The sequence below is a fragment of the Lygodium microphyllum genome, chromosome 17 (genome assembly GCF_053477565.2).
Source record: "Lygodium microphyllum isolate KBCC chromosome 17, Lygodium_microphyllum_v1.1.10, whole genome shotgun sequence".
NCBI lineage: Eukaryota > Viridiplantae > Streptophyta > Polypodiopsida > Schizaeales > Lygodiaceae > Lygodium > Lygodium microphyllum.
In genome coordinates, this window is record NC_141151.1 from 30,616,007 (window position 1) to 30,760,185 (window position 144,179).

The following is a 144,179-nucleotide window of genomic DNA, read 5'->3' on the forward strand; positions in this document are numbered from 1 at the left end:
GCTTAAGGGACAAAACTTGTGCGAGTGTATAAATGGTATTAAAGCTTGGTCGAAGGTGAGGTTTGTAGCATACACCATGGCTAAGGTATGGTAGTGGAGCGACTACTAAGTTGTACTTATAATCGTTGGCAAGGTATGCAACTATGAGAAAAAGACTGGAAAATAGCATTGTCACCCAAGATTAAGGCACCCCACATAAGTGAACTTGCCTTGTGGAACATGTGAGGTTAGTTACCATGTGCTTGAGAATGAAAGCATGAAAATGACAATGTGCCCATGTGTGCTAGGATACTACATCATTGTGATTGAGAAGCTCTCCATGTTCATTTGCATTAATTGTTTGAATTTAATTGAATTACATGTTTACCTATCAAATCTTTTGTCACTACAAATTTTGAATTAAGGTTTGAGGGGTCAATAGTGAGACCAATCTTAATACATGTCTAGTGTGAGTATGGATGCATGTGTGACCCTACATATTGTTTAACTAGTGTTTCAGAATGATCACTTAAAGGTTTGAATGTTACATGCAACATGGAGTGCTCAAATTTTAGCTTAAAAGGAAAATATGCTTGAATTAATAAAGAGAACAAATGTACAAAACAATGACAATTTTAGCTTAAAGACAATTATGGGCAAATTAATAATTAAAATAAAGGTAGAAAACAAATGACATATGAACATCGCTCTCATGGCTTGAAGATATACTTTTATTCATTTCAACAGTTTTGCTACAAAGAGCATTACGAGACAAAAATCTAGCCCCTGATGGTAGACACACGTCACTATTTACAAAACACACTCAGCACTCAACAATACAGATATCACGCCTAGAAAATCACTTTATTGAGGCTCATCCAGGTCAGGCCTTTGGTCTACAATGTCATTGGTAGGAGAAGGATTGAAAGCATTTGGATACTGGGCACTCAAACAAGATTTCAGGTACCTGCAAAAAGACAAACATGAACAGCATTTCTCCATTACAAGTGTAATATGTTTCATGAACTGAAAACTAACTGCAAGAAACTAGAAATGCTGTAAAGCTAAGCCCACATACAGCACAATATTGGGATAACTATGCGTGTATGTTTGCAGGCAGACAGCATGTGTGCTAGTATGCTGGCATTTGCCCAAAAGCAAGTGTTATTCAAATGCGTGTTCACGTAGATGTCTGCTGCAGGAAAGGCCTTACCGTAAACGAGCAAATATATAATCCAAATCATCTTTCATGGATTTGACCAGCCTTGTATTCCTTGAAAAGTCACTTGCAACAGCAGCAAGGCTTCGCTCTGAAAAGTCATTCAAGTGTGACAGTATCGCATTACTATCCTGTAGTCTCCCAAGTCTGAAATGATCACCATTGTTAAGAAAAGGGAGAGTTTTTAAATGTTCTCCTTTACTGACATGAAGTTGCAACTTCTAAATAAAAGGTGGGACTCAACTGATTTAAGTTCAACATCAACAATGATCAAACCTTCTCTTCATATATGAACTGCCCTAAGTGGTGACAAGCACTAGGGGACTTTCATGAACAGAATAAATTTACACAATGAGGCACCAAATGTTGAATTTTATATATTTTCTTTGCACCTAGGTCCTAGGTGAATGGCTGAGTCTATTTGGATACATGTATGCATATGTGCATCATCGTATGGAAACAGAGACTCTAGGTTCGGTGTCAGTCATCTTTTGGACCATTGAGATCTTGTTCTCACAGCCACAGCAACTGCAACCAATGTCATGCCATCAGCATACGTCATGTCTACATATAGTGGTTGTGTAATAAAGAAAATGGGTTGCCATTTGCAGCTTCCTGTTAGGACAGATTGAAGCTCAGCTGAGAGTACAGTTGACAATGAGAAGAGTCTAAGAGTGTGATAGCACAACACCCAATGCAATAATCAAAAGAGTGTGTAGTGCAAGTACCGAGTACAACCCTTAAACATTAGGGTTGTAAGGGGTTGTTCGCACCCAAAAGGTGTAAAACACAGTAAGTGCCCAAACTGTGTAACATAGACACATAAAATAAAAGGAAATAAATCTAGGGGAAAAAACCTCTCGTAAGGAGGGTAAAAAGTGCCCCAATGTCCTACTAAGGATCACTGACACTCCTTTGTGAGCGTAGGCATGAGTCAAACCCAACAACCCCCCCTGGAGTGAAGAGTGATCAATATACAAGGATCATCCACCAAAGGAAATCAAATTTAAAGCATCGTGGAATGCTTCAAATTTGTCACAAGGAAGAGCTTTGGTGAAGATATCTGCCACATTACTCATGGTAGGATAGTAGACAAGGCTGATATCACATGCATGTAGCCTCTCTCTGACAAAGTGATAGTAGCTCTCCATGTGTCACGCACGAAACACTGGGTTCCGTGCCACTGCAATAACACTCTGGTTGTCAGTGAACAAAGGTGTAGCCTCCATGATAGATACATCCAAATCAGCCAACAAGCATCTAAGCCATACGCACTCAATTGTGGTAGTGAAAGCTGCCTTGTATTCAACTTCATATGATGATGTAGCAACAGTGGATTGTTTCTTGCTAAGACAAAAGATGCAAGATGAGCCAAGAAAGAAACAATTGCTAATAGTGGAGTGACGAAAATCATAATTACCAGTCTAATCAGAATCACTGTAAGCATGTAAGTGCAGTGGCCCCCCCCTTGGCATAAAGCAATCTAAGAGTCCTAGTACCCTGCAAGTAACAGAAAACACGTGTGACAACTTGCCAATGTAACATGTGTGGCAAAAGCAAATATCTGCTCAGGGCTGAAACTGCAAACTGTAGGTCTGGCCTTGTGTTGCATAAGTAAATAAGACATCCAACTGCTGGAGCATACGTATGGATATCAAACAAGTCATTGTTCTCATGCAAGGACAGCTTTAGTCCAAGTTCCATTCGTGTACAAACTAGCTTGCAATCTTGTAAGCCAAACCTCTCAAGAAGTTTACCAATGTATCTAGACTGCGACAATCCAATGCCCCTAGAATCACGAATGAATTGAATGCCCAAGTAATAGTGCAAAGGCCCCAAATCTGACATCTCAAAAGTTTGCTACAAATTTTATTTGAATGTTAAAATCTAATCAGCATGTGTCCCTGTAAGCAAAAGATCATTAACATATAGACATTGACCAGCAAGGATCACCCTCTTTACATAAGTAAAGGGTCGACTCTGATGAGCTCTTTATGAACCCTTGGCTGAGTAAAAAGGCATCAATCTTTGCATACCAAGCTCGAAAAGCTTGCTTCAAACCATATAAAGCTTTTTTAGCTTGCATACCAAGTGTTTAGATCCCACTACTGCAAAACCAATGGACTGTTGTACGTACACTTCTTGAAAATCCCCATGTAAAAATACTAACTTTATATCAAGCTAGTGCACAGTCCACTATAATGGGCAACCAAAGTAACCATAGATCTAATGGTAGTCATACGGGACGTAGGAGCAAATATCTCCTCACAATCAATGCCTCTCTTCTGTGCATAGCCTTTAGCCACAAGCCTAGCCTTATTATCAATGAATCCATCTACATTTCTTTTCAGGTTATAGGCCAACTTTGTACCAAATGGCTTTCTTCCCAACGGACAAGAGTACTAAATCCCATGTTTGATTCTTTATGATGGAATCAAACTCAGCTTGCATTGCTGCCGTCCAATACACACTATATTGTGCATTCAAGCTCCTCATCATCAAAGTGTATCTGCTACCATAACAAACTCCATGGCATATGCACCATCATGCATACGAGTTGCCTTCTAGTACGACCAGCAATAGAAGCATCCAAATGACTATCTTTCATAGTCTACAAATACCATCTAGACATCTACCTAGCTTCCTAATTGTGTACAAGCTCTTGCTCACCTTGCTGAATATTCAAATCAACCATAGGTTGATTTTCTACATTACCCAATGGAGCACTAGCTAAAAATTAAGATCACTTGCTGAAGCTCCAATTGTATCACCAAAAGAAATGGATAGCAACCCTTCAAATACATCATTGACAGTCCAATATGTATCAAAACCAACAAGGGATAATTCTCATTTTTCATCGAAAACTACATTCCTACTAACAAATACCTTCTTAGAGACAGGATCATATAATCTATATCCTTTGCTATCACCAATGTACCCCACAAAAAGGCATTTAACAGCCTTGTTATCTAACTTCTTCCTAAGTAACTTGGGAATGTGTGCATACGCAAGATACCCAAAAGTACGAAAATGGCCAACAAAAGGTTTTCGGCTATTCCAAGCCTCAAAAGGCATTACATTCTTTAATGCCTTGGTAGAGCACCTCTTCAAAACGTGGCAAGCACACATAACTACTTCCATCCAAAAATTCTATGGCAAGCTCTTTGCTTTTAGCAAACATCTGGCCATCTCCATGAGTAACTGATTATTCATTTCTACAACCCCATTCTGTTGTGGAATATAAGCACTAGTGTACCGATGAGCAATGTCTTTCTACTTCAAAAAAAAATTCAGCATAGAAGACATATACCCCCCCCAGTTTGAACAAAGAGTCCTAACCTTACAACCAAATTAATTTTCAACAAGTGCTACAAAAGCCAAAAATGTATCATACACTTCTGACTTTTTCACCAAAGAGTATACCCAGCAAAAGCGAGTAAAGTCATCAATAAAAGTGACAAAATAGTAGCATCCATCCAATGACTTTGTCTACATCGGCCACATACATTCGAGTGCACAATCTATAATTTGGCACTTGCTCTAAAGGTAACATTACGAGGAAATGAAAAACGATGCATTTTTCACACAAAATGCACCCCTCGCATATATGCTTAGGAGGTATCTCCAAGAGAGGTAAACCATCAAGCATTTGTGTACGTTGCATAAGCATCAAGCTACCATAGTTTACATGCCCCATACATACATGCCATAACTCTACCTATTACATAGCAAAAGTCAAAGTACATGTCACATAGATCGACTGATCAACAAGAAAAGCATCCAACTCATATAACCCATGACATAAAGTGCCAATCAAAACCAAAGTCATGTGTTCCTTATCTCTGACCATATATCTATCATCATCAAAGGTGACTTCCAAACCACAACTTGCCAAAGAAAAAATAGATAGCAAATTCTTCTTTATGTCTGGCACAAATAAGGAATCCTACAAGTGGAGAATAGAGCCATCAATGGCTATCAACACAATCTCTCCAATGTCTTTAAAAGGGTATGAAGTATTGTTGACACACTGTACAAACTTGCCAACAAGGACTGCAATAACAAAAGAAAACAAATCCTTGCGGGATGTAATATGCCTGAAAGCACCACTATTAAAAAACCATGTGATTGCATCCTCAATAGAGCTAAATGCTCTATCAATCTAGAAAGAGTCATAACTGCATGTGTAAAAAACAATAGTGGTCTACAACAAAAGACGCAGACTCAGTAGCAATGGAAGGTGTGTTAGAAACAAACATCCCTAACTCCTCCTTGGCTATGCGCTTTCTACATTCTATAATGTAGTATCCTAGCTTCTTGTAATAGTGGCACTTGCCCTTCTTGGCTTGCATACCCCCCTGTTTCTTGCTGCCCTATGAAATACTTGAAGTCCCATAGCTCATAGGGCATTTTTAGCTTGGCTACTCTTACATTTCTACCTTGCCACAAAAGCACGCTCAAAGACTAAAGCGTCCACACCATTGTTCCTTCTTGTCTGCTCTTCCTCTAAAAGCAAACAGACCAACTGAAGAAAAAAAAGTGATTGTGGAAAAATCCTCATGGTGAGGTTCAAGGCTATATGAAAGGACAAATATGAGAGCAGCAATGAATTCAAAGCAGTGGATATCAACTATGCATTTGAGTAGTACTTATCTACATTTATAAGTTTCTCATGCAAATCCTAAATTTTATTTAGATAATCCTACATAGAATCACCCTCATTCATCTTGATAGTCTCAAGCTCTTTCTTTAAGAAAGAGATGCGTGTCTTATTCTTTCCAACAAACATCTGCCCTAAGGTCAACCATGCTTCTCGTGAAGAAGCTATAGACCGAATGTGGGGGATGATAGACCGCCGAGCTACCAATGCAATCAGCGACAAAGCCTACGCATCATGTGTGTCCCATGCCTTTTGTACTATTGATCTCTAGGTAAGTGGCTGAGCTGGAGCGGGCTGAACAGGCTGAGTGGGCTGAGTTGCCCTTTGTCCACGTCCTCCTAGAGGAGGTGTAGTGGAAGTCACAACTCCAAGCCTAACTTATTCACTGCTGACATAATCCCAAAGATTCTTTGCAATCAACACATTCTTCATCATAAAAGACCATAGAGAATAGTTCTTGCCATCCAACCTATTCTCCTTGGACACATATCTTAATACATTACCTCCCTCATTGGCCATGATAGATGTCAAGGATCAAGGAGTAAAAGAGCAATACTACAAGCTGGACCAACCTGGAAATCTCAGAATTTCCAGAAATTAGAGCAAACAATTTGCTGTAATTAGCAAATTTAATCACAGTCTGTCAAAAACTGTCTGAAATACACACTGTCCAAGGTGCAAACAGTGCTCAACAGCACTAAAAATGCAAAAGCCCCAAAATGCATGAAATCGGTCTATTTCAAACTGTCACTGATGTACATTTGCCAATCTCTGAGTTGACAACAAAAGCCCCAAATTTTTTATCCAAATTTGCACAAAATCTCTGCCTGAAATGTGTCCCAGACACTTGCCTGAAATGTGTCCCAGACACTTGCTGAAGCAGAGAGATGCTGCCCAGGCACAAACCCCTTCCAGTGAATGAGATCTGAATTAAAAATTGATTAAAATTTTATTTTACCTCTGATTCTGAGCTGTGGTGGCAGACCTAGCATTGCAGGTGGCAGCTGGAGGTTGAGCTGGAGTAGGGGATTTCTGATGGCGGACTTGGCGGGCCTGTGGCACAAGTGTAGGCGCAGGATGACTGAGGGTCGGGGCAGGCAGCTCAGGCCAGGTGGTGGAACATGTGGCAATGGCAGACAAGTGCGGGAGGCAAACCTACCTCGTGGCGGCACAGGCCAGAGTGGAAGCAAACCTGCCTATGGTGACGTTGGCTAACTAGCGCCGTCCACTGGAGCAGGCAGCAGGAACAGTAAAATCTGTAGGCTGAAAGAGCAGTTGACCAGTCTGAAGCTAGAGGAGAGCACTCCAGTGCTGCTAGTTGCAGAGAGAGAGAAGACTGAGCTGAACTCACCTCTGATACCAAATGTTAGGACGTATTGAAGCTCAGCTGAGAGTACAGTTGACAATGAGAAGAGTGTAAGAGTGCGATAGCACAACACCCAATCAAATAATCAAAAGAGTGTATAGTGCAAGTACAATGTACAACCCTTAAATCTTAGGGTTGTAAGGGGGTGTTCACACTAGAAAGGTGTAAAACACAATAAGTGCCCAAATTATGTAACATAGGTACATAAAATAAAAGAAAATAAATCTGGGGGAAAAAACCTCTCGTAAGGAGAGTAAAAAGTGCCCCAGTGTCCTACTGAGGATCACTAACACTCCTCTATGAGCGTAGGCATGAGTCAAACCCAACACTTCTCAGGCTTCTTGTATAGAGCAAGTGAGTCTTTTGTAGAGCCTGTCATATCCCTCTATGTGTGGCAGTTTCCAACTCCAGTTTCTTGTCTTAGTTGACCATCTATAACCTCTCAATAACCCTCATGTGTGGCAGTTTTCAATTCAAATTTTTTTTGCCTAGAGGGAAAGTATGGCCAACCATCTGTGACCCATTGAATCAATGTTTGACAGTGACATTGTAATTTGCAGGTAGGACAATCACATTGTCCAATAGATAGCTTACAATTAAGTTTACTTCTAAGGTACCTATTTGAATTTGTTTTCGTGTCAATGCTATCAGGTTACATGAACGAACTTTGTTTCCTGATTGCTCATTTTGATGGAGAATCCAATGACAAAATAGGCCACGAAAGTACAGTAAATGATCATGGTGAATAGTCATGTTGATGGATAGTTCAATTGAGTAATGTGAGGGTCTGTGTGTTTTTCCAGTGAAATAGTTGGTTGGCCAAGATTTGGCTAATGACACATTTATGTTTCTGAAGGCTGACCATGATAATATTCATAGAGCAACAAAAGCATGGGACTTGTTTGCCCTTGCTTCAGGGCTTCATATTAATGCCTCCAAATCAGCTCTTATTAGTGGCACAGAAACTAATCTTCAAGCCTTGGGTTGGCAAAGTGAGGTGGTCCCAAAAGAAAAAGTTTGCAAACATTTGGGCTACCTGAGGGTAAATATCTCAACTAAGAAGTTGCTTCAATGGATTCCCACTTGCCGTACAGATAAGTTTACATATTGGAAATCGTAAGTCTTGCATTCTTGACTGGCATAGGAGCCACCTCCCAAGGTCAAGTTTCAAGCATGCCTACAACACTTTGTCAACATTGGAGCCATCTCCCAAGATCAAGTACAGACACATCTCAATTGCCTTCATGGTTGACACTTTCCTCACTCTACCAATAGAGTGAAGTCTTCCTTGTTCATCCATTAGATCCATTTGCACTGTGGACTACTATCTTGGTGCTTCTCCATTAACAAAGAGCCCTCTCTTGAGATAGAGATTTGAGCTTGCCCACACCACTTGGTCAGCACAAGGGCCCTCTCCCAAGATCAAGTATAGGCATGTTCTGTATAATCCAAATGGTTAATTGCCCTTTAGCTATTCTAGATAAGGGGTATTGTAACCAACCTTGCTTCCGTGGATGGGTGGTAAATCCCTGATTACAACTTAATTACAACAACAAAAAATTAATGCAAATCTGAAAATACAAATTCACCTACTGATCTTGGACAATGCACACCCAATTGGTGCCCCTTTTGGTATTTCTTTAACTTTATTGAAGAAGAAGTTGATTTACAATGGGATTCTCCTGATCCCCTTCGCAATCCCAACTCCCCTTGCTGTCCAAAGTGACCCGCAAGTCTTCAATCTGATTTACCCCTTCATTCAGATACTTAATTGGCCTTCACCCGCTTTGATGGAGATGGAAAATGCCCCAAATTCAATGGCTGCCTCTGCCTGAATTTAGCTGAAATTCACCTTTAGTCCTAAAAAATCTAAGTCTTGGAGCTTCCAATTTTTGGCACGCTTTCTAAGGCTGCTGCTAAACCCCAATTTCTGCTGCGGATTAGAGTTTACGGCAATGAAATATGAAATTTCTCAACCTCCAAGGGTTCCAAATGCTGAGATCTTCAAAGCAAAGCTGTGAAATGGTTGGGAGATGAGAGGGAAACCTGTGTAGAGAGAAAAATCAGAGTTTTGTCACAAAGAATGACTAAAAATCAGTCAAAAGCAATTGCTGCCCTGCCACAACAACTTGTAGATGCAAAGAACTGAAGAAAATCAATCATTTACTGCTACTGCCCTGTCTCAACAGCCTGTAGATGCTATCTCCTACTGTTAATTGGTCTTCTCCTGCCCTTGGCAACCTCAAAAGGTCCTCCAATGGCTGCAAATCAGACCAGCAGCCTCCCCTCCCTTTCCCTTGCAGGCTGAATTTATAAAAATGCCTCTTTTCAACCTCTAAAGACGTTTTTCAGTCTTGCATGGCCATTTTTGACAAGTGGCAACCTTCCCAAATGGTTTTTCCAGCATTTTTCATAATTAAATATTAATTTTCAACCTTTAAATACTGAAAATTAATCTAATAATTATTTCGATGCCCTAAAAAATAATATGGCTGGCCAATAATTCAATTGGCTAGACAACTTCCATTCCCGAGTGTCTCAGCGCCATCTTTGACCATCAGATTGGCATTAGGTACCATTAGACGCCACTTCTCTAGTGTCAGCCACAACTGACACTTATGGCCAAATGGATGACTTAGGCCAACAACTAGCACCAGATACCACCAAGTACTTGTGCGGCATAACTTATAGCAACTTTTGCCTTTGACATCCCGTGATTTCTTTAAGTCCCAGACTTGTAAATTTACTTTAATCCCAGTTGCACCTCACATGTGCAACATTTACTTAATCATGTGATTAAAAATTAATCCACATGTTAAGTGAGGTTTCAAAATACATGTCCTAATAACAAGTGTCATGTCTACCTTCGTCATTAGCTTCATTCTTCATCATGGTTCTCGACACCACACAAAGACCAACATTGGGCTTCTCTTCCTCCTTCAACATCGACATCCATGGTTGCAAGGGGGTTCCCACTATGTCTTAGTATTCTACAAGTTTTGGCATTTATCTTAGACATTGGGTTCTCTTCTCTATTGTACCTGCCCTTTGCATTGCATGATGATCACAATCTTTGTAAACGGACGCTTGGACAAATGAGCAATTTTTCAACAAGGGATAATGTTCAAGTGGCACTTATTACATGTAGCATTACTCTTCACATCACATTGTGTAGAGCACCCTTGAGTGCATCCTTGGCTATCTCCATCGATGGTTCTTTTACCACCCAACTAGCTAATCTCAAATTTGGCACTAAATTTGTCTCACAAAGAGCAAATGAAGGTTAATCCCCAAGCAAACCAAGGGACAAATTGGTTTAAAGGCTTACTCGTCATTTATAACAAGTGATACTTGGATTAGCAAAGGAAATAAGAGAATCTCAATTATACTCCATCATTTGCAATTGAATATAAAGAAATACCACAAGGGGCGCCAGTTTTAGCACCAACAAGCTGTCCATTGTCTTGCTTCATTTGACAACGTGTACTATGTCTCTAAGCTTGGGGTAAATTTTATCTATTTAACAGCTTTGCGATTGGGGCAAGCAATGTTCTTCATTGCGACCATAATCAAGGTCATAGACTCTCAGACTGGTTTAATACTCACTCACGGCGAGACATAGCCTAGTGGCCTCTATACGATAATTCATTTTCTCTTCCAATTGATTGCTAAGGACTCTAAGTTCCATCACTTCCAAGCATTATCCACCACATGTGAGCTTACGAATAATAAGTGTCTGACATTTCTGCTTTGAACACCTTGGGTACAACTCTCTTTATGAGTTGTCATGGCATCAGATAATTGAGGGCCTTCCATACCTAAAACTGTCTAAGGATGTCTACAAAGCTAGTCACCTTGGGAAACAACACTGCATACGATTCTCTCAACAAACCTCACATAGAACTAAGGAGCCCCTTAGATTGATTCATATTGATCTTTGTGGGCCAATATCCACTATTGCCATAAATGCCATACTATATTTCTTTTTTATTATGGATGATTTCTCGAGATATATGTGGGTATACTTTCTAAAGCATAAATCCGATGCCTTTACATACTTCTCAACTTGAGTGAATGTAGTGCAAAATGAAATGAGTTGTCATATAGCTACTATGAGGAATGAAAATTGTGGTGAGTTTACCCCCATGAGTTCTCTGAGCTCTTATATGAGCAGCACATCTCTCGCCAACTCACCACTACTAACTTCTCTCAAAACGGAGTCATAGAACGTAGGAACTAGACAATGATAAACTTGGTATACTCTATGCTATTGGCAACAGAGCTCCTCCAATACCTATGGATTGAGATTGTTAACACATCAATGTGCATCCTCAACTAGTGTCCACTATAGACTACAGCGGTCCTCAAAAGACCTCCTTCGAGGCATTCTTTGGTACTTGGCCTCTCATTTCCCACCTTAAGAGTTTTTGGGAGTCGTACATATACGCACACTCTTAATGATCACATAGACAAGCTCGAGCCTCAAGCTAATCTCTTGATCTTTGTAGGTTACTCCTTTGAGGCAAAGGCATATTGCTTGTTTCATCCTAGGATAAAGAAAGTCATTACCCGAAGAGATGTAGTTATTGAAGAGAGGGATATTGTAAAGCCTACTGCACTATCTTCCACGTCAATTTCTATTATCTTGCTAATACCAGCAAACCATGCAAGATTCAAGAATCCTTCCACAAAATTTTATCATGGAGGCCCCGAGAAGATCTACTCGTTGCCTCATTTGCGTCCACCTTTACAACAAATTATATGGCACACTCTAAGCCAAAGAGTTGGTAAAAGGCTCTATAGCATCCCTAGTGGTGAGAGGCCATGAAAAGAAGCTTGAGAGTATTGACCAAAATGGAACCTAGACCTTGGGGATGATCCAATCCACAAGAAGATCATTAGGACTAAGTGTATCTTCAAAACTAAATTGAAAGTTGATGGAACTTTGGACACAAGGCTCGCCTTGTGGTTCAAGGATTTCCACCATAGTTGCTTGGAGTTTCGGAAACGGCAAAACAAAAACACATTTCCGAATTATAAAATGAAGTTTCACCGCATGAGACCGAAACAGCGAAATGAAAAAACTAATTATACGCCTATTTCTATGAATATTTTAGTGTAAGACATATATAAATGGGTAATATCATTTATATGTTAAACATCTATACCAAATCACTTAAATTCCTCAACAATATAGAATATACATGTGACTTTAGAAGAGATTTGACGAGTATACATGATTCTACCAAGTATTTAAGATAGTAAAACTATAAAATCATAATCCACGAGTTTAAAAAACTTTTAACGTCAAGAATTGTAAGTTAAAACTTAGAATCTAATATAAAAGACTTCAGTATGTCATTGCCCATGAATGATGGTGACATACATTAAGATTGAAGACTCAACAATGAACAATCATAAACTCATATCATGTCATATAGACTCAAAAAACAAAGTACTAGGTAAACAAACTACAGCGCATGAAAAATAAATATAGCTATGATGTATCATGTATCATTGATCACGTATCAGTCACCATTAACAAGTGTCAAGATTGAAGTGATCACAACATCTCATCAAAATGTTAATGTACCATAAACATGATCAACTAACAACAAATCTACAAAGTATAAGTCTATGAATCATGATCCATCATCTAATGAGAGTCGCTCCGCATCATCCAAAGGCATATCCTCTGTCTCATCCTCCTTAAGGCTCCTGGCAAGAACACTAGTACTATCGTTAGAAGAAGAGGAGGTATCATCATCATCATCTGTCACTGGAGATGTGGAGGTAGAAGCAGCTACATGTTGAAGTCGAGCTCCTCTCACTCTAGATGACGCATGGCTAGACCATGTCTGATGCGCAGGTGCAAACATCTCCTCATCAAGCATATTGTAGATATCTATCTCCTCTAGAATGGTGGGAATGTCCTTCACCTTTTCTATATCAATCTAATCTACATTTACCTGCATTGGCTCAAGTGTGTAACTTGAGTTTTCAATCAAGTGCAAATTACTATGGCAAAAAAACAATCTCTCAAGCTAGCCAATCTTCAACTTATTTCCCTTTTTTGTATAAAACAAAGCCCATATGCCCTAATTTCTCTCAACAAACCACTATCACAATCCTATGAGAGAATATGAATAGCCATCCTTTTCTGCCGAATTCCAAATAAGATTAGAAATTAAAATCAAAATTTAGGATCCAAGAAGCATTAGCTAAACTCAAGCCCTAGATAAAGAACCAAAAGGAATTCAACATACTTATTTGTTTACTTATCAAAGTCGGAACACAATTTCCATATTTCTCCCACCAAGACACAGACAATAGTTGTATCTCACATTACCCTGCCGTGGAGAATACAAATAAAAGAGTATGATTACAAAACTTATGGAGATCATCCTCAAGTCACATAATGATGGAAACATCTCCATCAGCCCACATATTAAAGTAATCTTGCAGCCCGTCTTTAAGATCCTCACTTACAAACTAATCCTTGGTATGCCAAAGGTGATACAAGCAATGTGTAATAGCATGGATTGGTTTGTGAAACCAATTCCATCTTCTATTCCATATTACACGAATGTCTTGCATGCTATGGCATTTATGAAATTTAACCCGCATATTGATATAAATTATGAATCACGATAGATTATAGATATGATTAAAAAAGAAAAATTAGAATGGATAGTCATTGATACACTTACTATTCTTGAGAGAAGAAGATATTTCTATCCAGTGCCTCTCCAATCTTATCCATATACTTATACAAGGGGCCTAGAGTGCTGCCCTCCCTGTCAGTGATCATCAACACTATGTAAATGGAAGTCAAAGATTTCATCAATGCAGCTGCATCCTCCCAATAAACCTCATCCATGACATTTCTTATAAATGTCAAAGCCTTTGGCTGATGCCTCTTATCCCATGCAGACCACTCTCTAGAGACAACTGTCGTCATAAGGCCCTGATGGACTCTAACAAGTTTCTTCACAACAATAAATATATAAGCAAAACGAGTGGCTGATGGCTTCAAAATATCCAAATCATTTTTCTTGGAGAGGGTGGTACAATCTCATCAAGTTGTTAATTATAGCAATTAAAAAATGAACATAAATTGAAATGCACACATTTCCACCGAGATTTCACAATCTCCTCTGGTGATCCAAAAGCTCCTTGTTGTCACAACCGATTAGCAAGCAATTCACGCTAATGGCCTCTCGATCTTCACCTAGGACTCCTACAAATACCACAAACTAGCCAAATAGTACCCCAAATCAATTGGGATGGGCTAGCATCTAAAATCCCTAACAATTCCCTTGGATTTCAGCTACTAATTTCAATGTACGATGCCTTTAACTGATGGCACAAGTACCAAGGTGGCTGCTAAACCATAACTTCTACTGTAAATTAGAGTTTACAGCAGAAATTGCTTTGCTGTCCACCAATTTTGGCTGAGATCTGCTGAGAATGGCTGAGCACAACTGGAGAAGGTGAGATATGCTGAGATGAGAAAGAAATCTCAGATTCTTCACGAGAAACCCCCAAAACTGGTTGCTGCCCTATCAGATCACCAAATGCAGTTGTTGCCTACTATCCTAAGGCCCCCAAAATGCTATCACCTGATCAACAATGCTGTCACCTGCTATCCTTGCTACATTAAATACAATAACCCGGTTCCTGAGGCCTCCTAGCAGCTGTCGCATGTCTCCAATGGCTGAATTCTGCTCCAGAATCAGATCAGCAGCGCTCTCTCTCTCTCTTTTTTTTTCGTAAATGCTCTCTCTCTCTCTCTCTCTCTCTCTCTCTCTCTCTCTCTATGCACTAAATGAGTCTTTCCCAACCCCAAAACAGCCTTTTCTCCCATTGCATTAGCATTTTTGCCAAGTGGCACCCTTCTAATCCCATTTTCCAGTAGTTTTCAGCCAATTAACTAATTTTCAAAATTAAATAATTCTGAAAATTAATTGCAGCCCTTCTGACTTTGCCCAAAAATAAAAATGACCATCCACAATTTAAGTAGCTAGGCCATTTGCAACCCCAAGTGGTCCCCAACCTTCATTGATCCTTACAATAGCATTAATTAATTAATTAATCCCTAGTCCATAGTGTCACCACTGACACTTAATGGCCAAATAATTGTCCCAAGGTCAAACTGACACCAATTGACATCCAAAACCCAGCTGACATAACTTGTCACAACTTTTTCCTTTGACACCACTACCTCGTCAGGGTCCTTGGCCTGTTATCATGAAATAACTATCATGTGCATCACCTCCGCCTTGCAACCTTGCACATTTGACTATTAAGTTAATCAAACACTACTAGCAAGATTAAAGCATCTCAAAAATTTCACATCCCCATAACAAGCAACCTCCTGGTTTTCCTCCTTCAAAGTCTAAGAATAACATCTTTCACTTATAGAAAGATTTTTATGGGTTGAAGCAAGCACCACGTTCATGGTTCCATAGGATGGATCAGTTCCTTCAAACTCATGGTTCTTGTTCTATTCCATACAATTAAAATTTGTATCTCAAAACTAGTCCAGAGGAGATCAACTCTACTTTTATACATAGATAATTCCTTCATTGCAAGCTCAAATTCTATGACCATTGCAGATATAAAGGCCCCACTTTGCACCACATTTAACATGACCGGCCTAGGTTAGTTGTCCTCTTTTTCAAACATGGAAGTTGTTACATTTGGAGATGAGATCTTTGTCTAAGCAAAAATATGCCCTTCAATTAGTTGAGCAATTTTCCACTGACCAGACACTGCTTGTGGCAACACCTCTAAATCCCACTATGAAACTATCTAAAGATCCCCAAGATCAACTCTTCAATGAGCACACATAGATCTATGGTACAGAAACTCCCCTAGTTGATTCATACTCTGCCAGACTTAGCTCACTTAGTATCCTTGCTCAATCAATATTTAAATGCACCAAAGATGTCACATTGGAACGCATACATACATATGTTGAGATATGTTCATTGTATCTATTCTTATGAACTAGCATACGTATGTTGAGATGTATTCACTGCATGCATACGTGTGTTGAGATATGTTCGTTGTACCTATTTTTGTGGACTAGTATATGGTCGTGGTTTGCTTTTGCGAGGCTCTATTGATTCCAATTGGGTAGGCAATCTCAACACCTAGTGTCCCATGGTAGTTATATCTATGAGAGTGCACAACGGAAGAGAATCACGAATACGTAGAGAAAGAGAGAAAAAGAGAGAGAAAGACAGCAAGATATGAAGGAAAGAAATCTGCACTAACTGAAGAAGAATGCTGAATACAAAGGAGAGGACTGATCAGTCCTTGCACACAGCCCAAGGTGTCAATGAGGGCACCAGATCAGGCTGAATAATCATGACAGCACCGCCAATGGTGATGGTGACGAAGATAGTGAGGGAGATGGAGAGTATGCAGCTTGTTATCCACGCCGGAGAAGGAGAAGACTGCAGCTACCTGATGGAGCACCTATGGGGCAAAAGAATGAGATGATTTGCCCTAGCCACTAGTCAGCTATAAATAGCTGGAATGCAACAAAACTAGCCGACTACTATCTAAGGACTGCCAACTGCACTGTCAATTGGCCGCACCAAAAAATCTGTAAAATGCTGACATGGCAGCGATCAGGCTGACGTGACACTCCTAGGGCAGTCACAAGGTGGTAGGGGCTAGAAACTGACTAGCAAAGACTGCACAGACTCTAAACTACCTGACAAACCTAAGAAAAACGCAGTCGAAGCTCTTATGTCTCTGCTAGACTCTCACGAAGCTCACAACCAAGAGATGACTGACAAACATATAGAAATAAGGCAGGCTAACACCCCCTCTCACATCCCGGGAGAGTCTAGAAACCCAACAATCTCATGTGATGAAGCATAGAAGCCTTAGGCAAAGGCGCCCAAGGCTTCATGAAGAGATCTACCACATGGTCCGCCATACGACAGTAGACCACCGATAACTTGAAATCCATGATCCACTCCCGTACATAATGATACTAATACTCTATGTGCTTCATACAAGCATGAAACACGAGGTTCTTGGCCAAAGCTAAGGGACTTTGGTTGGAACTTAGCTGTGCACGATTGAGTGGGACCTATCTGCAAAAAGTCAATCTCCACCAACATCCGACGGAGCCAAACTACCTCCATGGCTATGCAACAAAGAGAGCAATACTCAACCTCTCTAGAAGAAAGTGCCACAATCGGCTACTTCTTATTGCTCCACAAGATAGCTCCCAATCCAAGGGAGAAAGCATAACCTGTAGAGGACCGTCACGAATCCACATCACCTACCCAAGCTGAGTCGCCCCATCTAGAAACGGTGGCCCCCTCTTCATACATGATCTCATAGGATCAAATCCCCTGTAAGTAACAAAAAATGCGCAAAGCAGCTCTCCAGTGAGCCTAAGTAGGAGTCTTCATGAAAGGAAACAGCAAAGCCACCACAAAATATATGTCCAACCAAGTGTGAATCAGCCAAATTGAAGAGCCAACGAGGCATCTATAGCAAGTACCATCTAAAAGGGGATCACCTACTGGCAATAGCTTGAACTCAGGGTCCATGGGGCAAGAAATAGGCCAACACTCGGCCATACCAAACTCCCAAAGTAACTTGGAGATGTACATGTGCTTGGAAATAAAGATGCCTTGTGTCATCTAATAAATCTCCAAACCAAGGAAGAAGTGAAGAATCCCAAGATCCATCATGTCGAACTCCTATTGCAATATCTCTGGAGTTCAATCAACCTCCTATGAGCCACTCCCTGTGAAAATAAGGTCATCAACATACAAGATGGCCAAGACACACCTACCACCTTCAACCTTGTAATAAAGGTTGGAATCATGATTCAAACAATAGAAGCCACTCTATAAGAGAAAGTGATCAATCCTCCAGTACCAAGATTGAAGAGCATGCTTGAGGCCATAAAGGGCCTTCTGCAACGTGTAAACATGGTCCTCCTTTCCCTACACAAGAAAACCAAAAGGTTGTGAGACATAAATCTCCTCCTCTAAGATGCCATTTAGAAAGACTGACTTCACATCCACCTAATAAAAAGGGAATTGGTGATAAGCAGCAAAAGCCAAGATAGCTTGAATAGTGGACACCCGAGTTGTAGGTGTAAAGGTCTCAAAGTAATCCAAACCTGCCTGCTGAGAAAATCCCTTGGCAACAAGCCAAGCCTTATGCTTGTCCTGTTAGACAGTCATTTCCTGGACAGTTGGTGGACAGTGGAGTACAGCAATGCCATGTCAGCAGACTGCGCAGGTGCCACGTGGCAGCCTGTAGTCGGACAGTTTTACTGGACAGTCGGCCAGTTTACTGCAGTCAGCTGCATTTAATGCAGCCAATCTGGTGCAATTATTTCCTATATTTTGGCTATTTATAGCTAGTTTGTGGCACACTCTAGCATTCATTCATTTTCAGATTCCGATCTTCAGATCTGCTGGCCGAGACAGACTGTGCTCGGGCTGACGGAGATCGAGCTCATCAAGTCGGAGACATACGTAGATATTTCCTCTGCCCCCTTGTATATTTCTGCACTCTTATACAGCATACTACACTGCAAATTTTCTGCGTTTACACTGTCTCCTTTTCTCTCTCTCTCTTCTCTCTATGTTCACTCTCTCTTAGTCTTTGTCCTACGCTTCCACATCCCTGCACTCTGACACGGTATCAGAGCAGTGAATATGGACTGACTGAGGGCTGAGCCTATCTGAAGAGGAGATTTCAGCGCGACACAAGGCTGCATTTCCAAGATTCGAGGGTGAGTGGGAGGGTTGCGCATCGGATCAAGGCTGAAGCGAGCGTGGGCGTGCGAGAAAGGAGTCTAATCGATGAATTTGCTGCAGGTTATTGCTGTTCGAATGGGAGGAAGGCTGCATTTGAGGCCTCCCATTGCAGATTTTATTTTTTCGAATGGGAGGAAGGCTGCATTTGAGGCCTCCCATTGCAGGTTATTGTTGTTCGAATGGGAGGAAGGCTGCGTTTGAGGCCTCCCATTGCAGATTTTATTTTTTCATCGCCTCCGCCAGGTAAAGAAGGTTTGGGCAGCGGAGGACCCAACCCTAGAAGGCTGTGTTTACACTACCAGAGGGGGCTGATTTTGCGTTTGTGCAGGTATTGCAGGTTAACATGTCTACAGAGACTGATTTGGAGTTCCATGCAATCATGGAAAGGAAGGTGCCTGTCCTACCAACTCTTCCATCGGATCAAAAGCTTGATGGTGACAATTACCGCATCTGGCGGGTGATGATGTTGGCCATTTTGGAGTCTTATGATTTGGCGAAACTGGTGATGGAGAAGATTAACAGGCCCTCGGTGAGGGATGAGTCCAAACTCTCTTCCAATGCTCGTGCAGAGTTGGCCAAGGCCCAGTCTCATTGGGGCAAACTGAATGCCAAGATTCGATATTTTCTGTTTCTGTCTAGCACTACAGCCGTAATAGCTCACATCGTGCACTTGACGGTGACTCGAGAGATATGGCTGGAGCTAAACCAGATGTACAACCGGATGACCCTGATGAAGAGGTTTCTTTGGAGGTGCACATGCAGACCTTGTCCGTGAATAAGTCTTCTTCGCTTTAGGAACACGTCAACAAGCTTCGGCAGCTTCAGATGCAAGTTCAAAATGCGGGAAAGCCTATTTTCTCCAAAGACATGGCGATCACTTTATTGTCCTAGTTGCCGCCACGATTCGGTACCTTTTATTCTGCTCTTATTGCTAAAAGGTGGAAGTCAACTCTTCGATGGGAAGAGTTCGTTCCTATGGTCTTGGACCAAGAGGAATAATTGAAGGGACAGAATGCGTCCAAATCGGAGGCATTGGTTGGTCAAGCCTCTCAGAAGAAGGGGAAGGACCAAAAGAAAAAGAAGGAGGACAACAAATCCAAAAAGGACAAGGAGAAGGAATCAACTTGCCATATTTGTGGTAAGACCGGTTACTGGAAGAAGAATTGCCCCGACAAAGATAATAAGGACACCAAGACGAAGGACACGAAGGATTCTGGAGCGGTGGCTGCATCCTCATCAGTTGCTTTTCTACACTTACCACTCATTGAGGACTCTACATCGAAGACTTCTGATGCTACGATGACAGCTCCTCAGGCTCGAGAGTGGATTGTGGACAATGGTGCCTCACGGCACATGACTCCTTCTTCCGATGGTGTTGCCCATTTGTGACCTTCGCGTGTGCAGATTCTCATTGGAGACAGCTCTTCTGTGTCTATTGCTGCGCCGGGTGAGATGCAACTTATTCCAAATGGATGTGGTGGTATCCACACTTCCGAGGTGTTGCATGTGCCAAGCTTGAGGCATCATTTGCTTTCGGTTCATAAGATTTGTGCTCTTGGTCTCTTGGTGGAGTTTGACAGTGATACTGTTCCCGTCCTTGATTGTGGATCGAGAAATGTCCTCTCTGCAAGGTATGAGGAGGATGGCATCTACAAGTTGAAGTTTTCCCCAACTCTTACCTCTCTTCTTCTTACTTCTCAAACATAGTCCGAGCTATGGCATGCTTGGTTTGGCCACCTGAACTACGAGTATCTTCAGAAGGCATCGCAAGGACCGTTTGTCCGAGGATTGCCGGACATAGTGGTGAGCCATCAGCCATGTGTCTCATGCATTCGTGGAAAACTACATCGAGATGCGATTCCCAACAAAGCTTCTAGACAGTCTACTTTACCCATGGAGCTTGTATCTACGGATCTTTGTGGCCCGATGACGACCGAGTCCCTGAAGGGGAGCTTGTACTTCATGTTGATCGTAGATGACTATAGCAATATGACTTAGGCCTATTTCTTGACTTTGAAGTCGGAGGCTTTCTCTCACTTCAAGGATTGGCTTCTCTTTGAGGAGAACCGTTCTGGCCGGCGACTGAAGATCTTGCGTTCAGACAAGGGAGGTGAATTTATGTCTAATGAGTTTGCTCGTTTTTATGCAGATAGGGGCATTCACCAGGAGTTTGCTAACACCAACACTCCCCAAGAGAATGGCATTTTGGAGCGGAAGAACCGAAGTGTGATCGAGATGACGCGCACCATGATGGAGCACCGCCAGACACCCCAGTTTCTGTGGGCCGAGTCAGTGGCTACCGCAATTCACATCCTCAATCGATTTCCTACTTCGGCCGTTGACAGGATGACACCTTTTGAGGCTTACTTCGAGACTAAGCCTGATGTCTCTTATTTCAGGATCTTTGGGTGTGGCGCTTGTGTGCACATTCCGAAGACGCAACGTGATAAGTTCGAGGCGGCTTCCCGACGTTAGGTTTTTGTTGGCTACAACTCCCAGTCCTAAGGTTATCGTCTGTTTGATCCCGTCAAGCAGGATGTCTACACAAGCCGCGATGTGCGGTTCGTGGAAGTTCCAGTGGAAGTTCTAGCCACAGAGGGGGGTGAGGAGTACCCTGTTCTTGGAGATCCAGGGGAGAGTTGGGCTCCCGAGCCAGTTCCTTTGGAGTCATAGTCTTTTGATGGAGATTCTTCTTCTAATTCCGAGTCTTCACTTCCACCGGCCACCCCCGAGGAGGTTCCGCCGGTTGATGTTCCTGAGTCTTCAGCAAATGGAGAGCGAAGAGGAGAGGTTCGTCCTCCTCCTCGTTGGACCCGTGACACACTCCGAGATTCAGGGATCGAGGGGGTCCTTGAGGAGTGGGAACCACACGATGGACCGCGGAGGTCACGGAGAAACCAGGCACATTCTTCGGAGCTTGTTTGCTCCAACTATTGTTTGCTGACCCGTGTTATGCAGGATCGTGAGCCCACTTCACTGAAGGAGGCTTTACAGTCTGATCATTAGCAGAAGGCCATGAAAACCGAGTTGGAGGCTATTGAGAGGAATGGCACTTGGTCTCTTGTGCCTGGTCTCTCTCACAAGAAGGTGATTGGTGTCAAGTGGGTCTTCAAGACCAAGTACCTTAGCAATGGTTCTTTGGACAAGCACAAGGCTCACCTTGTTGCTAAAGGTTTTCTCAGTGCCCAAGCATTGATCTCCATGATACTTTTGTCCCCACTACTCGTATGGCGGCTATTCGAGCTGTTTTTGCCTTGGCTAGCCATAGGAGATGGCCTGTCTATCAGCTGGATGTGAAGTCGGCCTTTCTGAATGGTGACTTGCAAAAGGAGATCTATGTTGAGCAGCCTCCTGGCTTTGGATCCTCAAATGGGAAAGTTTACCGGTTGAAGAAGGCCTTGTATGGCCTCAAGCAAGCTCCGCGTGCATGGAACGAGAAGATTGACTCGTTTCTTCAGTCGAAGTTGGGATATCGACGCTCCAAGGCTGATCCGCAGCTTTATGTGTACACTTCCGAGGTTAATCGTGTGTTCTTTGTGTTATATATTGATGATTTGATTCTGACAGGGGATCATGCACAGAAGGTCCGAGAGACTAAGACAGCTTTGCATCACGCATTCGAGCTAACGGATTTGGGGCTTCTTCATTTCTTGGGTCACGAGATTTATCAATCTCAAAGGGGGAATTTCATCTCTCAACAAAGATACATTCAAGAGCTCTTGGTGACTTTTGAGATGGAGACTTATCGGCCCATTACTACTCCTATGGATCTGAATTGGAAGGCCACTTCACACTCAGATTCTCCCATGATGGATGCTTCACGCTACCGTCAGTTGATTGGATCCTTGATTTGGCTTCTCAATACTCGTGTTGATCTTTGTTTTGCTATGGGTCTTTTGGCAGGGTTCATGACTGAACCCAAACACGTGCATTGGCAGGCTGCCTTGAGGATTCTTCAATATTTGAGGGGGACTTCTGACTTAGAGATTTCTTATCCTGCAGGTACATGTGCTTCTAATCTGGTTCTTGCAGGTTGGAGTGACTCAGATTGGGCTGGCGATGTGGACCACCGACAGTCTACTACAGGCTATTGTTTTACCTTGGGTACAGGTGTTCTCTCTTAGAGTAGCAAAAAGCAGCCCACGGTAGCCCTTTCTTCTATTGAGGCGAAGTATCGAGCTGTGTCTTCCACTCGGTGCGACAATGAGAGTTGCATTGCCTTGGTACGGAATCCTGTATTCCATGCCCGAACGAAGCATATTGAGATCCGGTATCACTTCATTCGGGAGAAGCTTTTGGACGGGACCATTGATGTGGAGTATTGCAAGACGAAGGATAATTTTGCAGATTTGTTTACGAAGGCGCTTCCCCAGACTCTTCTTCGGCAGCATTCCAAATCCCTTAGTCTTTTGACCCATCCAAGATCTAAGAGGGGGTGTTAGACAGTCATTTCCTCGACAATTGGTGGACAGCAGAGTATAGCAGTGCCACATCAGCAGCCACGTCAACAGACTGCGCAAGTGCCACGTGGCAGCCTGCAGTCGGACAGTTTTACTGCACAGTCGGCCAGTTTACTGCAGTCGGCTGCATTTAATGTAGCCAACCTGGTGTAATTATTTCCTATTTTTTGGCTATTTATAGCCGGTTTGTGGCACACTCCAGCATTCATTCATTTTCAGATTCTGATCTTGAGATCTGTTGGCTGAGGCAGACTGTGCTCGGGCTGACAGAGATCGAGATCATCAAGTCAGAGATATACGCAAATATTTCCTCTGTCCCCTTGTATATTTTTGCACTCTTATACAGCATACTACACTGCAGATTTTCTGCGTTTACACTGTCTCCTTTTCTCTCTCTCTCTCTGTGTTCACTCTCTCTCAGTCTTTGTCCTACGCTTCCGCATCGCTGCACTCCGACATGTCCAAGATCCCATTAGCAAGATACTTGGCCTTAAAGACCCACTTTACACCAATCACCTTCCACTTCTTCGAACGAGGAATCAGCTCATAAGTCTAGTTCCACTCAATAGAATTGAGCTCAACCTGCGTAGCACTATGCCAAAGCTCCTGTGCAAGAGCCTCGTCAACTATAGCAGGCTCATGGTCTTGAAGAATATGTGACATAAGGGCATAGTTCACACAAACTAAACTATCCCTCCCGGTCTGAATCTTGGCTGATCTACGTAGGCCAAGAGGCATCTCGGGAAATTGATTAATCCCTAAATCTTGCATGAGCCTCTGATACCAACTAGAAATGTTAATAGGCTCAACGTGTTGCAAAGAAGATCGAGAGGCCTCCAATACCTTTTTTTCTTCTTCTTTTTCGGGAGGTGGATGTGAAGAGGGTAGGGTTTTTCAATTGGTAACAAAGAACCACCCACAATAGAAGAACAATCGATCGGATCTTCAAAGGCCGCAGCCTCATCACATCCCTACTCACCTCGATCTTTTGAGCCTTCATGATCATAGAGCCCATAGCCCTTCGTGGTCAAGTGGTAGCCTACGAATATAAGCTTCTTCCACTTGGGAGTCAAGTTTACTCCCTCTTTTCTTCTTGTCCACAAGGACATATATATCACACCCAAAGATGCAAAAGTGGGATACAAAAGGCTTCTTCCCGAAGAAAGCCTCATAGGGAGTCAATATTCTGCAATAGGGGGCCTATTATGGATATATACCACAATAGCCATCGCCTCATCCCAAAGGGCATGGGAGCAACTCCTATGCTACAACATCAATCGGGCCATTTCGAGCATTGTCCGATTGGCACACACCACGTCATTCTCAAATGGTGTGTTCGGATGGGAGTACTCCACCCAAATACCGTGATTCTTGCAAAACTGAGAAAAGATGTTAGAACAAAACTTGCTACTATGGTCTACTCATTCACCATAAATTTTGAAAGAGGGTTGCATCTCTGCAAATGCCTTCCACTAGCAAAAGTGGGAGTACGCCTCACTCTTGTACTCCAAGAAGTAGGGCCACACATAACAACTGAAATCATGAACAATTAGCATAAGATACTTGGCCTTTCCAAGGAAGGTTGTACCCATAGGTCCACAAAGATCAGTGTGAACCAAGTCAAGCAGTGTGGAAGCCCTCTAGGTAGCAACTTGTGGATGAGGCTACCTATGTTACTTGCCCCTCAAGCAACTAGGCTATAGAGTGTGAACAAGAGAGAAATCTGGAAGTCCCTCCACCATCTTCTCCCAAGAAGCATCTCCAATAGCATCAAGGTTTAAATGCCCATAATGAGCACGCCAAAACTATCCAAGCTCAAGGGAAGACCATGCAGCAAGGGTTGTAAGTGTGTAAAGTCCACCCCCTTGTGTACCTATTCGAAGAGTAGCCATAGATGTATCCTCCACGATGACTGCATCCTGGGTGAAGATCACTCGTGTATCTAGTTGCGTGAGTCCATAAACATACAAGAGGTTAAAACCCAAATCCAATACACATAGAACTTTGGCCGAAAAAGTATGCCATCAGCATAGTAACATGCAACGGAACTAGAAACACGAATGGGAATGGAAACGGGGGTAAAATTTTCCGTCCCCTATTACCATGAGAGGGGGCTCTAACATGGGGACAGGATTTCAGACGATATGGAGAAGGGATGGGACTAGACGGGAAGCTAGAAAATGGCCATACCCTATTACTATGGTGATCATGTAATAGAGGAATGCTCCCCACTCCACATACAAGGGCAAAAGAGTTGTCACCAATGGTGATGGATTCTGTAACCAGCCTTCCTTCTCAGATAGGGTGGTAAATAACTTGATTAAGCACTATTTACAGCAATTAACAAATTCACAAAGCTGAAATGCACACTTCACCATATAATCTTGGACATTGGACGCCCTATTGGCCCCAAAATTGGTATCCCTTTCGGTATTTATTTAACTTAATTGAAGAAGAAATTGATGTACAATGGGATTCTCCCAATCCCTTTCGGTATTCCAACTTCCCTTACTGTCCAAAATGACCACCAAGTCTTCAATCCGATTTGCCCCTTGATTCAGGCAATCAATTGGCCTTCACCCACTTTGATGGAGATGGAAAAAGGCCCAAATTCAATGATTTGCTGGTCCCCCCACTTGAATAGGCTAAACACAGCTTCAACCCTGTTGAATCCAAGTCTTGGAGCTTCCAATTTCTAGCACGCTTCCCGAGGCTACTACTAAACGCTAATTTTTTCTGCACATTATAGTTTACAACTAAGAAATCTGAAATTTCTCAGCCTATAGTGATCTCAATGCTGTAATCTTTGGAGCAAGGCTATAGAAAGGTTGAGAGATAAAAGAGAATACTAAGAAGAGAGAAAATTCACACTTTCTTTGCGAAGAATTAAAGAAAATCTATCATTTACTATTGCTACACTGTCTCAATAACCTATAGATGCTATCATCTACTGTTGATTGGTCTTCTCCTGCCCCTAGCTGACTCAGAAGGTCCTCCAATGGCTGCAAATTAGACCAGCAGCATCTCGTCCCTCTCTCTCACAAGCTGAATACACTAAAATGCCCCTCTCCAACCACTAAAGACGTTTTTCAGTCTTGCATGGGCATTTTTGACAAGTGGCAGCCTTCCCAAATGGTTTTTCCAGCATTATCCATAATTAAATATTAATTAATTTTCAGTCTTTAAATACTAAAAGTTAATCTAATAATTATTTCGATGCCCTGAAAAATAATCTGACTGGCCAATAATTAAATTGGTTAGACAACTTCCATTCCCGAGTGTCTCTGCGCCATCTTTGACCATCAGATTGGCATTAGGTACTATTAAACGCCACTTCCCTAGTGTCACCAACTAACACTTATGGCCAAATGAATGACCTAGGCTAACAACTGACACTAGATACCACCAAGTACCTGTGCGGCATAACTTATAGCAACTTTTGTCTTTTACATCCTGTGATTTCCTCAGGTCCCGGGCTCATAAATTTACTCTAACCCCATTTACATCTCACATATGCAATATTTACTTAACCATGTGATTAAAAATTAATCCACATGTTAAGTGAGGTTTCAAGAATGCATGTCCTCATGACAAATTCCTCTCTCAATCTCATGTCCTGAAGCCAATCTTGGTAATAAGTCATGTGGAAGAGGCCCCACTGTCCACTAGACAAGCCTTCTTCTCAAAAGAAGCACCAAATGATGTATCCTCCACCTCAAACAAGTGTTCGAAGTTGGAGTCAATGATAGTGGATATAGCCTTCGAATCCTTGGACCCTTCCTTGGGCTTCAAATGGGGGCACTTCTACCAACAATTCTCCTTTGGATGAGTGCCCTTGCCACAATAGGACACTTAGGCTTCTTCTTGGAATCATTGAAATCATCCGTCTTATCCTCATGTTTCTTAGCTTAGGGCTTCCCTTGCTTCTCCCCCCCTTCCCCCCAAACACCCACTGTAAAAGCCTTCATGAAGCCAAATCTACTAGTACCTGTCTTTGAACCGCTTGCTATGCTCCAAGACTAGCAAGGCAAGGTTCTCCCAAAGAAGTGTATCTTGAGTCCTTAAAGCCAAAAGACTAATATAAAATACATCGAACTTTGAAGATAGTAGCTTAGTCAAAAGAATCATGGCCATGTCCACCGTCCGAGAGATGCAAGCTCGTCTCTCATGTCCTCCAAATGTGGTTCTTCATGGAAGAAGAATCATCGACGTTGAGCATCCGAAGCTTCTTCTTAGGGGATATGCGGTGGACAGACATCTTCAAATGATAGAGAGACGCTAGCTTCTGCCATACCTCCACGGCAATCTTCAATCTGTGAATATGCACTAGGATAGAGTCTGTCATGCTCATTAAAAAAAAAGATCTAGCTCATAAGTTGAGCCGATCCCATAAGGCAGCACGATCCATCATGGATCCCACTCTAGGATCCTCCATGGCATAGGGTACAGATGAGAAACAAACTCGCAAAGATCAAAGTTGTCAAGAATACACTCTACCTTACATGACCACAATGAATAGTTGGGACCATTCAAGCGGTCTTCCTTGGGCAAAGAAGGAAGTATGGGCACCTGCACTAAGGGTGCCATAGGAGCCATCTTAAGATCAAGGTGCTAGGTATTTAGAATTTTGTGAAATATGGACTAAGGGAAAAGGAGAAACCTACCAAACAAACAAACTAGGTGATCTCCATTCTTCGCGATTTGTGCAAGAAGTGTTGTGACGATCTCGTCGCCTTTCAAAGGAATGGTGTGAATGGTCATCCTCTGAATCATCAAAGCCTGCAAACTGGTGACAAGACATCTTCAATGACCCACAAAATGCCTAGAAAACCTTTGTTGGCTGTAGACAACCCCTCGAACAATAAAATCAACTAAAACTTCATGGGAGAGATGATGTAGAGGATCCACCTGGGGGGGAGAAACTATCGCCTTTACCAAAGATGACTGCATGTGCATGAAAACGCTAATGGATGTTAAAATGTGCGGGATCTAGAGCATGGCAGATACGGAAGCTATGGAGGTTGGAAGAGAAAGAGTGAGTTCATGAAAACATTAACATGATTGACTGTTACACAAGTGAATTAGGTTCCAAGATGGAAACTTGGACTCATAAACACAATCTTGTGTATTGACTGACAATGACATAGAGACTTTACTAAAGGACAAAAGTACTATGACATTGCATTAGAAAAGAGAGCGAGTACAATGCTTTATAGGAAACTGGATGGTAGCACTTCTCCTACTGTGCATATGGGATTCTAGTCTTGAGCCCTCACTGCTCCTTACAAAGAAACTGAAGTAGGTGTGATTACAAACATCTCAACAAGGGAGACTATCAATGGGCACAAGAAATGGCTGCATTTTCAGCAAAAAGTAAATGTTGAATGTCGCCTTGCACCTGGATGGCTGCATTTCAGCAACATATGGATGGGAGCATCAATGAGAGTACCAGATCAAGCTGAGAATGATGATGGCAGTAGCACCAAAGACAGATGAATACGCCGGAGATGAAGCGTGCACCATAACTTGCAGAAGATGAATGAATCTGCCTCAGCCCACCAGCCAGGTATAAATAGCTGCATACTGCCAGAACTGCCCAACCTGCATAAATGGTCAGAGTCGACAGTCAGTAGTAGTAAATGCTGCGCAGTGGCTGCTGACATGGCAGAAAATCCAAGGATGGTGGCATAGTGTCAAGCAATCGGAGACAGGCTGGGAAATGCAAAAAATGCCTGAGGAAAGCACTGAAAATGTGCTGAAAATAGAAGAAATGCACACTAAACTGTCGAAGCTCCTATGTCTCCATTAGACTCTAACACAAGCTCACAACCAAAAGATAACACACTAGCAAACCCTAAATTAGGCAAGCTAACACGATCAACCTCATATGATTCATTCCATGTGATAATAAGGTCATCAACATACAAAATGACCAAGACACACCTGTCACCCTCAACCTTGTAATAAAGGTTGGGGTCATGATTTGATCAATGGAAGCCACTCTTTAAGAAGAAGCGATCAATCCTTTGGTACCAAGCTTGAGGAGCTTGCTTCATGCCATAGAGAGCCTTCCACAACATATAAACATGGTCCGCCTTTCCTTGCACAAGAAAACTAGGAGGTTGTGAGACATTAACCTCCTCCTTCAAGATGCCATTCAGAAAGGCAAACTTGACGTCCATTTGAAAAATAGGCCAATGGGGATGAGCTACAAGAGCTATGATAGCTCAAATAGTGGATATCCAAGCAGTAGGGGCACAGGTCTCTAAGTCATTCAACCTTGCATGCTAAGCAAATCCCTTGGCAACAACCCGTGCCTTATGCTTGTCCAAGGATTCATCTACAAGATACTTGGCCTTATAGAGCCACTTTAGACCAATCATCCACTTCCTTGGATGTGGAACCAACTCCCAAGTCTGGTTCCACTCAATAGAATCGAGCTCAGCCAACATAGCACTACATCAAATCTTTTGTGCAAGAGCCTCATTAATTGTAGTCGGCCCATGTTCCTGAAGAATTTGTGATGTAAGGGCATAGTTCGCACAAAGTAAACTATCCTACTAGGCTTGAATCCTATCTAATCTATGTGGGCCAATAGGGGTCACAAGGAAATGAGTAATCCCCAACTTCTGCATGAACCACTAATACCACCTAAAAATGGTGATAGGCTCATCCTACTGCGAAGGAGACACAGGAGCCTCCGATACCTACAATGCACCTATGTGAGGAAGGGACCCCTCCCCCCCAACACTAAGGCAAGGTAAATCCCCTTATCTAATGAAAAAGATTCCCCCTTTGACGGCTCAATCCCCCCTCCCCCCCCCCCCCCCCAAAAGAAACTTGAGAAGATGGATAAGGAATAGAAATACTCAATGATAAGGTAGAAGAAGACAGAGTTGTCAAGGGTCGAAGGGGAGACAGAGGGACATGGTGGAGTAGAGGAAGGAGGGGGAGGAGTCGCAAATGAAGAAGAGGTGCTAATGGGTAACCTCAAAGGAAGGGGAGGGGCTAATGGTTTTTTTTCTCTTTTTTTTTCTTTTTTTTTTGGGGAGAGGGGGGGGATGGATCAATCCATGACAAAGAACCACCTACAATAGAAGAAACCCTCAATCAAATCTTCACAAGCTCCAACATCATCAAAGATCACATCCCTACTCCCCTCAATCTTTCTTTTCTTCAAGTCATAGAGCCAATAGCCCTTCGTGGTCATGTTATAGCCCACGAAGTTAAGCGTCTTTGACTTGGGGTCGAGTTTACTTCCTCTCTTTTCCTTGTCCACATGGACATATGCATCGCACCCAAAGATGCAAAAGTGGGATATGAAAGGCTTCTTCCTAAGGAAAGCCCTATACAAAATCATATCCTTCAATAGTGAAGAAGGGAACCTGTTGCGGTTATCAACCATTGTAGCCACTGCCTCACCCCAAAGGGAATCAGATAAACTCCTATGGGCCATATCTAGCATGATCCAATTAGCGCGCTCCACCACACCATTCTCGAATGGTATGTTCGGATGAAAGTACTCCACCTGAATACTATGATCCCTCCAAAACTAAGAAAACATGTTAGAACAAAACTCGTCGTCATCTACTCATACACCTTGAACCTTCAAAGACGTTTGTGTTTCCGCAAATAAATTCCATTCGCAGAAGTTGGAGTACACCTCGCTCTTGTACTCCACGAAGTAGGGCTACACATAACCACTGAAATAGTCCACAATCAGCATAAGATACTTGGCCTTCCCAAGGGAGGCCATTCCCATAGGTCCACAAAGGTCAATGCGAACCAACTCCAGCGGTATAGTAGCCCTCCTAGAAGCAACCTATGGATTGGACTACCTATGCTACTTGCCCCTTAAATAGTTGGGGCAAAGAGTGTGAATTGGGGGGAAATCTAGAAGTCCCTCCACCAACTTCTTTCGTGAAGCCCGCCAAATAGCATCGAAGTTGAGATGCCCACATCGAGCATACAAAAGCACTCCTGGCTTGAGGAAAGTCCTCGCAGTAAGGGATGTGAGCATATAAAGCCCACCCCCCTATGTACTTGTCCAAAGAACCACTCCTGTAGAAGCATCCTCCACAATCATTGCGTTTTGTTGAACACAACACAGATACCTAGCTATGTAAGACCATAAAAAACTTTGGTTGAAGAGTTTTGCTGATCCAATAAAAGGGGAATGGTCCCCACTCCAAGAATAGGTACAGAAGAGAAGCCAATCCTGCGAGAAAGTCGTATGGAAAAAAGCCCCACTATCCACGAGTCAAGGCTTCCTCTTAGAAGTAGAAGCAAGAGCAATCTCCTCCTTAAACAAATGTATGAAGATGGGTAGCTAGGGTGGCCTTCAAGTCCTTAGACCCCTCCTTAGGCTTCAAATGGGAGTACTTCTACCAACACTTCTCCTTTGAATGAGTGCCCTTCCCACAATGTGGGCACTTGGACTTCTTCTTAGTATCCTTCGTGTCCTCTTTCTTGTCCTCCTATTTCTTTGCCTTTGGCTTCACCTTCTACTTCCCTCCTCCCATACTTGCTATGAAAGTTGTCATGGAGCCAAATCCACTGGCACCAACCTCTTTGAGCCGCTCATCATGCTCCAAGACTAGAGAGGCAAGCTCCTCCCAAAGAAGAGTCTCTCAAGTCATCAATGTTAGAAAGTTGGTGTAGAACACATCGAACTTTAGTGATGGCAATTGAGTCAAGAAAATCATTGCCATATCCTCTGAAGAAAGAGTTCTCCCAAGGGATGCAAGCTCATTCCTCATGCCATCCAATTTGTTGATGTAATCCTCTATGGAAGGAGAATCATTTGTAAGAGTGCATAACGGAAGAGAAACGCGAACACAGAGAGTTGTAGAGAGAGAAAGAGAGAGAGGAAGCAAAAGATGAAGGAAGAATACTGCATTGACTGAAGAAGAATGTCAATACAATGATGATGGACCGATCAGTCCTTCTACACAGCCCAAAGTGTCAATGAGGGCACCAGATCGGGCTAATGACAATGCCAACACCAAGCACAAATAGTCAGAGTGGGGGGGGGGGGGGGGGGGGGGCGGTTGTTGTGGCTATAAAAGCCATAAATGCTCAAATCTGGCCAACTTGCACTAGTAGGTGCCAAAAAAAAGGTGGCTGACCAGCATTTAATGCTGGTCATTGAAGAAAAATGTGAGAAAAATTAGGGGGGACCCTAAAAAAAATCCCATATGACAATAACAATGTCTAACAAGTGTAGACAGACTATGAAAAGCACAAACTGGCCTAGAAATGCACACAAAAAGCCAACAAATAAAGAAAATGCACCTAAATTGCTAGAGCTCCTATGCCTCCATCAAACTCTAACAAGAGCTCACAACGAGGAGATGATAGACTAACATAACTAACATAGGTAGGCTAACGCCCCCTCCTAGATCTTGGGAGTGCCTGAAGACCCAACAATCTCATGTGAAGAAGCATAGAAGCCTGGGGCAAGGAACGAATAGGCTCGTCTTGCTATGAGGGAGACCGAGTAGCCTTTGGTACCTGCAATACACCTATCTGTGAAAGGGACTCCCCCTCACCAAGGAAAAGTAAATCCTCATCCAAAGAAAACTCCAAAAAAAATCCCATATGACAATAACAATGTCTAGCAAGTATAGGCAAACTGTGGAAAGCAAAAACTTGCCTAGAAATGCACACAGGAAACCAACAAATAAAGAAAATGCACCTAAATTGCCACAGCTCCTATGTCTTTGTCAAACTCTAACAAGAGCTCACAATGAAAAGATGATAGACTGACATAACTAACATAGGTAGGTTGACGCCCCCTCCCAGATCTTGGGAGTGCCTGAAGACCCAACAAACTCATGTGATGAAGCATAGAAGCCTGGGGCAAAGGCTTCATGAATGAATAGGCTCGTCCTACTACGAGGGAGACTAAGTAGGCTCCGGAACCTGCAATGCATGTCTATGAAAGGGACTTCCCCTCACCAAGGAAAAGTAAATCCGAAGAAGGCTCCCCTCTGATGGCCAATCAGCCCTACAGGACTCCGAAGGGGAGATTGAAGGGATGGAAGTATGCAATGAAGAAGAACGAATAGTTGCATCCGTCAAAGGTGGTAGGGAAGCCAAAGTAGAGGGTGTAGAAGGAAGAGGGGCAGAAGTTGAGACAAAGAAGGGGTGCTCAGAGTCAACCTAGAAGGAAGCAGAGGATCGAAGGGTGGGGGTGGGTCAATCAATGACGAAGAATCACCTACAATAGAACCATCGATAGGATCCTCGGAGGCCAAAGCCTTATCAAAGATCACATCCCTGCTCACCTCAAGCTTCTATGGCATCGGATCGTAGAGTCAAGAACCCTTCATGGTAGTGCTGAAGCCCACGAAAATGAGCTTCCTGGACTTCGAGGCAAGTTTCCTCTTGGGATCCTACATTTCTTCCTTGGCTTGGAGATCTATCAATTGGCACAGGTCAACTTTATTTCGCAGCATAGGTATATTTCCAAGCTTCTCTCAGAGTTTGGTATGCCCTCTTGTCAGCCTATTTCTTGCCCCATGGACCCAAATTCCAAGCTTTTGGCAACCAAAGCTCCCCTTAAACATGCCACCCGTTATAGGTATCTTGTTGGCTCCCTTACAAGGGACTTGATTCTATGGGATCATGTATGGAGAGGGGGTTACTCTTTCTGGTTGGAGTGATTCTAACTGGGCAAATGATGTGGATTCACACCGGTCCACTACAAGTTATGCCATCTCCCTTGGATTGGGAGCTATCTCATGGAGCAGCAAGAAGCTGTTAGCAGAGTATTTGTCAGCTCATGTGTGAGTCTGAGCTTGATCTGGGCTGGGCATTTTTATTAGGTATTTTAGGTTTTTTTCTGGTGTGGCATTTTATGCCAGTGGAGCATTTTATGCACCAGTCGGCCAGCTTTAATGCTGTCCAACCAACATTATTGCTCCCCACTTTTTCAGCCTATTTATACTCAGTGGCTCCTCCTCAGTCAGTCACTTCATTTCACCATCTGCAGACTCTGTAGAGAGAGGAGCCAGTGCCAGTGCCCACGCAACCAGTGACCCACTGTTGTATGCGACTGTCTCGTGTTCAGATATATGGATTCCATTTCCCGTGCATACATCTGAGTTCTCATTTGTATCGTGTTCTTTTCTTTTCTCTTTTTGTCTTGTGTTTCAGCAGTTTATTTCAGTACTTGTTTATGCTTCCACCACTGCTCCACTTCTGACATGGTATCAGTTTTCAGGATTTGTGTTTCTGTTGTGTTTTCTTGCTGATTTCAGGACTGTTTTGTACCCCTGCTGATCAGACGACTGCTGTCGCAGCCAGGCGACCTGTTTTGGGGCTGTTTTCAGCCTGCGTTTTTTGCAGTTTTGCCATCGCCTGCTGCCTCCGCACCCTCTGCTGCCTGCGTTTTTCATCTGCAGCTACTGGCGACAGTTTTCTACCTATTTTTTCTCCAGTTTACAGCCTGCATTTTGCTGATTCAGCATCTCTCGTGGCTGGGTAACTGTTCCTTCAGGCCGTTTTTGCTGTTTTTGGCAGTTTTTGACTGATTTTTTGACTTTCTGCAGCAGATTTTGTCTTCTATTGATCAGATTTTGGGTTATATTGCATGTGAACTCTCATTTTCTGCAGTTTGTGCTTGTGTTTTGGCTGTGTTTCCTCTCTAAATTCCATCTCTTCTCTACTTCTCTTCTTATCCTCTCCATATGGCTCCTCCGTGCACTTCCACTGATGATAAGCATGAGACATCCTTGAGATTACAGGGGCGGCTTTCGGCACATTATGGAGGTGAGGCTTATGTAGCTTCAGAGAGGGGTGACGAGAAGAAGAAGTCGAAGGCCTAGTGTTACCACTGTGGCAAGAAGGGACATTTGCGGAAGGACTGCAAGAAGTTAGCGGCTTCCAGGAAGAAGGAGCAAAAGACGAAGCGGGATGCTGACTCTACTGATGAGTCCTCTCCTTCATCAGACTCCGACTACGATCCTCCGACCAAGGTGAAGTCCAAGGCGCGGAAGGGATCCTCTTCTTTGGATCGCGGGAAGGGCTTGGTGGCCCCTTCCTCGGCTGCTTTCTAGTGGTGGTGATGAGGTCATCCCTCACGACTCTCTTGTGCCAGAGAGGGAGTGTGAGCGGGTGTTCAGATGGGGCAGCCGCGCCTCATCTATACTTTTATACAGGTGCACAGGTTCCAAAGAGGGACGTCCCTGATGCATCGACTTCAGTCTGGCGGAATCAAATCCTGGAGCTGGGATTGACATCCAGGTTCATGATGAGCTGGTTATCTGACAGAGAGCGGGAGGCTTTCATCTGGAGCTCACATGAGGGGGACACTTTGGCGGTCTGGCCAAAGGCGGGGAATTCATGGTCACATATGTTCAGAGGCATTTTTGACAGGATGGTCTTGTATGCTACTGCGAGACATTGATGATGGACACAGAGACATGCTATGATCTTCTCTATTTTCAGGTGTTTGGTACGATCGACATCGACATCAGGTTCTCTCCGAGGCACCTTGGTGGTGGCTTGATCACCCACTGCTTGGGTATCCATGGTTCTACTTGGTGGTTCTATGTTGTATAGTTTCTGATCCCTTTTCATTGTACTATTGTCTTGTATCAGATCCCTCATGATCTAAGAGAGGGTGTTAGCAGAGTATTTGTCAGCTCATGTGTGAGTCTGAGCTTGATCTGGGCTGGGCATTTTTATTAGGTATTTTAGGTTTTTTTCTGGTGTGGCATTTTATGCCAGTGGAGCATTTTATGCACCAGTCGGCCAGCTTTAATGCTGTCCAACCAACATTATTGCTCCCCACTTTTTCAGCCTATTTATACTCAGTGGCTCCTCCTCAGTCAGTCACTTCATTTCACCATCTGCAGACTCTGTAGAGAGAGGAGCCAGTGCCAGTGCCCACGCAACCAGTGACCCACTGTTGTATGAGACTGTCTCGTGTTCAGATATATGGATTCCATTTCCCGTGCATACATCTGAGTTCTCATCTGTATCGTGTTCTTTTCTTTTCTCTTTTTGTCTTGTGTTTCAGCAGTTTATTTCAGTACTTGTTTATGCTTCCACCGCTGCTCCACTTCTGACAGAAGCAACCTACTATGGCCCTTTCTTCTATAGAGACAGAGTATAATGTATTATGTTTTACAGCTATGGAGGAGGTTTGGCTTCACCATATGTTAGCGGACATTGGCATTTCTCAGCCTCGACCTATGGAGCTACGTGTGGACAACCAGAGTGCTCTTACTCTAGCAAAGACCCCTATGTTTCATGCTTGCACGAAGCATATCAAGGTTCAGTATCACTATGTTCGAGAGCGGATTGTGGATTCCAAGTCAGCAATGGCCTAGTGTCCCATGGAGGACAACGCAGTTGATCTCTTCACAAAGACTTTGCCCCTAGCTTCTATGCTTCATTACATGGAATTGATGGATCTTCAGACACTCCCAAGATGTGAGAGGGCATGTTAGCCTACTTATGTTAGTTATGTCCAGTCTATCATCACTTGGTTGTGAGCTCCTATTGGAGTCTAACGAAGACATAGGAGCTCTAGGAGTTAAGGTGCATTTTCTTTATTTATCGACTTCATGTGTGCATTCCTAAGCCAATTTCTGCTTTCCACAATCTACCTATACCTGCCAGACATTGTCATTCGCATCTAGGATTTTTTTGGTGTCCCCCCTATTTTTTGGTAGCTTTTTTAGCACCTACTAGTACAAGTCGGCCAAACTTGAGCATTTATGGCTATTTATAGCCCGTCCCCCCCACTTGGCAAACACACAAACACTTCAATCTTTAGTCTTCCCTTTGCAGGTGCACAATCTGAGACTCCACTCTCCGTGCGTGGTGTTGCCATTGTCATCAGCCTGATCTGGTGTCCTCACTAACGCTTTGGGCTGCATGCAAGGACTCATCAATCCATCATCAGTGTATCAACATTCTTCTTCGATCAGTGTCGTATTATTCCTTCATCTTTTGCTTTCTCTCTCTGCTTCTCTTTGTGTTCGTGTTTCTCTTCCATTGCGCACTCTCACATATTAGCCTCCCTACCTTAGTTATGTTAGTCTGTCATCTCCTAGTTGTGAGCTCCTATCAAAGTCTAACGGAGACATAGGAGCTCTAGCAATTTAGGTGCAATTTATTAATTTGTCAGCTTCTTGTGTGCACTCCTACGCTAGTTTCTGCTTTCCACAATCCGCCTACACTTGCCAGACATTCTCATGTCATATGGGATTTTTTCACGGTCTCCCCTACTTTTTCTAGCATTTTACTTCAATGACCAGCATTAAATGCTAGTTGGCCAACTTTTTTGGCACCTATTGGTGCAAGTCGGCCAGATTTGGGCATTTATGACCATTTATAGCCAGTTCCCCCCCCAGTTGGCAAACACACACTCTTTTGTCTTCAATATTCCCTTTCCAAGTGCACACTCTGACTCTCCATGCTTGGTGTTGCCATGGTCATCAGCCTGATCTAGTTCCCTCACTCACGCTTTGGGCTGCGTGCACGGACTCATTAGTCCATCATCATTGTATCAGCATTCTTCTTCAATCAGTGTAGTATTCTTCCTTCATCTTCTGCTTCCTCTCTTTGTCTCTCTCTACTTCTCTCTATGTTTGTGTTTCTCCTCCATTGCGCACTCTCACATGGTATCATCACCTAAGGACACTAGAGATTTCTTGTAGAAGAGCAAGTTTTCACTGCAGAGGAGCAGCCCGGACCCTCAAAACACAAATTTTCAGCCTGCGTTCACTACGTTCACAATTTGTACAAGTAGTCCACAACCAATCAACCCTTCCCGAGACCAAATGACATCATCCACGACCAAGGGACCTTGTCCAATCATCAAGTGGCTCCAGCTTTTTGCATTTTGCAAAAAATGCAAGTTTGCAATTTTTAGGTGACCACATCCTAGTGCAAGTGATAGCATCCCGGTGTAGACAAAAACATCCTGCTGCAAGCAAAAGCTTTTTGTGCAAGTGATAGCTTCCTGGTGGTAGGTGACATCTTTTTCCTAACAAATGATGCATCTACAATCCCTGTAGCTAACAATCTTCTATCTTTCCTACTGTCTCCATCAAAACGCATGTTTCTAGGTGATTGCAAGTTTGAAGATGCCTTACCAGTTCACAAGCTTTGATGACTCGAGAAAGGAGCTTCTTTCCAAACACTCTTTTGAGCGAAGACGAGATTATAGTCGGCAAGAGGACTCCCCTATTCGCACCCATCCCCCTTCCATTCATCTATCACAAAAGGTTCCGTCCAAAGTGAAGATGTCGCCTTTGGTACCCTTGGTGCAGATGCTTGTCTTACTTTCATTACCCAAAGAAGGCAAAATTGATGGTTTGAACTATTCGTTCTGGTCATGTAAGGTGGAGTGTATGCTTGACATCTTTGATCTTTGGACTCTTGTTTTAGATTCTATCCCCCGTCTAAGGAGAATCCAACAAATGAGACTTCTATGGACCGAGCAGCCTTGTGAGATTGGCTCAACTCTTGAGCCCGATCCTTTCTCCTTATTAGTTTGCAAGATTCTGTCCATGTGCATGCTCACAAGTTGAAGACCGCGGCAAAAGTGTGGAAGAAGCTTGCACTTTGTATCAGCACCATCTTCTTTTAAGAAGGCCATCATATAGCATCAAAATTTAGATGACCATAACGAGCATGCCAAAGCAGCCCAAGCTCACAAGGAGACCTTACGGCTAAGGGTGTGAGTATGTAGAGCCCACCCTCCTAGGATCCTATCGAAAGAACAGCACCTATAGAAGCATCCTCCACTGTCACCGCATCCTATGTAAATACCGCGTGAGTACCAAGCCATATAAGACCATGAACAAGCAATAGGTTAAAACCTAAATCCAGGACATAGAGAACTTTGGCTGAAGAAGACTGACGGTCTGGCAATAAAGGAATAGTCCCCACTCCTCGAATGAGAACATTAGAGTTGTCAACAATGGTGATTATGCCCCCTCTAGTACTTAGATCCTGAAGCTAATCTTGTCTGTAGGTCATGTGAGAAGAGGCCCCATTGTCAACAAGCCAAGGCTTCTCCTAAGTGGAGGAAGTAAGGGCAGTGTCCTCCTTGGCAAATATATGCATAAAGACAAACTCTGTCATCGCTGGGCCAGCCTTCATATCCTTCGAATCCTTCTCCTTTCGCTTTAAATGGGGGTACTTTTGCCAACACTTCTCTTTGGGATGAGTGCTCTTCCCATAGTATGGGCACCTAGGCTTCTTCTCCTCCTCCTTATCCTTCTTGTCTTCCTACTTCTTGTCCTTTGTCTATGCCTTCTTCTTCTTCCCTCCACCTGTACCTGCAATAAATGCCTTGGTGGAGTCAGAACCACTAGCCCCAACCTCTCTGAGTCACTCGACATGCTCTAAGACTCTAAGACAAGTAGTGAAAGCTCATCCCATAAGAATGTCTCATGAGTCCTCGACATGATAAAGCTAGTGTAGAAGACATCCAATTGAGGAGATGGCAGCTAGGTAAAAAGGATCATAGCCATGTCTTTAGAGGATATCATCCGACCAAGAGAGGCAAGCTCACCTCTCATGTCCTCCATCTTCATGATATGCTCCTTCATAGAGGAGGAATTGTCAACACTAAGCATCCACAACTTCTCAAGGGAAATCTTGTGGGCAAACATCTTGTGCTAATACAAAGACGCAAGCTTCTTCCACACTTTTAGCCATGGTCTTCAACCTACAAACATACAAAAGGATAGAATCTTGCAAACTCATAAAGAGAAAGAATCGGGCTCAAGAGTTGAGTCAATCCCATAAGCTTGCTCGGTCCATAGAAGTCCCATCTACTGGATCCTCCTTAGGACGAGGGATGAAATCTTAAGCAAGCGCCCAAAGATCAAAGTTGTCAAGTATGCACTCCACCTTACATGACCACAATGGATAGTTGGAATCATGGAGTTTGTCTTCCTTGGGTAATGAATGCAAGACATACACCTGCACTGAGGGTATCAAGGACGGCATCTTCACTGAGGATGGAGCCTTCTGTGATAGATAAATAGAAGGGGGACAAGTTACTGTTGGTGACAAGATCTCCATCCATCAAAGGATTCTGTCACTATTGGTGACATCTTATCGGTGCCTATTAGTGATGTTGGCATTTTACCTTTGTTTCCCGATCGTACGTCAAGCTTCCTTTCACAAGCCCTTTATGTTCCAGACTTGAACCTTCCACTCCTCTCCCTTTATGGCCTTACTAGGCTTGGTACCCTAGTTATCTTCACTAAGCAAGCCATTTGTATTGAGGATTCTTCTATAGGGATTGTTATCACGACAGGTTGACAAGAGAGTGGGCTTTACAAGCTCCATTCCCCTTCTCTTATACACAGTCAACTAAGGCAATTGTCTATTGCTACACCCGTTCCCACTTGCACACCATCTATTCCACAGATTCCTTCCCATCCCCCACCCTCTCCTCCAGTGATTCCCTTGTACCCCTATCCCTTTCAAAGGGGGACGATCTCGATGATGTAGCTATGGATTTCCCGGCCCCTAATGATTCCGAGGGGGCTTCCCGGGATCGTGAGGAGCTTCTTCATCGGCAATCTTCATCTACATTGGCATTTCTCTTGCCACCCCAAGATCCATTTCTTCCTTGGCCTTGCACCATATCCAGAATCTAAGAGAGGGTGTTAGCAATCATGTTTGTCATGCCTTGTCATCTCTTGCATGTGAGCCTCAATTTGAGTCAGACAAGGATCCTAAGAGCTCTAATGTACCTGTCAAGTGTTTTGATGAAGAAGACAGCTCTATTTGAGCATGCCATTCTATGCATTTTCTTCAATTGTCAGTATCCTATGTGTGTTTCGACCTCACTTTCTGCATTTCCCAGTCTACCACCATGTGCCGGACATTGTTTTTGCAAGTCAAGATATATGGTGGCTATCTAGTTCTTTTTCTAGCATTTATTGAGCCATGACCAGCATTAAATGCTGGTCAACCAGTTTTTTGGCATCTATAGGGTGCAGTCTATCAAATTTGGGGATTCTTGGCTATATATAGCCGACCCCTCCCACGCTTGGTATCTATCATCTCATGTCTTATGGCCTCCTTGGCAGCTATGCACTCCAACACTCAGTCTCCTTTGTGCTTAGTGCTGCCATCGTCATCAGCCTGATCTAGTGCCCTCACTGACGCTATGGACTGCATGCAAGGACTGATCAATCTCCTTTCACTTCCCCATTTGTATCAACATTCTTTCTTATTCAATGCAAATTTCATTCTTCCTTTCTTGCAGTCTCTCTCTATTCCTTTGTTTTTGTGTTTCCATTTCTTTCCGTTGTGCACTTTCACACATACCAAATGTTTCATATTGAGATGCTTTGGATACTCTCCTAAATGAAAAATAAAAACAAGTGTAGAATGCAACGAAAGTAAATGAAAAAAAAAGAAGTGTGCAACAAAAGACTTGCAAAAGTAAAAGTATAGCTAAGCCTAAAAGAAATTTAGTTAACTAACCTGAGGTTCCCAAGGATAATCTTGGACACCTAAGAAACTAGGCTAAAGGAAGATAGTGACCGAACTAATCAAAGATGCCACAAGACACTAACTAAGGAGTAGATCCATAATCCATTGCACCAATGGCAAGTCAGTGAAGAACATGGATACCAAGGGGTGGAGAAACTATGGAATGCCCCTTGGAAGACCCCCTCTCAACCTCCTTTGAGTGGCACTATCACTGCTGAAAGGGATTAAATTTGTGGTTTGGAAATAGGAATTGGATTCAAATTTTAGCTTTGGTGTAGGTAAAATATCCTTAGTTGTGGATGGTGTAATTTTGGGTGTGGGTCTAATACCCTTGGTCTTTGAGCAACAATTGTCATCTACATGGTCAGGTTTCTAGCAAAATATACAAAACCTATTCTTTGTAATGATTGGACTTTACCACTCCCTTTTTCCTTCAATGAAGGAGACTAAGCATCGGCATCAAAACATAGTCTGTGTTTAGAATCAATGGAGGAAGGTGGTATTGGATCTAAGTAGCTAGGTAATTTCTATCCACTCATTGAGTCCTTCGAAGAAGTAGGTGACTCATCAATACAAGAGAAGGGCTCATGTGTTTGAGCAACCGAGGGTGGTACATTGTGCTAGAGAGGGATTTCCTACACAACACAACCAAAGAAAAGAGAGTAACGCACTTGCACATATGGAAAAGGTGCATACTGCATAGGTGGCATTCCCAACAACAAAGCACCAAGGTGCAAAGTGGTACACTTTTGAGTGTCTAATGATGGCCTGAAATCATAATGTGCAACAACATGCACTTAGATTGGATAACCTATTATAGATCTAAAGCAAGGGTCTAGATTGAATGTAGATGAATCTAAATGTGAAGTGAGTATGGGAGGAAAGGGTAGGAAATGTGGTGGTGAATGTGAAGCACCAAACTCATGCTCAAATGAAACAAAGGATGAAGGATTACCTTGTGGAACATCTCTGAACATAGAGTTTTCTTTAAATCTATAGTGATACCAATCTAAGTCTCCGTGGTGACTTACAATTGGTCCTTGCATAACTTAAGGAGCAACATAGACAAAATCAAACTCACACAGAAATGGATTGTATGAACCTAACATTGGGCTTGATTGTGAAGAGTTTAAATTTTCAGTTGTCCCAAGTGGATAGTCTTTCCTCAACTAAGAGGTGATCAATCTCATTACAAAGTGCTCCAACTCAGTTGCACCTTGTGAAGGAATATGACATGAAGAGGAGTTGGGCCTTTGTGAGTGATCCCGAACAGAAAGGTTAGTAGATGGAGCATTGTTCTCCAAATCAAGACCATAATACTTCAATAGAGCTGTCATTGAGGGAGTAACCTGAGAGAACATCATAGAATCTAAAGGTGGAGTGGTCTGAACCATCGTGAATCAACACGTGATGTATTGTGTCATCAAGAACAAACCAAGCAATCCACAATACCTTAGGATACTTTTTAGTACAGCGCCGACTCTAATACCATGTGGAGATATGCTAGGGTTTGCAAAAGAAAACACTAAGTGTACGACCATGACTAAAACACAGAGAACTCAAACACAAACACAAAATGTAAAATGTAAAAACATAAATAGAGAAGACAAAGAACTCTAAATTGAATGAATGAATGTTGTAAATGAAGGAAAGAGTGTATAAGATGCTCAAGGGCACAGCTATCCAACGGTCGATGGCTCTTGTAGGAGCAAGCTGAGGGAGCAATAGGAGTGTGATATCAACCAAAGATAAATCCCAAGTGTTGTAACTGCAGTCGGGAGCTGACATGAGGCTGAAAGTGGAGGGGTAGCAGGTTGGAAACCAAAATGCAGCAGTCTCTAGGGCCAAGACCGGTAAACACAACAATGTAACCACCTAAAGATGATGGCAGCTGGTCAATGGCAGTGATGGGAGGCCGGACAACACATATAGGAGGAAGATCTGATGCAGACTGAGCCTGCACTACAATAAATGCAAGTCATATCATGCTTGCAAAGAGGCTGCATAACAGGGCAGCACCAATGGACAAAGTGCCAATGTTGAGTTAAAAATTCATTACCCATTGATTAGCTCTTTAAAATAGCCCCAAAACAATAAATTACCAAAAGTTTCATTAAACGGGCAGTGATTCTAGAGAGTTTCTATGTCCCACATGCAAAACCCTAATTTGGGAGGATCCTTCCACATCTATAAATAGTTTGGCTGCCCACCATTCAGCCCATCCTTGTGTGCAAGTTTCTTGCATCTACATGCAGATTTCAGCCACCAGCTCCCATCTACCAACTGTCCAACCCTTGCCAATTGCAGCCCTTCGTCCTCCAGCACCTACCGACCTGTCTACAATTGATGCCCTGCTGCCTGGAGCCTTCAGCCTGCTGTGTTTGCTGTCTACCTGCAGCCGCTAGCAATCCCCATCATTGTTACAGTGATCTACCATGTGTTTTCAGCCCCTAGAGCCAAGTGACACGTTGCTGCCTCTTCTGGCGAGAGCTGCAGCCTTGTGTTTTACTATCCAGCAAGCTACTTGCATCATCCTCCACCTCCTTTGTTGTCGCCTGGCTGTTTACAGCCTCTAGTGATCAGCATTCATCACTTTTCAGCACTCCGACATCTCCAACTGGTGGTTTCAACACTCAGGATCCATCTTTGATGAATGTCACACTCCAACAGTCACTACTCTTCCCTTGAGCATTCTGTACACTCTTACATTCATTTGCTGCATTGATTCATTCACTTCAAAGTTCTCTTCTTTCTCTGTCAGTGTTTGTGTTTTTTTGCATTTTGAGTTTTGAGTTTTGTGTTTCGTGTTTAGGGTTTGAGTTTTGCACATCACTCTCTAAGTCTTTGTGTTTCAGTAGTAGTCATACTTTCTGTGCTTCCTTAATGCAAACCCTAGCATATCTTCACATGGTATCAAAGCTAATGCTCTTGTAAAGAGTATCCTCCAAATATTGTGGGGGCTTGGTTTTGTGCAAGGTTAACGAATGACGCATAACTAATTCATAATCTCTCACACATCTTATTGAGATCCCACAATGTCTTACTAGGCTTCTCCATCATTGGCGACCCTGAGGAAGTATCATGGACTCAGCAAGGAAGACAACACCCCACCTTCACTTTCACCTTCTTTTTCTTCTACTTTTCCCAATTTGAGTCTCATAACAGGAGTTTGAAGAGTACTTGCGCATCATGTATAGTTGAGCTTACACCCCTCCTACTAGCTTTGCTACTACATTCAGGCCAGTTGGTGAGATTGATCCCCTCTCCAACCATGGAGGACATACGACATTTAGGACAATTGGCAGCCTAGCTTCTTCCTCTTAGCCAAGCCTAGTGTCAAGTTCATATAATCCCTGTGAGTCATATGAATCAAAACCTCTCCTATTTCTCTTTTGGTGTGCAAGATCCGAATGATTTTCAATATATAAACTTCAATAGAGGGGGCTCTCGAAGCAGACATCCTTCATCGGGTATATCTACATCTTCAGTTTCATTTGAACCATAGTATGGGGGAGTTTCGGAAACGGGGGAAATGGAAACGGGAAAAACCGGAGTTTCGCAGTTTCGGCCAAATTTTGAAAACGGGGAAACGGCGTTTCGGATTGTACACTAAAAAAAATACAATAATATGTGGGTATGTAAATATATCAATGTCTACAACAACATGTATTCAAATTTCATAAAAAACTTTGAGTCTTCGTATCATATGATTAAAATCATGATTCATTACACATTTTGCGAGTCACGACTCACGAGTGAAGATTAAGGAGTCAAGACTAAGGACTCAATGGTTGAAACTTAAGATAGCTTAATACAATTAAGACTCAATTTTCAAAATATAAGGTAACAAAATGAATTAGAATTTATGACTCATGAATAATCTATGATCTAAACTTTAAAGAGCAGTGAAGACTGACATTAAGAACAATGGAACAAGAATCAAGATGCATAATAAGTGGGATCAAGATACAATGATAGTAACTATGTCATGTGAATAATCTATTATCTGTCAAAACTCCAAAATCCAGTGAGGCTATAAGTATCAACATAAATGAACAACCAACAACTCTAGTCTGGACTCTGCATTGCTAGCAGCTAAACTGACTCTTGTATATCATGAGTCATTTGGGCTCTGAGGATCTGTGCACCATCTCCTCGTCCGACTCCAAGGTCCCTGATCGAGAAGTTGATGAAGCAACCTCAACCTCATCCTCAAACTCTGGCTCTGACTCTGCCTGTGATGCACTACGTGTGGCCCTTACTCTAACCCTCCTCTATGCACGAGTCTCATGCACCGGTGCCGATAGCTCCTCATAGAGCATGGAGTAGATATCCCGCTCCTATGATATCTGCGGAATGTCACGCACCTTCTCTATATCAATCTTGTCAACATTCACCTGTAAAGGTAAACGAGACAAAGATATATCATATGAGAGGAGATTCAATATGTTCAATGTTCAAACTTCATACATATCACAATTTACAATCCAACTTCCAAGAAAATTAGCAATGTCAAGTGTCAAGAACTCAAGGTTAAAAAGTTAATTATACATAGTACTAATCATTACCAATTTACCTGTGAAGGCTTAGGGGACAGAGCGGTCCTCTCAAGAAGCTGGAGATTACAATGGCAAAACACTAAACGCTCCAACTGGGCAGTTGTGAGCTTGTTTCTCTTTTTGGTGTGGAAGAGGGCCCCCATATGCTCCAGTTCCTCTCAGCAGGCCCTGAACTACAATCTTGCGAGAGGACCCGAATGGTAATGCGTTTCTATTTAAATTTAAAAGATTGAGGTTAAGTAATTACTAATTGCTAATATATATGCCGCAAAATCAACATTTGAGTGGGCAACAGATTACAGAACTTGTTACCTAGGTTGCATAATGCATTAGATAATCAAGATTCAAAATATAAAAGTCACCAATCACATACCAAAGTAAGAGCACAATTGCCGTCTTTCTCCCACCAAGAGACAGGCTGAAGCTGTCTCTCTCGAAGCCTAGCTGTGGCTCGGCCAAAATGAAGAGAATGATTACGGAATGCCAACAAATTATCCTCTACTCTTCTCGTCATGTACTCCATGAAGCCCTCCACTAACTCCTCGCTAGTGTATTGCTCCTCGCTACACCAAAGGGGATGCAAGATATGTGCGACAGCATGGATTGGTTTATGGAACCAATCCATAAACCAATCCCATTGTGCATTCCACACTGCACGAATCTCATCAACCCTATAGATAAAATATGTTAAAAACTTAGGTATTAGAATAATGATCAATCATCAAGGAGTCGTTAATACCAAATAATTACACGTGTTAAAGTTAAACAAAAACTTACTTGTCTTGGGGCAAAAAGCTATTGCGAAGCAAGGCCTCGCCATTTTTATCCATATACTCGTATAGAAGCCCCAAAGTACTCCCCTCCATATCAGTGATGCACAATACAGTGTAAATAGGAGTGAGACTTTTCACCAATGCCTCTACCTCAACCCACCAACTCTCATTTAAAATATTGCATCTAAAAGCAAAAGCCTTTGAAGACTCTCTCACACTCCATGTGAGCCATTCCTGGCATGCAATGGTCCGTATCAAATTTGGACAGACCCGTATCAACCTCTCCAATACAATAAACATATAAGCAAATCGAGTGGTGGAGGGCTTCAATAGCTCAAGTGTGCTATTGGCTCAAAACATGCTTGTGACGGATAGCCTCTTCTTCACAAATCTTACCATGCTTGTTGCCATCTTGAAAATGTCATCCACCCAAGATATTTGCCCAACATCTTCAATAAGCAAGTCAAGGCATGGGATGCACATGGAGTCCATACTATGCTAGAAAACTCCTCCTCAAGCATACGTCCCATAGACACACAATTGCTTCCATTATCTGTCACCACCTGCACCACATTTTGGACTCCTATGTCCATGATGACCTGTCGGATGTGCTCCCAAATGAAAGCTCCTATGATGGTAAGAACTGAGGTAGAGGCATCGATGGCCTTAATGAACATGCTACCTTTACATGAAGACACCAAAACATTGTAAACATCCCTTCGACGCATATCTGACCATCCATCGCATAATATTGTGCATCCATATTTCACCCATGTCTCCTTAGGACTCCAATTAAGCCTCTATGGATGCTTTCTCCTTTCGAAGCGTAATGCATCTGTGATGGTAAGAACTGAGGTAGAGGCATCGATGGCCTTAATGAACATGCTGCCTTTACATGAAGACACCAAAACATTGTAAACGTCCCTTCGGCGCATATTTGACCATCCATCGCATAATATTGTGCATCCATATTTCACCCATGTCTCCTTCAAGGGCTCCAATTAAGCCTCTATGGATGCTTTCTCCTTTCGAAGCTCCCGTGTGCGTAATGCATCTGCGGATGGACCTTCCCACTCACACCCTATGCGGCTTACTGCCCTGATTGTCTTCTTCCATTGATGTGTAGTGGCCACATTGAAAGGGATAGCACACCGAATAAATAAGCGTGTGAATTCCCTAATTGCCTCTACAATTGCCTACCTCTGAAGTCCTGCATGGACACTTGCACCATGCAAGGAGCCCTTTTGCCCACCACTACTAGAAGATGGCAACGGGGCTCTTTTTGCACTTGGACCCAATATAGATATGGATGCACTTCTTTTTGATGGGCCACTGGCACCTCCAATTTGGCTAGCGGCACTAGGCCCACTAGCCTCTCTTTGCCCCACTTGTGCTTCATTAGCCCCATGTGGTGTTGATTCATCCTCTTCTAGCTCAATACCCATATGCTTTCAGCGCCAAAGATGGAGACTTGCTGTTACTTCTACCCACACATTTGCGCAAGGCCCGATATCTTTGTTGGAAACGCAAGCCAAGTGGTCTTTCGCACGCGTTACACTCCCCGATTTCTCCAATCCACAATAGTTGCACCACCACTTCTTTGATCTACTGGAGCCCTCGTATCTCTTGATCGGAGTGACGTGCCTCCAATATGGATCCAAAGCCATGATATGATTAGCCTTTAGGAGTCAGGACCTAGATAATGGATTAAAGAAGAAGAAAAAGAAGAAGAAGAAGAAGAAGAAGAAGGAAAAGGAGAAGGAGAAGGAGAAGGAGAAGAAAAAAAGGAGAAAAGGAAGAGGAAGAGGAGGTGGGAGGTGGCTGTTGCAAGTCCGAGGTGGGGAAGGAGAATCGTTGCTACAGGTCCGAGGTGGGGAAGAAGAAGAGCTGCGCGAGCAAGAGTCGAGATGAACTGGGGAAGGATTCGAGAATCACTGCACTGGACAACCACGTGAAATGGGCCGGCGGGCCGCAAGATCCCGAAACGCCGTTTCAGGGTACAAAGATTTGAACATGTAAACCAATCTTCTCAAGTCCCTTCCATCCCACAACATTCTAATCCATATCTCGATTTTCTCTCTTCTTCATTCCAAAACCTCAGATTGCACTCCACTTCCACATCCAGCACACTAGGTGTTGGAACCTCTATCTCCACTCCTTGCATTCTCTCTTTCTCCACACCATATTCCACCTACCCTCACTTTACTACCACTTCACACTATGGTATATTGTTAAGAGAAATGACACTCTTTAACACTATACCTTCCACATACCATGATATATTGTTAAGGCGAATGCCACCCTTTAACACTATACCTTCCACATACCCACAAGTGAGCACTTCTTTTCACCCTGGGACAGTTGTGATGAGCATTCCCCTCACTATCCCTGATCACTTACCGCTTCATTTATCAACCTTCCAGACATGGATTTCTATCCTTTGCTTATGGTGCGTCATCACGCATTCCTTAGGTCACTCCTACGCAAGGATTTCCATCTTCTACCACACCCATCCTTGTCTCTCCTCCATGGGTTACTCATGCGGTCACCATGCCCATGCCCAGTCAGTCTAGTCCACATTTAGATCCACTGTGCATACTTTCCATATGCATGGTGGACACTCTTGGATTCATTTCCAAGTGTACTCCACTTCCCCACCCTACCGACCCTGTTTTCCATACCCACATTATCCTTCTTACAGCACTACCCTCCTATTGCTACAGCCAAAAATGCCTTCACAAATAAGACTCGTTCCAGAGGATCAAATTTCACCACTTGGTTGAACTTCATACAACAAGAGTTTGAATCTCAAGGCCTTTGAACCCTCGTCATTAGTCTAGAGCCAATACTAGATCCTCAATTAGCTCACCATGAGCACATCCACCAATGGAGAGCCCTTAGTGCCACAACCAATGTTGAGCTTATACGCATACTTCATGAGTTTCACTCTTAGTTATGGTGCTTCTCCCTCACATTTGAGCCTTGGAGTCATCTCATTGACCGCTATCCTACGAGATGTTACACTTGGCATATCAATCTCAATTTTGAGTTTCATGAGTTTTTCATTAAGAAAGAGGATGATCTAAGAACTGAGTTGGCCGAATATCGGTGGTTATTCGTGAAGTTTGATACTACTGGCTTCCCAAAGTCAAAATAATCAAGCTATATTCTAGCCTTCAGTGATTTTGAAAAAATTTGCTGCAATTGACATTCAAACTTGGCAAAATTCACAACTCAATAAAAGATAAAGAACCCAAGAAAGGGCAAAAGAGATCCTCAAATCTCAATTGCAACAATTTAATAAAGATTTCTACATGTATCGACTTTGAGAGCCCAAGCATAAACCAACACTTAAAAATCCACAAAGCCGCCCAGTTGTCCCTCTAGGACAGCTCTTCACTCCATCTCATTCTACCTTGAATAATCTTCGCCTCGATCACACCGCCAATACTATGGCTCACATCAATCTCGCACACACTCTAGCATGCATGTAGACTTACTCTCTACTACTCCTCACAACTCCACACAAACACAAAAAGAAAAAGATGCAATTGTTGATTGCAATCAAAATGAATACCACAATGCTCTCGCATGTTGCCATTAGCCCATTTTTATGCACCTTGGAAGATTGTGCAACCGATTCTCTTTCTAGCCTAATAGTTTCATTCCTTATTTTTTTGTCCATTAAATAGACAATTAGCTTAATGGTTTATTAATTATACCGCATCATCTACATTTGACACTTTGTGTGAGCATAGAAAAGAATGTGAGAATTACAATACTTTGAACTTAACCAACTTGATCAATTATCCCCATGAAAATTGGAAGTGGAAGAGAGAGAGAGAGAGAGAGAGAGAGGAGTTGGCATCACGTTGAGAGGGAAACCAGTCCCTCCCCCTTTACAAGAATTTATTGAAACAAACTAGGCACCGAGTGCCTTGGATTCTTATCTATTGCTTTCTTCTATTTTTCTTGAGATCTTTGGATAGTTCATCTAACTTGGGCAAAAGTTGTATCCATATTACGCACGAACTCATAGGCATGAAATGTCTTCTCCTTTGTTTTGAGAATAGGTAGTAAGAGTGGTTTTCCATATATGATCTCAAATGGTGCTTTACTTCTAGCAGTATGAACTGTGTTGTTATAGACATATTCTACCAAAGGTAAATATTTTTCCCCATTGTTGGTTCACTTCATGGCAATAGCACTTCAATATATCTAATATTGTCAGATTGGCTATCTCACTTTGACTATCTATTTGAGGATGAAAAGAAGAGGAAAAAGTAAGCTTTATGCCCATATTTTCAAAAATGACTTCCCATAAGAGACTAGTGGTTCGTGGATCTCTATCACCCACAATAGATTGCAGTAACCCATGATACTTAAAGATTTGTTAAATAAATATTCTAACTATATATTGAGACTTGATAGTCTTTTTAACTGGAATGAAATAGGCTTGTTTGCTAAATCTATCAATAATAGTCAATATGCCATCATTGCCGTTTGCTGATTTTGGCAAGCCAAAAATAAAATCCATAGCAATGCTTTCTCAAGGTTGGCTCAAAATTAGTAATGGTCGCCAAAGTCCTGTAGCTTTTGGCAATTTTGACACACAAGACACTCTTTGACAAATTGTTCAATGTCTCATCAAAGACTTGGCCAAAAGAAATACATTTCAAGTGCCTTGGTTATTGTCAAAATACCACAATGAGCCATGTAAGGAGCCGCATGACATTCTTGCATTACTTTAGGCCCGAAATCATTAGTAACGCATAACTTATTCTCCACCAAAAGAAATCTATCTTTAAGAACATAAGAGTTTATCCTTTTACCAAGTTGTAAACTCTCCCATATGATTTTAAAATCTTCATCAAAAGCAGATATCTCTCATACTAGTGAAATTTGTATGATGAATCATAGACACTGCATGAATCTCAGATCTTCTTGACAAGGCATCAGCTACCTTGTTTTACATTCCATAAATATGCAATATTTAAAAGTTAGATTGAGCTAAATAATTGGCCCATCGAATATGCTTCTTAGAAATCTCTGGTTGGCTAAGAAAATGTTTCAAACTACCATGGTCCATCTTGATGAGAAATTCTCCACCTAAAAGATAGTGTCGCTCATCTTTTAAAGCTTGAATGATGGCCATTAACTCCTTTTCATAGATAGTAGCATTCTTTTTTGCATTTTGTAACCTTCTACCTGCATAAGCAACTGCATGTCTTTCCTGGTTTAAGACTGTACCAATTCAATCTCCTGAAGCATCACATTTCATAAAGAACGATTTTGAAAAACTAGATATGATCAAAACATGTCCTTTGCTAATATAGAACTTTAGAGCTTCAAAAGCTTCTTTCTCTAGTTTGCTCCACCAGAATATCATTACTTTCTAGTTAAATCATGCAATGGTCCAATAACCACTGCAAATCATTTAATGAATCTCCTGTAATAAGAGCATAATGCCAAGAAACTTTGAACTTTCTGGACACAAGTCAATTCTAGCCATTTTACAATAGCCTTGACTTTTTCTAAATCCCATCTTTGAATATAATATGACCCAAGTAGTAAATCTCTTCTAAGAAAAAATCACTCTTTTTGCCATTCACATAAAGTTTGTGTTCGCGGAGTCTTGAAACATTATTTTTAGATGTTGCTTATTCTCTTTTTCATCTTTTGTATCATCAAAAAAGTAGCTATTAACTTTCGATTTGCTCTAAAGATTATTTTCATCATTCTATTAAAGATTGCAGGAGCATTGATAAGCACTAACCAAATGGTAGCACAAGAAACTCATACAAACCACAAGTTGTCTTTAATATTGTTTTATGAATATCTTGAGAAGCAATCCTTATCTAATGGTGGTCACTCTTCAAGTCAATCTGGTTGAATATTTTGAAGCCATCCACTCTATCCAAGATATCATCAATTCTTGGAATGGGAAACCCATTCCAAATTGTAATTTTGTTGAGGGCCCTGTAGTCCATACACATGCTCCAAGATCCATCTTTCTTCTGCACTAAGAGGACTAGAGAGCAAAAAGGTGAGAAATTGGATCTTATTACGCCCTTCTCCAAGAGCTCATTCACTTGCTTCATAATCTCCTCTTATTGCGTTACTCATATGATAGGGTGGACTATCTAGAGGTGAGCTCCTAGGAATGAGATCAATGTGATGATCTTCTTACCTCTCTGGTAGTAACTTGTCAAGTAAAGTGTCTGCAAAACAATCTTTATACTCCTTTAAGAAACTCATTCACTTCCCGTTCATATCTGAGATTGACTCTTCAATAGCTGGATCTATTCTTCTATGCCAAGATATTTCTAATACAACATCACAATGACCAAGATCTTCCATGACAAAATTTTCATGATCCACATAATCTCCTATCTCAATTCATAGTTTCCCAAAATGAAAGTAACTTCAAATTCCATTCCTTGAAAAGCAATACGTGACATCTCTGGTGTTCCAAACCTCTCCTTTGGTAGATGTAGAGATTCGACAATCTCACGATGAATATAATGATATATAGTCCATGTATCAAAATGAATGAGAATAGGTTGATTAGCAATCTTAACCCAAGCTATAAAAAGCTTCATTTTCTATGACGGAGTTTCATTTTGTTACAAAGATTCCTTAGATACAATATTTGCTTGAGGTGTCTTTTAGGGTTGGTTTTCCTTTTTCACCTTATTAGGACATTGACCAACAATCTATCTTTTTTCTCCACAAGAGAAACATTGTCCTTATCATGTATATTCACTTAGTTGTTGATACTTTAGCTTCTTTTTGGATGGTAAAGGTAATGTACCTCCATCCTTATGCATTTGATTATTGTTTATTTGACTTCTTTTGATCAAACATCTTGGTCTTCATACTTTATGGTTCTTCTTTTCAGGCTTTACTAAGTATCCATGGCATATGCACTCCTTCAGCTTCTAAGGCCGCATCTTGGACTACTTCCAAAGTATCAAGCTTTGTCATCTTAATAGCTTGTCATACCGTTGAATGTAATCCATGGATAAACTTTCTCGTCTCCGTATTGAAAGGAACTTCATTAAGAGACATAAATTTAAGAGAAACGACTCCAAACCTGTTCATATATATTTCAACATTGTCTCCATGGCTTTGCTTCAACTCATCCCATTCTTGTTGCACATCAGCTTCAAAGGATAAAGGCAAAAACTTCTTGTTGAACATCTCCTTAAACTCTTTCCAAGACTTGGGTTCACTTTCCTCTTGAATAACTTTGAGCCATCAATTTAAACCAGCATTCTTCAAATGCATCTTAAACATCCTAATCTATGATTTTTCTGTATAATCTTCCCCACCAAAAGCAACATCACATTGTCTAGTAAAAGACAGCTTTCTGAGAATCTCTCTTACCATAGAAAACATCAAACTTGACACTCTTCTCTCTAAGCTTAAAGTCTCTTTTAGCATCGTTTTCCTTTGCTAAAAGCACCTTGAAGATTCAACTACCATGGAAATAGCTGGTTCTTTGACTTTCTCCTTGCCCTTCTCCATGGAGGAATTCTTGGGACAAGAGGAGGCAGCTAGTGTATGATGAGACTTTGAAGTCACCACTTGGATGGATCCTCAAATGATAGATAATGTGTTATCTTTCATGGACTTAGTAGCATCAATAACATTGACACCGTTCAAACTGAGGTAGGCCTTCGCAGTCGTGACACCATCTATATCAAGAGCCTTCTCAGTAAGTAAATCTTCAAAGACCTTCGCTTCAACCCATGCTTTAGCCCTTCTCTCCACCAAAGCTTGAATTTTTGAACCACCTTCCAGCTCCTTGTATCTTTGTATCTTCTCATAACCAGAGAAGCATACACGTACAGAGTATCAAAGGTCTTTCAATTGTTCACCAAAATTTTCCTCTTCACCTCTTCACATGGTGAGAAAGTTGAGCCCAAAGGTCGTCACCCAAACAAGCTCTTGCAAAGAAGTCCTTGCTTTGATACCAATGTAAGCGCGGGAAAGAATGTGAAAATGACAACACTTTGAACTTAACCAACTCAATTGATTATCACCATGAAAATTGGGGGGGGGGGGGGGGGGGGGGGAGAGAGAGAGAGAGAGAGAGAGAGAGGAGTTGACACCCCGTTGAGAGGGGTACCGGTCCCTCCCCCTTTATAGGAATTTATTGAAACAAACCACGAGCACTGAGTACCCGAACCATATACAAAAAGGCTAATTTTAAATTACAGCAAATTAACCCTTTTGTATATGGTTCAAGCACTCCATGCCCGTGGTTTGTTTCAATAAATTCTTGTAAAGGGAGAGGAATCAGTTCCTCTCTCTCTCTCTCTCTCTCTCTCTCTCTCTCTCTGAGTTGGTTAAGTTCAAAGTATTGTCCATGGTTTGTTTCAATAAATTCTTGTAAAGGAAGAGGAGTCAACTCCTCTCTCTCTTTTTTTTTCGTAAAAGGTAATTGTATTAATTTTTAAAAAAATGTACAAGTTTACATGATTACAAGATACACGATGGCTCTAAGCCACCGTGTGTAAACTGTCAGTACAAAGGCGGACAGAGATACACAAGTCATGGCAAAGACACAGAGGAAATTGCCATATGCCAAGGAAAGCAAGTCTTCCCGAGGGAGCAAGTCAGAGTGCCAAATGAGATCTATCTGCTAAAGCAAGAGGCCTTTAAGCCAACTCCTCTCTCTCTCTCTCTCTCTCTCTCTCTCTCTCTCTCTCTCTCTCTCTCTCTCTCTCTCTCTCTCTCTCTCTCTCTCGTGATGATAATTGAATTAAGTAGTAATTTTTACATCAAGCCATCAAGTCAACTAAGAAAAATAGACACAAATGAAAGGCTACCAAGACTCTAGCACACAAATATCACACAAAAAGGACAACTGGTGTGGAGGAACAATATCTAGCCAAGGAGTAGCAATGTCAGGAAGAACCAAATCAACTGAAACCATAGAGGAAAACTGTCATAACACTAAACCACGAACACGAGCCACACGACCATGGATGCCCGAGGCTGAATCAAAAATAAAGGCATTCCGAGTATACTAAATATGCCACAAAGCTGTCTATCTAAGAAAATGGAAGAGGCAAGAGTAATCTGATTGCAAAGTAGACACAAAAGTCATCCTTCCCATAATCCATGAACGAGCTGATATTCGCTGCTAAGTCGCTGAGGACCACACACTGGAAACAAAACTCCAAATTTGTCAAGCAGTAGGGTAAGAGACAAAGAGATGTAGCAATGTCTCATCACATGTAGTGCAAAATACACAACGACCACTCGAGATCTTGCGAGCACGCAACACATCCCCAGTTGAAAGACCCCCAATAAGCAACCTCCACATGAACACTTTACCCTGATAAGGAACCTTAGACTTCCAGAGTTGGATGAATCTTTCCTGCCACTTCTTTTTTCTATCCCGAATATACCATAATTTATTAGCATTTCCAGTGACCCATCTCTTGGCCTCGATCATCTGATGACAGATCTGATTAGCTAAATTTTTCTCAAAATCATCAAGAAGCACAAATATTCAATCTCACCAGGGAGACAATGGCTGTAAAGCAACCAAAGGAGAGAACCTCAGAAGCATGTTCTGTATGGGCGACCAAATGTCACGATAGCCTCAAGGCACCCAAAAATGCTGACGAATATGACCAAAAGAATAAACACGGGGCTGCCCAAGAATGACACCATCATGGACTATCTGTACTCCCAAACGAGCCATCTGATTAAACTTATCTTGTTGCAAATATTTATCAGGCCAATTCAACAACCTAGAGGTACCCAGCACTTCTCCTTGTGCAATGAATTCTCCTCCTTATTACGAAGATCCAGAGGGCGCCAAACTGCAAAACGTGACATCTCCTACCAGGATGCAATCAAATGAGAAAGGAGAAAAGACTAGGAGAACTTAATAGACCTCTCTCTCTCTCTCTCTCTCTCTCTCTCTCTCTCTCTCTCTCTCTCTCTCTCTCTCTCTCTCTCTCTCTCCCCCCTAATTTTCATGGTGATAATTTATCGAGCTAGTTAAGTTCAAAGTATTGTCATTCTCATGTTCTTCCCCGTGCTTACACTTTGCATTAGAAAAATGTAGATTGACCTTTGCAAGGGAAAATCTTGCCAGTCAAAATCTTCCGAGCGTGATTTATTGCCCACAATCTGTCGAAGATCGCACGTATCTCACCTCTCACACAATCCTTCTCTCGCACACTCCCTTGACCATGTCGTCCATCTCCACCTATCCAATCATCTGCCCAACATATGAGCACATGTGAGTTGGTGGTGCCAGGGTACATTACATCAACAACAATTCATTCAACATTATGCAACATTCAACATAAAATTGTAACCTATTCAACTCGCTTTAAAAATTGGGGCTTTTCCCAATTTGTCATCCTTGGTCCTCAAATTACCCATCTTGACATTGTCTGCAAAATTTCCCACCCTTGGCCTACAAAAATTTGGGGCTTTTGCTGCAATTGCATTGCACTAGTCATAGCACATTGAGGATGTCATCTATGGGCTTATTCGAGCTTACTCAAATCAACATCAAAGACAAACTATACAATGTAGGAAATTTTGTCTAACATTTAATAAGTACCCGCTTATTCAAGGGAATGTATTGCCTTCAACCACTATATTCGGTCTTCATTTGTCCACCATAACCTCAAGGTAAAAGACATCTATTTGTGTCCTTCCTTTCAGCATGCTCTCTCTCTCTCTCTCTCTCTCTCTCTCTCTCTCTCTCTCTCTCTCTCTCTCTCTCTCTCCATTTCTTCAAATCAACAAGAGGAAGATATATTTTGTGCTTTAACCCAATGTTCCAAGCAGATAGGAAGCAATTATTTTGGTGGTTGGGCATGCCTTTCTCCCAAGGTCACATATTCTCTCTCTTCACACATCATTATCATTGTTTGTTGATCAACCATGATGACCGGTAATAATAATGCTCTCTTTCATATGGTAGGGACTAATAACAAGCTCGACAATACCAACTATCCCATGTGGGCTTATATATATAATGAGACATGTCCTCATTGCCAAGAATCTATGGAATACTATATGTGGCACTAAGCAAAGGGGTTTGTCTTGCACACCGGCCCCACCTTCTAGCTCTACATCAAGACGTGGCACTCACCATACAAAATCATCCTCTACTTCAACAAGCCCCACTCAAGAAAAAATCCAATAGGATGGTCATGATGCCCAAGTGCATGCTCATATTGCCTTATTTGTGACGAGACGAGTCTTTCTTCATATCCAATCATACAAGATAACAAAGCAAGCTTGGAATCAGTTTGCTTTACTCTATTGGTACAAAATGAGGTTCGTGTTCCTCATCTTTGTAAGCAACTCAAAGATATTTACATGGATGGAGAGAATGAGGATTCCTCTATGACAAGTATTAAAGATCTAAGAGAGCGATTCCCTAAACAATAAATATTGATGGAAGTTGTTCCTAACAACTGGCGTGTGTCTATCACACTTAATGGCCTGCCTAAGTCTTATCAAGATTTTGCTACCACATTGAGCTGAGTGAATAGGCAACCAAGTCACCTATACCATCGATCAGCTTGTGTCTTGATTGTTGCAAGAAGAGCAAAATCCTTCTTAATCATAATGCAATGGTGTCATCCGACCAAGCCTTTTCCACTTAGCATAGAGGAAAAGCAAAATTTCAGGGCGCAAACAAAAGAATGTTGATCAGAAACCTACAGCCACACATGCTGGTCATAATGCTACATCTTCACATGTTGCTCCAGAATCATGACAAAAGGAGAGTCCGTTTCATTCATTGTTATTGAGGCATGGACAATACCGACATGATAAACGTGGAATTCCTGCAGTTGCATAGCTCACGCAAGTCTCTGCGCAGGACCAAAAGATGGCAAATCCAACATGCGAACGGTCAAGCACGCCAATTTCCTTTCACGCACCTGTTGATTTTACAGTCTCGTTTTTCTGAGGGATGGGAGAGGAGCCTTACACGAGGAGCTGGAGTTGCATGAGCTGATGAATGTCCGGTTCGCAGATAAGCTGGTGGATGCGGCGAGCAAGCTCCGTCGATGCAGCGCTCACTCTCGCTTCGTCCTTGGGATCCATGGGACGAAAGTGAGATGCTGCAGCTCTACCTACAAGATCTAATACGGTACTAAAACAACGCGATGAAGTTTCGAGTATTGTTAGATCTAGTTTTCTTTCCTCCAAAGAAATTGTGAGTTAACAAGTGATAGGTATATCAAGAGGCTTGCCTTTTTTTTGGAATAAATATTATCAAAGGCTTTTTGTAGTGTAGAGTATTTGGAATTTTCATTTTAGCAATGAAGAAGTTAAACAATGACATATGTAGATGAGTGATCCATTCAATGACAAAATGCGGTGCATGTGTTCATTTGTGTTGACTATATATTAGTCCATACCTGGTTTATGATAGATTCATATAATGTTGTTGGGTGCAATATTAGTTGTGTTGCATTGTGTTTTATAAACATCTTCACAAGCTCTTATTTTTTGTGATGTATTGTTGTAGTCGATAGTGAAGTCGCCTACAAATATAAACTGTTGTTAATGTGAAATGTTGTGCATTACTTTTTCAAGTGTATATATTAATGTTGTTATTGGTGCTATTGGATGTTTGTAAATGAAAGTGATATATATGGTTCTATTTATCTATGTTTGTACTTTTGTTTGTAGGGAGTTCAATGGTATTTGTAATTTCATGTTTTGATTGCAATATCTCTATTGTATTTTCGTAATGAAGGGCTATTACATGTCCATCTAGAAAGTTTAGACAATTAAAGCAATAAATAAACCTAATGTTTGATTGCAATAACGTTTTACTATTTATAATGCCATTGATATGTGGATCGAATTTATATTTGTATTAAAGTGTTTGTGGGTTCTAATTTCCATAAAATTTTATTTGTGAATCCCCGTGTTGTTTCTTTTTCTAATATGTTTACTTCTTTAATTATAATGCGCAATATATTAATAGTGAATATTTACATCAACCATCATTGGTAGGGACATGTCTTAGTTGGCAAAAAAGCATAGCTAACATCTCTCAAGTGTCTTATACATAGCTTTTAGGGTAGAGCTAGATTTCTCAAAGCCCTATATGACCATTAGTAAATCCTTCCTAACTAGTGAGAAATCTAAACTCTTCCATCTGGGGTCAATTTTAAACGCCTTATCATTCATGCGACACCAAATGGCCCAGATTATTCCAATTGCCCTTGCAACATTCTAGAGCATAGGCAATCCCTCATTCATAGTGCTCCCATCACCAAAAAGTATTGTCTCATGGGGTTGAGGCCATGGCATGGAAGCCTCCTCTATCAATCCAACACTTGAGTTCCTTCAAATTTTTTTGAACTTCAACACAATCCCATACTAAATGCTTGATGGTTTTTTTTTCTCTTGCATAGAGGCCACAAAGGTCTGAGATCTTTCTGGACTTGCTATGTCTCTCCCTTGTTGGGAATCTATTCATCGATGTTCTCCATAGCACGAGATTGAAGTGTGCTTCAAGGGAGTAATGCACCAAACCTATCTGACTCTCATCTTCCAAGTCCTCATCTTAGTTCTTAGGTAGCTTGTTTTCTAGTAGGTGCCTAGCTTTAGGATGTGCCTACCATTGCCCCTTGAAAAAACTTCAACTTTCCTACATTCCACTAGCTTTTTCCTTACTTTTGTTTGGCAACATGCCAACATGCTAACTTTGGCTTCATAGCAAGAGGTTGGCCAATTTTCCTTTCTCTTAGCTAGGGTTTCCTTGAGCTAGTTGCCCTCTTGCTTGCTCAAGCCCCACCTTCTAATCACTTCATTCTCCATCAACCTACTCGAGGGTTTTAGTATCACATAAGTCTTTCCACTTGCAAATGCCCTGATTACAGGAACTCTTAGCGAATGTGGGCATAGTTGCTATGGGTGGTAAGTTGTCTTTGTATGCTTCTAGGAGCATCCATACCAGCTACCCCAAATTGGAATCTCCTAATAGCCTTGCTCTTCCACACCACATTGTCTTGTCAATGAACTTATTTAGGACCTCTACCAACTTGTGTACAACTATTGAATCCGATATCTTGATCTTGACACTTCTGCAAAATAGCACATCCCAACATGTTATGTCATGCCATTGCCCCCTTGGGAGCTTGCTTTTTGAGATTAAAAATCTCATAATGCATGCCCATGGTTGGGGCATGTCCACTTTATGTAATAGTCAAAATACAAGTTTATCCACCCTTTGTTTCATGCCTTCCATTGCTAGCCCTCCCTCCTTCTTAAAGGTAGTTACTGAATCCCAAGCAATTGCATGCCATTGATGAGTGTCTCCTTTAGCCCAAAGAAAGTCTCTGCTCCACCCAATTGGCTTTGCTAAAGGCAAAGACAATAGCTTCGAAGATTATCATTGAGATTAGTATGGATTCCATAATTATTTGCTTTCCTCCAAATGAGAAATTGATAGTCGTATTCTAAAGTTTGGTTGGGAATTTGTCCTTAAACTAGTTGAATTGTTGTTTTTGGGTGACACCAATCCTTAGAGGGCAACCCAAGTATCTAAAAATCTTCCCTTTCCTCACAATCTTGTCTTAATAGTTGGATAGCCAGAAGAGAGGGGGCAGGAGGGGGGTCCTCCCATCTAACGTACATGAGTTTAGTTTTCTTATAACTGAGTTGTGACCCAGACAAATCAAAGAGTAGTTGAAACTATTCCAATAGGGTATCCATCTCCTCATGATCAATGTTGATCACATGCTGGAATTATCATCTGCAAAGAACTGGGTGGCTGCCTTCTTTCCACTATGGAGCATGAGTCCACACAAGATGCCTCTCTACACAATCCAATCAATTCTTTTGAGAAGGGGGTCAATTATAATGGCGAAAAGCAAGGGGGCCAAGGGGCAACCCTACCTTACCAACCACCTTAAGTCAAAGGCATTTGAGATGACCCTATTGTTTTGAATGTAGACTGAGGCATTAACAAGTAGTGTGCTAATCATGCCGATAAATCTGTAATCAAAACCAATAGCTCTAAGGATAAGTAGTATAAAGTCCCAACCCATTATCATAGACTTATCAAAGTCAAGGTTGGTTAATAGGGTACATTGGCCACTAGCCAAGCCTCGATCCATCGCTCTCACAAGGTTGAAAACAACGTCTTAAATATTGCGATCATGAATGAAGCCATTTTGTTTGATATGCAACAACTTGGGGAGCAAGTACTTGATCCTCTTGGCCATGATTTCATATGAAACCATCAACATGGTCAACGGTCTCCACTATGAGATTTGGAGCTTCTAGGCTGGCTTAGGGATAGGTTTAATAAGACTTAGATTAATGTGTTCTGGAACATGATATTGTTGATAGTAGTGGTTGATGAAGTTGGCATAGTCATGTCCACATGTCTCCCACATTAACTTATAAAGCTTGGTAGGCAAGCCATCCTAGGGGATTTTCTATCCTTCATCCCCCTAAGTGTTTCTTCCATCTCGCTACATTAGCAGGTTTATATAGTTGCTTCATCCCTCTAACATCAATGTCACGGGTGTATTCTTCAAAAAATTTGTGGACCTTTAACTCATAGTCAATGATCGGGGGGGGCTAGGTCCCAACAATACCTACCATTTGTTGGTGAAAGGCATTTAGGATGTCATCTGTTGTGGAGTGCCATACTCCACCATCCACTATGTAAGGATTTGATTCTTTCTTATGCTTGATGTCTAATGCTCCGAATAAAAAGGTCATGGAACTGGCTCCTTTGTCTTCCCATCTTGCTTTCAACTAGACTTTGGTAACTTGTACTTGGTGTGTGTCCTACTCTTGGAGATAGCCTTCGCAACCTTGCAATAAGACAGAGAGGTAAGGATCATTAGGAAAAGTAACTGGGGCATGCAATAAATTCTTCTTCACTCAAGCAACATTGTGCGTGGCCTTCCCCTCTCTTGAGCAAGGGCTTTACCATGCCTCTTAACTTCTTTGATAAACTTCCTAGACATTGGGGATCTTCACGGAATGACACATTCAGCTTGAAACATGAGGGGCCTTCTTGAGCTCTCCTAGTTTCGATCATCCAAAATGTTAGTTAGATAGGAAGGTGGTTTAATCCTGTGACATTACTTAGGGTGGCAAAAAGGTACTCAAGATATAGCCACCATGCACTATCATTAGCATAGAATCTATCATGCTAAGCTGCCCACCATGTTGAGCCATGTTGGTGGTTGTGCCATGTGAACACTTTGTTTCCTTTTTGCTTAGCAAGATTGGGCACATCTTCTAAACCATGCAATGTGAGTAGTTGCTCCCACCACTCTCTTTCCTCTTTGGTCATGCTCCCCTAGCCATGCAAGCTGTCCTTATCCTGATTGGTCATGTTCTGATTATTGAGTAAGAGAGTTGACTTATGTTCCAGTCTTGTTCCTAGCTGTTCCCATTGGTTGGCTCTCCCCATAAACACATTTGTAGCATAAAATGATACCAAGATCACCACCTTTCCTTCCATACTGGCCCGCACTACAATAATATATCCTTCCTCCTTTGACTATAAGAGTTGCAGGGAATGGCCATCTCTAATGACAAACATCATGCCCCCTTTACCTTTGATGCGACCTTGAGCTATTGAAGTGTATCCTTTTAGTAGCTCCATCTCGTCTCTTCCACCCCAAGCTTGATTTCTTGCAATGCTAAAATGTCAAGTTTCCTCTTTCTTATCAACGAGGAATAAACCACCTATTTCCGCTTTTGAGAGCACTGACCTCTCATATTCCATGATGGCACTCTCATCTTGCACATTGTTATATTCATCGCAGTCAATGAAGTCTTCTTCCACTCCTTCCCTATGCAAAATAGTAGCGTGGTAGTTGGGATCCACTCGAGGGCATCGAGCAAGCTTCTTATTAGAAACCCTATTCTTTAGAGTGTTCCATTTTCCCTAATGTTTCTTGGGGTCAACATTTTGTTTGCTCTTGCCTTGTTAAAATCTACATGTGGCTCCTTCTGCACACTTTGGCCTTGGACTTTGTTTGAGCTCTCAATCCCTTCATTCTTCTTCAGATTTGCCACCTTCTCATCTCTTGCCCTTGCTTTTCCAATAGATGATTCATCATTCTCCTTCTTTATCGTGTTGCTCTCCGTCCTATTTTCATCCTTGATATCCTCGCCTTTCTTAGGGCAATCCTTGGCAAAGTGACCCCCTTCCTCACATGTGTAACAAGAATCAAGAAAGGAACCAAAACGGACTTGAAAACTCGAAATCACAAGCCCAATAGATCTCAACAACATACTTAGGGATTGTCTGGCAACAATGATCTCAATGGATGTAAAAACAATACCAAATATGTTGTTTGTTGTGTACTTTTTTATTGATTGTTTAGTATTGTGTTGCCAATTTTATTGCACAAAATTTATTTTCAATATAGTACGTAAATGCTTCTTTTCGTGACTTTGTTATTGTATTGGATATCAATGTTGGCGCCCCATAGTAGTAGTAGTTACTTGTTGACATTATTTGTGTATATGCCACTTACTTCTCTTTTTAATATTTTTTTTTTCTATAATCATATGTTGAAGGCCCTCCATGTACTCATATTTAGTTAGATTAAGTTTTTCTAACCATTATGTAAATGTGATTTTCGTTGATGTGTTTTCATTTTCCAATGCTTGTTTTATTTTTCTAACAATGTTACTAAAGTATTTTTCTTTTGTTGGTGTGTGTGAAATTTTTGAGTATAATATCATTATTTGTTTTAAAGGTGGCTTTGGAAAATGGAATTCACATTTTGAACCTCTTTTTTTACATGTTTGCTTATGATTTGAATATTTCTATATTCTTTAGGAAGACTTCACTTGTCCACAGATATATACTTAACAATTATGTTAATTATATCACGCTCACAAGGATCATCACAATTATAGAAATTATTTGTCTAAATTAAGCCATGATCATGTTGACTACCTCTATTTTGGAATACTATGACAAAGAAGTTGTCTATTACACAAAATATATGGGTGTTAGTTTGGAGCTCTCTTTTAATTGCATGGAACTCATAAACCTAGTAGTAAGAACTTGTGGTAGTTCATAAAAATTTTCATAAGTACTTTACATATGCTTCATATTTTGATTCTTGTTTGATTGTGGGTTTTAATATTTGTAGTGCATTATTTAAAGGCTGGGAAGTTTCTCTATGGTGGCAAAAAATGTAACAAAGAAAGTGGGTGTTCCTAATTGCTAAATAATAGCAAATGCTTTATTTCATAAAAATTTCTTATAATCTACAAAGTTTTTGTAGTGCTTGGATATCTTTATACCCAAGTCTTGAGTGTAATATATTTTCTATGTTAGTATCATGCATTACATTTTTTGCGATTAGTTTATGACTTTGAAGTTATCCTTTTCACAATTGTATCCATGTTGATGAAATTACATTAGAGACAAGAAATTTCATTGTTTTGAAGAAAATATTTTCAATGTTTCTTTGTGCCCAATTCTTGAGTTTAATATCATTTCTGTGTTAGTATCATGCATTACATTTTTTGCTATTAGTTTATGACTTTTGAAGTTATCCTTTTCACAAGCATATCCATGTTCATGAAATTACATTAGAGATAAAAATTTGCACCTTTTTGAAGAAATGATTTTCACTAATGTTTGTTATGATTCTTCTATCTGTACAACTTAGTTCCCATTTTCAATATTTTGGTAATTTTTTGAGCAAAAGTGTTGGTACTTTTGAGGATAATAGCCAAACAATAATGAGGGGGAGCACAATTCTTGTAACAAATTGTCTTTAAATAAACCTAAATGTGAGTATTCTTCTGTTAGTGCTACATTTAGTGGTTTATTTTCAATGTCAATCGCTTGATCGAGAGAATGCAAACTATGTAAGAGTGCGTTTGTTTGTATTTCATTCATCGTATCAAATGTATTTTCTTTGTGAAAATCTAATTCTAATAATGCTACTTGTTTCTACTCTAGGTGTGTATTCCAAATTGGTGTTATTTTAATATTTGCTTGTTGGTATGATAAAGTATCACAAAGCTTTAGTAACACTTTGATAATGAGTACTGGCGATATTAATCACCATATATATTCATTCATATTCCATTTTTCATTTTTAATAGTAATACAAATGTTGAATCATCAATATGAAACGTAGAAGAACATTTTGAGTGGGTGTAAATTTCATCGTTACATTACTTACATTGCCTTGTAATCATAATTGACTATCATTTGTTAAATCACGAATTTGTGCAAATGGAATATGAAGAGAGGTTAATTTTCATTCCATGTCATTTAGCCCATCTATCTTTGTGATTTCTGTATTCAAACCTAGTTGATATATTTGAATATGTATAGGTATCTTTCTTGCTTTTAGAGTACTTGTAAAATTGTTACTTTTTTTGTTCTTGTTGCTTTTATTGGTAAGTTTTGGTATTGCCTCGTTTAAGTATTTGCTAATTTTGATAGTCTTTCTAAAAAAAATTTAAAACACAAATGTGAATAGAGACATTAGATATAGAATAATTGAATTTATTTTTAGTTGAATTTTATGTAATGTATTTTGTTTTCTCATTGATGGTGGTTTGTTTTATTGTATTTGTATGTATTATGGATGTGCTCTGTCCTTTTTCCTCATTATTTTGTTGAATAAATGATGTACTTGAGAAAACTTTTTATATTTTGCTCTAAACATTTTAAAAGGTATGTAATGATTGTTTGTTTAACGATAGGTATTCCATTCTTGTTAGTTTTATAGTTGCATATTTGTTAGCTATTATGATTTGGTGTAATAGGCTTTCATCTTCTTTTGACCAAGTTGTTTGAGCTTTGTCCCTCTTTATTTCTGTAGTTCTTGGCATACTATATGCTTTCTCCACATCTTCAAATAGAATTATGTTTTTAATTTCATGATATTTTGCTATGTTTTATGTTCAATTGTTCGACACTAGTGTTATTATGTGTTGTATAACTTAACATTGAAGTTTGTGTCATAGAGTAAACTTTTCAACTTGAATACATGCATTATAAGTTCTAATGAGTCAGAACTTCTTTCTATTGATCAATTATTAGTTGTTAAAAGGTGCACATATAAGCGTATTTTAATGAGTGTGTAGGGAGGAAAGGCCACCTCTTTTGATGATTCATATGAATTTCATATTTTGAACATGTATCTTAAAGAATTATATACTTTGTCAAATCCATTTTCATCCCTTGACTCAATTTATGCATATTCTATAAGATTTTGTTTTGTTTGCAATTCTCCATAATTATTTTCATTTCCATGGTCTACAGTGCACCTAACTTTCCAAAGCACTTTGCTTATTGATATAATGTCTTATCTTATACACGTGCTACAATTAATGTTATGATGTGAGTACTTCAAAGCATCCAGAATTGGAAATGTGGAAATATTGCAATCACATTTGTCAATTTACTACACAAATCATTAGTGCCAATATATGCTACCCATACTTTTCGATTAATGTTGGCGATACAATTTAATTGAGCATGCAAATTTTGAATTGGAGGAGTTTTTTTTTTTTTTTTGGAAAAGGAACTAAAGATTGTTGACAATGTGCATAGTAAATAACTGACATTGTTTCAACTTATTTGACGTGTTTACAAACATATACGCTGAAGCTTCGGAAGCACTCCTCGTCAAATGTACAAGCTCTCATTTCAAAGGTACTAATCTTGATGTAGAGGACCTATCATACTAACAGTGCAACTTATTTTTATTACAAAGCCTCACTTTTTGAGTTCTATATGTACATATCAGGCTACCCACTGTACAACCATGATTAGCAATCTATCCATTGCCAGAAGTGTATTTAGTAATTTCTCCAACATGATATGTCAAAGGTGCCTTATCTTTGTGGGTCTATCAATAAGGACTTTGTAGCAACAAGGATTTTATCATAATATGAGGGAAAATCTTTCTTGAAACCAAATATACTATCAAAATTACTCTCACTCACAGCGCATGAATAGCACCCCTTTCCCATCTACTATTTGCACTTGGATTGTGGCAAGGCATAGTAGAGGAAATGTTTGATTATAGCAGAAACAATATGGTGTGTTGGGAAGCCGATTTACACTATTGTTGTTGCAAATTGAACAACTATAAGAGATAATGCACTCATTTATGTTTGTTACCTCCAACGTGCCTATTGCTTGCAAGTTACTTAGTTATTTTATGATAGCCAAGGTATGGCATGATAAAAAAACAAAGTAATGTATTTTTTATAGGTGAAAATTCAGCGTACCTTCTTATTGAATCTTAACAATGTGATGTTCTCATTACATGCCTTGCAAGCCCATCTTTCATATGCATAGATCCTAAACTTCCAATGATTGATGCATCAATAATATAGATTTTTCTTGGATGTAAGCCCAGACTTTTATGTGTCGCACAATAAACATTGCACATCCATACTTCTTGAATTCATCAACCACATTGTTATAAACATGTTTGCGATTGTCGTTAACAAAAATGAGCTACAAGTGATGGAAAACAAGCAATTTTTAATAACCTACTTTCTTTGTACAACCTCAAAGTCAAGATACAAGTTTGAAGAAATTTCCTTTCAAAAATAGCACAAGGAAATTATGCTTACCATTGTGTCATTTGACTTACCCATTTATAATGATTGTTTGCTCAGTGAGAATCTTATTTGTTTACTCCACCTATCAGTTTAGACAATGCAAAAAGCTACAGTAGCAACTGATTTAGGTTTTTGTTAAGAACTATCTCTTCATGTGCCACCAATATTGTCAAATAAACTACTAATCTTCATATAGGGGAAGAAGACGATACTCCCTTCAAAAAGTTTCCCTTTAAAAATATTTATCATATTATCAAACATCAAGGTGAACAGCCATGTTCCTCCTTTACCTTGCCTTCTAGCCTAAACAATGAGATTTTTAAGATGAAGAAAGTCATGGCATTGTATGTTGCATGCATAATGATCCAAAAAAGGTTCAATTATGACAAAAGTGATTGTTTTGCACTATACTTGCTAGTTAGGTTGAGGGGCAAAATTTTTGGATAGTCTCTAGCCAATGTCTTGAAAGTATCATACTTGACGATATCTTTGCCTCGAAATACAAAAGGGAAACCTAGATTGAGAGATATTTTTGCAATCCTCAATGTGTGCAGCTTTGGTAGTGATACTATAATTCTCACTATTGTATTCTCTTCTTGTTTGATTGTATTTTGATATCCAATGTTTGTATCAGACCTTTCACTTTCCCATAATTCATGACTTGCACTATGCTCTTTGAAAACTAGTCTAGTTAACAACAACATGTTGTTTTATAGGCCTCTTTGCAGCAAGGGTTTTATTCTTTCTTATTGTATCTCCACCTTCTTTTGAGAAAGCAATAGAAACAAGAGTATTCCCATCAACTTTTCTTTTTCCCTTTTACACCATTTTCATCACTCTCTATGACGAATGGCAAAGAGATACCAACTTATTTAGTCTAGCAACAACACCTCCTTTCCAAAGGGATAGCATGAAATTTACTAATTGAATAAGATTTCAAAGATTTTTTCCTCTTTACTTGCTTTTGGTGTTAGCAATTTTGGATGTGCTTGCTTCTTTGTAGTAGATCAAAAGTGCTTTGCTCTCCATATTACTTTCTTTGTAGTGGCCACACAATTGTTCACCTTTGTTTCATTTGGATGATTAATTTTTTGCTCTACTTCTTCAACAATCACATTTTCAACTACTTTGCTAGTGGTACTGATAGGATGATCATCAAGAGTAAGATTGCTTATTGCTAGTCTTGGACTAGTAGTACCATTATTGTCACACCTACTTTTTGAGTATGCTGATAAGATCATAAATTAAATAAAGAAATATGATTCGTTGCAAGTATGAAGTGTTAAGATTTAATGTGCAAGGCATTACATTATGTAAGCATTTCCCAATGTGGCAATTAGCATGTACCATTTGCCAATCGAGAAAATGTCTCAATTTTCATTTTTAATATTTAGACCCAGCAATTGGCATCTCATGAGCCTTGCACCACTCCACTTTTGCAATCAAAACAAAATCAAATAATACAAGTCTCATGAATACACAATATAAAGTGATAAACATGCACAAGAAAACAACATGTATGTGTTGTAAGTAGTTAATGAACATGTCATTACATAGTTTATTGTTGAATTGGGAACCATAGTATTTATAATGAAATGTTGAAATGATATTCAAAGTTGTAGAAAATAATACAAAGTACGACTAAATCAAATCATATAGGCTCATAGACACAGGGAAAAAACATGAATAAGGAAATACAATGTCTATTGCAAACAACCAAGCAATACATTGTCGCATAGTCTATTATCGAATTTTTAGCCATAGTAGCTCCCATGACAATCCTATAATAATATTCATAGTTGTAGACAACCATACTAGCTCTTTACGAAGCACTGATAGTGAGTATGTTCATAGCTGGCTTGAGTCTCCTAGACAAACAACTTTGCCAATGACACTAGTTATTGGAAGGATGACAAATACATTGTAGCAAAAACCAACATTAGGTCACAAAAGCATTGCTAAGGAAAAGAAGAGGATTACTAAGGAAAAGCCAAAGTCAATAGTTAACCATACTAGTGTAATGTTGAATTCCTAGCCATACCAAATCTATGGACAACCATAGTTGCAAATAGCCACACTAGTTTTTTATTTTGTTGAGTGAAAAAGACAAATAACAATGTCTAGTCCATCATTACTATTGAGTACAAGCAAGCGAAGTTCATTGTCAATAAGCAAACAACACAAAATAGGCATTGCCTGCTTAATAATTGTGTTAAGGAATGCATGTGGATGCAATTTCATGTCTTAGAATGGATATATAAATGAATTTGTCTATAAAATCTCAAAAATGCATAATGAGATGCATACATAGTACCATTCAACTTATAAATTCTAATGAAATTCTAATGCAATTTCAAAAAATCCTAAGTGAGCTCTACTAAACAATTTGGTGCAACACATTCTAGGCAAGCCACTATCATATTTGTTTATCATGTTGATTGACAACAAAGATTTTAGTGTTCTTACAAGTGAGCTTGTAGTCTCTAACTGGATTAGCTCAATTGCATTTAATTTTCTTCTAGCTTTGAGAAAACTTTTGCTGATCTACAAAACAAAGCACAAAAAGACTAGCCTTTTACATGCAAAAATCAACCAAGGTAGTTTTGTTTTGTTTGCAATCCCAATATGCATCAACAACTATTATTTAGAGAGACAATTGTATGTGTACATGCTCTCACATATTTTGTGTTTGGGGTGGTTTGTATAGGGCATGTGGGCAAATGGGGTCTATCTATGTAAAGCTATGCACCTTTACATCATACACAATCCAATAGGTATGATTGTTTCAACACTTGAATTACTTTACATTACTACCCACATGCTAAAGCTATTCAAGCTACTCAATGGAGGAACTCATATGTTGTTGGGAGATGACTATAGAGCAGTTGCCCCATGGAATGAAAGGATTCATCAATGAAGCCAAGATCACAAACACAATTTGCACCTAAAATTTGAATATATGATATCCACATCTTTGCCAACCCTTTAGTTTTAGTTTTGAACCCTCAACTACTATCCACAACTGTAGATAGCCATATTGTTTAAGTTGAGCTCTTTGTTTACTGAGGGCTCTCAAATTGGGGCTTAAATGAGGTCGCCAACTAACTAATCTAGCAATTCATGTATAATGCTAGAAAATGAATGGTTTCTTTGTCACGAGGTGGTAGCTATCTCCCACCTCAAATATACCATTCTAATGATAGCAAATGTCATCATACTAAGAGATGTAAACACTCTCATATTTGTCCATTATGTTTAGTTTTGAGGGTCAAATTTTTCCTTCCTTCAAATATGGGATTACTCAGCACTAATTGATGCTAAGCAAGCTCCATAAGAAAGTTTGCAAAAAAGGCTGCCAGGTATGATTTAGTAGTTGTAGAAATCACAAATACATTGTCCAAAAAAGCAAGGGTATCCCATGCAAGTGGTACTAATAAAATAATAGGGCCAATAAATAAGCACAATACTATGGTCTTCTATTGAATTGGTAACCATTGTAATTTTGGTGATGACCCTAAAGTAACAATCATGGTTGTAGAAAAACACACTATTTGTTTATCATGCACTCCAATGACAATAGGTTCAAGTTCACTCAATTGACATAGTTTTTTATGCACCTTGATATATGTACCTAATGTGACATTACCATCCATATCAATAGTTGCGTAAATATAATGTATACAAACACAAGCTAAAAATTACATTTATCTAGTTGCATTGCATGTTCAAGAGCCAATCTCCCAAGCTTTGTATTTATGCATTGTAAACAAGTTGTTCACATAGCATTTCAACTTGCTACATAGTCAAAAGATGCCATCTTCTTGATCACTTCCATCATGGCTTATGGGAGTGGAGTTCTTTCTTTTAGTTAGTTTCCAAGTGTCATTGTACATGTTAACCCCGAGTAACCCTGAGTCAAGATGAAGTCAAGATGGAGGAAAATGAAGGAAAAAGCAGAAAAAGCACGAAAAAAGAGCAAAGACACGCAGGCGACTGCTAAAGCGAAGCCGGGACAAAAAGTGCAATTTCAAATGAAAGGCACCTCAAAAACTTGGAGAACTCTTGTAAAAGAGCGCCAGGCTCCCTCTTATGCCAATTGTAAAATATTAGACGGGTGTAGGCTAAAGGCATAATGCTAGAAGAGTAAAATGGAAAAAGAACCTTGCCACAATGGCCGGTCATGTAAAAAAGAGATGGGTGCCCATGGGATTTTAGGGCTTGTATATAAAGTTCAAAAAAATGAATGGAAGCTCATTCTTTGGTGTGTGGCTAACAAGAGGTCTTATCTTCTTCTCTTCTTCTCTTCCTTCTTGCTTGTGTGTGCTCTTGAGAGAGGGAGTGTGAGAGTGCGAGGGAGTGAGTGTGTGGGAGTGAGGGATCAAGAGGGTGAAGCTCTTCACCATCTCCTCTTCTCTTCTTCTCTTCTCTTTTCTTGCGCGCGTAGCTATGGAGGATGGAGCTTGGCGATGGAGGAGGCTTGAGGATGCTTGAGCTTGCATCAAGAATCGTGGAGCTACCAAGGTGTGTGAGGGAGGAGGCTACTCACATCGACATCAAGGTAAGCTCACTACACTCATAGGATCGACGGCGCGTCGGCTAGGTGAGAGATAGCCATTAGAGCTCGCTTGAAACGCTTGAAGCAATAAGCGGTCCGTGGGTCTTGGCGGTTGAGCGTGAGCTCCCTCTACATATTGGTTCCATTGCCGGGACCAACGGATTCAAGCTTGAGCACTTGCGCGCCTCATATCGAGCATCGAAGTAGGGGATTCATCCCCAAAACGGAGCTTGAGATAGGTAGAAAGTTTGGGTGTTTTTGATCTTCAAAGACAAGTAAGTATTTTGGGACATTTTGTGTGTTTGATGACTGGAAAACATGGAGAAATTATTTCAATTTTTTGCTTTTCGATTCTTGTTGCATTTAGATTAGGCTAACATTAGGAAATCGCACCCGAGAGGCATAGGGTTTGCTGCTGTACAATAGGGAGAAAATCGGGAAAAACAAGTGGAAAATGGAGGAAATGCTCATTTGAATGTGTAGAAATCGCAAGCAGAGTGATCGGTAACATCCGGGTAATGTCCAGCAGGGGTATAAGTTCTTGGAGGGCAAGGAAATCCTCATTGAGAGAGAGAGAGAGAGAGAGAGAGAGAGAGAGAGAGAGAGAGAGAGAGAGAGAGAGAGAGAGCTTGGGTGACCCATTTCGATCTATCAGTGCGAGGAGTTACGTTGCTATCAGCGATCCCCAAGTATATAGATCTCTTCCCCATCACTCCAGCATCATTTCTGTTGAATCTTGTAGCTTGTAATAATCAATACCTTAAGATTTTTTATGATTTCATGCTCGAAAGTGCATTCAAGTCGGCGGAATCGGTCGGACGCTCGGACAACCATCCGATCGGACCATCCTGTCTAATCAAACCAACCCGTCCGATTTTGGAAATCGGACCACTTGGACCATCCTGTCTGATCGGACCACTCGGACACTCGGACTCAGACCACTCGGACCAACCTGTTCGATCGGACGCCTCGTCCGATCGAGGCAATCGGACCCACCCTGTCCGATTCGTAGAATCGAACCCACGGATTAGGACGCGTCAGCAAACACAATCGGACCACCCACCTGGTCCGATCGGACCACTTGTATCTCGTAATGTAAGTGGTACTAAGAAAATGACAAGGTCGACAAGCAAGTATAATTCCATGGTCTTCTATTCAATTGGCAGTCACAGTAGTTCTAATAATGACCATGAAGTAACAATCGTTATTGTAAACAAACACACTAGTTCTTTATCATGAATTGGTAATGTCTATTGATAACTATCTAAAACTTTTAGGTCTTGATCATTTCTAAGTAGATCTTAACAAAAATACTTGACTTTGTGTTGAGAAAAATCTTTTACTAGTTGTCTCTTTGTATCAAATATAAATTATGATTGTGCATTACAATATTAGAGCATTCTAATGTTTGATAGTATAGCAAATCGGGGGGATATTTGTGAACAAAAAATAAGGCATGTACAAAAACCAAGAGAGCTCCTTATTGTTATATACATGTGGGGGAGCCCTCCAAATGTTTCTAGAGTTGAAACAAGGCAAGCATCATACAAAAACCAAGAAAACTCATTGTTATATACACATGGGGGAGCCCTCCATATGCTTATAAGGCCACTATACTACACAAGATGTGGCTCAATACAACAAGTCCACTTTCTTCATTTGCAAATCACAATAGTGTGCAAAGCACATATCAACTTAACATTGATAGATTCATACTGTACGATTAGGTGTGGCCATTTGCATTGAAAGGTTTTCAAGGATTTCATAGTTATATCATATGCACAAAAAGGGGCATTATGGAAAGAAGGCATTATGATGAGGATTGGCATTTTTAGGATTCCTCCTCCACTTCTCAAGGATGACTAGCACTTGTCTTTGTAAGCATGTTCTTATGACCTTCGCTATTGCAATTTGTCATGTGGAGCATAGGTCCAATTATTCTTCTCCTTGTAGGGCTCATGTGCATCACCATTCTTGGGCTTAAAGATTTTTGCAATTGGCCAGAGAAACACAAGCATAGACATTATGGAGAATAGCACCTACAATGGCCTCATGTTTCCTCCACAACTTTGATGGTTTTAATTAGGCCTAATTTTACTTGGTTAGCCTAATGATTTTCATGCAAACTTGATCAATCATTGCTCACTTTCTTTCAACTTAACCTCTCTTCACATGTAGCACTTTGGGTAACAGTGATCTATCATGAAGAGTGGTTCACAAAGATTTGAAAAGTGAATAGAGCGAAGTGTTGGGCAATGGTACAACGAAACACTTGAAGCAATAAGTGGTCCATGGGTCTTGGCAGTCAAACAAAGGCTCCCACATTTTTGGTTCTGTTGCTAGGACCAAACAGATTTGAGCCTTGAGTGCCTGTGCACTCCAAATTAAGCATTGGAGGGCTTTTCCCAAACCGATGTTTGAGGTAGATAGGTAGGAAGAAAGGGCATTTGATCTTCATTGCAAGTAAGTATTTTGGATTTTTTAAGTTTGGATAAGTTGGTTGGATTAGCATTAGCATTTGCTTGTGATTTGTGGGCATTTGTAAGAATTTAGGGAGGAAAAATAGGGGAAGAGAAAGAAAACCACAGTAGGGTTTTGTGTAATAGCATGCCTAAATCGAACGAAAACAGGGTTGAAATCCGGCAAAGAAGAGGAAAAGGCATCCAAGGAGTGTTGGAGAGGGGGTTTAAAACCCTTGACTCGTGACCATTGGGCCCAAATTGGCAAACTGCAATTGCAGCCCACTATTGCTAATCTCACCCCTTATGGAGGCCAACCCTACACACTTTTGGAAAAGTTCAAGGTTGCAATTTCTATTGAGTCTGAAAGCATGCCAATAATCTTCTATGTGTTACCCAATGCTAAGTATTCAGGCACAAAATCACTGTTAGAATGAACTTTCAGGAAGCAAGCCTCTTGCCATGTCGACTATAAGTCACAGCATATCCACCTAGCCATGGGTAACACCTGCATAGTTATAGCTTTTAGCAAGGGCGGTGTGACCTTTTCCAAGTCCACAAAGTCACCGATAGAAAAATCCACTACCAAGTCTCAGGAGGGGGTGGGGACTTGTCACAATCTACCCAGCCTTGAGGCCAGAAACCCACTAGAACCAACATTGAAGCCCATGAACCCCGGTTCAAATGGGTACCTAACAGAAAGTGCAACCTAGGAATAGAGACCCATGGCCTCTCAAGGCTAAGGATCTGCACCCGAAACCCATGAGGCCGAGACATCGGCGTATGGTCAACTATAAACATCGGCGTACGATCAAGCCACAATGGGTCCCCAAGGCCTTGTTGCAAGCACAAGGATACTATGCGGGTAACACTTGGATTTGGCTTCTTAAAGCCCAACCATCCAAAGGCACTACTTAAATGCCATCTTCAAGCTTGTCCACATGAAACGTCCCATCAGGACCACTCAAACCACAAGTGACTCAAGCTGTTAAAGCTATGCAATCTCTAAAGCCTAGCTCAGCATGGCATAAGCCAACTCTCAAATGTACCAAGGAGTACGTCTGTCACAGCCAAACCCGCGCCCATCGAACATAAGGCCAAGCTACAAACTCATGAGCAAACCAAATGACAACCATTAGCTACTGACCTCTCTAGCACTGTCAAACCTCAACCACTTTGCCAGGCTTCAATCCTCTTATGAGCGGCACTCAATTCTAACCTTGACCGTGGATTTAGCTGAAAATACTCGGGATGACTTGGTTGCCTGCCTCTCCGACGCTTGGACGCTACTTTCGTGACATTGGCTAAAAGCTAAGATCGACTAGATCTAGCACTCTTGGAAGAACCTATAGCGACGAAAGTGTGAACACTCCCTTGCTCTTGGAAGGAGTCAGAATTTGTATTCGTTAAAGCTTCCGAAGCAGCTGCGGAGTTAATTGCAACCGAGGTATCCAAGGAACAAACAATGTCTCATCATGTCGTATAGGAGGAGCACAATCATGGCCACAAACTAGGAAATCGAGAAGTTGCAACGGCCGATAACAATTCCCCCTTCTTGCAGAAATAGTGCACTCTACGATTGCAATGGGAGCTAGAGGGATGCCAAACAATGACCAATACTGAACAACGATGTATAATCAAATCATCTGAATATGACCCAACCTATGTCGCTCCAACTTCATATAGGCTGTTGACTACTCTCCATAATCAACCCATGGAAGACCACATTAAAGAACATCCTTATCTAGATCACATCCTCACCGAGGAGGAGTTGCACGTTGCTAGCAGAGTGGCCTTTGGTGACTTCTTACTTGATGTCCTCACTTACATTACACATGTGGGCATCCGCCCTTTCAATATGGATAGCTATGCTCGGTTAGAATATAATCCGAGTTTCTACTCCTGGCTCATACGAAAGTAAAACATAAGATTGTGCGTTAAAGGCCCTTCATCCTCTAACGGTTTCATCCTAGAAAGGATTCTTTTCATTGTGAAGGCGGAAGGGGTAATGTGAATCAAACCAAACACATAAAGAAAAAAATAAGGGAAAAGCACACATTGCAAGGGTAAAATGTAATAACTTGTGATTAAGGAAAAAGTTCAATAAAAGTTAAAATCAATAGACTACTCTTGGAGAAAAAGTCTACTTCTACACGCAAGCATTTCAGTTCAATATTCTGAAAACCACTAATGGTGAATATGGCTTCATGACAAGCACCTATCATGGCATGCCAAGAAAAGGCTAGCAAATTTCCTTTTTCAGAGGAAGAACAAGTAAAATATGGACTTTCGATGGAAACACGAGCCTTCAACCAGTTCAAATTTTTGCATATCTTCAACCTAGAAGACATGGCCATCAAAGAACGGGTGGTGAGGCAAATCATTGAGCAATGCAATCTACAAAAATACGTGGAAGCAGTGAGCCAAGGGGTGGACTACTTCCACTGTGAAGAGTTCTTGAGGACTTTCCACAGAAACTGAGGCATCATAATTGTGTATGAGGGAGAGGAAACTCAGAAAGTGCAGGTTGAATTGACCCCGGAGCTTGTAGAAAAGACATTGGGCATGGCAAACAAAGTAGAAAGGAAGCCAAAAAGAGATGTATATGCCTTACTAAGGATGGACAAGGTACAAATCCACACCAATGACGACATCAGCTTGGTGGATATTCCTGATCCCGAAATCCAACTCCAAGATAAGATGGTGCACATGCTATTCTCTAGCTAAATATACAACTCCATAGTGAACCGCACCAATGTCCCCCTGATAGAGAGTGTCACAGCAAGGTTGTTGGATGAGGTCAACCTCAACGGGTTCATGAGGAAGACCATTGAGACCTTAGCAAAAGCTTTGGCAACGAGAGGGTAGCTTGCTGGAGGAGAATCTCCCACCATCAAGGCTAAAAGGAAAGCTTCGTCTTCCAAGGTTGCAACCATCAAATTTGGTGGGGTCCTCACCGCGATCATTAGGAAAGACCTGGGATAGGAGTAAGAAGAAGGAGAAGAAGGGGTGGACGAAACACCAAGCAGGTCACCACCCACCAGGAACAGGAGGCATACTCCAGGGAAAGGATGCTGAATGAATAAGAAGAGGGCAAGGAACAAGAAGAGAAAACTAGCCGGGGAGAGGCTAGGAAGACAAATAAGAAAACTGCACAAGAACAATAGGAGGAGGAGAGGAGGAAACAAGAAAGGGGACTTGGAAAGGGCCCGTAGGGAGTCCAAATGGGCTAAGGAAGAGAGAAAGAAAAAGCAAGAAGAGGAGGAGGAGGAGCTGAGGAAAAAAAAGGAGGAAGACATGGACCTTGCCATGCGCATGACCATTGAGCAGCAGTCTAGGTACGATGAGCCACCAGGTACAATGAGCTAGAAGTGGCAAGCCCCATAAAAAACGAAAGGCCAAGCTCAAGTGACTATGTGCCTGAATTCATGCCACCTGCAATGCTAGAAGGCAAGGGCAAGGCTTCGATCACCCCCATCCCTCCCCTCCTAACGCCTGCTACCACCACCGCCATCTCCATTCCCAGCTCTACGACCCAGGTGGATGCTAGCAACCTAATGGCTTGGGTCCAATACTTTGTAAATAAGAAAATAGGCCAAGGAGCAGGAGAAGGAACCCCCCTGGTAGGGACCAAAAGACCGGCTACAATGGCATACGCCAAGTTGAGGCGAGATCCTAAGAAGCAAAAGGTGGCAGGCTCTACAACCTCCGTCCCCACAACAGAGAGGCTGCCCAAAGAATACGATGAGTATGTCAAAGAGCTCCTCTCTCAACTAGAGAGAGCCAAGGAGGAGAAGAGAACCGCAGTAGCAGAGCTTGAAGATGAAAAGGAGGCCAAGGCGGCATTTCAACTAGAGAGAACACGCCAAAGGGCCATGGCCCATAGGGAAGTCAATGAACTGAAAGTGGCTACAAGCTAAGGAAGAGAGAGAAGCTGAATGGTAGGTGCGCTTGAGCAAAGAAACCAAGACCACACAACACCTATGGCATCACAATGAAGAGATTGTGGCATTCTACGAAGGTCTGCAAGCTCAAATGGAGAAACTCACTAAAGCCACAGAAGAGCTGGAGGAGCTGAGGAAGGAAAGAGCTCGTAGGTATGAAACAGAGATGGAGAGACTAACCCAAGAGGCTACCTCGGCACAAGAAGAGCAGCAATAGCTAAGGGCAGAAATGGAAGACCAAGAACGAAGGCTGACAATGCTAGCTTAGAGGAAGGGGGAAAGCCTCAAAGACATGAATAAGAGGACGGAAGAATGAGCCAATCAGAATGAAAAATGGGTCAAAGCTTTGGCATGTCGCCTCACTCAAGCCGAAAAAGAAAAGATACTTGTTGAAAGCTGAGCAGAGGCCACCCAAGTGAGCTTCCACACCCAACAACGTGCCTTCCTAGAAACCCTATTCAATGTCACCTAGGCAGAAGAGGGAGAGTCCATGGAAGCAATGAAAAAGAAACTGGGAATGGCTCCTAGGGCACTAAAGGATGGACTGCAAATGCTGTCACAACCTAGTGAAGTTGGCCCCTTTACCACTTGTAATTACCTTAGATTGCTTAGGATACTCCTTAGGCAAGACCCCACCCCATAGGAGTGTGGCCTCTCAGTGCTCCATTTTGATCCTAACGCTATAGATAGTTGCGCGATGGCTTGGCTAATTGCCTTCATTTTGCTTAGCTTTACTAGAGGACATGAATGATAGCCGCTTCACCTGTTGCAATCATCCATTCCTCTCCACCACCACCCTTCAAGTGTGCCTAAACCTCAAGGGGTATCTCCACAGTCGTTGATTCCTTAGTAAATTTATTAAGCCCCCTTCTGCACCTCACTCTGATGACAAAGTTTAACCTTCTATCACAACTATGCAACTTTATTATTATTATTATTAAAAAAGAAAAAGAAAATGGAAAAGCTATCACACGCCGCCACTGCAAGTTGCACATCCACCCTAGCCAATGTACCTAGGGATCCTCAAGTTAGGTGCGTCTGGTGGCGTCAGTCGGCTAGCTCCATTCCTAACCCCCTAGCCTCATTTTGATCCCCCACTTCCCGCTTAGGGCACATCAAGGGCAAGATACACCCAGGGAGGTAACACTCGCTTGTGGTTGGACCTGTCACCCTAAGCTCCATCCCACTAGCATGCACACAATGGGACACACCCACACGTAATGCACCTTTCTTTTCTTTCTAGGTGCAACCAAAGGCCCCACCACCAGCTTTAGATATTTTATCATCTACAGCCGTGATCAGAAAGTGAATGAATAAGCTCATTTGGAACAACACAGGTGAACTCAGTCTCACAGAGAGTTAAATGACGGATCCATCTAATGCCATTTTGAAATTCAAAGATGGACCTGCCCCTCGAAATACCTCCAACACCAAGGATCATATCCAACACCAAGGTCTCTCAATTCCAAAAGTCCCTTCAATACCAGGGCCCCTACCCAGCCTAAGGGGCTTTCTGTTCCATAAATCCCTCCAACACACCCCCACCATGGTATGTCCACAACCTCAAGAAACCCCTCGCATCCCAACACCACCGTCCTCCTCACCACTAGCAAGTGCCATGGGACTGGCACTCATCTAGGAGGAGAGGGGTAATGTTAACCCTCAGACGAACAAGGTGGAAAATCAGGAAAATCTAAAGCAGAAGATAAGGCCAAGGCAAAAGTGAAATGGGAAACAAAGACGTGCCAGGAGAAATATGGAAACACAAAAAGTGCAAAAAAGTCCTAAATCAAAGAGAAAGGCACACAAGGAAAAGTGCAAGTCAATGCTTTTGTAAAAGAATGCAAGGCACACCACAATTTATTTTAAGAGTGCTCTCTCACCCATGCAAATTGTAAAGGTAGATGGATAGTAGGAAGGAAGCTAGGAAGATAGGAGGACAATGAAAGAAATGGCCTAGGCTATGGTCGACCATGTAAAAAGGGGATGACCGCCCAAATGGGATTTAGGGATTTGTATATAAAGTTCAAAAGATGAATGAGAGCTCATTCTTTTGGGGTGTGGCAAAGTGGACTCTTCTTCTTCTCTCCTCTTCTCTTTGCTTGCTTGTGCGTGCTTGAGGGAGGGAGTGAGCGTGTGAGGGTGAGGATGAGGGATCAAGGAGGTGAAGCTCTCCACTATCGCCTCTCTTCTTCTTCTCTCCTCTTCCCTTCTCTTCTCTTGTCTCACATTGGCCATGGACTAGTATTAAATACAAGGGACAACTTAGCCACCTACATCCCATGCTTGGATGCCACACTCATTACGCTAAGCCAGGAACTATGAACGACTGTGGACTTAGGCCTCCTCGACGAGACATTAGCAATGGAAGTACACTCCTTGCCACACACTTGGGAACACTATGAGTTTCAATATACACTATGAGGTAAGTGCAAAAGAGAAAATGTACATTTTCAATATAAGAGTGCACTCTAAATCCTTATAAAAGAGTGCAAGGTTCCCTCCTATGCAATTTGTAAATGTAGATGGGCATGGGTGAAGGCACAATGCAAATAGGAAGGAAATAGGAGAAGATGACCTAAGCTAAAATGGCCGGTCATGTAAAAAAGGGATGGGTGCCCAAAGGGAATTAGGATTACAGTTTTGTATAAAAGACAAAAAGTGAATGAAGAAGCTCATTCTTGTGTGTGGCCAAAAGTAGCTCTCCTATTATTATTATTCTTTGTGCTCTTACTCGCTTGTGCTTGTGCTTGAGACAGGGAGTGTGAGAGTGTGAGGGAGTGAGTGTGTGAGGGTGAGGAACCGTGGTGAACAAGTTCTCTATCTTCTCCTCTCTTATTCTCTTATCTTCTCTTATCTCATGCACATGGTAATGGAGTATGGAGATTGGAGCTTGAGGATCGAGTTTGCTTGAAGCTTACACTTAGATCATAGAGCTACCGGAGTGCTTAAGGGAAGAGGAACTTGAGTGAGCATGGAGGTAAACTCACTACACTCGTAGATGTGAGAGCACATACGGCTATGTGAGAGGTAGCCATTACACTTAGCTTGAAACACCTGAAATAATAAGCGGTCCATGGGTCTTAGCGGTCGAATGAAGGCTCTCACATTTTTTGTTCCATTGCTGAGACCAATAGATTCGAGCCTTGAGTGCTTGTGTGCTCCGCATTGAGCATTGGAGGGTTTTCTGCTTGAGATAGATAGGTAGGAAGAAATGGCGCTTGATCTTTGTTGCACGTAAGTATTTTGGATTTTTTAAATTTGGATAAGTTAGTTGGATTAGCATTAGCGTTTGCTTGTGATTTGTAGACATTTAGATAGGAAAAATAAGAGAAGATAAAGAAAACCACAGTAGGGTTTTTTGCTAAATTGAAGGAAAATGAGGTTGAAATCTGGCAAAGAAGAGGAAAATGCATCCAAGGAGTATTAGAGAGGGGGTCTAAAACACTAAGAAAGGGTAAAGAGATCTCATTTTCAATTTCAGGGCTTAGAGAGAGAGAGAGAGAGAGAGAGAGAGAGAGAGAGAGAGAGAGAGAGAGAGAGAGAGAGAGAGAGAGAGAGAGAGAGAGAGAGCTCCAAGGTTAAGAAAAGATCGAGTGTACCAATTCGAAGGTTTTTGACTACTGAGTGCTTGTAACATACTCAACATTGGTAGTAGAGAGGGCTATGCATTTTTGCACCCTAGACATCCAAGAAATAACACCTTCAATAAAAGTGAAGACATAGCCATAGGTGGACTTTCTACTATTTGCATGTCATGTATAATCAGAGTCACTGTACCCCATGACTCCTATAACTTGGCCACCATAACATATACACATATCGGCTACGCTCTTCAAGTACCTCATGATACCCTTCACAACATCCCAATATTACATGCCAGGTGTAGCCATATAGCATGCCACGACTCCCATTACAAGTGCTATGTCACAACAAGTGCTTATCATGGCATACATCAAACTGCCTCATTGCAGATGCATAAGATATCTCGGCCACCTCAGCCCTCTGCTCATTTGAGTGTGGACAATCAGTCTGACTAACCTTTACATAAGAAGATAGAGGACAACCAAAAGGCTTACCATCCTGTATATGAAATTGCTTAAGGACTTTCTAAATATACTCCTCCTGTGATAGATAAAGGAGCCCCTTAGAGCGATTGCGCATGATGAATATCCCAAGAATATGGGAGGTGAGTTTCATATCCTTCATCTCAAAGCTCTTCTTGAGCTGAGTTTTCAAGGCATCCAGCTTATCTCATGAGCTCTCTCATCAATAAGCATATCATCTACGTAGAGTACCAAAAGCATAAGGCTACCATCACCAGAATTCTTTGTGTATAAACATGGATCCATAGCACTATGACTATGTCTATATAAATGAATAAAAGCATCAAACTTGTGGTACCATTCCCTAGGTGTCTACATAAGGCCATAAAGACTCTTTCTCAACTTGCACACCAGGTGTTCCTTGCACACTAGGTGTTCCTTCCCTTTTTCCTTAAAACCCTTAGGCTGCTGCATATAAATATAATCATGCAAGTCCCCATGGACAAAAGTTCTCATTATGTCCATCAAATAAAGGTCTAGACCTAGCTAAGCAACCAATGCTAATATCATGCGTAGGGTCATCATTTTGACCATAGGAGAAAAGACTTCATCGAAATCAACACTATGTTCGTGCTTCAAACCCTTAGCTATCAATCTGGCAGTATAAGTGGACTTAGGGCATCCATGGTTACTTTTCAACTTATATACCCACTTTGCATTGCTATGCTTTCTTGCCACTAGTTAAAGAAACCAAATCCCATGTATGGTTTGTTTGTAAGGAGTCAAAATTTGATCACATAGCCATGTCCCACGAGCGACTATCGTTTCTATGCATGGTCACATCATAAGAGAGAGGGTCACCTACATTTGTCACTATAACATCATCCATGGAGGGCATAAAGCGCTTAGGCAAACATCTAGCTCTAGTAGAGTATCTCAAAATAGGTAGATTTGGCACAATATGGCAAATCCTGGGCCACGGGAGCATCAACTGCTACAAGCTATCTAATAGGTTGTATGGGAGCATGAGGCACCTTCTGCAAAATCACCTTGTGTATCTCAACTACCTACTCAGGCTACTTATGCATCTTTTCCTCATGGAAAAGCACATCATGGTTGTGGCTAACTCAATGAGACTACAAATCCTATATGTGATAGCCCATCTCACTTGCATCCCTATAACTAATAAAGATACATCTCATGAACTTAGGATCCAACTTATTGTGCTTGTCCTTGGGGAACATGGCAGAATGTCTCACAACCAAAGATGCGAAAGTGAGCATATGATGGAGGTTTTCTAGTCCATACCTTCTCTGCAACGTGGCAATCAATACAAGTGCAAGGGAACTTGCTAATCAAGCATACAACATTAGTAACTGCCTCAATCCAAAAGTGATGTGGTAAGCCTACCTAGTTAAGCATACTATAGACTCTCTCTCTTGAATCGCCGTGTTCATGCCTTTGATAATATCATTTTGGCGAGGGGTGTAGGGGATAGTCAATTGACACTTAATACCCCGCTCATTGCAAAACTTCTCAAAAGCTTTCGAGACATACTCACCCTAATTCTCTAACCTTAGACATTTTAGCATGTATCTAATTGGTTCTCAACAAGAGCAAACCAACGCTAAAAGGTAGATTGGACATCCAATTTCTGCTTAATAGGGTAAACTTATACCTTATGTGAGTAACCATTAATGAATGTGACAAAGTACTTCACACCGCCTAGTAACTAACAGGGCATGGGACCACATATATCCGAATGAACAAGAGCCAAAGGCTCACTCATGTATTTTATGCCATACTTTTTATGTGTACTATGGATCTACCTGCCATATAAACAATGATTACAAGACTCAAAGTACTTATAAATAGTTTAGGGATAAAAGATACTATAAACTGATAAGCATTTTCATTCTTTTCAAATATATGCGCCCAAGGAGACGATGCCAAAGAGATACATGTGGAACTGCAACCACTATCAAAATATGGTTAACTAGTCCACATGCAAGCAAGGGGTAGAGGGTACTAGACTTAGCACTGCAATAACAAGATTCCCACGAGCACTCTTCCACGAGGAACCACTTAAAGAGACAAAATAACCCACACCATCCAAGGTGCTAGAGAGAGAAGGCTCTTCATGAGAGCTGATACATAACATACATCATGAAGAGTGAACATGTTGCTTGAACCAAATTGCAGTTGAACATCACCAATACTAACGATCTCCAATTCTAGGTTATTACTCAAATGAACAGATCTAGTCATACAGTGATAGGAGTGAAACCACTCTCTATGAGGGTCACATGTAAGAAAGCCCCTAAATCTATCAACCAATACTAAGTATATCTTGACAAACCATCAGTAAGTTACTATGAGGCATCCAAAGAAGAAGTTGCCAATATGAGATCATTAGACACATCAAGTTGCACCACATTGATCTCCTCAATCTTAACTTTAGACTTGCTAGGTATAATATTGTGGTCATGGTTCGTCTTTTGCACTTTCTCTTTACCCTTTTCCTTCTGCTTGTCTTCATGCATTTTATCACACTGTGGCCAAATATGACATGCTTTCCCACAATAATGACAAGTAAGACTATACTTATGGCCATGAGACTTTCCACGTGTCCTAGACTAAGACCTTTGAGAGTCCCCACCACAGTGATTTCCATCTTGCCAACCTCTCATAGTCAATGCACGTGACATATGGGAAGCATCCATGTTCTTTTTGTTTACCTCTTCTATCAAGAGGACACTCTCAAAATCCTACAATTTTAGCCTATTCTTTGAGGTGTTAGCACATGCAATCATATGAAAAGTGTCCCACAACTTAGCTAGAGTATCAAACATACATAAAGGATGCAAAAGATTCTTAAAACTCAATCTCCTACAAAGCTAGATGGCTGATGATGGAGTGAAACTTATTCAAATGTGTATACATAGAAGTCTCTTTCTTCATACGAAGGTTCATCAACTATTTTAGCCAATATGCAGGACTCGACTTGTAATAAAGATTCTTAATCTGTGTCCAAAGCTAATATGTAGTCAAATCATCAGAACATTGTAGTGAGCTTGTTTAGAGAGTGATAAAATGATTGTGGACTTGCATAGCTCATCCAATTTAGCCCAATCCTTAGCATCAGTGTTTTTAGGTTTGGCACCCTCATTTTTTAGTGGTCTAACGTGCAATTTTTGCACTAAAACCTACCATATCTGTGTCTTTCAATAGCTATAATTTGTCATATCTAATTTTTCAATATTGAAGATAGCATTGTCATGAGAACCACCAACCATAATGAGACCAAGCAAGTCCACAGAAGGATAAAAACAGGCTACTATAATTTCTTGCAAATCAGCCCAAAAACCACTACCAAATCAAGCTATAAATAAGAAAAACTACTAAGGTAGTGAGTTGGCCACAAACTGTAATCAAGAAACTATGAAGTACAAGTGATTGCCCTCGTAAAGAATACATAGATGAAAAATGACAAATTGCTGGAATAAACTACAACGATAAGTCAATAACCCACAGTGAGCAATCAAGATGAAGAAGCCAATAACAATTGGCATTGAAGAATGTCACAACTGCAGTGTGTTAGTAACCATACATGCAATGAGCATAGACATCATGCATAGGGTAGGTCTCAAGGGTAAATAAAGAGAAGTGCAAGATGCATAATCCACTGAGTAAAGCTCAATACATAACCCAGAAGCATATAAATACCACTGATAACACCTTGATAAATAGAAGTGCTAGTTCCAAGCAAAGAGATCAAATTAGCCCATGATAAGGTAACAACATCTAACATATATCAAGAAAGCATGTATATGGCATAATGAGTTCCGCTATCTCACTATAAGACAATCAAGCTCAACTACAAATATCAAGTGCTCTATGTAACATCCAAGTGACAAGTAGCAACTTCCACTGGAACAAAAGTTGAGTCCCAAATGAGCAATGCAAGCTCAAGACATTAAGTACATGATATCTGAGCATCCAAGATACATGAAGTATGAGTTAAGTGCATTAAAAAAACCCAATATATTCTTCAATTTTGTAAGGTCAATGACCGAGGTGTCTGAAGCATAAGATCAAAGTCACCAAAGACATATCCAAACCCATACATTAGTACCAAGTATGCATACAAACATATGACGTACCCGAGAAGCATGTAATTCTTCAATGCATAAGGCTTTCAAGTTAAATACTCGATGCCCACTTGTATAACACAAAGAACCCTGCTTCAAATTGAGTAAAGAAAGCTCAAACCTATCCAAGGAGCACCTTAAATCCTAGCATCGATGCATAGTTGTATGAGTATCATTGAAGCTCAAACAATGAAGTAATGGTTGTTAATGTGTGTACTGCAACAAATTGTCATAAACAATGAGACAATGGCTGATATCAAGAGTCTTCGATGATCCCCAAACTCATGTCTAAAGTGTTGAGTACAATGCCAAGTTAATGCCCAAGGCTGGGATCAAGTGCCACAAGTGAGAGAGGATGTCCACTTGATCAAAGATGAGGCAACATCAGTAGGCGCAATTCACATTGTTGCTACTGCTATGTTTGCTAATGGGTATGGGGGTGGGAAAGCACTATGGGATGCTCAAACCTAGAAGGAGCCCACACAAGCTAGAAGAAGCTAGAGATTAAATCTCACCTTGAATGAAAGCAGGCATGGCTACCATTGAAGAAGAATCCAAGCTAAAGTAAAATGAAGGGAAGAGCTTCTCAATCTTAGATTCGATACTAGTTGAAGGGAGCGAGCCTTGAGTGGAAGCTCATGAGCATAAGCAAGAGCTATGATGGAAGGAGCAAGAGACATGAGATGTGGGAACTCCAATAGTCACAATGTGTGATCTGCCTTCCCTTATTCAAATGTCACAGAAAGAATAAAGAATGAAGTGACAGTGATGGGCGCGTGCCACACCTACAGTGTACAAGCATGCATGTACTCTTAGTATAACTAATACATGAGCAGCTAGGCACTAGTGCCTTTGCCTCCAATAAATTTCAACTTCCTTAATGTTGTTAGGAACCTTGGGATATAACATAGATGGAGTAGACACTTCATTGTGATCTTAGTTGTTTAGTGATTGAAGGAAAGCTCAAGTTGTCGAGGGGAAAAGCAATCTATGTAGGGTGCATGTTGCCTTTTGCTCTTACAATTCAAATAGAGATATGCTAACAAGCTAGACCCATACTTCAATAGTTCATGTTTATTGGGAGTTGCTTCTATATTGCATTGGTTGGATCACAATAAGAGAGGGATTGAATCCTTGCTTTGTCTATTGAATAATAAAGATAACTATGTATATGCAATGTCTTGGTCCCCTTACTTCTCTCTCGATGATACTCTCTTAGAGGAAAAAGCAAACTATGTAGGGTGCATGTTGCCTTTTGCTCTTACAACTCAAATAGAGATATGCTAACATTCTTTGCTGCTGCAAATGCCAAATTCTTCTTTGTGGGTCACATACCCCTCGAGGATGAGTTTGGCAAATGGTTCCTCCACCCCTATCAGGCAAGACCCATGCTTCAATAGTTCATGTTTATTAGGCATGGCTTCTATATTGCATTGGTTTGATCACACTAGGAAAGGGATTGGATCCTTCCTTTGTCTGCTGAATAATAAAGATAACTATGTATATGCCATGTCTTGGTCCCCTTACTTCTCTCTCGACGATACTCTCTTGGATGTGTGCCCGGTTTATATTACTTTCCTCAAGCTACGTGATTGAATGGACTTTCGAATTGGCTCATTGGTTGAAGCCTTGTAGAAAGTCTAGATCCCAAACGTTTTGGATGTTTACCCTACATCTTTATGATATTGTAAGTATGTTGATATTTAATTTACTTCATTTTCACATTAAAAGGAAAAGTGTACATGATTATTTCTATTTGCTAATATGTCAACATACAATTTATATGCTATAAGCATAAGGGGTTTAACATAAGCAAGAAAGAAATCATATTTGCATGTAAGCTTAATAATCCTTTCTCACATAAGGTAGATCCACTAGCTTCAAGGAAACACATTTTTTGAGAGTCTTTATACCTAGATGCTAACATGATTGTATCTCTAGCACAGTGGTTTATATGTACATTTGGAACTTTTACAAATTTATATTGAGTAGCAACCCAATTGGGCGGGAGTGTGTGTGAGTTGTGGAAGGTCCCTTGGAATGAAAATTTAGAGCACAAAATAAAGTGACAAAATATTTTCTAGTTGTACGTTAGTTTCGTATGACAACTTGAGGTGTCTCACCTTGGGTAAAAGAGGAGTTGCTATTCATGCTAATAATGGGTGTTTTTCCTGTCAATAAATGCTATCAATAATTGCATCTTTAAAAAAAGTATTTTGAAAGGCATCGTAATAACTTTTAAAAAATATTTTTGAATGTATGAAGTATTGAAATATAGATATACAGGAATGATTGTTTAACTTAATGCTCAGGTGGCTAAGGATAGATTTCAAGTGGGTGAGGGTATTGTGTTGGAGCAAGCATGGGGGAATGGAGTCTAGGGATACCTTTTGACGTGGCATACAATGTTGAAGAAAGATGTCAATGTTGGAAGTCTTGGGTATCTACATGTAAGGATATAAAATTATCTTGCCACCAATTATTATCATGCATGTTCATTTAATAATATGATAGCAAGTACAAACTTCATTTAATAATATGATATTCTCAACGAAGTAGTGCTATTTCACAAGTATAAACTCGATTTTATAATATGATAGCACATCATTATAGCGTGTCTAGATGTTTATGCGAACAAATGTAAGATGTGATAATATATTTTAATATATACTAGGCTTCGTGTGCGCTTCGCACGCATGGAATACTAGGTTGCTTTACGATAGCTTCATTGCCCCAAAGTGGCAAGCAATAAACTTCACTCAACAATCCATTTCTCCTCTTTCTCTCTCCTCTTTTCCCTCCTTGTTTCTAATTTTTTTCTCTTCCCCCCTCTCTCCCTCCCCAATTCCCTATGTCTACTTTTTTTTTCTCTCTCTCTCTGCATTCTATTTTAGTTTATTTTTTCTCCTCTTTTGGTTATATCTTTCTCTCCCCTCTTTTCTTCTCTCTCTCTCCTCCCCTCTGCCCTCTTTTTTCCTTCTCTCTCCCTCTCCTCTTTTTTCATTTCTTCTCTCGCTTCATTCTCTTTTTAAAAATTTTCTTTTCTCTCTCTCTCTCTCTCACTCTCTCTCTTTTAAATTTTATATTTCCTCTCTCTGTTATTCTCTCTCTCTACTTATATTCTCTCTTCTTTTTCTCTCTCTCTTTTTAAATTTTATCTTTCCTCTCTCTATAATTCTCTTTCCATGTTACCTCCTCTCTCTCTCTCTCTCTCTTTCTCCTTCCCCTATTATCTCTTAAAGTATATAAATCTTATCCTCCCCCTATATATAATTCTCTCTCTTTATATTCATATTCTCTCTCTCTCTCTCTCTCTGTGCCCCCTTTTCTTCTCCTTCCCTTTCTCCTAAATTTCATTTTTTTCTTCTCTCTCTCTCTTTTAAAATTTGTATTCTCTCTCTTCTTCTTCTTTCTCCCTTTCCCCTCTCTCAAAAAATGTTTAAATTAAAAACACTTTTCTCTTTTCTATTTTCCCCCATCTCTCTTCCTCTCTTCCCCTTTCTTATTCTTATTCTCTCTCTCTCTCTCTCTCCCCACTCTCTGTTCTTTTTTCCTTCTCTTTCCCTCTCCTCTTTTTTCATTTTTTTTCTTATTCTCTCTCTTCATTCTATCTTCAAAATTTTTATTTTCTCTTTCTTTTAAATTTTATATTTTCTCTCTCTATAGTTCTGTGTGTGTGTGTTCAAATTCTCTCTTTTTCTTCTTATTCTTTTTTTCAATCCCTGCTTTTCTTCTCTTTGTCTCTCTCTCCCTCTTCTTCTCCCCTCTCTCTCCTCTCTTTTCCTCTCTCTCTCTCTCTCTCTCTTTTAAATTTTATATATTCTCTATCAATAAATTTCTTTCTCTCTGTTCCCCCTCTCTCCCCTCTTCTTTCTTTTTTGCTCTCTTTGTGTCTTTCTCTCAGTTTCTCTTTCTTTCTCTCCTTATTTTTCTTTTCCTCTCTGTTTCTCTTTCACGTTTTTTTCTCTCTGTATATTTTTTCATCTCTCTCTATTTTTCTCTTTTCTCTTTTCTCTCTTCTCCTTTTTCTCTCTCTTTTAAATTATATATTTTCCCTCTGTCTCTCTCTCTCTAAGTCAAAAACTATATTAAAAAAGGTTTAATTTTCAAAAGACTATTCTCTTTCCTCTTTTCCCCATCTTTTTGTCTTTTTCTCTTTCTTATCATTCTTCTTATTTCTCTCTCTCTCTCTCCCTCTTCTTCTACTATCTCCCTCTTAAAGTGTATGAAAAACCATGTTAAAAAATTTTCAAATTAAAAAGCCCTATACATGAGAGAGAGAGGAGGGAGGGGGGAAGAATTTAATTAAAAAAAGGAGAGGGAAGAGAAAGTGAGAGAGAAGGGAGGAGGTTTTACTGAGAGAGAGAGAGAGAGAGAGAGAGAGAGAAGGCCCTACAACGAGAGGGAGTTTTAATTTAAAAAAAGGAAGTTTAGAAAAACGGTTAGGTTCGAGAAGCCCTCTCGAAGATTCAAGGCTTCTTGAAGCCATAACCAAAATAATGTAGTAGTAAGAATAAGAACGAGAAAGATGTGGCCAAATTCATACGCTGTAATGTATATGTGAATGAATGAATGAATACACGAAAACAAATCTTCGAAAGAGAGTGTGAAAAACGAGTTCGTAGGCCAAAAAGGGCGTAAACCTTACTGCCATGCCACCTTTGCATTTTGTACGGCAGTGTGAGGCTAAAGCCGATTTTTGGTATGTTATTTTGAGCGGTCAGAGGTCCGTCAACAAACTTCCGATTATGAACACATGATGATCCCAATGGTTCGATGGTTCGAGATACGTGAAAAACGATTTACAATTGCACATGTTCGATGTTCGATCGTCTGCAATGCCCATAGGCATGCATGGACTTGTTTTGGTCGATGATCGCGATCTCTCTTCTGTGATCGGTCAGAGAACACTTTCTCACGCTATGCCATCTTTGTTCCATGATGATTTACGCAGATTCTGCACTTCGCTTGTTTATTATTTCCCCTCGATTGTTGTCCTCCTGCTTTCAGAATCTTCTTCTGTCCAGTATTTTTATCCCATGTTTGTGTGCATCATTGCTGTTTAGATTATTTCTCTTTAAAAGTTGACAAGTTTAATGGTACTGATCAAACCAGCCTGCTGATTCCCTTCATGCGATCCTCAAACTAGGCTTTCCAAATGTAAGTATAACAGTATATTTGCCTTATATTTCCTGCTTTCCGAAATCTCTTGCACGGTCTGTTCTTCCTGTGCACAAATATATTCTCTGTATGTTCCATTGCTGTCTACAGTACATTTGTTTGTGAGTTGACAAGTTGAAGGGCATTGGCACCAGCCTCCTGTTTCCATTCATACGATCCTCAAAATAGGCTTTCCAAATGTAAGTTTAGTACTTTTACCTTGTTTAACATGATCTGTTCCTTATCTCTATTCTATATCACCACGATCTCTTGTTTTCAGAAGCAGATCACAGAGAATCACAAGTCTATTATATTGCACTGCAAAGTTTTTGCAGGATGGTGTGCTTGCATATGCATATGTTTAGAGAGAGAGAGAGAGAGAGAGAGAGAGAGAGAGAGAGAGAGAGAGAGCTTTACGAAAAAAAGAGAGAGAGAGAGAGAGAGAGAGAGAGAGAGAGAGAGAGAGAGCTTTACGAAAAAAAAAAAGAGAGAGAGAGAGAGCATTTGCAGAAAGTGTTTCCATAGTTGATTCATCCCCATCAGTACGGGTTTAATAAGGGATGGAATATCATGCATAATATTTTGAATGTTCAAATAGGGATTGATTATGCCAAAGCCTTTGGCCAACAGTTAATAATGATGCAGTTAGATATCGAAAAGGCTCTTGATCATGTGAGCTGGTCTTTTATACGGCAATTGATGTCTACCATGGGCTTTGTCCTTGCATGAGTTTTCTTATTGACATTATTAGTTAGGATGCAATGGCACATGTTACGCTTAATGGGGGAGTTATAGAAGAGATTGCTTTATCTTGTTTTCTTTGTCAAGGATGCCCTCTCAGTCATTTATTATTTGCATTGGCCACTCACTCTATGCTTGCTTTGTTGGATTGGTTGGTTGAGGATGGGGAGATTGTTGGTTCATCTCTTTCCAGTGGTTCTCAATTTTGGGGCCAATCTTTGGCAAATGATTTCTTTATGTTTCTCAAGGTTGATCAAACTCAATGTCAATCAGGCAATGGTAGTTTGGAGTTTGTTTGGTTTTGGCCTCGGGCCTTCATATTAATGCTAAAAAATCAACAATGATCTCTTTTATGGAGATAGATCGGCAAGAATTGGACTGGCAAGGAGCTATTGTTTCCAAAGGAGATATTATGCGTCACTTGGGATATCCCATTGGTGTGAAAGTTCCTCCTTGAGCATTGCTTGATTGGATGTCCTTTAGAATTTATGATAGGTTTATGCATTGGAAATCCCAGGGTTGGCCTTTTCATGTGCGGCTTAAAGTGGCGCAATACTATCACGATTAGTATAATCTCTTATTTCCTACCCTTGCTTCCTTGGACCAAGAAGTCTCTCTTGGAATTGGTGCAGCCTATCCATTTTATGTTGTAGAAAAAGAAATGCAATAATTTGGGTTAGGTGTGGATATCTTGGTAGTATATTACTACTCCAAAACAGTTGGGAGGAGTTGCTTTATTGGATGTTAATCTTCACATGATATTTCTGAGAACGGTGCTTTTGCAAGCCCTTTGCATGTACAATCATCCTTGGATTGATGTTTCAAAATTCTTTATTGAGGAGACTAGTATCTCCCATGGTCACATGATTATCTGGGCATCTTGGTGGCTTGTGCTGAATTCTATGAGGCCTCTTAAATGTTTGCAGTTATTTCTTTTGACTCATTTGATTGTCTCTTGGCAAGGGATACTTTGCTTTATAGTTTGGCATTCTTCTGATCAAAGGGAGGCAAATTCATTATAGGCGGAAATGTTAGCCACATCCAAGCTATTTCATTGGCCAGATAAAGATTTGCAGCAAGATAAACTCAATTGGATGGCTTGACCGGGATAGCAATCAGTACATGATGTTGTCATTCTTGGGCAGCCCCATCTTTATTCTTTTTGGCACATACGCTAGCACTTTCGGGTGCCTAGATGCTATAGCCAGATCTGGTTGACCGTGCAAGACTAGCTTCAGTAGTATAATCCATTGCATACTTCACCATGGTAGGATTGGATATTTGTGAAATTGCACAATTTTTAGAAAAGGTTAACTAATTTGATCTACCATAATATGGTAGAGGACAAGTAATAGTTATGGAGAAAGCAAATAAAGTCTGGGGTGCCTGGGATAGTAGAGAGAAGTGGCATGATAGATTTCTTTAATTGTGGAGGTCAAGATTGCTTATCAGGGAAAAGTTTTTGTATAGAGGTTGCTTATCGGTGGTTTTCCTACCGAAGATGTCCTTCATGGCCGTAAGATCTCACAGTGCCATTGTGTATTTTACACTACTTGTGATGAGACATTGTCATGGGGATGTAAAATTTTTGAAATGCTTTAATCTTGCTAGTAATATTTGATAATTGAATAGTTTTCAAAATTTAATTTAAAATAATTATTAATCAATTGAAAATTGTTGAAAAATGGGATTAGAAGGTTGCCACTTGTAAAAAATATCCATGTAATGGGAAAGAATGCTGTTTGGGGATGGTGAAGAGCCATTCAGTGCATTTAGCTTAGGAGAGGAGAGAAAAGAGCAACTGTTGGTGAATTTTTTGTGGAGAAATCAGCCATTGGAGGTAGACGACAACTGCTAGGAGGCCTAAGGAACAAGGCAATTGCATTTTAATGGAGCAAGGATAGTAGGCGATACTCCAACTGTTGATTTGATAGAGCAACAACTAGTTTTGGTTGCATGAAAACTCTGTTTTCTCTCTCATTTCAACACTCTCTTATCTTCTCTAGCCTAGTCTTTGAAGACCTTAGTATTTCTTAGCTAATTGAAGGTGTTCTCAGTCAAACTTGGTGGAAAGCAGTGAGAATTCTACTTTAAATCTAATTTCTACAGAAATTAGATTTATCAACCACCTTGGGACCTGTGCCATCAATCAAAGGCATTGTATATTGAAATTAACACTTGAAATTCAAGGAATTGTCAAGGATTTTAGATGCCAATCCATCCCATGTGATTTGGGGCATCATTTGGCTAGTTTGTGGTTCCATTTATGTTTTGGGGCCAACGGGGTGCCCAATGTCCAAGATTATGATGGAAATGTGCGTGCATTTGAGTTTATGTTCAATTATTAATTGCTGTAATTAAGTGCTTAATCAGGTTTTATCACCCTATCTGAGAAGGAAGGTTGGTTTCATGGTTCTATTGCCAGGATCCCACTCAATCCTTTGATTTGGTTGACATGAGGCACCTGATTGCAAGCCAAAGCTTTATGCTAGTATTGAATTTTGTGCTTAACTGAGAAATTACAGCACGATGTTTTCATACCGAGAGATGGATTCAAGTAGTGATGATGCCTCTTAGTATGGACATTCACATGGGGAAGAAGGAAATGCAATGCCTAATCTTGGACAAGGCTCACATGATGGACAAGAAGTGGAAAATGTTACTGTTGGGCAAGATGCAAGGTCTTCATGATAAAATGAGGCTAATGACTTGCAAGACGAAGAGGAATTTGATGAATAGTTTAAGAATCAGATGAGGACAATAGCAAAGCTCTTTCTTGAATTGGCAAAGGATCCTCAGTTTGTTTGATTTATGAATGCTTCTATGAAGGATAGCAAGGGAAAAAAGAAGAAGTTAATAACAAACCTTGGAAATAGCTAGGGATCCTTATAAAAAATAGAAGGTGGATGTAGCTATGGCAAGGTTTTTCTACCATGATTATGTTTCATTCAATGTTATAAGATCTCCTTACTTCCTTGAGATGGTCCAAGAGATTGCAAAGTATGGTCCAACCTATAAGTCTCCATCATATGAGACATTGTGTACCACTTTGTTGCAAAAGGCAAAGGATGCAATTGAATGTGCTTTGGTAATCGTGCAAGAGAGTTGGGTGAAAAGGAAAGATGCAATTCATTTTCTCACATGATGCCTCAAGTACAAGAGAAATTACAGATCAGCTTGTCGAGGAATGGGCTGAAGTTGTTGAAAAAGTTGGGGCTGAAAATGTAATCTAGTTTATTGCTAACGGTGAGGCAACAAATAGGACAGCAGGTATGAGACTTGAGGAGAGATACCCTCATATTATATTCAGCCCATGCTTTGCTCTTTTGTTAAGCAATTAGCTGAAAGACATTGGCAGCTTGTCATGGATTGATCCCTTTATTCAAAAGGGTAAGGATATAATCAGTTCCATCCAAAGTCATCAGTTCATTCTTAATGAGTTTCACAAGAGATCACCTAAAAGAGATCTCTTAAAGTTCTTTGAGACATGCTTTGGCTAAAACTCTCTCATGACGAAGAGACTTGAGAAGGTAAGCTTACCCCTAAAGCAATTGGTGGTAAGTAATGAGTGGATGGGATGGGCCATTTCCAGATCAAGGGTTGGTATAGCAGTGCAGAACATCATACAAGATTATGCATTTTGGAGTGAATTGAAGAGCATCAATATTGTCATAAAGCCAATTATGCGAATTGCAAATGGAGGAAAGCTTTGATGCGAATTGTAGATGGATGAGAACCATGCATTGGAAAGGGTTATGAGGGGGCAGATTGCACGATTGAGAAGTTAGGACAGCTTGGCTTGGATGATGCAAAGTATCAAGAAGTCTGAGATTTATCTGAGGCAAGATGGAATGCTTATCACTCACCTATACATGCATCAACATATGCATTGGATTGGAAGTTCCAAGGGTGTGATCAAGAGAAGGATGATGAGGTAATGTAGGGTTGGGACATCATGCTCTCTAAGTTGGTTCCCATTGACACTAAGAGAAGATTGGTGAAAGACCAACTTGCTTTTTATGAAAACATGTTGGGAAGGTTTGGGTTTGCTGATGCACAAATAGATCAGTTTAAGATTAGGGCTACCTTATGCTGGGAAGATTATGAGGCACATACTCGTGAGCTTCAAATATTGGTAGTGCGGATTTTGTCTCAAGGTGCAAGCTTCTCTCCCATTGAGCAACTATGGAGTGTATTTGGACATGCTACATCTAAAAAGAGAAATAGTTTTGGGACAAAACAAGTGAATGACTTGATATTTGTGATTGCAAACTTGTGCTTGCTTGCAAATGTGGCTTCCCTCAAGGTTAAAAAGTTTATAGCTCATGATGAAGAAGAGTCCTCAGATAATGAAGATGGAGAAATATCTATGTCCACAAATATGGCTGATTATCAGGATGCTTTGGAACTTGCAAATACTGATTTTGATAATGATATGGCTTTCTTAGACTCTCCCATTGAGCAACTATGGAGTGTATTTGGGCATGCTACATCTAAAAAGAGAAATAGATTTGGGACAAAACAAGTGAATGACTTGATATTTGTGAGTGTAAACTTGTTCTTGCTTGCAAATGCAGCTTCCCTTAAGATTAAAAAGTTAATAGCTCATGATGAAGAAGAGTCCTCAGATAATGAGGATGGAGAGATACTTATGCCCCCAAATATGGTTGATTATCAGGATGCTTTGGAACTTGCAAATGCTAATTTTGATAATGATATGGCTTTCTTAGACAATGTGGATGATAGTCTTTTGGATAGTCTTGTTGCTAGTGGTAGCCATGTATGATCCAATGGTTGCTTTGAGAGACTTTCAAATTCCAAGCTTCCATATTCTATCCACTATAGTTGTTACTTGATGCTTCTTGACTCTTTTATGTAGTACGATCTTAGATTATTATCTATTTTGGATCTTATGTGCCATTTCAATGTAGTTAGCCTTTCGTCTATGAAAAAGGCTATCTAGTTTTGCATGTTATACATGTATTTTTCAAAGAGTTTTTATTAAATATATAGATGAATAGTTTAAAATACATAAATCATGTATATAGTATAGGTTGTTCCCTTTACATTCCCGTTTCCTAGGGAGATCTCGTTCTTGTTCTATTGCTACTATGAACTTGACACCCAAAGAGACAGCGAAAGACTATAACGAGGGTGGAAAAGGTGTGAAGTTTGAGTCCTTTTGTGGTGCACAAGATAGGTTGAAAGCTTTGACTTTCACTCAACAATTTGATGTAGCTTATTCAGGGGGAAACTTCATCGAATCCTCTAAGATTTAAAAGTTAGCCACATTCTTGAAGGGGAATGCATTTGTAGTGGTGATTCACACTCTTGATGGAAGGTAGAGTACGGTCAACATGGATACAATTCAAAAGAATGCAATAATTTAGAGCAATGCAATAAGAATATTTGGAATGTATTGCTGCTTGCCAATTTTTATTGTCCGGTATCCCTTCATGAGCAAGTGAAAAAGTATATATGTGGGTTGTCCAAAGGAATTAGGGATTTTTGCATTAAATCCACCATGTCTAGCATGTCTCAACTCATAGAGATTGTTGCTACAGCTGATGCTTTGCTACATTGGAAGTATTTGGGCTTCAGAGAGAGTGGGGAGAAGTTGAATAAAAAGTTGACAAAGTGTAAGAAAAGCAAAAGATTTGAAAATTAGCTTGAAAAGAGGCCAAAACAGCAAAGTAAGGGCTGGAAATCATTGGCATAGCGTAGGGAATTGATGTCTGCAAATAAATGCTTCATTTGTGAATAGGAGGGTCATATAGCAAAGGACTGTTCCAATAGGTAGCAATCTGAAAAATCCAAAAATCAGGGAGATCTCAAGGGTAAGAAGCCCTAAACATTAGCTGGATAGGTGCTCGATGTTGTTAGTGGTCAGCCCGATGATGATGCTATTAAGTTATTGTAGAGCATGGGGGTAAAATTAGCAATTGACATGTATTGATATTCTTTGATAATGTAGCACAAGCCAATTTCATCTCTATAGACATGGTAGTCCATCTAGGCATTACAGAGAATGAGATGGGATCTATGGGAAAAGTTGAAAAGTCATGCAAGGGGCCATATAGAGCTAGTCACACCGCAGTGAAGAGTTCTTTATTGCTCCACTTGAGGGTTGTGATGTTTTGCTTGATATGCCATGGTGCCACCGTATGCATGGAGTGATCGATTCGTATATCAAAGTAATCACTATTCAGTATAAGGGCAATATCTATACACTTGATGTAAAGTTGAAAGGGGAATCTATCCCTGTTGTATTGGTTGCTACCATTTCAAAAGTAATGAAAAATCACCTTTCAATGTATTTACCTTTTAGTGTACTTGGTTTTTACTAAGGATAAAATTAATAATAATAATGCTTGGAACATATCAAAGTTAGAGAGGGATCGCATTTCATCTTTGAAAATGTATGTTGATTGCTTCTCTCAATCACTTTCATAGTAGTTACTATCTAAAAGGCTTGAAGCTCATTGTATAGATCTTATCCCTAGAAGTAACTCACATAATAAGCCACCCTATAGAGTCAGTGCAGCTCACCAAGAGGAGATTATGAACCAAGTGAATGAGCTATTGGGGAAAAAGGACCGATTCAGCCCAGCTCTTCACCATTTTGTTCTCCAGTGCTTTTGATAGAGAAAAATGATGGTTTGAATAAAATTATGATAAAGAACCAAGGGATTATGAACCAAGAGAAAAATGCAGGATGGCCGAGTTGTGGCTTGTGAGAGCCGTATTTTCCATGGTACAGAGAGGAATTTACAGGTCTATGTGAAAGAGCTCTTGCCTGTGATTCATGCACTGTTGACATGGAAACATTATTTGTTAGGGGTTGATTTTACAATGCAGATAGATCATGAGACATTGAGGTACTTTCTAAAGGAAATAAAGTTGTCAAAAAAACATATGAGATGGGGCAAATCTTCTCTCTATGCTTTATTTTAAGACTGTACATATTGATGGTAAAAAGAATGATGTGGTTGATGCAGTGTCATGTAAGCCATAAATTTCAGCTGTCGGCACTGTTTATCACATTTAGTTGGATGCTATGAAGAAATAGTATGTTGTTGATTTGGATTTTGGCAATGTATACGATCAGCTTTGCAATGGCCAGAGGCACAAGCACTTTGTGCTTAGAGATGGATTTCTAATGATGCATGGGAGACTATGTGTCACAAAATAGCTGAGGCCTAGAGTGATCATTGAAAGTTATGCTCTTTCGTATGTAAGACACAGAGGTATTGATGCCGCTATCAAGGCAGTGCAACATTTCTTTTGTTGGCCAGCTTTGGGGCGTGATGTAGAGCAGTTTGTTAGAACATATATCATATGTTAGAAGGTAAAGCATAATAGGCAAAAGATGTCAGGTTTGTTACAACCTTTGCCTATTCTAGACATGCCTAAGTAGAGCATTGCTACGGATTTTATTTGTGAGCTTCCTAGGATACCTATAGGGAATGATATGATATGGACCATCATTTGCAAGTTTAGCAAATAGGCCTATTTCATTTCGGTGAGAAAGAAGATAAAGGCTGATCATATGACACTATTGTTTTTGTAGTACATCTTTAAGTATCTTGGTATGCTAGAGTTGATCGTTAGTGATCAAGATCCTCGAATAACTAGTTTATTTTGGAAGGGATTTTTTGAGAATATGGGTACCATGCTGAAATTCTCATCATCCTTCCATTCGCAGGCAAATGGTCAATCCGAAGAGGCTAATTTTACAGTATTGGATCTTTTGAGGTGCTATGTTTTAGACCATAAGACCCAGTCGGAGCAGTATTTGCAATTGGTTGAGTTTATTTACAATAATACGTTGAATAGTTCTATTGGTGAAGCCCCATTTGAGGTGGTTGAGGGTGGTAAGAAGGTACCACTTATTTTGCACACTGAGGATAAGATCTTTGAGGTTGATCGCTATGTGTAAAGCTTGGATGCAGTCTATGCAAAGATAAAGTATGTAATTCAAAGATCACAGGAAAAGCAAAATAAGGTAGCTGATCGTTATAGACGTGCTTTGCAGTTTACCGAGAGCGATTATATATTGCTGTATTTTGAAAGGACAAGGTTGAAAAAGATGAAAGGAAGAAAGAGATTGTATTTGAAGTTGAAAATCCATCTTCTTCGGTAAACTCATTTGAAAAGAAGTATGAGATACTATGGGCCCTTTCAAGTCTTGAAGAAGATTAGTGATGATGTATATTGGCTGAATTTACCTCCATATTGATGGATACACAATGCCTTTCATATCAGTTTATTGAAGCCTTTTTGGAGTGATGTGCCAGAGGGTACACCTGCTGAAATTCAACATAAGGTTGAGGAGTTGGATGAGATCTTGGTACCTGAGTAGATTTTGGCACATAAGGACAGAAAGGTCAGGGGTGAAGTTTCTAGAAGATATTTGGTGATGTTTCAAAACTAGTCACCAATGGATGCAAAGTGGATGACTTGGTAGACCATTCTTAGTTGTTGTAGCTTTACTTAGATGCCTTTCAATTAGAGTCGTCAGGCTCAGCCAAGTTTAGTAGAGTAGGGGTTTGGAGTAGTGCTTGATGCTCAAGGGGGGGGTAGCACTTCCACTCTAGTCATGGATAGCTCTAGTATGTAGTGGATCTCGAATGTATTTAGCATGCATCCAAGGTATTGTGTTTATAGAATGTTTTTCATGAGGTCACTACTTAATGTACTAGTCACAGTGAGATGTATGTAGATGAGTATGGGTTTCACTTGGGCACTAAAACTATATATTTGCATCAGTTTGATATGAGTTTTTGCATTAGTTCATGATCAGTTTGAGATCAATTTCTGATCAGTTTCAGCTTAGTTTTTGATCAGTTAGAGATCAGATTATGGTCACATTTGGATTAGTTTTTGATCAGTTTTTGGCACTTAGTTTGTGATGAGCTTGGATCACATTTGTAGCAGTTTGTGACCAATTTTAAGATCAGTATGAGATTAGTTTATGCTCAGTTTTCAATTTGTATCAGCTGGTTCCATGGATAGCAGTCTGGTTAGTGAATATCATTGATAGTTTCAGTCATGGTTTATGCTGTATTGTGGTTATGAAATCAGAACAACTGAGAAACATGAGTAATGGATGCATTGAATGGGTTTCGAGCAACTGTTTTGGACTATTTTTCAGTTTTATGTCATTTTTATGCTGGCTGTAAATTCTCAGTAAGTTTTGGGCAGATGGCATGGTTAGACAGTAGTGGTTAATGTTGTCATTGTCACACCTTATGGAAATTCAAGTGCAATATACTTTCGCTTTGGCACAAGGTAGTGCAATCAAGGACAATTGTAGGGATTTCAAGGGGGATGTTTGTCATAGGGATGCGAAATTTTTGAACTGCTTTAATGTTGCCAGCAACATTTGATTAATTTAATAAATAAATGTGCACATGTCACGAGGATGTGAAATTTTTGAAATGTTTTAATCTTTCTAGCAATATGATTAATTTAATAATCAAATGTGCAAGGTTGTAAAGCACATATGCACATGGCAATTATTTCATGATAACAGGCTAAAGACCTTGCGGAAGTAGTGGATGCCAAAGGCCTAGTCAATTTAATTGTGGATAGGCACATTTAATTTTGGGAAGGGTCAAAAGGGCTGAAATTAATTTTCAATATTAATTGAAAATTAATTAGTTGACTGAAAATTGTTGAAAAATAGGATTAGAAGGTTGCCACTTGTTAAAAATACCCATGCAACGGGGAAGAAGGTTATTTCGGGCTGGTGAAGGGCCTTTAGTGCTTCTAGCTTGGAAGAGGGAGGAAGGAGCAGATGTTAATCAATTTTTTGTGGAGAAATCAGCATTGGAGACAGGCAATAGGTGCTAGGGGGACCTAGGAACTAGGTGACTGCATTTAATGTAGCAAGGACAGTGGGAACAGGCGACAACTTCAATTGTTGATTTGACAGGGCAACAACCAGTTTTGGGGGTTTCTCGTGTGGAAACTCCGTTTCTCTCTCATTTCAGCACTCTCTCACCTTCTCTAGCCTATTGTTTGAAGATCTCAGCATTTCTCAGCCAATTGAAGGTTTTCTCAGTCAAATGTGGTGGACAGCAGTGACAACTCTGTTATAGACCCTAGATTTTTGTGAAAATTAGGGTTTTTCAGCCACCTTGGGACCCATGTCATCATTCAAAGGTACTGTACACTGAAATCAGCACGTGAAATTCAAGGCATTGGTAGGGATTTTAGATGCCAACCCATCCCATGTGATTTGGGGTATCATTTGGCCAATTTGTGGTTCCATTTATACAAGTTCTGGGTGAAAATCAAGGGGAAATCGGCCCGAATCATTTTCTTATCATTTGTATAGCAAGGGGCTTTTGGATCGGTAGAGGAGATTGTGAAATCTCAGCTTGTACTCAATCTGTTAGCAATTCAAGTTCAAGAAATATTGTAAGGGGCGCTAGCTGTGGGGCCAACGGGGTATCCAACGTCCAAGATTATGATGGTAATGTGTGTGCATTTCAGTTTATGTTCAATTATTAACTGTTGTAATTAAGTGCTTGATCAGGTATTACTACTCTATCCGAGAAGGTAGGTTGGTTTCAAACATTGGTGCACCTCTACATCTCTTTTTTTGCAAATAAAGTGTGGCTAATTGTATTACTTCAGAAAAAAACCCCTGAATATAAAGAAGTTCTCATGCTCAACAGACTAGTTGGAGCTGATGTTGAGTCACAGATATATCAAGTATACAAGCCTCTCAAGGTGGTCTAGGGGGGATGGGGGCAAGAGCCATGGAGGGGGGGGGTGTATCCCCATCTGGGGCTGCTAGCCTGCATCGTGAAGAACAGGTCCTGGCCACCCCAAGTGCGCACGAAGTGAAAACGGAGCTTGAAAACAATGGGTGGAGTGATACTTGAAAACAATCCATCCATGGGATGGTTGCTTATTCCCAACGAAAGATGCAATTCATTTTCTCACACGATGCCTCAAGTACATGAAAAAGTGCAGATCAGCTTGTGGAGGAATGGGTGGAAGGTGTTGAAAAAGTTGGGGCTGAAAATGTAATCTAGTTTATTGCTGATGTTGAGGCAACAAATAGGGCAGTAGGTATGAGACTTGAGGAGAGATATCTGTGCATCACATTCAGCCCATGCTTTGCTCATTGTTGGAGCAATTTGTTGAAAGACATTGGTAGCTTGTCATGGATTGATCCCTTCATCCAAAAGGGCAAAAGGATATAATCAGTTTCATCCAAAGCCATCTGTTCATTCTTAGTGAGTTCCGCAGGAGATCACTTAAAAAAGATCTCTTAAAGTACTTTGAGACGCGCTTTGGCTATAACTTTCTTATGATAAAGAGACTTGAGAAGATAAGCTTACCCCTGAAGCAATTGGTGGTAAGTAATGAGTGGATGGGATGGGCTACTTCTAGATCAAGGGCTGGTATAGTAGTGGAGAACATCATACAAGATCATGCATTTTGGAATGAATTGAAAAGCATCAATATTGTCATGAAGCTAATCATGGGCTTGATGCGAATTGCAATGGACGAGTGCCATGCATTGGAAAGGTCTATGAGGGGGAAGATCACATGATTGAGAAGCTAGGACAGCTTGGTTTGGATGATGCAAAGTATCAAGAAGTCCAAGATTTATGTGAGGTAAGATGGAATGCTTATCACTCACCTATGCATGTAGTAGTATATGTATTAGATCCAGAGTTCCAAGGGTGTGGTCAAGAGAAGGATGAAGAGGTAATACAGGGTTGGGATGTAGTGCTTTCCAGGTTGGTTCCCATTGATACTAAGAGAAGATTGGTGAAAGATCAGCTTGGTTTTTATAGAAACAAGTTAGGAAGGTTTGGGTTAGTTGATGCACAAATAGATCGGTTTAAGATTGGGGCTGCCTTGTGGTGGGAAGATTATGGGGCACGTATACCTGAGCTTCAAACATTGGCAGTGTGGGAAGATTATGGGGCACGTATACATGAGGTTCAAACATTGGCAGTGAGGATTTTGTCTCAAGGTGCAAGCTCCTCTCCCATTGAGCAACTTTGGAGTGTATTTGGGCATGTTGCATCTAAAAAGCGGAATAGGTTTGGGACAAAACAAGTGAATGACTTGATATTTGTCAGTGCAAACTTGCGCTTGCTTGCAAATGTGGCTTCCCTCAAGGCAAAAAAGTTTATAGCTCTTGATGAAGAAGAGTTCTTTGATGATGAGGATGGGGAGACACCTATGCCTACACGTATGGCCGATGATCAAGATGCTTTGGAACTTGCAAATGCTGATTTTGATGATGATATGGCTTTCTTAGACAATGTGGATGATAGTCTTTTGGATAGTCGTGTTGCTAGTGGCAGCCATGTATGATCCAATGGTTACTTTGAGAGACTTTCAAATTCCAAGTTGCCATATTTTGTCAACTATACTTGTTACTTGATGCTTCTTGACTCTTTTATGTAGTATATTCCTAGATTATCATCTATTTTGGATCTTATAAGTTATGTCCTTTTCCATGTAACCATCCTTTCATCTATGAAAAAGACTATCATGTTTTGCAAATTGTGCATGTGTTTTTCAAAGAGCTTTTATGAAATATATAAATGAATAGTTTAAAATATATAAATGATATATACAGTACAAGTCGTTCCCCTTACGTTTCCGTTCTCCTTGGGGCTTCATTCTCCTTCCCTTAGGACCCCACATTCCCGTTCCATTGCTACTATGTTGGGGAGTGATCAGACAAAGTGGTGCCAGTCAACTGCCCTACCTGGCCTCCGCGAGAGCATCCCCACTCTCCCACATAAAACCTGTCTAGTCGCTTCAGCAAAACTCCGCCTAGCCGCCTATATCCCCAAGAGAAGTCCAGTGACCTCTCTCTCTTGTGGAAAGCACTCTCCAAGCATCGGGTGCTCCTACTGTTAGTAGGAAGACCTCCCATGCCTTCTGCTTCTCCCTAGCCATGCCCTCATAGTTTTTGCCTCTGCCCTGTTGGTCCTCTAAGGCCTCCAGGTTGTTGAAGTCTCCTCCAACAATCCAGGAGTCCACCTCTGGGAGTCCTGGTGCCCTAACCTCAATAGGGTCATAGACATTGAGGACTCCAAGGCAGGAGTCCCCAATATCCAATCTGATCCATAGAACCCTCCCTCCCACAATCGTCCCATAGTCCCATACACAGGTGGTGAGGCTTGGGCCAATAGAGGTGCATATGCCTCCACTCTTGCCGTGGGCTCCTATGGCATGCTCCCAGTAAGTGTGTGAACGGCCTGGGAGTACCTTCCTTACCCGCTAGGCCTCGGTGGGAGTGAGCTTGTGCTCCTGCAAAAGTAAGATGTCGATCTGTCCGGCGAGGGCAGACTGCAGCTCTTGCCGAACAATCAACTTCCTGGAACTATATGCCCCACTGTAGTGGAGGTTGTTCACATTTCAGGATGCAAGATGTAAACTCATAGGTAAACTTGTGATTGACAGAACAGGCATCTGTTTAGTGTGGAAGTTGTTGAAGAAGAAGAGCCATGGGGCATGCGGATACACTTTGTTGCAGGCTTGGGTGGTAAACTCCATTTTCCCAGCACCTGGTGGTACCACCATACCACCAGGGCATCTATCAACTAGGTCGAGAGGTGTGACTCTGTACACTGGTAGAAATGGGCCGCCTATGCCAAGGCCACTCGATCACATCCATCAGAGCTCTCCACTACAGAGGAGCTTGAAAGATAATGCTCAGATGTGGGATCTCGGCCCCGGCCCACCAATTTATGTCCATCATGCAACCTAGCCACTGCTGGGAGAAGAGTGCTAGTCCTCCTTCTTCCATTCACTTGGAGATGTGATTTGCCACCTGATTCTTCACCTCCTCCTCTATTTGTGTCATCGTCCAATCTCCTGTATGAGAGGTCTACAGGAAGAAAGCATAGTTTGGTGCATCGAGTGGTCCTAGTAGATGGACCTTGCTGCTCCTTGGCTTGCGTACCACGAAGGTTCCCACCTCCAAAGGTAGTGGGAACTCTCTGTGCTCCGCAACTCTCAAGTAAGACCACGAACCACTACGAAAAAACTCCTGTGGTAGCAGCTGTGCTTGTCTCAGGAAAGTGTGATGGGCGACATGGACAGATGAGTTGGTGGCTGTATGGGGAGGGGGGGGGGTAGGCTAGGCTGTTGGTGAGTGGAGGATGTCGGCGTATGGGGCTCCTCACCTCCTGTGGGGGGGAGGGGGTCACCTGTATTAGGTGGGGATTAGGGGGATTGATCGGCGGGGGGGTGGGGGGAGGATCGAGGGGTGGTGGGGTAGTCGGAGGCACAAGGCAAGTGTGGGGGGGGGGGGGGCAGTGGCTCTGGAGGGGGAGGGGCTGTGGGCTAGGGTCGGGTTGGGGGGGGGGGAGGGGAACTGTGGGGAGGGTGGAGGGTATAGGGGATGTGGGCCCTCGGGTGAGGTGGCTTGTGACACCTCCGTGGGAGGTGGATGTAGAGACCTGTGGTTCTGTCGGGTGGGACAAGAGGGGGGGTTGCGTGGTGCTCTGCCTGGGGGGGGGGGGGGGGGATGTTCGTGCTCCTGCTCCTTGCTGTCGTGGCTATGTCTGAGGGGCTGATTGCGGCCCCCTTGTCGTCTTCGTCTCCGTCGCCTCTGGACCCATATAAAGCCGTCCGCGTCCACCTGTGGGCCTGTCGCCGAAGCTGCCTTGGCTCCGAAGTGCATGCAATTTGCTGCTTGATGCCCAAAGTGATGGCAATGCAGGCACTTCCCTGGCTTGCCTGTCACAATGAACTGCTGCCTGAAAGAGCGTCTACCTACCTTGATCTCCAAAAACTGTGGTATATTCTTTCTCTTTCATTGCCACCCATACCTTTGGGACTCCTATGGTTGTCACTGTGTCCGCGAAGGAGTCGGGAAGGACAGTGCGGAAGAGCCGTTTAAAGTCCACTAATTGGCGATACTCTACCGCCAGTCAGGGGAAGAGTAGGGTGACGCGGATGTCGAAGAAACCTGTTGAGCGCGAATGTCTCCACTGTGAAACCACTGTACTAGGGAACCATGTAGATGACCCCCTTCGTGGAAGCATAGGATAAGCTAGCCACTAGCTCACAGGCTGCGTCTGCCGAGGTGAGTGGTACCTTGAAGATCCCTTGACCCATGAGAACCACCTCCATGATTAGCATTGTGCCAATGCGCAGTGTGGAGTGAACCCAATCCCGAAGCTCGGCCCTGGACGGAGAGTGTCCTACGACTTGACCAAAGATCGTTGTTTTCTTTAGCTCCAGCTCTGTGGCGTAGATGGCTAAGAGCTGTTCCTCAGAGAGGACGACGTGCAAGGTGTTTGACTTGGGGGCACTCGCAGAATGCACCAGCGTCTGACCATAGGTTTCCATTGCACGTCCCTGCTGAGAACCTACCAATCACGCTACTATGTTGCTGGAGGGGGGAGTGTTGTTGCACATGGAGGGAGCAACCGGGGTGTGGGGCGATGGGGAGGAGGGGAGGACTGCTGGTTTCCGGCGTTGGGGGAGGTGTTGGACTCCATGGATGGCCGGCTCCCGATGGGAACACGTGGGTGCCGGACGGGGCTGCAAGGCGAGGGAGGCGGGGGCAGCGTGGGGGGGTGTAGTTACAGGCGTGGGGCAGTGTAGGGGTTTCTTGGCGGCTAGAGGGGGGGGGAAGCTTGAGAAGGAGGTTGCTTGGAAATGGGAGGAGGTTGCTTGGCAGCCAATAGGGCGGGGGAAGGGGGGGCGGGGGGGAGGGGAAGCGTGAGGAGAAGGAGCTGACGGGAAGGGGGGTGCAACGCGTCAGGAAGGTGAGGGAGCGCAGCGCGATAGGAGGGAGGGGGGAAGGCGTGATGGTGGGTAGGAGGGAGGCGCGATGGTGGCCAGGAGGGGGGAGGTGCGATGGCGGACAGGAGGGGGGAAAGGCGCAATGGCGCGACAGAGGGGAGGGGGGATGCACGATGGCGGGGAGCAGCGCGACGGCAGTGAGCGTTCCCTTCGAGACATACATACCTCTACATCTCTTGTCCTCTGGTGAGATAGATTTGGAGTTTTGTTTCCTGTGTGTGGATCTCGGTGACTCCTTAGTAGGGGATGCCCATCCGTTCTTGGGTCTTGGGCAAGATGCCTTCATTGTCTCCCTTGCACTTGGATTATGCTAGTCTTTTCCAATTTCTCAGATGGAAAGCTCTCTGGCACATTTAGCGTACCCATAATGCCTTATTTTTACTTGGCCTCAGGTATTCATGATTATGTGGCCCGTGTTCAAAGATTAGTCTTATGATAGATTTCTTCCATGATTTCAGTAGATGCAGTCCTTCCTGACGTGGCTGCTCCTTGGCTGGATATTGTTTGCTATACTCCAATTCTACAACAACCATGATAATTATGTGTTATTTTATAGTGGCCTTTTGGCTTTGACTTGTGCTTTGACAAGATTTTCATGGCTGGCCAAAAGGCCTGATGTGAGACTTGTATCCTTTTTGTTTGGATGGCTTGAAGGCCGGATGTAAATGTTTTAACATTAATATACACTTATTCACAAAAAAAAAGAGTGAGATGCTCAATATATCATGATTTGTATGGCCCCCTTTTTTTTTGTCCTTGCTTCCTTGGACCAATAAGTCTCTCCTAGTATTGGTGCACCACATTTGCTTTATGTTGTGGAAAAAGAAAGGGAATCATTTGGATTAAGTGTTAATACCATGGTAGCATGTTACTACTCCAAAACAGTTGGGGAAGTTGCTTTTGGATGTCGATCTCCATATGAGAGCTTTGAGAATGGTACTTTTGCAGGCCCTATGTATGCAAAGTCTTCCTCGGATTAATGTTGCAAAACTTTTTAGATTGGTATCTCCCATGGTTGTACGATTATTCGGGTTTCTTGGTGGTATGTGCTAAATTCTATCTAGCCTCTTAAAATGCCAGAGTCCTTTCTCCGTACTCATTTTATTGGCTCTGGGCAAAGAATCTCCGCTTTACAATTTGGCATCCTCTTGATCTTTGAAAGGAGGATAATTCATTATAGGTAGAAGTATTGGCTATTTCCAGATTGGCCAGATAAATATTTACAGCGAGATAAATTTAATCGGATTGCTAGATTGGGATTGCACATAGTACGTGATGCCGTCATTTGTGGGGAGTCTGGTCTTTATTCTTTTTGTCACATACGCCAATACTTTTGAGTGCCTAGAAACTATAGCGAGATTTGGTGGATCTTCAGTAGAAGCTTCAACAATATACTCTATTGCTTATTTTTCAACCATCTTTTCCTTGGTAGTATTGGATATTTGTGAAGCCTAACAATTTTCAGAAAAATTTGGGACAAGACTGCATACATACATGCTTGATAATGCATGCATCTATCAATTATGCCACAAGGATGTTGAGTTTGAGGATCACTTTATTTGTAGATGCAGTGTATTTTATGACATCATAGGGAGATTTCATTGCCTTTTTTGAGAGGGGTTTGGGTCTCTTTGTAGGGTGATGAAGTACGAGGATTATAGATGCCTAGGATTATTCTTATTGGAGCTTCGGACATATAGCAAGAAGCTTCTAAGGAGGACAAAGATAGAGCTAGAGCTAGGGAGCCAACAGGGTTCTTGCAGATTTTTTCAGCACTAACTCATTAGATGCTATCTCTACAGGAGTGCCACCACACTATTCACGAGCCAAAGGGGTTACAACAAACTGGGCAAACCACATTTCGTAGAGCACAGCGCCTGCCATCCCATTGCCGTGCTTGACATCCTTATCTATCCTACAGGTTAGCTACAGGATCATTGAGATCATTTTGTAGATAGTGGTAACATATACTTACAATTAGCATAGTTATTTGTTGTCTATTTTGATTGTCATTTTCATGGTTGTTCTCAAGTTGAGACAACATGGTCAGATGTACTCATAAATCTGAATTGCCCCTTGATTTGGGCAATCAATTGGCCTTCACCTGCTTTGATGGAGGTGGAAAATCCCAAATTCATTGATTTGTTGGTCCCTCTAGTTGAATTTGACTAAAAATAGCTTCAGTCTGTTAAATCCAGGTCATGGAGCTTCCAATTGTTGGCACACTTCTCCTGAGGCTATTGATAAATCCTAATTTTTGCTGCTACAGATTAGGGTTTATAGTAGAGAAATCTGAAATTTCTCAGCCTTTGGTAATCTCAATGCTATAACCTTTGGAGCAAGTCTATAGAAAGGCTGGGAGATGAGAGAGAATGCTGAGGAGAGAGAAAATTCAGACTTTCTTCACGAAGAATTGAAGAAAATCAGTCATTTATTGCTGCTGCCCTGTCTTAACAGTTTGTAGATGCAAAGAACTGAAGAAAATCAGTCATTTACTACTGCTATCTTGTCTCAACAGCTGGTAGATGTTGTCACCTGCTATTGATTGGTATTCTCCTGTCCTTGGTTGCCTCAAAACGTCCTCCAATAGCTGTAGATTAGACTAGCAACATCTCCTCCCTTTGTCTTGATGGCCTCTCTCTAGCTTCTAAAGATATTTTTCAGTCTTGCATGGGCATTTTTGATCAAGTGGTAGCCTTCCCAAATGGTTTTTTCAGCATTATGCATAATTAAATATTAATTTTTAATCTTTAAATACAAAAAAATAATCTAAATATTATTTCAATGTCCAAAAAAAAAATCTAACTGCCCAATAATTAAATTGGCTAGGCAACATCTATTCCCAAGTGTCTTTGTGTCAGCTTTGACTATCGGATTGGCATTACATACTATTAAATGCCACTTCTATAGCGTCACTAACTAACACTTATGGTCAAATGAATGAACTAGGCCGACAATTGGCACCAGATACCACCAAGTACTTGTGTAGCATAACTTATAACAACTTTTGCCTTTGACATCCCGTGATTTTCTCGCGTCCCGGGCTCGTAAATTTACTCTAATCCCAGTTACACCTTACATGTGCAACATTTACTTAACCATGTGATTAAAACTTAATCCACATGTTAAGTGAGTTTTCAAAAATACATGTCCTTATGATAGCAGCTCATATCATGTAATCTGGCCAATTGTACATCTAAGGTCAGTAATGGTATTGAAATGGGGTGACATGTTGGTAAAAAAGCTAATTGTCACTACCTCTTCCGTGATGGATTTGGACCCCTTCGTCGCGTCATGGGGTACGAGGACTAGAGATGCCTAGGTCTTTTCCTCTTGGAGCTCGAGAGGCGCCGAACTGCACTACTTCGAGACAGGAGGCTAGCTCACCCAGAGGGGGACACACAGAGAGCAGTGTGACAGACTTCTTCTACAGAGCCGACCCTATTGACACTACCAGCCTAGCAAAGATAAAGCCACCCTGCTAGACACCTTACATGCCACACCGTGGAGTCACATTGGATAGAGCCATTTCCCTTCGCCGAGCACGACGACCCCGTCTTCCAGGACCACGTCCGAGGAGGCCACACCATAGTCAGATTAGAGCCATTATCATGAGACACCGAAGACTCACCACTAGGCATATTAGTGAAGTAGCAAATGACCGCTTCATAGCTGAGATCATGTACAGATCTTGAGATCAGCTACAGCCCATATTCTCCACCACACTTTTGTACATGGTTCTATCAGATCTGGTTCTCCTTTCCTTTCCTTTTCTTTTCTATCGATGGAACAACACTACACATGGTTCAACCCTAGTATAGTTATTTTCAGTATTGTTTCATAGGCCACCCACTTATTTGTAATGTTATCTTTACCTTACTGATGAGATGACATTAGACATGGATGTACTCTGGATTTCGTCTCATAGGCCACATTGGCCTTATGTAGACGTTAATATATCTTTCTTTCTTTCTTTCTAAAACTGCTATTATTTGAAATAGAGGGTGAAAGAGGGAGGATTTTATCAAGGTGTTTTCTGATGTCTATTTGATCCTTGAGGATCTAAATAGGGTTTGTATGCTGGCTGATTGTGCATCTAAGCTCAGTATGGGTATCAAAATGGGGTTTTACATGTTGGCAATGGATTGAAGTGTTCTTTTAGTTCTTTCCTAAAACAACTACTATATAGAACAGGGAGGGGACTGGGGGGAGAGTGAGGGAGGGAGGAGATTGTTGAGGTGTTTTCTGTTCACAGATGGAAGATTGGAGCTAGTGACAAAGATAAATCTACAAAATGGAAAGCCCTCTTCTTACAAGAGGTTAGAAAATTTCCATTTTGTTTAAGTGAATGCATTTTAACAATCTTAAGATACATACGATTGGGACTTTTTTGGAACCACAATTGACAGTTATAAACCAAAGATGTTGCATGAATTAATTCATAAGAAGCATGCATTTAGCTATTGTGAATATCTTCCGATGAAGGGTCCTTGGTTACAAACTGCTTTTAGTAATAGATGGTACATGGTTTTCTGATGAGAGAAAAAAAACAGAATCATGAATAACTGGCACATGATTTTTAAAAGTAATATCTGGCATATGATTTCTACCAGATTAAAAAAAAGCAACCATGAACAACTATGTTTAGTTATATTTGGATTTCCATTGTGCTAAAAACTTGTATCTGCAGGGCCTGAGCTTTCTGGGCACAGGTCTTCCATGTATAGACAAAGGGCAAGTATCTCGATGAGGAGAGCTTCTCTTTGGAAGGAAGAAGCTGAGGCTAATGAAATGGTGAACAGAAGAAAAACAAATGATCATTTCAAGTCAACAGATTTAACAACATTAAAAAGACCAGTTATGATTCTACACGAATCTTGTTTTTGTATCACACCCAAAATGAAGATTAGATCCATGCACATATGAATTGGCCATGCTTAGTTCAAGGAGAATCATTATTGACAGTAGCAATTTTTGTCAAGAGACAAGTTTGTGGTCTTCTTCTTTTAATTACTTGTTTACAAGATGAACTTACAGAAAATTTCCTGCTTGTAAATAATCTCAGGCAGAAGATTTGGGTTTGAGTTACTTTGAAGAACTTGAGGAAGCAGTGAAGAAAAGGAAGATGGTAGGAGAGCACGATGCAAAGTTATCTGAAATCGTTTACTTTGTGTTCCAATCAATCATGGTCTATTATCATTTTTCAGAGGGCCTTCTTTTTAGGCATGATTATGATCTCATGGGAAGGCTAATACTAAGATTTGGATTTCTTTATTGTCAATTCAAGGGGTGTACAAAGGCTATAGAATGTGATGACACTAGTGAAGCCTATACAGGGTCATGGCAGACATAATATCTCTTTGATCTTATTGTGTACTTTCAACTTCCTTGCGATCTACCTTATTAGTTGACTGTGTAGCCACACTTGGGATGTGCCCTGTATATTTGTCCATATGCACATTTGGGGCCAAATGCTGCAAACGAATAGAATTTGGGTACTTTTCAAAATTTCCATGCATCTTGTTTTGTATATCCTCTCTAATGTCATGCTTTAAGTACTGGGCCAAGTGTTCACAAATGAGTGGAGTTGTATCAGAAGCCCCATTGCTTTACAAGATCTGATGAGTGAATATATGCCAACCATACATTTAGAGCCCTGTTGATGTTCAGGTAGCACAGAATCAGAGAGAGTTTATTTGGCAAAAAGGGTGAGCGATAGAGCACCCAGCCAACTAGTGATGGTCGTGCTCACTTATATCAAACTTTGAAAGTTTTCAAGACTGGTAGACATCATGAACGCGAACAAGGCTCTCGACATGTTAGCCAGGGAATTAGATTGTTTCTAAGGGCAAACAAAGGCTTCTAGCATGAACTGGGAATTGTGCTTGCCTCTGAAATAAGATATCACAATGATGTACAAACCCTATCAGTTTTAACAATAAGGATTCTTGATAGTCTTAGTTTATTGTAGTTACATGCGCTTTTTTGGACAATCTTCTAAGTTACGTTTTGAAATGTGCGTGGACTTCAGTAGTTTAAAGCTGAATTGTTGCAGAGATTCTTGATGGTCCCAGTTTTTTGTAATTGCATGCGCATTTTTGGACAATCTTCTAAGTTCCTTTCTGAAATGTGGGTGGACTTAAGAGTTTAAAACCGAATTGTTGCAAAGCACTATTACTTGCAATAATCTCCTAGGTGTGCCATGTGTCTACACGGGTGGGTGCTTCTCTTGTTTTACATATATTGTTATCCACATGGAAAATATGAGACCTTGATGATGACAACTAAGGTACTCTCCATGTGATATGCATTCACAGGTTGTAATGCTGTTCTCAGTCACTTCCAGGGCAGCTACCGCTTGAAAGGCTTGAAGATCATGGGATAGATTTCATCCATGGAATAGCCCTCCTAATAAGCCACCTTATAGAGTCTGTGTAGCCCAACAAGAGGAGATAATGAGCCAGGTGAATGTGCTATTGGAAAAAGGGCTAATTCAGCCTAGCTTGTCCCCCTTTTGTTCTCTAGTGCCTTTAGTGGAGGAAAAGGATGGCTTATGGTGTATGCACATTAACTATCATGCGTTGAATAAAATCACGATAAAGAATCGGTTTTCGATCCCTTAGATTGATGACATTATGGATAGATTGTAGGAGGCAACCATTTTCAGCTGCATTGATTTGAAAAGTAGATATCACTAAATACGCATTCGACTAGAGGGTATACCAAAGATAAATTTTTGGACATATTTTGGGTTGTATGAATTTTTTGTCATGCCTTTTGGACTCTTACAAATGCTCTTGTCACTTTTAATCAGATGATGGTTGTGTCTTCAAGTCACATAGGGGATTTGTAGGCAAATTCTTTTATGACATCATTGTCTACTGAAAGAATGAGGCAAATTATAGAAAGAATTTGGACGTTGTGTTGCGTAAGCATAGGCTGGTCATTAATGACAAGAAGAGTGGGTTTTTCTTGTATGGGATGCACTTTTTGGGGCACATTGTATTCGCTAATGGCATTCGTATGGACCTTGCAAAGGTCGAGGCAATATGTGTACAGCCACCATTGAAAAATGTGCATGAGATATGTAGCTTTTTGAGTCTATATTTCTATTATAGGAAGTATATGCATAGCTTTGCTGAAATTTCATCTCCATTGCATGCTTTGCAATAGAAGGGTGTGCTTTTTAAGTGAACAGTAGTGGAAATTGTAGCATTGAGAAGCTAAAGGAAAAGATGACTATAGATTTAGTGCTTGTGTTGCTTGATCTAAGGAAGTCATTTGTTGTTTAGTGTGATAATGTGGGAACAACATAGGGATCGTTTTAATGTAGGATTGCCAAGTTATGACATATGAGAGTCATGTTTTCCATGGCGTAGAGGAATTTGTAGGTTTATGAGAAAGAGTTTCTTGTTGTAATTCATGCATTTTTGACATGGAAATACTGTCTTTCAGGGACTGATTTCACAATGCAAATTGACCATCTTTCTTGACTTAGACTGAATTGTTTGAGAAGCACATGAGATGGGGCAACGTCTTATCTATGTTTCACTTTCAGATTGTGCACATAGATGGGAAAATTAATTCGGTGGATGATGTATTGTCATGTAAGCCTCAATGTTGGCTATTACTATGGTGTAGCACACTGAATTGGATGCCATGAAAAAATAGTATGCTATTGATTCAAACATTATGAATATGTACGGTTAGCTTTGTAATGGGGCTAGAGGCATGAGCACTTTGTGCTTAGAGATGTTTTTTTGATGATGCATGGAAGATTGTGTCACAAAGCAGTGGAGGCATAAGGTGTTCATTGAGAGTCATGCTACAGTTAAAGCAGTGGAGCATACAAGGATTGATGCTATAGCTAAAACAGTGGAGCATTTTTTTAATTAGTCTTCGTTGAGACACGATGTTGACCAATTAGTAAGGACATGCATCGTATAGGAGAAAGTGAAGTATGATAGACAAAAGGTATCGGATTTATTGTAGCCCTTGTCTATTCCAAATAGGCCTTGGCAGAGCATTGTTATAGATTTTATCTTTGAGCTTCCTAGCGCACCTACAAGGAGTGATGGGATATGGATCGTATTTGGAGGTTTAGTAAGCAAGCCCATTTCGTTTTGGTAAGGAAGAAGATAAAGGCTGATCATATGGCACACTTATTTTTGTAGTGAAACCAGCCTTCCTCCTTAGATAGGGTGATAATAATTTGCTTTAATAGTAATTCTAGCAAGTAATTAATTCACACAAATTGAAATGCACACTTTACCAAGTTAATATTGGAAAATAGATAGCATGTTGGCCCAAAAAGTGGCACCCCTTGCGGTATTTCTTTAGCTTTTATTGCAAATGGATGGAGTACACTTGAGATTTTCTAATCTCCTCCGCTAATCCAAGTGCCTCTTGTTGCCAAAATAGGCTAGCAAGCCTTCAAATCAATTTGCTCCTTTGTTGCTTGGGGATTGGCCTTTACCTTGCTTTTTAAAAGACAAATCAAGATTCAAAATTAAGTTTAACTAGTTGGCCTCTTGAATTTTCGTGAAATTCTTTAATTTCAACTATTGGAATTGAAGTCCTAGGCCCTCAATTCTGAGTACACATCTCGAGGTGGTTGTCAAGACCTAATTTCTATTGTAAAATAGCATTTACAACATAAATTTTTTAATATCTCCACCTTTGATGACTCAAATGGTTGGATTTTGCTGAGATAACTTAAGAGATGGCTATAGAACGAGAGAAAAGGCTAGAGAGAGAAAATTCAGACTTCCATTGCGAGAAAATGGAAGAAATCAGCTCTAGATTAATTGTTGTAGCATCTATGGTGGCCTTCTCTTAGTCTCTCTTAGCTTGCACAAGGCTAGAATGACTCTCTCTTTTTCTGTCTCTTTTCTTTCAGCTTCAATGTCTTCCCTACATGCATGGGCAAGTTTTGTCAAGTGACAGCTTTCTAGTTCCATTTTTTGGCATTATATAACTTATTAAATTAATTTTTAAAATATTAAATTTGAAAATTAATTTAATAATTATTCTAGTGTTCAAAAAATTAATTTCACTAGCTAATAATCAAATTGGCTGGGCCAATTTGTCTTTCAAGTATTCTTGAGCAGTTATTAGTTCTTAGACTGGTATTAATTAGTTACTCAATGCCTAGTTTCTAATGTTACCATTGACATTAGTGGCCAATAAATTGGTCTAGGTCAAAATTTGACACTGGGTACCGCTTGGTACCTCTTAGACATAACTTATTACAGCTTTTACCTTTGGCACCTACCACCAAACAATTGATATCTTGAGGTCTTAGATCCTACACTGTGAAATGATTAACTTGCATCTCACATGTACAAGGCACATTGGCACATTTGATTAACTTCTAATCAAATGCTAAGCGAAGTAATAAAATTACAGCCTCTAATGCTCCCTTTGCTGTTGATGAATCCATCTGGGACTGGAAAATTAGGTTACAGCTCGATTTCACCAAATTCTCACAACAAATCTCTGAAATTTCTGTGTCTACAATATTCCCTCTCTTTCCTCAGTCATTTCCCAACTTTGCTCCAAGCTTTATAGTGATCCAAGAATTGGAGGTGGAGATTTTGGTGAATCTTTGCTGTCAAATCTTGGTTTTCAGCACAATTGCCTCAAGAAGCGTGCCTATATTTGAAGGCTTCAGACTTGAATTTTCAAAGTTGAAATAGTATACTTCAAGAAAAAATTTGAATTACAAACTTGAGAAAAAAAAAAGCGCTCCCTATTGTCATGTATGCTTGCTCTTCCGCTCCCAATTGTCCCTTCACGTCCACGCCGCCGGCCTCGCCCATCGCCGTGGACCATCCGCCCCCCCGCCCATGGCCGTCTCCCTCGCTTGTGCCCCGTCTATGCCGTCGACTGTGGCCGTCTCGTCCCACCTGTGTGTGGCCGTCGCCTTTGCCTACGATCTGCTTGGGCTGTAGTCCGTGCTCGTTGCCTCCGCCCCCCCCAAATCAGAGTGCAGCAATGTGGAAGCGTGGGACCAAGACTGAGAGAGTGAACGCATAGAAAAGAAAGAGAGAGGAGATAGCGAAACACAAAAAATCTACAGGGTAGAATGCTGTATAGGAATATATAAATATACAAATATCTACGTATGTCTCAGCCTTGAGGACCTCGATCTCTGTCAGCTCACGTGCTGTTAGTCACCAGCAAGCTGTCCCTTTCAGATGTAAGTGTCCAAGTACTGGACAAGACTACTATATATAGCAGAGGAAATACCACGAAAAAATAGCCAAATTAGGTCAGGTGCATTTAATGCAGCCGATTGAATAAAACCGTCTAACTGCTGTTGTGCCACGTGGCAACAATTGTTGACTGGTCTGACTGCTTGCTGCAATACTGCTGTCCAGGGAATGACATCTTTAACACCCCCTCTCAGATCCTAGACAGGTCAAAAGAATGAGGGATTTGGAATGTCTCTGAAGAAGAGCCTTCATGAATAAATATGCAAGATTATCCTCCATCTTGTAGTATTTCACATCAATGGTCCCATCCAGAAGCTTCTCCTGAATGAGATGATACAGGATCTCAATGTGCTTCGTCCGGGCATTGAATACAGGATTCTGTACCAAGGCAATGCAACTCTCATCGTCGCACCGTAGAAGAGTAGGATGAGTCTGGGGGCAGCCAAGCTCCTCCAACAATCTCACATGTGGTGGAAGATGCGGCCCGATACTCTGCCTCAGTAGAAGAAAGCGTTACCGTGGGCTGCTTCTTGCTACTCCATGAGATAACACCTGTACCCAAGGTAAAACAATAGCTTATAGTGGACCGTCGGTGGTCCACATCGCCAGCCCAATCTGAGTCTCTCCAACCTGCAAGAACAAGATCTGAAGCATTTGTACTTGCTGGATTAGAAATCCCTAAGTCAGAGGTTTCCCTCAAATACGGAAGAATCCTCAAGGCAGCCTGTCAATGCACCTGCTGGGGTTCACTCAGGGACCCTGCCAAAAGACCCAAAGCAAAACAAAGATTAACAAGAGTGTTGAGTAGCCAATTCAAGGAGCCAATTAGTTGACGGTAGCGGGAAGCATCCGTCAAGGGAGAAGCTGAGTGTGAAGTGGCCTTCCAGTTCGGATCCATAGGAGTAGAAATGGTCCGACAGGTCTCTATCTCAAAAGTTACCAAGAGCTCTTGAAAGTATCTTTGCTGAGAGATGAAAATCCCTCTTTGAGATTGATAAATCTCGTGATCCAAGAAGAAATGAAGAAGCCGCAAATTCGTCATCTTGAACATCTGTTGTAAAGCTGTCTTGGTCTCTTGGACCTTTTGTGCATGGTCATGTGTAAGAATCAAATCATCAACATACAACACAAACGAAGTGTGCACATAAAGTTGCGGATCGGCCTTGGAGCGTTGATATCCCAACTTTGACTGAAGAAACGATTCAATCTTCTCGTTTCATGCACGCAGAGCATGCTTGAGGCCATACAAGGCCTTCTTCAACTTGTATACTTTCCCATTTAAGGATCCAAAGCTAGGAGGCTGCTCTATATAGATCTCCTTCTTCAAGTCACCATTGAGAAAGGCCGACTTCACATCCAACTGATAGACACGCCATGTCCTATGGCCAGCCAAGGCAAGAACAGCTCGAATAGTTGCCATACGAGCAGTGGGGGAAAAAGTATCATGGAAGTCAATGCCTGGGTGCTGAGCAAAACCTTTAGCAACAAGGCAAGCCTTGTGCTTGTCCAAAGAACCATTGCCAAGGTACTTGGTCTTGAAGACCTATTTGATGCCAATTACCTTCTTGTGAGAGGGATGAGGCACAAGTTACCAAAAGTGCCATTCCTCTCAATAGCCTCCAACTCAACTTCCATAGCTTTCGGCCAATGCTCAGACTGCAAAGCCTCCTTCACGGAAGTGGGCTCTCAATCCTGCATAACATGGGTCATCAAACGATAGTTAGAGCAAACAAGCTCCGTAGAATGTGCCTGGTTCCTCCGTGACCTCGGCGGTCCATCCTGCGGTTCCCACTCCTCAGGGACCCCTCGATCCCTGAATCTTGGAGCGTGTCATGGGCCCAATGAGGAGGAGGCCGGATCTCTCCTCGTCGCTCTTCATCTGTTGAAGACTTGGGTACATCCACCGGCGGAAGCTCCACTGGGTGGCCGGTGGAAGGGAAGATTCTATATCAGAAGAAGAATCATCATTAAGAGGCTCTGGCTCCAAAGGAACTATCTCGGGAGCCCAACTCTCCCTTGGATCTTCAAGGAAGGGATGTTTCTCACTCCCCTCAGTGGCCGGAACTTCCACGAACCGCACATCTCGGCTCGTGTAGACATCTGGCTTGACGGGATCAAACAAACAATAACCTTGGGACTAGGAGCTATAGCCAACAAAAACATGTTGTCGGGAAGCTGCCTCAAACTTGTCACATTGCGTCTTCGGGATGTGCACATAGGCATCACACCCAAAGACCCTGAAATAAGAGACATTAGGCTTAGTCCCAAAGTAAGCCTCAAAAGGTGTCATCCTATCAACGGCCGAAGTGGGAGATCTACGGAGGATGTGGAATGCAGTAGCCACTGCCTCGGCCCACAAAAATTGAGGTGACTGTCGATGCTCCATCATGGTGCGTGCCATCTTGATCAGACTTTGGTTCTTCTGCTCCAAAATGCCATTCTCTTGAGGAGTGTTGGTGTTAGCTAACTTGTGGTGAATGCCGCTATCTGCACAAAAACGAGCACACTCATTAGACACAAATTCACCACCCTTATCTGAGTGCAAGGTCTTTATTCTCCAGTTAGATCGGTTCTCCTCAAAGAGAAGCCAATCCTTGAAGTGGGAGAAAGCTTGCGACTTCAACGTCAAGAAATAGGACCATGTCATCCTGCTGTAGTCATCTACGATCAACATGAAGCACAAGCTCCCCTTCAAGGACTCGATCTGCATCGGGCCACAAAGATCCGTAGAGACAAGCTCCATAGGTGAAGTAGACCGCCTCGAAGCTTCGTTGGGAATCGCATCCCGATGCTGTTTCCCATGAATGCAGGAGACACAGGGCTGTTGGCTCACCACTATGTTCGGCAAACCTTGAACAAGTGATCCTCCCGTCGCCTTTTGAAGGTACTCATAGTTCAGGTGGCCAAACCGAGCATGCCATAGCTTAGACTGTGTTTGAGAGGTAAGAAGAAGAGAAGTAAGAGGTGTAGAAAACTTCAATTTGTAAATGTTGTTCTCCTCATACCCTGAAGAGAGAACCTTTCTCGATTTAGGGTCAAGAACTTGAACAGCATCACTGTCAGACTCCACCAAGAGACCAAGATGGCAAGTCTTATGGACTGAAAGCATATGATACCCTAAACCTGGCACATACAACACCTCGGAAGTGTGGGTACCACCACATCCATTTATTCTGTCCCTTCAATTGTTGCTCTTGGTCCAAGACCATAGGAACCAGCTTTTCCCATCGAAGAGTCGACTCCTACCCTGAGGCAATAAGAGCGGAATAAAAGGTACCGAATTGTGGCGGCAATTGGGACAATAAAGTGATTGCCATGTCTTAGGAGGAAATAGGCTGCCCTACATTTTGAACCTGCATCTGAAGCTGCCGAAGCTTGTTGATGTGTTTCCGAAGTGAAGAAGACTGATTCATGGACAAGGTCCACATTTGCACCTCAAAGAAACCCTCTTCATCAGGGTCATCCTGTTATACATCTAGTTGAGCTCCAGCTATATCTCTCGACTCACTGTCAAGTGCTTGACGTGAGCTATCACGGCTGTAGTACAAGATAGAAAAAGAAAAGAACGAATCCTGACCTTCAGTTTGTCCCAATGAGATTGGGTCTTTATCAACTCCGCACGAGCATTGGAAGAGACTTGGGACTCATCTCTCACCGAGGGCCAGTTAATCTCCTCCATTACAAGCTTCGCCAAATCATAAGACTCCAGAATGACCAACATCATCATGCGCCAGACGCGGTAATTGTCACCATCAAGCTTTTGATCTGATGGAAGAGCCGGTAGGACAGGCATCTTCCTGTCCATAATCGCTTGGAACTCCAAGTTAGTCTCTGTAGACATGTTCACCTGCAATGCTTGCACAAATGCAAAAGCAGCCCCCTTTGATTGTGAAAACGCAGCCTGTAAGGGCTCTTTCCTCCGCTTCCCAAATTTCATTAGCCGCCGGAGGTGATGAAAAGGTAAAATCTGCAATGGAAGGCCTAAAACACAGCCTTCCTTCCCTTCAAATAGCAACAACCTGCAGCAAATTCACCGAAAGGACTCCTTTCCCACAGGCCCACACTTGCTTCAGCCTTGATCCGATGCGCAGTCCTCCCGCTCGCCCTCGAATGCTTGAAACGCAGCCTTGTGTCACATTGAAATCTCCTCTTCTGGTAGGTTCTTGACTCATCTGTCAGTCCGTCTTCATCGCTGTGATACATGTCAGAGTGCAGCGATGCGGAAGCGTGGGACCAAGACTGAGTGAGAGTGAACACAGAGAGAAGAAAGAGAGAGGAGACAGTGAAACGTAGAAAATCTGCAGTGTAGAATGCTGTATAGGAATGCAAAAATATACATGGGCGCAGAGAGAATATCTGCATATGTCTTTGCCTTGAGCCTCCTCCTTCTCTTCTTCTTCTTCTTCTTGCTTGCTTGTGCTTGTGCTTGAGAGAGAGAGTGTGAGAGTGTGAGGAAGTGTCATCCTCGTAATCCTCGTTGACTCCTCCTTGTTATTGCATGCCGCCGTCATCCTCTTCATTTCCTTCCGCCATGTCATCGAGAGCAAACTATAGGCAAAATGAATGCACTAAGTCAACCACTGGCTGTCAAAGCATTACCAGCATCAAGCGGGCATAAAGCAGCATATGACAGTCATATGGACATCGAGCAAACATCCAAGCATGTCAAATGAATCTGTCAATAAGCTGGCACACCCCTTCTGTAATATGGCAACACGTGCTGTTAGTCACCAGCAGGCTGTCTCTGTTAGATGTAAGTGTCCAAGTGCTGGACAGGACTGCTATATATAGCAGAGGAAATACCACGAAAAAATAGCCAAATCAGGTCGGGTGCATTTCAAGGACTGCTGACTGGTCTGACTGCCTGCTGCAATACTACTGCCCGGAAAATGACAGATCTAAAAAACATCCCCCCCCCCCCCCCCCCCCCAAGTTGCTTCCTCCCTCCCTCCGCAGCAACTTTCTCCCCCCACTGGGAGCAAAGCAATGTGATTGGCAAGTTCTCAGCAGGGACGCAAAATGAAAACCTTTGGTCAGATGCCAATACATTCTCCGAGGGCTGCATCAGTTTTGGCTGCTCTAAGAGGGGGGTACTGGCTGTAATGGATAGATCATGGTTCTTCAAGCTGGGGGTTTTGACTGTCCTGTGCGAAACGAGGCTGTCTTGGCAGCAGCTAAGGTTGTGTAGGGAAGATGTGGCTGATCCGTGCTGTTGCAGGCAGATTGTGGCTGAGGTACGGCTGTCTTTGCCATTGGTGGACTGTTTCTTGTAGAGCTTTTGCGAGTTATGACTTGTGTGGGGCTGCACACCTCTGGCTGCACAGATAGACTGTTGTTGAGCAGTTCTATGAACATGTTCCAGGGTTGTAGTGCAGAAATTGAGGTTTGCCAATGTAGGTAGTGGTCATATGGTGTTGGATTTAGAGAATTCCAAGTTCCGTCTTTTGCAAATAAAATGTGGCTGATTATATTACTCAAAAAAACTGATTACAACAGAGTGCTCATGCTCAACAGACTACCTGGAGCTGATGCAAAGTCACAAATACATTATGAATACAAGCCTCTCAAGGCCGTTTGGGGGGGATGGGGGAAAGGAGCCATGTAGGGGGGTGTATCGCCATTTGGGGCTGCCTGCCTGCATCACAAAAAACAGGTTCTAGCCACCCTAGGTATGCATGAAATGACTAAGGAGTTCCTGACGAGCCCTGGACTCGCCCTGCACCTGATCCCAACGGCTGTGGAGGGAGTGGATGATGGAGGTCCAGATCTTTGCTAAGGTCGCCTGTGCTGAAAGTCTCTCTCTGCCAAAAGTCTCCTGACACCGCACCTTCCAGATATGCCATCTAGCAAGACTTCCTATGATCTCCTATACCTCGGAGTGGTATGTTGTGGGCTCTAGTACCTGACGGATGGGTAGCGCCTCCAAGCCGACCACTGCGCATGACCCTGTCTCGATGATGAATATCATGTCTTGCATCCCGGCCTCATACAGAAGGTGCTGGCCCTGGCTGACTGCCTACCAACAGAAAGCTCCCCATGAGATATATCCAAGGCTGGGTGCTATACGGCGAAGGATGCGGCATGCTCCTCTAGCTGCGCCTCCTCACATGACCAAAGGTAGTGCTTGGGGGTTTCCAGAGGTTGCTGTGTGGAGCGCTTACAATCTCCCTTCTTCTGCATCTGGGCAAGCCAACTCCCCACCGCCAAGCCTCCATGTGCCACCAACCATAAGAAGTACGATACCCTCCTCGGCCTCTAGCTATTCCATAGGCGGCGCCAAAAGGTCCGTCGGAACGGCTCCATGATGTTGTGCTCCGCCTAGTGCCTGCTACGTGATAGGGCCCAATCCATGTCCTCTCGCATTAGTACGTGTCTGCCAATCCTGGCAGTGTATTCCAGGAACCTTGGTGGCTTCTTGGCGATTGTCGTGGCTGGCCATAGCCACTCTCCTGGATTCCACTCCAACTCATCAAGTGGTGTGCCCTCCCAGATCCAAAGGCGCCACTCCCTGAGCTTCTTCCAGAAAACATAGGGTTCTAGTCGCCATGCCTTTCCCTGAAGGCCCAGCACCCTAATCCTCCTCCATGAAAGGGTAACTAATCCCTCATCTTGCTGCCCTTTGTCAAGGGCCAGACGCCCCCCCTTTTGAAGAGTGAAGAAAGTCCCCTGTGGGGCGCCGCCCACTCTACCTGCCACTTGTAGGGGGATGCCTGCTGGTGAGAACCTAGCTGCCCATACCTCCCCGGGCTCTATCGGCACTCGTCTCGGGTGAGCAAGCCACTCCAGAGGTATTCTGTATGGTCTGCATACTCTGAATCTAGCAACTTCGTCTTCTCTCTCATAGGAAGTCGGAGGCTGCGTAAACCGCTCACACGGGACTTGAGAAAGTGAGACATCGCCTCTGCAAAGAATAAAACAGGTATAGGGCTAGGGAGTAGCCTTGCCGGACCGATCTCTCCGGCCAAAACTCCTCCCCACGCCTACCACCTATGAGAACCCTGCTAGTGGTCGATCTGTAAAGTGCAGAGACCCCGTGAATCCAAGCTTGTGGGAAACCCAACCTTGCCATGGTGCCCTCTAGGAAATCCTAGTCCACCCTATCATAAGCTTTCTCGAAATCCAAGAGAAGTACGGCTAGTCTGTGCCCACTGTGTTGAGCCCACTTTGTCGCTTCAAAGAAGGTAAATACATTGTCCAGGATGCTCCTATCCTGGACAAAGACTGCCTGTGTGCCATGGATGATGTCTGGAAGCACGGGGCATAGTCACCTACCAATCATCTTTGCCAATGCCTTATAGACCACTGACAATAAGGTGATCGGTCTCCACTGGGAAAGCTCCGATTGATCTCCCCCTTTGGAGAGAAGACTGATGAGGCCTGCCGAAAGAATCCCTGGCATCTGTCTTGAAGTGAAAATCTCCTGGAAGGCCATCAGGAGGGGGTCCTTCACCACTTCCCAGTAGGTAGTAGAGAAGGCCTTAGAGAGGCCATCCTCTCTTGGGCATTTCTGCCCATCTTGTGCATGGAAAGCCTCTTCTAGTTCCTTCTCTGTGAAGGGAGCTAGGAGGGAGCGTTCCATCTCCTCTGTGACGAGGGACGGGATGTGATCCGAGACCTGGTGCCTACATCGGTGTCCTCTAGCTAAGGTTGTCTCTTGCTGGAAAAGGCGACTGTAGTAGCCAGTGGCAATCTCCATCACCTCGTCTGGGCTTGAGGGAGTCCTGCCAAACTGATCTCGGAGGCTGCGTATCTGCTCTCTTGAGGTGCGAGGCTAGTACACCTGGAAGAACTCCTTGCGCATCGTATCCCCCTTCCGTGCCCAAAAAGCTGCTGAGGTGTGGTAGGAGAACTCTGAGCGCTTATCCTGTAGGCCCACAATGGCTGCTCGCGCTCGCACCTCCTATGTGTGGAGGGTGGGATCCTTGGGTGCCTCCTGTAGTAATCTCTGTGTGGCTGCAAGGTCTCGCCAGAGTGTTCTCCCCTCTTCCGAGCTCTGCTGCTTGGCCTGTATGGCTGCCTCTTAACAGATTTTGCTCGATTCAGCTAGGACCTTTGCAACCTCCTCTGCGATCCGATCCCTCTTGCCCCATTCCCTAGTCCAAAGTTGCTCTATTTGTCTCGTCACCTCCTCCCTCCTATAGATCGTTAGGGATCCAACAGGATCGTGTGTCTAGGGTAGATGCTGGGGGGTCTAGTGTTAGGAGAACCGGGTAGTGATCGGACAACATGGTGCCCGCCAACTGCCCTATTTGGCCTCCACGAGAGCCTCCCCACTCTTCCACATAAAATCTGTCCAATCGCTCTAGCAGGACTCCACCTAGCCGCCTGTATCCCCAGGAGAAGTCCAACGACCTCTCCCTCCTGTGGAAGGCAGGGTCTCTCTAGGCATTGCGTGCACCTATTACTAGTAGAAAGATTTCCCATGCCTCCTGCTCCTCCCCAGCCATGCCCTGGTAGTTTCTGCCTCTGCCCTGTTGGTCCTCCAACGCCTCCAGGTTGTTGAAGTCTCCTCCAACGATTGAAGAGTCCACCTCTAGGAGTCCCTCTGCAATCTCCACCCAGAACCTGTTGCGTGCCCTAACCTCCGTAGGGGCATAGACATTGAGGACTCCCAGGCATGAGCCCAGTCTGATCCATAAAACCCTCCCTGCCACTATCGTCCTGTGGTCTCGTACACAGGCGGTGAGACTCGGGCTGATAGAGGTGCATACGCTTCCACTCCTGCCGTGGGCACCTATGGCATGCTCCCAGTAAGTGTGGGAGCTGCCCGGGAGTACCTTTCCTACCCGTTGGGCTTGGGTGGGCGTGAGCTTGTGCTCTTGTAGAAGTAGGATGTTGATCCGTCCGGCAAGGGTAGACTGCAGCTCCTACCGAACAATCAACTTCCTAGAACCACGTGCCCCACTATAGTGGAGACTGTTCACATTTCATGATGCAAGATGTAAGCTCATGGGGAAACCTGTGACTGACCGAATAGGCATCTATTCAGTGTGGAAGCTGCTGATGAGGAGGAGAAACTATGAGGCATACAAGTGCACTTTTCCGCAGGTCTAGATGGAGAACTCCAATCCTCCATGGTGGCCCTCGGCCGGACCATAGGGGTGATAGATGCTCTAGGTGGTACTATCAATGCATCAATCAGCCATGTTGAGAGTCGTGACTCTGTGCACTGGTAAAAACGGGCCGCTTGTGCCAAGGGCCATTGGATCACATCCCGCGGAGCTTTCCACTGTGGAGGGGATCGTAAAATGATGCTCAAGTGCGGGACCTCAGCACCAGCCCAACAGTTAATGTCCATCATGCAGCCAGGCCAGTGTTGCGCGAACAATGCTAGTCCTTCATCTCCCATCCACTGGGAGATGTGGTCCTCCACTTGACTCTTTAACTCCTCTATTTGTGTTATCGTCCAAACCCCTGAGTCGGAGGACTGAAAGAAAAAGGCGTAGTTTGGTCCATTCTGTGGTGCTAGTAGATGGACCTTGCCCCTCCTTGACTTGCGATGCACGAAGATCCCCACGTCTAGAGGTAGTGTGAACTCTTCATGCTCCGCAACTCTCAGGTAGGTCCATGGGCCACTGCGGAAAAACTCCTGTGGCAACAGCTGTGCCTATCTCGGGAAAGTGTGACGGGCGGCAGGGGCAGATGAGCTGGTAGCTGTATGGGAGGGGGAGAATTGCTGGTGCGAGGAGGATGTAGGCGTGCGGGGCTCATCATCTCGTGTGGGAGGGGGGGGGGTTGGTTCTGGGGGGGGATCACCAGTACCGGGGGCGGATCGGGGGGGGGTGCTCGACAGGGGAGGTGGGGGGGGGGGGGGGGAGAAGATTTAGGGATGGTGGGATGGTCGGAGGTGCATGGCGGGTTGGGTGGCGGCGTGGGCTCGGGTCAGTGGCGGCGGGGGGCATGGGAGGTGGGGGAGGGTGGGTGTGGGGGGTGGGCTCTCCGGTGTGGTAGTCTGTGGCGCGGGTGGTGGATGTGGGGGGCTGCGGCCCTGCTGGATGGGATGGGGCTACGGAGTGCTCTTGCGAGGGGGCGTCGCTCGCCCTCCTGCTCCATGTTGACGAGGCTGTGTCTGTGGAGTTGGCGACGGCCCCCCCGCCGTCTCCCTCTCTGTCGTCTCTAGACCCGTGTGAAGCTGTCAGCATCCACCTGTGGGCTTGTCGAGGGAGCCACCTTGGCTTCGAAGTGTGTACAGTCAACTGCATGATGCCCAAAGTCATGGCAGTGCAGGCACTACCCTAGTTGCCCGGTCACAATTACCTGCTGCCTAAAAGAGTGACCTCCATCCTCTATCTCTAGGAACTTGGGTATACTCTTTGTGTCTTTCACGGCCACTTGTACCTTGGGGAGTCCTGTAGTTGTCACAGCATCCGCGAAGGAGGTAGGGAGAACTGTGCCGAAGAGCCGACCAAAGTCCTCCATTAATTGGCGGTACTCTACTGCCAGTCCGGGAAAATGTAAAGTGATTGGGTGTCGGAGAAAACTGTTGTGGAGCTCAAATGACTTCACTGTGAAGCCGCTATACCAGGGGACCATGTGAATGCCCCCTCGTGGAGGCATAGGGCGAGCTCTCCACTAACTCCCGAGCTGCGTCTGCGGAGGTGAGATGAACCATGAAGATCCCACGGCCCATGAGGACAGCCTCCATGATCTGCGTTGTGCCAACGCACAGCGTGGAGTGGAGCCAGTCCCGAAGTTGGGCCCTAGCTGGAGAGTGTCCTACTACCTGGCGGAAAATCACTGTTTCTTTAAGCTCCAGCTTAGTGGCACGGACGGCCAAGGGCTATTCCTCAGAGAGGACAACGCACAAGGTGTTTGACTAGGGGGCACTCGCAGAATGCACCGGCGTTTGACCAGAGGTTTCCATTGCGCTTCCCTATTGAGAACCTACCAAACACATTGCTGTATTGCCGGAGGGGGGGGAGTTGCTGCAAATGGAGGGAGCAACCGGGGGGAGGGGGCGAGGGCGATGGCGAGGGGGGGGGGGGTTTTGGATTCTGTGTTTTGATGCTTGTAGAGGCGCCGGGCGCCATAGATGACGGCGTGTAGGCAGGTGGCGCAGGGTGGAAGAGACGGGAGAGAACGCGGGAGAGGTCAAAGGTACACAGGACGGAGGGGGCGGGGGTGCAGGGCGGGGGGCCCCAGGCACAGCGTGGTGGCGGGGGCGCAAGCACAGCGGCACGTTGGTCGGGAGCCGTTTTTGAATTGGAGTAAGAGGATCAAGTTCTGTCTTTTGTGATAGATGTTCACGAAATAAAGCTAAATATTGCAAGGGACATAAGGTTCTTGTTCAAATCTCTCTTAATATTGGAGATGTGGTCTGCCACCTAACTCTTCACCTCCTCCTCTATCCATGTCATCATCCAGTCTCGTGTGAGAGGTCTGAAGGAAAAGGTGAGGACAGCATCTGAGCAGGATCTCCACTCCAGATTACTCGCAGGCACAATGGACCTAGGGACATGTCACTGATGGGAGTTGATTGCCAGTATAGACTGGTATATTTGGACTGTGAGGTGCAGCCATGCTATAGACCTTTAGGATGTATCTGCAACAAAGATCCTCTTTTGACAATTCGGACAGAGAGAATCCATAATCTCCACAAGAGATGAGAGAAAAGGTAAGGTGGCTCTGAGAGGATGATCAGGAGGAAAGAGGCCTTCTTGTGGACCTGGGACTTAGGCATCTTTTTCCATATTGCCCCTTTGATGGTCTGGCATTAAAGACTGCCAGATTGGTTGTTTGCACAACCATTGTATGTGTGATGTACTTAGACACTCTTTACAGAGTTCCTTGTATTTTTTATTTTATCTTAGGGGAATTTTCTCTGAGGTGTTATAGATAGAATTTACTTTTCTTGGGAATAAGAGAAACTGTGCAACTGTGCATGAGCATTCTAACTCCATATATTCTTTGGTTTCATTTTCTTTCAATCCACCATTTTACTGCCTTGTTTCTTTAGGTCTGGTTTCATTGGTTCGATTGGCTCCATTGCCTGATATCATTTGACTTTATCAAGGAGATGGATCTAAGTTGTTTGTGTGTAGACTGGATAAATTCAACATGTTAGACAATGAAGAGAAGGTGGATTATCTTGATTCACCTTAGAAGCCTCTATGGACAAAAGTGACGAGCAGCCACTTGCTTCTTAAACACAACTACAACCTAAGATAGCTGCTGATGGAGAGGACAATGTTGCATGAGGCTTGTGTCTCTGGAGTTTTGGATGTGCTTGTTCAAAGATGAAAGATTTCTTGCTACCTTTGAGGCTTCAACTAAATGCATGAAGATGAGGAAGACATATGAGTGTAAATCAAAATGGGGCTCTACTCATCTAGGGACACAAGATTCTTTTTCATAGCTGATTCATGATCCATGGCATCTAGGTTACTTTGGTGGTGGTCTGGTCTTTCAAGCCATGGCTTGAGGTTGGCCTTTGAGAGGTACTTCTCAGGGAGGCATGAGCTTGCAAGGCAAACTTGGCATTGGAAAGCAATTTGGGTTCTAGAGAGGAATGCAATCAGACATGTATGTGTGCATGCAACCAAGAACTCATTGAATGATGAATGTAAATTTGCCATTTGGAGATAGGTACTGTTGAGATGCAAACAATGTGAAAGCATCCATATGGACATTTCTTGAGGCCTCCTCTTTATGATAATGTATCCTCTAAAGAAAGGTGAAGGGCTACAAAGAAGGTGGGTCAATAGTGAAGTTTGAAACTTTTAGCTGTAAAACAGATAACTTTAAGGCACATCACTAACTTTGTGAAGGGGATGAGACAACATAGACACATTAATCACTTCTTCTTGAAGGTGTGGGCCTGTGCTTCAGGGCTGCTTTGCACTTCGTATTTTGCCTTTGAAAAATTTTGTTTTGAGGGGTCTTATTAATAGAACTTTTCCTCTTCTTTGGGGAAAAAAATATGGGGGTATGGTTGTGTTGGGTGCAAGTGCAAGTTGTTGTAAATTCAACAATATGTGGTTTTGATACATCAAGTACTTCATTTTATTACAATTGACCACTTGTTTCGTGTCCTTTAGAATGATCACATGTAGAGTGGGTTAACCATTAGAAGGAACATATGTGGAAAATACAAGACTAGTGCATGTTGGATTGAAATGGACTGGGTATATGTTTGAATGCCTTGATCGCATGTTCTTTCCATTGAAAGCATTCTTATACTCATGATGTACCACCAATGTTGGCATTTGTGAGATGGTCATGGACATAAGGCTTTTGAAGTAGCCTTGGGATTGTAGGTTGGGTAAAGCATTTGTGAGATGGTCATGGACATAAGGCTTTTGAAGTAGCCCTTGGATTGTTGGCTGGGTAAACCATCTCAAGGAGCAGTGTATGTGCAAAAGTATATGTGTGTTGTATGCAGATTCATGCTTGGTTTTGTTTTCAACTAACACTATTCATGTGCTAGAACTTGGTCATTGAGGCTTTTAGTGTAAGTTATAAAGGAACAAACAGGAGTCCAGCAAGAGTCAATGTCACTAGGATGCACAATTTGGCCATATTGTGCAGGATGATTGCTTCATTCCGTGAGCACAATTGAGAGCCATTGTTGTTGTTTTATGAGGTTTCTTTGCTTGTGGATCCTTTGCCATGTTGCCATCTTATGTATTGTTGGCAAATATATGTTGGCACAAGGTATTTTTTTGGAAGGGTCACAAGACTAAACAATTGTTATATGACATGGATTGTTGTTGGGAAGTTGGTTAAAACTTACTAGGGCCCATGTGTAAGACTTAGTCCTAATGCACAAATCAATAGCAGATGAGAGAACCCAAGAAAGGTGAAAGAGATCCTTAAATCGTAATTATAAAAATTTAATGGAGATTTGTACAAGGATTGGCTTTGAGAGGCCAATAACCATGAACCATCACTTCGTATCCATGAAAATGCCCAATTGTCTTATCCAGGATAGCTCTTCACTCCATCTCAGTCTAACTCAAAGCGTCTTCACCGTGACTAAGCCACCAATACTCCGGCTCACCTAAGTCTTTTGTTCCCTATAGCATGCGGGTGGACTCACTCTCTGCTGCTCCTTGCAACTTGGCATGAATGGATGGGGAAAAAGATGCAGCGCTGATCCACGACCTACCAGGATCCCAAGTTGTTCGCTTTTAGCCCAGTTTTCTCTAGTTTGATAATACATGCAGCTGACCAGTCCATTAATCACAAATAGCTGACGTTTTTTGTTTTGCTCACCACTTTTAACAATCAAAACTGGCCGATTTAATGAAACACCATGTCAGCAACATTTCAATGTTCGCCTTTGGGAAAATGTCGGTTTCAGCCTTTGCACAAGAGACGACCTGCTGCCTACAATCATCTTGACATGATCCGTTTCCCACATTTGCTGCACACCAGTGACCATCTTCGAGTCATGCCATGCTATGACCTGTCTTGGCTTCAGCCTTCCACACAGCTGTCCTACCACGTCATTTGCCTCTGCATGTCCCATTACCTGTTGACATATGAATGCATATATGTGGTGATGCCGATGTGCATTACACCATGTGTTCATGATCTTGCAGGGTTCAATTTGGACTTGAGTTCAGCATTTGCATACATTGGTGGGCTGTTTTCTAAGCCTTATTTATTCATAGCGGGCATAACCTTGTAAAGAGGATCAAAGTGGCTGACGTGGATCATTTGAATCTCTCTATAGCGACTTGGCATGTTTCAGTTCTCGAAGGAAAATCATATGTTGTATTGCTGAGGTAGATGACTTAATTTTGATATCATTTTGGGTGGTGTGCATGTGGAAACAGGACCAACAGATCTTTGATTTCTCAAAGAGACATGTTTCATGCAACCTATGGTTGAAGGGAAGGACATGGTTTGGCACAGCCTTATTGATGTCAGAACAAGTCCATGGATCCATGTTTGAGATAGAAAGACCCTTCAAAAGCAAGAAGGTGTGGTACAAGTGTGGCTTCTGTCTAATCTTCTGTCTAATGTGCTGTGCTAAAATGAGAGTTCTCTTTTAGAAACACTTCAGAATAATTTTTACTTTTGCAAGAGGAGCAATACATGGATGAGGATGAGGGTGTGCATTTTAAATTGGGTGAAAGACAATGGGTAGTTTCAACAAGAGTGATTAGAAAAGAAAGTTCATGTGGGGAAGATTCACAACGTTCTTCATGTGAGTATGCTTAGACCTTTTAATGGTAAGGTGCTTGAACATGTATTTAATGACGTTCAGCTGGAGGCAGAAGAGGTAGATGAAGTTCTTGTTGCAGAGTAGATTTTGGCACACGAGAAAAGAAAAAGTTAGAGATAAAGTTCACCTTCTCTATTGGTGAAGCTTCTGAGCTTGCACTAGTGGGTTAAGTGGAAGGAAGGGGATGGCTTAGCAGATTCCCCTTTGGTTTTGTAGCTTTATCTCAAAGCTTCGGGTTAGAGTGACCCATTGAATGAGCTCATTCAAGCAAAGGCAAGCTCTACACTATTTGCTAGTGCTCAAGAGGGGTTTCTTCCACTCCCTGGTCAAAGAGGCACCCAAAGGATCTACAAGTCACTTGGTGACCTTTTATGATTTCCTCAAGGTACTATGGGCTGCTAGTACATGTGCAATTGAAACTTCTATGATATGTCTTTTCGGAGTTGTTGAGTTGATTCGTATTCAGTTGCTTCCTGAATCAGATACATAGTTGAACCAACTTGCAAAGATGGTATATTTTGAGGAAAACTTTCAGGTGAATTTAGCTTGAAAAGTTTTCAGGTAAGAAACATTGAAAGAAAGCTGGTGGAATGATCAAAAGACTGTGTGCACTAATAGTCTTTGTTGTTTGGACTCCATCACTGTGTTTTTTTGTTTTATTATTATCAATCCTTTCATTGGTACTAACCTGTGTGGCAGGTGTGCAACCAAGAATGTTTGTGATTTTTCAAGGAGGGGTATGTTACAACCTGGAGTAATTTTGCAATGCACTTAAATGTGCACTGCCTTTGTAGATAAAACCCAAACCTAATGTATCAGAGTACTACCCTAATTTGTAACAGTAAAGGGTAATGAGGTGGAAGATGCACATGATTTTCTGATGTAATTGTGAAGTATAAAGAGTTAGGGTGGTTGAGAGTTTTCTGTACAAATGTAATTCATATAAAAATATTACATGATTGGAAAGAGGATCCGAGACAATTAATGTGATTGTAAATATGACAAGTTTTGGAAATGATGATGTGGCATGCTAACGTGGTATCATGCAGGCCAGATTTATCTAATTTAAAAAATAACTTTTAAAATTTTAAATTAGAACAGTTAAAGCTGTGTTTGTTGTTTTAATTTTAATTTTTAGTTTTTTCCTGCTATTCTAAATTTCATTCTTAGATTTTCATGCAGGAGAAGCTATGATTTTACTGTCAACAGGTTGAGATTATAGAAAAAAGGCATGGACTGTTGTTGGAAAGAGTGGTGGCTGGCTGCATCAGTCATGGTTGCTCTAGGAGTTGTAGTGGCTGTTGTGGACAATGAGTTGTGGCTGGCTGCATCAGTTATTACTGCTTCAGGAGTAGTGGCGGTCTTGGACAATCGTGGCTGTTCAAGTTGCAGGTGTGGCTGTCCTGTGAGAAGACACAAATGTCCTAGCAATAGTCGAGGTTGTGCAGGCTGCAGCCATGGCTGTTTTGATAGCATATGTGCCTGATCCTAGCTATTGTATATAGATCATGACTATTTGTGGTTGAGGCAATAGTATCTTCACCATTCAGAGGACTGTTTCATACACTCTTGAAGATTTGATGCATGTGAGTTGCTGCAACTGGTGTGACGTCAGATATAGAGTGCTGTTCAGCACTTTTGTGATTGTGCGCAGGGAGTGTGGTGCAAAGGTTGAGGTTTCCCCATGCAGATAGTGGTTATACACTGCTGGATTTGAACTTTGAAGAACTTCAAGTTCTATCTTTTGTAATGGATTTTCATGGAATATAGTTAAAGAAACACTGCAGGGGGTGTAAGGTTTTGGGTCGATCTGTTTTGGTGTTTGGGTGAAATTGTGCAAGTGTGTGGGGGCATTCTAGCGCCATCTCTTCTTTGGTTTCTGTCTTATTTAAGTGCTGAAACTGTGTAATAGCTAGAATTCTACTGCACTTTGGTTTCTTGAAGGCTGGTTTCAAAAGTCCTTGTTTCATTTTTTCATAAAACATGAATCGATTTAATCACTGTCTTGGCTTACAAACCATGCTTTCTTAGCCTTTTTGTGTTTTTCCTCTCATTGGCAATCTCTTACAGAGTAATTTTGGGTTGTTCTAGGTTGCATATTCATACAAACATCGTATGTGAAACTTTAGGATCTGCATTGAACAGCTCAAGTTTATTCAATCATCTAGGACCTTTACAAAATAAGCAACCTTAGGGGTTTAAATGTTTGATACCAAGAACTTTAATATCTTCTATAACATGCGGTAGAGGTTCAGGAATTCCTTTGCCCTAACAATGCAAGGAACATGTGGAGGGAGTAGTGTTAGAACTGTCAAACAAAAATCTTAGAAGAAAGGCATATTTTTTGTGTTCTGTTATATATTTGTACCAAATATTTTGAGTGTAATGAAGTTTCTTCTGAGCTGATAATCAGAGGCGTTTCTGAACAGATGGGTTTCCAGACCTCAGAGTTGCCTCAGATATTGAGTTCAGAATCTTTATTCACTAGAGCAATCCCATTAGGTCTCCAGAATACAACATACTGTCGAACCCCTTCAAATCGAATTGGCATCTATAATAGGTGCTTGTGACTTAGAGTTAGTTGTATGTTTATAATATTGACTCAGGTATCCTGCTGTCTGTATCAGACTAAAGATGTAATAGTTTATGAAGTTTTGATGTGTTGCACTGCAGCCCTGAAGCAGCCCAACTTGTTCACTTGAAAGCATCAAGGCCAACAGTGGTACCTATTGAGCCACCCCTTCTTAGGTTCGAGCTCCCAAATCATACTTCTCTTAAGAGACCTTGGAGGGCCCCTGACGTAAAACCAAGTGATTTGGTAGATCCCTACAAAGTCCCAATTTTATCGGGGAAACAACTTGATTTTCTTACAGAGGATGATGCTGAACATCATATGACAGATTTATGGACTACATGTGATGGTGAAGGCTATGATAATGAAGACATAGAGGGTTCTCCCCAACATGCAAAAGCTTCACTTCCAATAAATTTCAGTGCTACGTTAATAGCTCAAGGAATATCGCACCTGCAATCTAGACAACAAGCCAAAGGGACTTTGCTGTGCAAAAATTCTACATCCAATGGTCACATGAATACTGGCAATACAAAAAGAAGAAAACAAGTTACACATTCACATTTAAAAATTGAAAGTGATTGTAAAGAAAAGGACAAAGAAACCTACTTTCCGCATGTTGTGCAAAGCCCTAGAAGTCTCCACATAATGTCTTGTCCTGTGCAGCCAGTAGGTCCATCCAATTTTACAGAAGCAGCCGAAAGAATTCTAAAGTATCAATATTATGTTGAGGCGGGTATAGATGAGTTCTCCATTGCTCCAATAAGCGAAAGATGGATAAAGAATGCAGTGCACCTTGTTGGCAAACATGCAATTCAAGGGATATCTGAAGAAATAGTTGATCAGACCCTACAGCAAGTTTCAGAGGAAGTGCATCATGAATACATAATGAGCATGAGAAAATCAATTGTTGATTACATACTTCAGGTTTTCAAACTAGCTTTATTCTGCAGCTGTCTTGAATATTGGATCTGACATTAATTCACTACTCCTTGATAACTATATGTGGTTTGATATGAAAATTATGTAAAGCAATACTATTCTTCATTATAAAATCATTCATTCTTTTAAGTCTAATTTCAAAAGTGCAAGTTTGTTTCAGAAATGTTCCACATCCAATCATGACTCATCATCATCAACAGAAGACTGCAGTCAAACATAATTACATGTCGTGTTGCTCTTATTTGAAGTGATCCTGTATTCATTTAGAAGCAGAATAAGTAATCTTATTTTTTCTGGCCGGCTTCAGAACTCCTGAATACAAGCTAATCAAACTTGTCTTTGACAGGATGAATCAGAAAAACAAAGGCTTGGGTTGACAGACATTGATAGAATTCAAGTAATTACAACGTCTTATTTTGCAAGAAGCCATACGATCCAGATCCTGCTACCAGAGTGGCGTGCAGCAGTGTTGAATGCCCATGGAGCAGTGGCTGGAAATCTTCATAGGTTGCATCCTTTATCACTGGAAGTAGCAAACACGTGGCAGAATACATTTGCCAAAAAATTATTATTTGATGTAGATTCAGGCGACTTTCATTCAAAAATGCCTTTTCAGTTGACTGCATTTTTAGTACGAGAAAACCTTTGTGCAACAAGTGTTAAGGACTCACTGGAGGGTGAATGGTTTCCCTTAGCTGTTAACCTGCTTAAGCAGGCAGTTCCTATGTCTCCAAGTAGAAATTTAGATGGGTTTTATGAAGCCATGTCTGTACTAATGACTAACCAAATAAGAAGATTGATTGAGGACTCCATAGTTAGTCTCACAAAGTTCCTAACCAGTTACATGCGGAGAGATCCAGGAGATTCATTTCTGGCCATAAAAAGAAGTTCTCCATTGTCAGATAAATACTGGAAGCTTTTTGAAGAGAATAATTCATCTTCTGCAGATTATTCACTGAACACACTTGCACCATTTATTGTGAACTTGAAGTATCAAGATGGTGTTTACAGGTAAATAAAGCCATTTTTTAACTTGTGCATTGTGCAAGGTCTTGGTCTTTTAGAGCACAAACAACATCAACTAATAATAATGAAATAGATGATGCAAAACGAATGAGGGCTGATACCATGCTAAACAATGCCTGTAGAAGAGGATTTTATTAACTCGTTTTGAGTCGTCCTTTAGCTAAGTCATGAAGGCCAGACTCAGCTGATTCTTCTTCAATCCCCATTTGTGTTTGAGTGTACAAGTTTTGACAGCCGATTCTTCAATCCCAAAATCTTTGTTTATGCTATGTGCTTTTTCTATGAATGTTTTCTGACGGTTTCTTTGCATGATAGCTTCATCAAACTGAGACATATAAAAGGGACCTCTGCCCTATTTACTACAAAAGTGTAATGTTGACCTGAAGCCATACAACACTCTATGCAGGTTTTCTGTACACCCTGCAGTAGGTCCTAGAGCACGTAAATCTACTTTTCAAACTGAATGAGCAACATTGTCTGCTTTAATGGATTGAGTGCTGGGTCACAGACACAAGCATTGGTGGCACCCTATCATGCTGGCGTTCTATATGTTCAAGTCTCAATATCTAGAATCATTGGACTACCATGTCTTCTGACTGGATTTGCTTTAGCAAGCGGAGTATACTGGCCTGGCTATCCAATGCTTCATTTGTCAACAGATGGGCCACTAGCATGTGCCTGTCCTAATTGCCTGTCACACTACATTGGGCCTTGTTACACAGCCACAAGCCCTCAAAATGTGTGCTCCTTTTGAGCTTCAAAATGCAATTATTAGGATATCTCCGCTTCTCCTGCTTTTTCTATTATGCTCCTGTCTCCTATGCTGTCAAAATAGTACTGACATTCTTAATGCTTGTCTTGAACCCACATACATTGTCTGCGGAATTGCTCTGTGAAGTGTCGATGTTTATTGCACTTGTGTGGTTACTAGCTTGCACCCAATGTATGTTTCTCAGCGAAGGTTATATTAGGAGCACTTTTTACCACTTCTGGTCTTCATAACTGGAGATTAGATGACTATGAAAACTACTTTCTATCTTACCTTAACCAGAAAAGAATTTGTTAATGTTCATGGTGACCAAAAGAGTAATAAGAATAAAGCATTATTAATTTCAACAGCCGTCCTTGAACAGTTCAACTAAAAAAGCAGAGGTTGTCCATTGGGGTTTTTTGTTTTGAAACAGTAACAGATATTTGTTTCTAAGTATTCTCACCACTCACAAATGAGATCTCTGGCACCGGAACAGACTTATATATATCTAAGCGTGCCTTATAACATTAGCTCTAGTTTTTGCTACAAAAATTGTAGTTACACTGGTGACTGCCCTTTACATTGTATATGCACATTGGGTATTCCTTCATCCATTTGTATAAGCGTCATTTGCATAATGATCTCCCAAGTGTGATATTGTTTAAAACAACTTGAATGCCATTCTTACAATAATTGACATGAAGTTAGTCATGATGGCATTTATGTGGTGGTACTGATATCCTGAAAAATCCAATGGATGCTGGGCTGCCATGGTTCTGCATGTGTGGGTGTGATAGATTGAAGCCTCTCTATGAGAAGCTTCTTCCAAGGCTCCTTGTCTAGAAGAAGGCCCTGGAGAATGAGCTTAGCCAATAATGCTTTGTTTTGGCTATCTTGGTCTATGATCTCCAAGCTTGCTCTAGTCTAGGTTGTATGATGACATCCCAAGCCACCCTTTGCTTTGGTCAGGCTCCCATCTCTCCTTGCTAATGAAAGCCTCACAGAGCTTCAATGAAGGAGCCTCTGTTTGATGCTCAGAATCTGCTCTAAGGTAATGTTAATCTATAAATGGCATCCAAGATATCTCACCATGGTCCCATAGGGAACCAAAGTGAAATCCTTGTGCAGTCACCATTGCGGCTGCCTAGTGTTTCATGCCCAAAATCCATAGGACTTGTGCCAATTAAATAAGGCATTTGTTGCTTTGCAAAATATGTCCATGGCTGTTACAAAGGCCTGAAGTTACTCTATCCTTGCCTAGATAAATTGCTCTGCTTGGATAAATATGCCAATGTTACACCTTTGGAAGTCCAAGGTAGAACGAAAAAGCCCCAAAAGTTGGAAATGGAAGATAGCCTAAGGCGAGAAAAAACAGGAGAGAAAGGCAAGCTCAGAAAAATGCAAGAAAAGCCTCAATGTAAAAGGAAGCGCACAATAATAAGTGCATTGCACTGAATACTCTAGCAAGGAAAGCATTGGGCCCATTGTAATTTATTTGTAAAAGAGCGCCAGGCTTCCTCCTGTGCAATTTGTAAATGTAGACGGGGGATGTGTGAAGGAACCGTGAAAATAGGAAGAAATAAGAAAAGAGGACCTAGGCTAAAACTGCTGGCCATGCAGAAAGGGATGGGTGCCCAAAGAGGAGGAGGGCATGTATAAGAAGGCAAAAAGTGAATGAAGAAGATCATCTTGTGTGTGGCCAAAACTAGCTCTTCTCTTTCTTATTCTTGTTTACTTGTGCTTGTGCTTGAGAGAGGGAGTGTGTGGGAGTGAGTGTCTATGTAAGGGTGAGAGACCGTGGTGAAGAAGCTCTCCATCTTCTCCTCTCTTCTTCTGTTTTCTCTTTCCTTCTCTTGTCTTGTGTGTGCGGCAATGGAGCATAGAGCTTGGAGCTTGAGGATTGAGCTTGGTTGAGCTTGCACCTTGGATTGTGGAGCTACCGGAGAGCTTGGGAGAGGAGGCAACTTGATTGAGCATGAAGGTAAGCTCACTACACTCGTAAGTGTGACAGTGCATACGGCTATGTGAGAGGTAGCCATTGCACTTGGCTTGAAATGCTTGAAGCAATAAGCGGTCCGTGGGTCTTGGCCGTTGAGCGAGAGCTCCCACAACCAATCAATTAAGGCATCTTTTGCTTTGCAAAATATGTCCATGGCCGGTACAAGGGCCTAGGCCAAGTTACTCTATCCTTGTCTAGATAAAGTGTTGTGTTGTCATCAAACTCCACACCAAGAAACTCCTCAAACTCAAGGATGGGTAACTTGATTCCTCTGATATCACTGGATCTATCTCTCAAGCAGAAACTCATGGCCTTTCCTACAAACAAGAACAAGAAGGGTGGTAGTGGACAACCTTGTCTCACTGATATCTGGATGGTAAATTTCTCTTCTGTGGTTCCATTGGTCATAACTTGGCTGTGTGCTAAAGGTATAACTACTCTTGTAGCTATTGCTCTAGGAATCCCATCCTCAGCATTTTGCCCTCCAAGAAATCCACACGGTCATGTGCCTTCCCAAAGTTGAGGAGGACCACAATAAGATCCTTATCTATGTGGGATGGATAATACTTGGGGATCAATGGGGCTAGTCTAAGATTGATTACCTTCGCAAGGATCTTGTAGGCAGTTCCAAGCAAAGTGATTGGCCTGCACTATGTGATCTCGAATCCATCTCCACTTCCTGTGGCCTTGCCTGTGATGTTTTCATCGACACTGCTGTCATTGGATCCAAGAGCTTTTTATCAAATCCTTCTTGATGAGAAATCAGGCTGCTTGGGGGGAGAAGCTTTTCAATCTTTTCAGGGTTCCCTTTTCTTTTGGTCAATGGCATGTCCACAAGCTTGGCTTTGATCACTGCAATGGTCCCCTTAAAGTGGCTGTAAGATTCTTTATGGCCTTCCCAATTTCGTCTTGTTTCTCAAATCCATTTGAAAATATAGTAGTCACGCGTGCCCATGCCTGATCTTGTGGTGTGAGGATTTCGCCAACAAGTCATTGGGGATTTCCACACTAGAATTTAGCATGAATGACCCATATGTAGGGCATGCACAACTCAATATATGCCGATGTTGAGGCATACTCCTCAAATACTTGTTCTAGGACCTTTCATGAGCATCAGGGCTGATTATGTTGAATCACCAGCCACATCTTGGTCTATTTCCACTCCTTTGGACTGTATGAGCTAGCCCCTAGACAGAAGCCAACCAGGATGGCCAGGCATCTATCTTTTTTTATTAGACTGGTGTTTCCATCACTGCTTGTACCTTTTTATGTGGCTACTTGAGTCATATTACCTGGAAAAAATTTGGTAATAACAACTTGCTATCCTGTTCTTTTTTTGTGCGGAGGGATGAGTGGGACTGGAATATGTTTCTTATACTTTGATGATGAGACTGAGACAAAGATTTATCTTATCACAGCATTGAACCTTCATTTGTGGAAATTGAAGAAGCATTGCTGGAATTGATAGACTCTTGTGCATTTGATGGATCAGAAGTCAGTTTTACAGATGTCAATGCTAAAAAAATAGCATCACTTAGCTTCTCCAGCTTGGTGGCAGATGAAGCTCTTGTACAAGTCGCTAAACAGTACATAAAGAAGGTATTAAATAAACTGTATACATTAAACACTTTGAATTTTTAACCCAAAATCAGAAATCTATATGCTGCCTAACCAGGTAAACTAGAGCTGATCATGAATTTCAATCATCTCTTTTGCATTTCAATGCGCAGACTG

At 41.8% G+C, this 144,179-nt stretch overlaps 4 protein-coding genes across 4 annotated transcripts in view; 1 reads left to right on the forward strand and 3 right to left on the reverse strand.

The window, feature by feature from the left end:
* Positions 1–692: 692 nt before the first annotated feature.
* On the reverse strand, positions 693–59,510 carry LOC148021744 (kxDL motif protein). Its single transcript, XM_087697281.1, has 3 exons — positions 59,290–59,510; positions 1,193–1,345; positions 693–946 (listed from the first exon to the last, which is right to left on the reverse strand). The coding sequence occupies exons 1-3, from the start codon at positions 59,403–59,405 to the stop codon at positions 844–846; spliced, it is 372 nt and encodes a 123-aa protein (XP_087553407.1). The 5' UTR covers positions 59,406–59,510; the 3' UTR covers positions 693–843.
* Positions 46,422–47,633, reverse strand: LOC148021745 (uncharacterized). The gene is made up of 3 exons (XM_087697280.1): positions 47,311–47,633; positions 46,907–47,204; positions 46,422–46,744 (listed from the first exon to the last, which is right to left on the reverse strand). The coding sequence occupies exons 1-3, from the start codon at positions 47,604–47,606 to the stop codon at positions 46,613–46,615; spliced, it is 726 nt and encodes a 241-aa protein (XP_087553406.1). The 5' UTR covers positions 47,607–47,633; the 3' UTR covers positions 46,422–46,612.
* On the reverse strand, positions 48,102–48,991 carry LOC148021746 (uncharacterized). The gene is made up of 3 exons (XM_087698059.1): positions 48,763–48,991; positions 48,401–48,492; positions 48,102–48,292 (listed from the first exon to the last, which is right to left on the reverse strand). Exons 1-3 carry the CDS (start codon positions 48,971–48,973, stop codon positions 48,107–48,109), a joined length of 489 nt encoding a protein of 162 aa, XP_087554185.1. The 5' UTR covers positions 48,974–48,991; the 3' UTR covers positions 48,102–48,106.
* A 33,155-nt stretch (positions 59,511–92,665) lies between the features above and the next one.
* LOC148021747 (uncharacterized) overlaps positions 92,666–144,179 on the forward strand; it is a 419,898-nt gene continuing 368,384 nt past the window's right edge. Inside the window, exons 1-11 of the mRNA XM_087697283.1 lie at positions 92,666–92,960; positions 93,177–93,221; positions 93,333–93,421; positions 114,022–114,085; positions 114,457–114,623; positions 114,832–114,894; positions 137,585–137,715; positions 137,829–138,654; positions 139,016–139,680; positions 143,864–144,044; positions 144,176–144,179. The exon at positions 144,176–144,179 is cut by the window's right edge and continues 284 nt beyond it. Of these exons, the coding sequence (XP_087553409.1) occupies positions 114,061–114,085; positions 114,457–114,623; positions 114,832–114,894; positions 137,585–137,715; positions 137,829–138,654; positions 139,016–139,680; positions 143,864–144,044; positions 144,176–144,179 (2,062 nt within the window). The 5' untranslated portion in view covers positions 92,666–92,960; positions 93,177–93,221; positions 93,333–93,421; positions 114,022–114,060. The remainder of the gene's footprint in view (positions 92,961–93,176; positions 93,222–93,332; positions 93,422–114,021; positions 114,086–114,456; positions 114,624–114,831; positions 114,895–137,584; positions 137,716–137,828; positions 138,655–139,015; positions 139,681–143,863; positions 144,045–144,175) is intronic.

What these genes read in the sequence shown, in the direction of transcription:
- LOC148021745 (XM_087697280.1), bottom strand. Translation starts at nt 47,606, where the DNA reads ATGTTTATTGTATTGGAGAGGTTGATACGGGTCTGTCCAAATTTGATA. An exon ending in AGCTTTTTGCCCCAAGACAA is followed by an intron (nt 47,205 to 47,310) that starts GTAAGTTTTTGT and finishes TTTTATCTATAG; the next exon opens with GGTTGATGAGATTCGTGCAG. An exon ending in GCAATTGTGCTCTTACTTTG is followed by an intron (nt 46,745 to 46,906) that starts GTATGTGATTGG and finishes AAATTTAAATAG; the next exon opens with AAACGCATTACCATTCGGGT.
- LOC148021746 (XM_087698059.1), bottom strand. Translation starts at nt 48,973, where the DNA reads ATGGCTTTGGATCCATATTGGAGGCACGTCACTCCGATCAAGAGATAC. An exon ending in AGCAAGTCTCCATCTTTGGC is followed by an intron (nt 48,493 to 48,762) that starts GCTGAAAGCATA and finishes AGGCAATTGTAG; the next exon opens with AGGCAATTAGGGAATTCACA. An exon ending in GGAAGAAGACAATCAGGGCA is followed by an intron (nt 48,293 to 48,400) that starts GTAAGCCGCATA and finishes GAGCCCTTGAAG; the next exon opens with GAGACATGGGTGAAATATGG.
- LOC148021744 (XM_087697281.1), bottom strand. Translation starts at nt 59,405, where the DNA reads ATGGATCCCAAGGACGAAGCGAGAGTGAGCGCTGCATCGACGGAGCTT. An exon ending in ATGCAACTCCAGCTCCTCGT is followed by an intron (nt 1,346 to 59,289) that starts GTAAGGCTCCTC and finishes TGATCATTTCAG; the next exon opens with ACTTGGGAGACTACAGGATA. An exon ending in TATATATTTGCTCGTTTACG is followed by an intron (nt 947 to 1,192) that starts GTAAGGCCTTTC and finishes GTCTTTTTGCAG; the next exon opens with GTACCTGAAATCTTGTTTGA.